Genomic DNA, 139,239 nt, shown 5'->3' on the forward strand with positions numbered 1-139,239 from the left:
TGGGAAGACTGGCAGGAACACAGTTACAGTCAGCGCAGACATTCAGGCCTGAAAATGACTCGGGCAGGCTCGAGGATGACTCAGGGAGGCTCATAGAAGCTTGAAGATGGCTCAGGCAGTCTTGGGGATAACTTGGGATGACTCGGGATGACTCTGGGATGGATCGGGAAGGCTCAGGGATGGCTCGGGAAGGCTCAGGCAGGATCAGGGATGGCTCAGAGATGGCTCGGGAAGGCTTCTTGTACTATTTCCTGGTATTGGTTGACATTCAACTGGTTTTGCAGTTGTGAAGCATTAAGATCTCAGGACCATCCATCATCCATCTCACGTGGCTCGCAGAGGGAATGTCTCAGTCAGCTCTGAAACAGAGCTGAATCAGAGCTGGGATTTGATTAAGGCACTGAGTTCCTCTATCTCTGTGCACATGTTTGATGGTGTGTGATCGGAATTTTTGAGGTAGAGTGAAGATATTTTTTATGTAAAAAAAGGGAAAGGTTTCCCAGGAAATGTTCAGAGTCAGATGCTATCTTACTCACGTGTCCCAGCAGTCATGAGATCGCATGTGTCTTTTCAGGTTTAGTTGATCTCTCTGCCTGTGTTCGTTGAAATGTATTTTTGTATAGCATTTTTAACAACAGGCTTTAGTCTCAATGCAGCTTCACTGGAACCAGGTTGGCACCCCTTCAGGTTCAGGTAACTGTTTAACACAATCACATCAGTGTTCAAATGAGTGACTGGATCCTGTGTACAAGCATGATCCCTTAATCCAGTGGTTCACTCTGTGTCCTATGACTCAGGAGCTAGTGCTAAGCAGAGAAAAAGAGACAACGTCCAAACTGAAGAAGACACAACAAACAGCTACACAAGAATCTGAAGAGTGGGACGTTAAAATACTTTGGGTCTGTAGTGCGTAGTCATTTAAGGGTGCACCTAATCAGTGCTGAGGAGAATAGCTAATGGAGTCGACACAAAAGACAGACTTAGCCTCATAAAAAAGGCCACAATCACGTTAACCGTATTACATTAGTTCATTTTTGTTGACACCTACTGAGTCTGAAGTATCACATAACAATATTTACAAATTGTTAACAGCATTCAGTGAGCTAACGCTAATGATTTTGCTAATGGTTTCATGTATTACCATTTCTACGATCTCATGTTAAGAATGCTTCATTGGAGGTCTGGTGAAGCAAAGCCTAATCTGTTTTCTCTCTGTCGCTTTCCCCATGGGAACCTTTTCATTTGAATCTTAAGTGACTGTTGAACACATCCTAATTGTTGAATAATTGAGCATATTCTTCTGAAACTCTGTTTGCAATAAACATGCATAAATAATATTTTGGCAATCCAATATAACAATATTCAGAAGCTCTGCTGTCCAAAACAGAAGCGAGCTCTCGCCCCAAGTGCTAATGAACTTTTCCGTCGTTCTTCAGATCATCAGGAATGAGTCAGGGGCAGAAGGAACTCTTCATTTCATTATAATCAAACCTACAAATTGTTCTCATGCTTAAGCCTTGAACCCTGATTGTATTAGCATACGAAACAAGCAGAAAAACGACCACGAATTCCGAAGACGAATCATGGTTCTAGGCTTTCCTGATGTGGAAAAGCGTGGCGGGGCTCTGAGTGGATTAAACTCATTCACACGAAGATGCCACGGTGCTCTTTTGCTTAATCTGATTACAGGGCTGTGTTTTATGCACGAGACCGTACACGACTCACGTTGCCAGCTGCTTCGATGAAATATAAGATAAGACTCGATTCTGGCACCTTAGATCAGTCATGTAGTGATGCACATCTTTAGACTCCAGTTCATTATGACAGGATTGGCGTGCCCCTCCGTGAGGGATAGATTATTGCGTTTTAAAGTCACTTTAAGTCGATGGCTTTTGGTTTGATGGATTGGAAGAACAGCTGTACACCGACACTGTTAGTACAGGTGCCTGCAGTAGGGCACATTTCCATAATTCGGTTTATACTCAGCGTACGCGCTGGCAGGCCGACAGGTTTCACAATGAGGCCAACACACTCATCATTTCTTGCCCTGTAACGGCACCCTCAGCCCGGGTGCCGTCTGATTCCCTCCATTAGCCTCACGAATCTCTCGCCTGCTCCTCCAATCTCATGTCCCGTCGCTGTTCTGGGTTTTTTTTTTCGACTCTTGCTTTTAAAGGAGGGACACGCATCGCACGGCGTTCCTACCACCCCGATCCGTGAGTCGCTGTCAGGAGCTATTCAACGGCTCATCAGTTACCGCACCGCCGCTGTCATGTGGCGCGCGATGAAGTCGTCACTTCGTTTCGTTGTCAGGGGCTCCGGCGGCCTGGCCACGTGTGATAAGGCCTCGGTGGATCTATGTCCACGAGCGGTGACACCGAGCGAGGCTGACACAGAGCGAGACGCCGTCGCCCCAAACCACATTAAACAAGTTTCGTGTTCCGCGCTTTGCCGTTCACTACAAGCATGAGCCACATCAGCACCAATAGCAGGTTCCGCTTTTTGACTCCCCTTTCAGGAAGGAACACACACACACACACACACACACACACATACATATACTTCATGCACACACACCGTCGTGAACTCGCACACACCCGAACAAGTAAAGAAATAAAGTTGATGACTATTGCAGATTTGGCTCCTGTGATATGGTAGAGATTGTCTTTATCTGGATATGTCTAGATTATCTCCATGTCCTGAACCCTCGTGACTGTTCTCTGTTCAGTGGAGATGCAGACATAGACCTTCCCCACACACAATGAGAGCAGAGGCTTCGGTGGGGGTCCACAGGTCTTGGGGTTTTTCCTGCAGCTCTGTTCTGGCTGTGTGCAATGGTGACATGGGTCACTTATGACGCTTCTGAAAGAAATAGGCTTTCCATAAACAGCCCCTGTGGTGTATCAGAGATTTCCATTGATCATACAGTGAGAGTGAGGGGCTGGAATCACGATGCATCAACATAGACACGTCAGAATCACACTGCCTGTTTTCATATTCCTATACAGCTCTGAAAATCAGGATGCTTCACAGAGGAGAATTTGGTATTCCGTTTATCTCTCATTTTCACACCTCTGAATACATTTCACACCTCAATTTGTAAAGTGGCTCAGAGAAAATTGAAGTCAACTTCAGGCTGACAACACAGCAGGATGTGTTAGAGGCTCCAGACACATGTGGGAACGATTACATAGGCACCTTTTCCAATTAATCACTTCAGCCTTTCTGTAACATTAATGACTGTCTCAAGGCTACAGGTGTTGGGTGAACACAGTCCTACAACATCACGATACAAATACTAGCCGACTGGCTAAACTTCGATACGCTGTGTGAACATGACCCTTCCATCAGAATAACCCACAATCTTCTTAACATGACAATACCAGTCATCTGTACTGCTTGGGAAGTTTGAAAGAGAAAAGGACTCATTCCAAGTTTGCGTGTGGAAGATGATGAAGACGAGGGTGCTTGGTTATGCGGAGGTTTTTTTTTCGCTCGTGGCTTTAACCTTGCTGCATCCCTCCTGTGCCGGCAGATCAGACGTGTGTGTGTGTGTGTGTGTGTGTGTGTGTGTGTGTGTGTCGCAGATCAGACGCATGTGTGTGTGTGTGTGTGTGTGTGTGTGTGTGTGTGTGTGTGTGTCGCAGATCAGACGCATGTGTGTGTGTGTGTGTGTGTGTGTGTGTCGCAGATCAGACGTGTGTGTGTGTGTGTGTCTCGCAGATCAGACGTGTGTGTGTGTGTGTGTGTGTGTGTGTGTGTGTGTGTGTGTGTGTGTGTGTGTGTGTTCGTGTGTGTGTGTGTGTGTGTGTGTGTGCCGCCTGTGGGAGTGTTGACAGAAGAGCAGATGAGAATGATCCGTCATATTCTCTGTGGTGGAAGAGAGTTTGGAGGAAGAGTGCACAAGCAGGCTAATCAGATTACGTCTCGCCCCCAGATGAGGCAAACAGGGAGGGGCCCTCAGCTGCACACCAGCTCCATACCGAAACCTGGGAAGAGGGTGTGTGCACACGGAGGGGGCAGAAGGGCAATGAAATTTAACGTGTGTGCAGAATCCTTCACACACACACACACACACACAGACAGACAGACAGACAGAGAGGAAGAGAGATGAAAAAGAGTGAAGAAGAGAAAGAAAGAAAAACAGAGAAAAACAGGTGACAAAAGAAAAGAAGACAAGAAGAGAGGAAGGGGACTAAGAGAGAGGGTGTGTGTGTGTGTGTGTGTGTGTGTGTGTGTGTGTGTGTGTGTGTGTGTGTGTGTGTGTGCATACACAATTGCTTTCGTGTGCACTTGTGCGTGTGCATGTGTGTCTGTCTGTTAGGAGCTTATTAAGGCAGTCGCTGGACCTGATATATTGCATATGAAATCACAAGCAAGTGGGTCTGGAGGAACCGCTGCAAATCAAGCTGCCAAAAAGGGTCAGACGGCCAAACAGGCAGACGAGGCAGAGGTGAGGCAGACTGAGGCAGAGGCTCAACAAATCAGGCAGAGCTTAAACAGATGAGGCAGAGATTCACCTGGGCCTTGGGGAGTCACAAACCAGCAAACATTGCCAGCTGTGTTGGGGATTCAGAGAAACACCAGAGCAGTCACAGGTGTAGACAGACACGCAGCAGGTGTGTGTAGACGGGTATACCACAGCTGGCTGTAGACAGCTGCCACAGGTGGTTTAGAGAGGTACACAACAGGTGGGTGGAGATAGGTGCACAACATGATGAAAAAAAACATCTCATGAAAACATGGAGTTAATAGAGCCTTGTGACCGAACTCAAAGTCCATGATTTGACAGAGTGTGATATGTATACTGTTTTCACTGGCTGATGTTAAACATTATGTGTCTGATGTACCGTATCATTTTGTCTCAGATCTGGTCTGCGTATTCCCTCGAGTTGGGGAAGTAATGATGTTCATCTGAAATCAGTTGACTTTGATTTTTCTCTCTCAAAATTATTGATGTTGCTGGCAGAAGGTGTGAAAGCCTTCAGACCTTTTTATCTGGGAGCAATTATTAATTAATTTTCCATGAAAAGTTTAATATCCAGTAAAAACAGCAATCATCAAAATCTAATCAGCAAAGTTCATCAGGCAGAGAAGACCATGCTCACATCTTATTCTGCTGGTGCTACTGAAATCACTGTTACAGCTGACCTCGGCTAAACCGTTACGGAATGATCATTGTTACAGCTAGCCAACACTAAACCGTTATGGAATTAGCACTGTTATAGCTGGCCTAGACTAAACCATTACAGAATGATCACTGTTACAGCTAGCCTTAAATGAAACTTTATGAAATGATCACTGTTACAGCTAGCCTAGACTAAACCATAAAGGAATTAACACTGTTACAGCTAGCCTCAACTAAATGGTTACAGAATTATCATTGTTACAGCTAGCCTAGACTAAACCATAATGAAATTATCAGTGTTACAGCTAGTCTCAACTAAACTGTTACAGAATTACCAGTGTAACAGCTAGCCCATTATGGAATTTATTCAGAAAGCTACCACTGCAGAACTGTGGAAAGCCGATATAATCATCTAACCTTTGCCCTTAATCCTAATTCATACTTACCCATATTCATGACTCCAGCTATGCCTAGCCACCACCCATGCCTCCACAGACATAATAACCTGCACTGACATAATATTATGTCAAAAAAAATATTGCACTGCAATGCAAACTGAACATCCCTCACAGGTCTATCAGAAAGTCCACTGTTTCTGCAGCCAGGACAACTGGCTCATGCGTTATCATGCAGCAGAGCTAATCCTCACAGCAAACCTCCAAATGCCTCCAGAAACCATAGTAACATGGAGCAGACTTCCATTGCCAGGAACCTTTTTGGTGTGGAACACCTGTTTCAACCTTGCGGCTGTTTTATGTTTACAGTTACACAGCCTGGATTGCTCACACATGAATATACCACAAACACAGATGCCCAGACTAACACTCACACACACTTGAATATACCACAAACACCTATACACATTATACACACTAACACACACATACCAACAAGGGGCTGTCATTCTTTGTACAGCCCTGGATACAAAGTGTATCATCTATATTTTAATTGGCTCTTTAATAGGAGCACGTAAGCAAGCAGGTCTGTAAGCAAGCAGAGATTTTTAAAATGTTCCCAGCTCTCTACTGCCCCCATCAGCTCAACTACAGCACAGGCACCCTGGCCAGGAAACACCTAACTGGTTGCTGAAAACTCAAACACATCTGCCTTTTGAAAAGAGATGTTCATTGTCACTCTTTCCAAAACGCTGAGCTACATTTGTTTTATCTGATGACATAACCACCTTCACCTGAATTTTTATGATTTAGGTGTGCAGACATTAGAATGAATTTTAAACTTTTAAAGTCCACATGGGAGAGTTGTAAGTATACCACATCTACTAAAGTAAGCAAAGCCTACTAGCCTAGCTTTTATTCCCATGTGAGTGTCACATCTGTCAGTGAATCCTTAAACTAAAGTTGGTTGTTGAATATCAGCATAGGTTCCTAAATGGCTATCCCAGTGCAGGCTCTCTGTGTCTCTCTGTGCTAAATCCTGCTTGACGGATCATTCCATTATTCAGTTACGCAGTCCTCATGAAAATTACACTTATCTTGTACCCTATTATAAGATGGGAGAAGTAGAGTGCCCCCTAGAGGTTGTGGAAGTGAGTGCACAAGAACAGCTGGAGTGAGATGATGATGGATCCCTTTGAGCAGCAAGTGCAGTTACTCCCCTGGGGGGGGGGGGGGGGTGGGGGGGGAGTAATGCTCCCCATGACTCTGCCAGTTAAGTTAGCACACAGCACTGATCCCCACAAGGCATCATTGAAAATGGTTGAAAGAGGGAAACAACGCTGAAAGTGTCCTGGGGGAATGTGAATCACTCTGTGCTAGTCTCACTATGCTGGGTTGGTATAACTGGGCTGTGCTGGTCTCACTGTGCTGTCCTGGTATCACTATTCTTGCTGCGCTGGTATAACTAGGCTGTGCTGGTATCACAGGGTTGAGCTGGTCTCACTGTGCTGTGCTGGTATAATTAGGCTGTGCTGGTATCACAGGGTTGTGCTGGTATCACAGGGTTGTGCTGGTCTCACTGTGCTGTGCTGGTTTAACTAGGCTGTGCTGGTATCTCAGGGTTGTGCTGGTCTTGCTGTGCTGGTATAACTAGGCTGTGCTGGTATCTCAGGGTTGTGCTGGTATAACTAGGCTGTGCTGGTATCACAGGGTTGTGCTGGTCTCACTGTGCTGTGCTGGTATATCTAGGCTGTGCTGGTATCACAGGGTTGTACTGGTCTCATTGTGCTGTGCTGTTATAACTAGGCTGCACTGGTATCACAGGGTTGTGCTGGTCTCACTGTGCTGTGCTGGTATAACTAGTTTGTGCTGGTATCACTGTGCTGTGCTGGTATAACTAGGCTGTGCTGGTATCACAGGGTTGTGCTGGTCTTACTGTGCTGTGCTGGTATCACAGGGTTGTACCTCACCATCTTCTCCTTCAGGTTGAGTCCATTTCTACACATTTCCCATGACGTTTAACAGAATTAAGAATTAAGCAGCTACTGCTTGTAAATATGTTCTGTTTAGTTCTCAAAAAATATTTGTGTGTGTGTTTGTGTGTGCGTGTGTGCAGGTACGGTATGTGTAATGTAAAGTTATATACACCTAGACATTCTTTGTGTATCTGTGTGTACATGTGTCTGTGTGTATCATGAATCTGCGTGCATGTACAGTATGTGTGTAATGAATGCATTTCTGGGTTCCTGAGGATGAAGGCTGTGGTACTGTTGTCACGGCATGGTGACCACTTCCTAATGTCCTGCCTGCGTAAGGGTTAAGGGTTAAGGTTTAGGCTGAATCCAGAGCCTGGCACCATCAGTCCTGCACCATCAGTCCTGCACCATCACTCTGTAATTAGTCCTTCAGTGCAGTTGATTTAAATTGACAATTTGTTTTTAAAAATTCTAATCCATTCATCAAGTTCTATTGAAGGAACTCGCTGGAAAGAATATGATGGAATTGAATGCAATACAATAGAATAATACACATCACAAATCAAACACAGATTTAATTTTTTTGCGCAAGTATACACACACATCGCTACATATACCTGTACATTGGACTGTCTGAATGTATAGGAAACAAACCTATTTGCAGAGCATTATACATGTCTTATCTGTGTCATTATTGCAAGTGTAATGCACTGGGGTTAAGCTGGAAGTCCCAATTAATGTTCATCTAGAGCCCTAAAGGGCCAGTGTATCCGTGTCTTTGTCACTCTTCAGTCTGTGTGTTAAAGCTTTTTCCTACTGATGTTATCGTAGGTGAGGAAGCAGTCCTTCGGGCTGTCGAGGACGGGGTCAGACGTATATGGCATCATCTCCTGCTCCTCCACACTGTCCCTGGCTTCGTCACTATTCCAGAACTCCTCCGGGACGGGATAATCGGCCATGTCCTGCCAGGCGGTCCTGGCGTCGTAGTCTTCTGGTTCGGCGTAAATGGCTTCGCCGCTGTAGTCCTCCGGCACCGGGAGGGCGTTGAGTTCATCTGTGGGCTCCTGCCACGGGTCATCTGCCTCAGTACTTCCACTCATTTCTTCAGGGAGGGGGTCATCCAGGAGACCCACAGGGTCCGTCCACAGGCCATAGTCCCTCTTTGCTGGACTGCTGGTCTTGTGTTCAGGCTGAGTGGGCTGGGGTTTGCTAATCATGGCGTATACTGACTCCGGCTCCCCAGGCACGGGAGGAGGCTCAGGCCTGGTCCCTTGGCTTTTAGGAGAGGGGTCAAAGGAATTGAGGGACATGCTCCTGAACATGCTACCCAAGGGGGCCTTCTGGGCCTTGCCAGTTCCTGGGAGGGGCTGTACTTCGCTGTACTCACATGGCCCCCCCCTCATCTGGGAATTCTGAGTAACAGGCTGGTCTTTGTCCTTGCTTTTCCTGATACTCTGCTGTTTTCTCCCTGGCTGGTCTGTGTGCGGAAGCTTCTTGATGGCATCGTCGATGCTGGAGAAGAGGCGGTTGCCATAGCTGGTGGCAAACTCGAAGCAGCCCTCGCCAGACTCACATCTGCGGCCGGCCTCGAAGGAGAACGTTAGCTGAGGAGCACAATCAGGAACCGAAATGTCAGCATTTCACAGGTTTTGCCTACAACTGTCAGTGCGCCTATAAAAGCGACATTTTACATTGTACGCATTATAAATATGTCTTCACCATCAGGCCAAACACACAGTCCCCGATTGGTAGACGCATTTGAAAAAAATCCAAAGTGAAGCCCTATGTCAGCTTACCATATCTTGGCCAAACTTCCTGACGAAGCAGTATGGCCAGGAGAGGATGACCTTCTTGGTCTTCGGGTCCTTCAGGACTAGGCAGTCACTCTGGGGACTCAGAATGTATTCCCCTTGTAGGTGACACCGCACAGCAGCCTCTGTGCTTACTGCAATCACCTGGAAGTCTTGTGCTACAAGAGAAAACGAATGTTAATGTCCACATTGCTTAAAAGTATAGAAGTTGGTGAAATACATTTGAATGGTTCAGGTCTCAGACTTGGCCCAAGTCATCTTGTTAATATTAACAGTTGATGTCATCAGTATATTAACCAATTGAGGGCCAGTATGCAAAAGTCTATGTCGCTGATTACTGTGAGAGACATTTCCACTCTGCTCAGTATCTCATTTTTTTCTATATTATTGAAAAGAGCTGTGTGGCCACAGGATTTGCGGGAGTCCATCGCACCACCTTCTTCCAGGAGATGACTTTGTAATTCAAAATTGGATGTCGACGGGAGAAACCTGCAGCTGAAAGTGACAAACTTGTGCTCCTCTGAGTCTGACTTTTGGTACACCTGCAGATGACATTCTCTGTAGAGCATAAAAGATCCTCCTCCCTTTTGTATACGCTTTCTGGATGAAACCAGCCCTGTCGGTGGGCTGGTGGTCTGTTGGCGGGTTGCCCGGCGGGGTCATGCCCGTGGCGGGGTAAAGCCCATGGCCGTTTGCTTTAGTTCGCGTTTCCTTTCTGCCCAGCTGTTTTCCACTCTGCCCCTGGAGCTTGGAGGAACATCTGGAGAAGGAGTTGCATGATTAAAGAACTGAGGTACTGCTGCAAAATTTGCGTGTGTCAATTACCTTGACGACCATGCAACGTTCTTCCTGTTTTAGATGCACCATTACCCGCAAGGCTTTGGGCTCAGAGGCAGAAACTCGATTTATTACTTTGCAAAGGATTTAATGTCAGTCAGGTTCCTGCTCTCTCAGTGAAATAAGGGCAAAATTTTTTGTGCTTTTGCACAGTTGCAGTAGGCTTCCATTTCATCCTCTGCTGCTCACCAGCAGAAATTTATTTATTTATTTGTTTATTTATTTATGTTCTGATTTAAGACGGCCACACTTGGATGTTGTTTTGGGCTGAAGTTCAGTTTCATTCAATTTGATCTCTTTGCAGATTTACAGAAATCTGGGTCGACAGCCCTAATGGGTCAAACAAAGGGCAAAGATAAACTCTCCTTAAAGTCTCTCCTACACTGGGTGATGTCAGGAGGGGAGTCTTTCTTTCACTGGGTGACGTCAGGAGAGGAGTCCCTGCTTCACTGGGTGATATCAGGAGAGGACACTCTCCTTCATTGGGTGATATCAGGAGGGGAGTCTCTCCTTCACTGGGTAATATCAGGAGAGGAGTCTCTCCTTCACTGGATGACATCAGAAGGGGAGTCTCTCCTTCACTGGATGACATCAGAAGGGGAGTCTCCTTCACTGGATGATGTCAGGAGGGGAGTCTCTCCTTCACTGGATGACATCAGAAGGGGAGTCTCATTCACTGGGTCATATCAGGAGAGGAGTCTGTCCTTCACTGGATGATGTCAGGAGAGGAGTTTCTCCTTCACTGGATGATATCAGGAGGGGAGTCTCTCCTTCACTGGGTGGTGGAGGATTGATATGAACACCAGAAACTCTGAACAGAGTATGAGGGTTCAGTGTGTTGTCAGAAACACATTTGCCTCAGGACCACAATATTTCAAATCATCAGTGTTTGGTCAAGAATACACTACAAGTATACACTGTTATGGCATCTTTCCTATGCATATGAACACAAAGTTCAGTCTGTATTGATGAAGAATATTCAAAGAATATTTACTGTGTGAGACCCTTTATTCGGTTTATTGCAGGGAGTGGAGTGTCCAGGTATGGGGTTGTTCTGTGAGAGGGCTTCAGTAACACTTATGAGCCTTAATCACAACTGATTGTAATGTCTGATTAAAAACTCTCTTCACAAGCTCAGTGTGTCACTTCATCCCTGAGAACAGAACAGCACCCTAATCCCTGAAGGCCATCAACCCCCCACGGCTTTCACTGTTGAAGAAAGCACTTTGGAGCTCCAGAAAGCATCAAACATGCTGCAGCCAGAGGAAGACACAAGGGTTAACATGACTGTCCATCCATGAAACTCCAACACGGTGAGCGCTGGCATAAAGGTGAAGTGCAGGTATCCTGAAGCCGTGACCTTCACCCAGAAGGAGATGAGCATGAATGGCGGGTGCCCAGGCTGTGGAGGTGCAGCACCTGCAGCAGGCAGAGGAGGAACACTGCAGGGTCCCACCGCTCTGCTCTTTCGCGTAAAAGAATAAACCACTTCCTTGGGTGTTAGCCTGCAGGTCAAGGGTGTGGACCACATGAGTGAACAATAGAACACAACATGCCTTCACTGCCTTTTTGTTTGGAAGTGATTTAGCATCTACAAAAGCCAGAGACCTTCTGCTACAGAATGGAGGGCAAATGTCAGTAATCTGTGATAAGGTATCATGTGTACCCAGCTCCGATCCTGCAGCTCCACCACACAGTTTAGTAACAACCCCTATCTGACTGATCTGACCCAGTTAGGCAAAACCTTCAGCTGTGTTTGAATGTTAGGGCCCGCTGTTTGAGCACTCTGCAGGGTAGTGGGTGACAGGTAGCACATCATGTGAATTACATTTTAAATATATACAGATCAACAATTATTGTTTACTGTTGCTATTATTATTATTAATGATGATGATAATAATATTAAATAGCCATACAAATCTTAAGTTGAAGTATTGGGTGCATTTCCTGTACTGGGGTCCTGGGCACAGTCTGTACTGCCTTGTTGGGTTCTCTCTCAGTGCCTTTACTCTCCTTTTACTGGGCTGGTTTTCCCAAAAGCATCATAAAACAAAGATCATCTTTAATTGGTAGAGCGAGTATTATACCAACTGCTCTCTCTCTCTCATTTAAGATGATATACGATGAGTTCAGGCTTGGAGCTTCACCTTCTTTGGCAAACCTCATCTGTAAAACTCGACACACACTCTTGCCTGTCCAATCAAATCTGCAGGGAGGTGCTTTCTTTCCCATCATCACCTGCGCTTTGATGATAATTAGACTGAATGGAAGTGTGGAGATAATTGTGTATCGGGTGTCTTTTCACGTACTGAGCTGAAAAACAGTGAGCTGTTAAACTCCATCTGTAAACAGGCAGCAGTAGCCTTAAAGTTAGCCAGATCTTAAACCAAGTCTTAAACTGATGGTTCTATGACATCTTCACCACTACTGACATTTTTAAAGACTTGGTGTATGAGTATTATTTTTAAAGTTTTGAGCTGAGTTTACAGGAGATGAACATGATGAATGTGATCATGTACTAGTAGAATTTGAGAGCAGTGTCATGAGCCCTTTCCTAGCAGTGGAGAAATGCTTCCTCCCAACCCAAGAGGCTCCGTATATGCGCTAGGAGTCTTGCCTCTTCAGCCTACTGTCACAAACATGAGCTGGAACTTGCAGTGTCAGGGCATAGCTGTGTGGTGTGAAGGCATCATGGCTCATTTCAGAAGTTCCTCTTCAGAGACCTGGACAGGGTCGTGCTAACATGACTGCCTGATTAACACGAGAAGCTAAGCTTAAAAGAAAGGCAATGCTCCTACATTTCAGAATGCAAGAGGGTGTTTCATTTCTCTGCCCAGTTCTCTTCTCTCCTGTTTCTTCTTTCTTATCATCTGAGCTGTTGTTTTGCCAGTGTTCACAACTCTCTGAGGTCTCTCACCCACAATGCTAAAACAGAGATCAGTGCCTCACCTCGGCCGGATAATTTTCCATGCTGCTTTGCACTATGACATGTTTTAAAAAGTGCTTAGCTCAAGTTCCCCCGGCACGCTCTATTGCCAGACTCACAGACATATCAGACTTTGAGCGCTAATTCAGAAGACTTTAGCTGTGGAGAACAGGTGTATGAAAAGCCATGGAGTTTCCACACGGAGGCAGCAGGCAGAAGGGTCTTGGAGCTGCAGACAGACATGTCTGCTGTCCCTGCTACAAATGTGCTGTGAATGTGAAGACCGGGACATCGGGAGGATGTTAGGAGGACATGGCCATGGAAGAGTCTGAGCTCTTCTTGCATGCTGCCTGCTGCTTGATTTTGGACAGTGCAGTTACAGGATGCCCCCCCCCCCCCCCCCCCCCCCGTCAGCCTGTAATGGAGTTAAAGGAGGACACCTGTGGTCCAGTGGTCAGTTTGTCTTAGGCGTGAGATTTTGAAGAGGCTGTTTGTCCTTGCAATAGCACAAACTAAAATCCACCTCCCCAAACACACACACCTCGAACTGGTGCCTCTGCTGTCTCGTTACCAGTGCTAATGTTAACTGTGAAGAACTGTAGGAGCCAATCATTTCCTAGAAGAAAATTATTACCTGCATTGACATTTCATTATTAACCTACTAACATTCTATAGGTCTGCTGTTTGGATCTGGTTTATAAATCATGTTTAATCAATGTGAACATATTCTGAAACATATTCATATTCCCCTTTTTCCTAAAAGAATATTTGAATATTTGAAAGACATTGTTGGAGACATTGTTTTGTAGCATGAGCTGTCTGTCTCTTTAAAGGATGTGTGTGTGTGTGTGTGTGTGTGTGTGTGTGTGTGTGTGTGTGTGTGTGTGTGTGTGTGTGTGCATGTGCGTGTGCGTGTGTGTGTGTGTGTGTGTAGTCCATGCAGAACTGAACTGGACAGATGGAAATTAAATATGTGCAAATATAAGCCCAGCAAACCAACACAGAAATGCCCGAAACCCTCAATCAAGACCCAAATTCCCAATTGTGGAAAGTGTGTGTGTGTGTGTGTGTGTGTGTGTGTGTGTGTGTGTGTGTGTGTGTGTGTGTGTGTGTGTGTGTGTGTGTGTGTGTATGTGTATGTGTGCGCAAGCATTGTGTGAGTATGTGCAAGCATGCAGTCATGGGTGTGAGTGTGTGCGTGTGTGAGCATGCAGGCGTATGTTTGTGTGTGTGGTCATCGTACTGGTGCTGCAGGGAGCGGTCTCATAGAGAGAGTTCTCCATCATATCCACGGGCTCATGATCTCTGTGAGAGCGCTGAAGGTCACTGCCCTGCCTCCCTGATCTGCTCTCAGTCTGGTTCAGCTGAAAAGACAAACATGGACACATTACAATAGTGCAAATCACAAATCTAGAACCTTGTATACACATATACCCCCACCCTCTGTCTCTTTCTCTCTGTATCACGCTTTCTCTCTGTTTCTCTCTCTGGCTGTCTCTGTCTGTCTGTCTGTCTCTCTCTCTGTCTCTCTTTCCATTCTGGCGGTTACAGACCCTAGTGCTTTGATTACCATGGGAACCACTGTTGCTTTCACCTTGCACATCATTTCTTCATCATTTCTCTCAGTCTTTAGTCTTTCTTGAGCTTTCTGTGTTGTTTGGTGCTGATGCTGCCATCACTTCATCACTACATCTACCACTACGACCCTCTTCTGCTGTTTGTCCATCACTACTATTGGTTAGCCATTAACGTTTTGCAGTTTTCCTCAGTCGACTTGGTTCATTTCTCATATCAGAATTTAAATTTTCAAAACTGTTCATTCAATCTCCACATCTCCTTGTCACTTGTGCACCTCATAATTGCATTTCACAAAATGTTTCATTTTTTGCAAATGCTTTTGTACATTTTGCAAATAGACATGGACAATTGTCTGTTGTTTTTTGCATTATCAGTTGCTTATATCATTTTTATCAAAATGTGAATTGTCTGTTGAATTGTCCTACCCTCCAAAACATTTAGTCTTTAGGTCATCGCCTAGGGCATTACATGTTTTTATCTCTAAGGCAGGGGTGGCCAACCCATTAGAGACCAAGAGCCACTTTTTTTTTTTACAGCAAAGAGTCACATCATACATAGAGAGAGAGAGAGAGAGAGAGAGAGAGAGAGAGAGAGAGAGAGAGAGAGAGAGAGAGAGAGAGAGAGACCTCTGCTCAGATTTATTGTAAATGTCACACACAAACAATTCGGGGGCAGCCATGGTCTGGTGGTAGGGAATCGGTCTTGTAACTGGAGGCTCGTAGATTCGATTCCCAGGCCTGAGGCCATGACTGAGGTGCCCTTGAGCAAGGCACCTAACCCCAACTGCTCTGCTAGGGCTGCCTACTCTGTTAACGTCCTCTTCATATTTTTGTTTTGCTGTGCATTTTTTTCCTGACATTTTGAGAGCAAACTTGACACAAATTGTTTAATGAAATGATCTTGTCCTGACTGGGAAGCTTGGCGGAGTTTTCATCTCACGTACATGCGCGTTTGACGAAAATACCGGGGTGAACTCAAGCTAAGCGAACAGCACATTAAAAACAAACACAAACTTCATTATAAACTTCATTATAAAAAGTCGTGATACGTTTCAGGACTTTGGTTTGAGGATGTGGGCCACGGCACGGCGAGGTTGCTCACGCACACTACGAGCTCTGTTATGTACGCAGTGGATAAACTCCGATATCGACACTCGTTGCAACGCCACTGACCTGCGCTCACCTTTAGGAAGAAGAGAATAGAAAGTGTCAGTAGTTTTTAAACCTCCCTCAGTCGTGTGCGGTGCCTTTGCTGCACCTCGTATGTGGTTTATTAACCTATATTAACGTGTGACAGAAGACCAACGAGACTCAAAGCAGAATCACAATAGCACAGATACTACATGCCGCTATTCTCCCGTTTTCCACTACGCCAGTTCTAAAGTATTAGCGGCTCGCAAGGCTTGTAAACAAGCCGCGCACCACGAAGATGTAGCAGTGTGTCGCCCCCAGAATTAATGAGGTAACCAGGCCACGACACAGACCGTTAGTGCAGGTGAGAGTGTGGACCGGCTGGGGAGACCCATGAAACCAGGCAAAGAGCCGCATGTGACTCGCGAGACGCAGGTTGGCCACTCCTGCTCTAAGGCATAATTTTACATTTATTTATTTTGGTTTTTTGTTACATTTTAGTAATTTATCCTAATCTGATTAAATTGTTCGCAGGTGAACATTCAGTTACAATAAGAAAGGAAATTTGTGAAGGTTTAGATCAACCAGTGGTCTCAACTATAGGTCAGAGGTGCGTCTCATAAACCTTTACTGTAATTGGCAAACATATGTAAAAGCTAAACACTGCAGTATCAGAGGTTACATTTTCACACCTCAACAAGAGGATGTATGTGCTCAGGTTGTTTTGAATGTGTAGAATTCTGTAAGTTTCTAATTTTGCAGTTTTTCCAGTGAGTTGTCTTTTCTGAATTTCAATCAGATTTGTTTTTGTCAACAAATTGCAGTGTGAACAATACAGTCAAACAATATTGCTGAACAAATTTGATTCCAGTCCAATTTCTTGCTATCAGTCTCCCACATACAGTCATGCGTAACTGTGTTCTGTGTAAGTTTGTATTTTGTGTGTAACATATTGTTGCATTTAATATACCACAGAATGTGCAGCGTTCTTGAAATCAAAAGCTTAGCTAGTTTCCATCAGAATATACTTACAGTCTGCACTGACTGTGACTTATAGTTGCACTGACAACACGACAGTGTCAAGTATATTGACTGCCTTGTTCATAGGCAATGGCACATAGATTAGATATTCTGATGGCACTGACAAATTGACTGACCTAAATATATGCTTTTGAGGCAAAAATAAAGAATTTGTACTTTTGCAGGTATTTCATTGAGTTTTGCTGTTTGCACTAACTGTTTTGGGAAATGCATTTTTTGTGATGCCAATGTCAACCATGTTATGAGAAATGAACTAAATTTGAATGAGAAAAACTGTATCAGTCTGTATCTGGAAGAATGTAAAGATAGTAAAAATGAAATGAAGGACCTCTTCTAAAACATCCTAGAAACTACCTCTACATTTAAACTACAAAGTGAATTGCAGTTATTACCTAGAATATTATTCATTTATATAGTAAAGAGGGAAAGAGAAAGAGAGAGAGATGTAGAAAGTTTCCCTGAAAACATGCTTCTCAAATGTGTACTTGTGTGTGTGTGTGTGTGTGTGTGTGTGTGAATGTGACTTGAGTGGGGTGGGTCTGTTATGTGATGTGAGCTCTGTGTGCTCCTCCTACTGGGAAGGCGAGTCTACACAGCTCCTGGATCCAGCACTGGACCTCGGTTCTCTGCGCGGCAAAGGTGAAGAGCTTGTCGGCGGTCTCGAGCAGGAAGGAGCTGCAGTCCTTGGGGCAGTCCCTGCGCTCCTGCTCCAGAATCTGGATGCAGTCACGCAGCAGAACCACCTTCTTGCTGTCAGCCCTCTTCCCCACGTGGCCGTCCTGCCCAGACGCCTGGCGGTACTCGAACAGCTCCAGCCGAGCCGCACTGTACATGCTGTTGTCCAAGGCCACCGCCCACACTTTCCTCCACCTCTGACACACACACACAGACACACACACACCAGATATCAACAGGGAGAACAAAAAATGCCTAGCATGTGCTCATTCAGACTTTACGTTAATGGATATCATGCTGGGAACAGATGTGTCATGCATTTGGCTAAGTGCATATATATTTCATATTTTATCGCTAAGTGTGCATGTATTTTCAGAATATTCTTGTTATCCAAACAAGCTTCTAATTGTGCCCACGACTTAGTTTCTTTGCTGTAACATACAGTCCTGATCATGGATGCCAGATCCATTAGAGCAGCCCCTCTCCCACCACAAGAGTCTCATTTGAGTCCTGATTTTGAGAGTCATGATAGTTTACTCGACCAACTCATTTCAAAACCAGTTCTGTCTGCACTGGCATCCGACTGATCATAAATCAGACAGACTTCTGCTTTTGCTTTTCTGTTTTTAGTAGGAGCAGAAATGAATGTAGACTTCATAAATTGTGCAACATTTCTGTAACCTCTAACATGATGACAAGCACAGTCATTACAGACAGCTTCAGACGTCATCTTCCATGACGGACGCTGTCCTGTTGGTTCTGTCTTTTGTCTGGATTTTGCGGCATATCATTCACATTTCCCAGGTCTGTCATCCACTTGCAGGTGTAAGTTCTCTGTCACCCCAGCAGCGGGAGTTTATGAGCATGCAAGCACAAACAGGTGACTTTTCTACCGTTAACCAAAAGCAGGGACTTCCTCTCTTTTGAGCACGCTTCCCTGCACTAGCACACCAAACCCTCAACACTCTGGAGGATCGGGAGACCATGGTGTGTCTTATGGATGCGTGAAAGTGGAAGAGCGTGAAGGAAAGTGAGTAGGCTATGCCACATGCATCAGTGTAGCAGTGGGGTGCAGAGCCCGCCGGCCCTCCATCCCAGCAGGAGCACAGCCAACTGTGTCCCTGTGGACAGCCGGCCATTGACGCTGCAAACACAGCTCGGATTCAAACCTGGCTCGCAGCTGTGGGATGTGCTGTACTGATGAGCTCTTCTTCAAGCCACTGTGTCCTTCAGCGTAAGACCTTCAGACTTCCAACTGGCAACCAGTTGAGAAAATGTGTGAGCAAGTGTTGCTAAGTTACCCTACAGAGATGTCCAGCCTGACCGCAGTGTTGAAATGCTACGGCATGGAGTTAGTGCATTATGTAAGACCTCACTGCTGAGGTATGTTAGTCTGACTAAACTCCTACTATCACCTCTCTGGTTCGCACGAGCCTGAAATGCATACACACACACACACACACACACACACACACACACACACACACACACACAGAGTGCAGGGACCTGAAGCCAAGCAACGTCATCCTTTACTAGTGCTGGAGATAGGAGATATGATTTGGCGGAGAGAGTGTGAGAATTGTCTTCTTTAAGCCTGACCTGTCCTTCACAATGCTCTAAAGCACAATATTGGTTCCAGTTTGACAAGCAAAGAGTTCTTCAATGTGAAGTTGGCCAGCAGATGCTCTGGACGAAAAGCTGATAAAACCAATGTTCTGCCATCACCTGTTTTCTGGACTTCTGAAAATCCAGTGCAACAAGCCCACACACACACACACACACGCACCCCTCCCAAAGAACCTGAAATGAATTTGGCAAAACTAATCCCTCGCTCATGTTTAGCAAACACTATGAAACAACCAGCCAGAAAGCTGGATGCTAGAACACATTCGCTGAACGCAGCTCCAGTAACAGAGAGGGCTTGGCTGCTGCTCTTGCTTGCTTTCTGGGCCAGAAAAGTTGGGAGACACTCACCTTTCCAAACCGCTGCTGGTAGTGATACAGCATTCCTTTCTTTCTGATGGCATCCTCCATCGTTCAACAGGAGTACTCCGTCTCCTGGTAAAGTTACCTTACAGTCTTTTATCAGTTGTGTGTGGGTTTCCCAAACCTTTCTGTCTCCCTCTTTCTCTGTCTGTCGCTCGTTCTTTCTGCGTCTAGCTCTCTTCTCTGTCCTCAGTTTCTCTTTTCTTCTTCCTCTTGTTTTCTGATGTACTGTTGCATGTTGTCTTGCAGAGGCTTGTGGCACTGGTGGTGTGTGTGACACATTGACTTGGAGTGTGTGTGTGTGTGTGTGTGTGTGTGTGTGTGTGTGTGTGTGTGTGTGTGTGTGTGTGTGTGCGCGCACCAGCCTTACTTCCTCTGAGGTCTAAATATGTCACTTCAAGTGAGGTCTAAATATGTCATTTCCTGTGAGGTATGTAAATATGTCGTTTTGATCAAATGAGTGGGCAGGATTGTGGAGGAGGATGAGGGTGTGCTGGGGTGAGGGCATGCCTGCTTACCTTGCACTGTAAGTGTTACTGAGCCTATTGTACAAAGCTGTCACACAACTCATCATGCTAATCATAATAATAACACATGTAGGCCTTTTTACCATCACATTTCTGCTCATTTGCTTTCAGTAACTTTCCAGGACTGTATTATAATCAGAACAGTATATTTAAAACAGTATATATAAATTCCTCAGTATAAAGTAAATGCACTTCTGATAGTTAACAAGCTTAACTAATTGCAATTTTCAAAATAAATAACAAATTTATTTTACACTTTTTTTAATCTGATTTTTTTTCTACTAGTTGCACATGAGGATGTGAAACTTTTTGGTGTGAAACAGTTGAGCTTTGCAAATGCAAATGAGCTTTGCAAATACATTTTACATGGACTTGTGAATTTGTGACCTGTGTTCAGAGCAGTTTAGTTGGAAGTTGCAGTAGGGTTTGATTTGCTCGATGAAAACTGACGATGAGAACTGTGCCTGGTGGCTGGCTGACCACCATACACACTACTGTTTCTGCACTTCCTCTTTCTCGAGAGACTGGGTGTCAAAATACAGTAGTGATGTGCAAATTAGGCATTAAGGACAACAGGATGTCTGCACCCAACATCTCCCCTCAACACACACACACACACACACACACACACACACACACACACACATACACACGGTCGTACACAGATGCAAATCCACGTTTACACATTTTAACTTATATCTCTGAAATGTTAAACTGTACCAATCAGAAGACTTCGTGTGTTCGAACATGCTGAGCTGTGGCGTGTCATTGGCTCCTTTGCTTTGTTTTATTTAGCTCTGATGGGTACAACTCCAGTACAGATCTCTGTATCAGCATTAATGACTTATGTTCTCTTTTTCAGATTACTCACACGTAATATCTTCATGCCTTTCATGAAAGGAATGGCATACTGTAATCTGCTAAGAACTTGTTAAAAGACAAGTCTGGGCAAATAACCTAAAGAAAATAACACAGCGAAAGCCTTCTACTTCGAGTTTGCGTGCATTACAGTAATGGTACTTTTCGTTCGTGCATCCACAGTGCCCTCCAGTGTTTGGTGTGGGGTGTTACAGTTTTGCCACCCATAAACCTCTCAAAACGAACTATTCATGTACATTCGACTGAGAGAACATGGCAGGTTTCTAATGAATGTCCTTTAAACTATGAAATTACATAAAACGTTATAACCCTTTGTTTTAATGTTCTTTGATCTTTTCAACGCGAGTCTGGGACTCTTCTGGTCTCTTATTTTGAAATTCTCATGGATTTGGGGCAGGCGGATCAGAAGATGTGAATAGAGAATACACAGACATGTTTCACAAGAAAGCACACGTTTCAGTGACATTCAGATGGACACGTTGTCACACCGGTTCGTCCTGTTCTCTCAACGGACTAGCATGGTAACGAATGTGCAACACAACCAACACAGGACAATAAGGAATCATGATGTTAATTTATGAACCTAAAGAAAAACACTCGCATTGACAGATCTCATGCCTTTAGTGGTTTTCTTTTACAACTGATAAACAGTTATCAGTTGTGTATTTCATACTAACTTATTTATCATTGTAAACAGTCAAATTCAACATGTACAAGAACGTTCACCCATGTTTCACTTAATAAATAACATTGTGTTTTGCAAATTTCCCTTTAAGAATTATGTAAACAAAGACTTTTTGGCGTTGATGGGCGGCAAGTCTGTATCGTAGCTGTATTCTTTAAGTTTTTAGATATCACTTCGATTGATCGTTGCCTACGCCAATTGCGTACGTCCTGTGTTGTATGTGGTCATATGCACGCATGCTCTTTGTCAGGGGGAGTGAGGAGCATGAATGGAGCAAAATGGCGGATCATGTGCAGGTAAGTAAAGCTTTATAATTTGTTATTATTGAAGCAAGGATTTTTTTACTTAATTGAGCCGTACAAAATATTATGTGGCTTGTTTCGATGTGGTGTTTGTAATTTTTTAAGTGAATGATTGAAGAAGGCACACGATGCGGAGCAGCATGGTTTATTGGATGCGATTATCAGTGTTGACTTGTGGCCTGTCATCATGTTGATTTGCCTATGTGATTTAAAAAGCCAGCGCAAGCTATGTATTATTGTGTTTTTAGATAAATGAGAGAGGGCTGCATTTAAAATAAACAGATGTGTACAGCTAGAGAAACTACGTCCCCCTTTTTGTTTTGTGCAGTGGGGTCGCGACTGATGGTGTTTAAGCTGGCTAGATTGTAAACAAGGCATCCTTAACCTCCACCGCCTGCAATGCAATGCAATGCAATGTAATGTAATGCACTGGCCTTGTAGCTTGCTGGCTACATGACTGGTCAACAGCTCAGCCTGCTTAACAGCAGATTCTGGAAACTCACTAGATTTGCACAAAAATCACACACTTCTAGTAAGATGCATATTCCTTCTTTGTAATATCAGCCGATATAGTTAGATCGCCTTCATACCCGCACTGCTAACGTCCTGCTAGCAAACTTCTTCCATGAAGCTAGTTAGCATTAGCGTGCTGTTAGCAACACTGCTCGTGCTAACTCATGAAATTCTCCCGCGCTACTTCATGAGCCCAAAAGCGCACACACAACAAACCTCAATATGTTTGTAATTGTTTTCTTTTTTAAACACGTCCAGTCATTAGAATTAGCCACCCAACACGTGTATTGGTTTGGTGCGAGATTCGACTCGTTGTGTACAGTAAAAGCATTTTAAGTTGTCCTGTGTTTGCCAACAGGGTTACAATTAGAATGAGCGAAACACACGATACGGGCTAGCTGGCTAGTTAGCTAGCTAACGGGTCGTGCCATACACTCGTTAGCCTGTTAGCTAGCCGCTATCACTTCATACTACACAAGGAACGGCGTTGTCTTTGATAAAGTATTAAAAAAATGAATTAACCAACGATTATTGAACACGAGTACGTCGGGCACTATCGATCGATTCGCCTCCGTTTAGTTAGTCTGGCTTACCGCCAGCTACTCTATTGTCAAATGGCGTTAGCATCATTAGCATCGCTAACGTTAAGTGGACGGAAACGTCTCACGCGCGCGCACACTCCGTCTTTCACGAGTAAAGTGTAAATTAACCCCACAAAGTGATATTTGTGTGTGTGTGTGTGTGGGCTTTCCGTGATCTAGTTGTACTAATTCATTATTCCGTCGCCGCCTTCGTACTCGCGTTTTTATAACCTCTAACATTATTAAATGTTATCAACAGGCTCAAAGCTTGTTGGCTAGCTGAGGGGAGCCGTGTCTAAAGTTACTCCCAGCTTGCTCGTTCGCCCTTCAAGTCATCCAGACCGGCTTCCTTACATTTGTTTTAATATACGTAATTATTAAGTGATTTACGGTATTAAGACAATTTTTTTAGTTACACCATTCCTCTCTCAAATCCCAGTTTGAACAGTTATTGCCATGTATCGCATGTGAGCTGGTTCTCTGGGTGAACAGCTAGCTGTTGCTGGTGCAGCTAGCCTGGCCGGCTAGAAGATAAAGCGGGACGTGGTTTTGTGGCTGTCGCCTTAAGTTTTCCTTTCATATGTACAGTGAACATGAGCTTCCCAAATGTTGCTGTCCCGCGTCCTATTACCGCCCGGGTTATGAAGACGCCATCCCACTTACAGTCATAGATTATATATTGCCACCCCGGCTTTCAGTCCAGCAAGTTGTTTCTACGTCCTTTACGTTTCATGGGGCCTCTGCTTAAGCACAGTTGCCCCGCTGTAATATCTGTGTGAAGTGTAAAAGAATCTCTTCAAACTCCCTTGAATTACACGACTCCTTTGCAGTGTTCTAACATCTCACTTAATTTCAGGGCTTCATTACCAAAGACATGACAGGCTGTGCTGTCATTAGCTCATTTTTGTTTACTTTTTGCTGCGTACGGTCATAAGCATGTCATTAAGTGATTCTCTCCTGCTTTGGAAAGTGGTCAGAGTCGCACTGAGGCATGCCCTGGGTTGCTGCATCTGTTACAGTCTTAAGGCTGAATGTAGTTACACACATTTACTGCTGTGTTAGCAAGGCTCTAAGTCACAAACTACAGTGGTCATTTTTCACATGTTGATGGCTTCTTTTTATTTACATATTTGTTTTACAGTAACTGCGGCCTGTGTTGCGTGTTGGTGGTGGGAGTGAACGTGAGCTCCCTTCATGTGGGACGTACTCTTATCTTGTAGGTGCAGCTCCCCTCGATTGGAACTCATAAGTTATCTCTGGGGAAACAAGCGGCCGCCGCGTCTGTGAGGAGCCTCCCCACTCCTCACACACGCGTCTTTGATCTGTCCTTATCTGACACTTACATCAGCCGGACAAGGCTGGCGAGTTAGTCGTGCCGACTTCGTGTGTGTGTGTGCACCCAGGTGTCTAGCTTTGGCTATATGCTTCTACCTAAAACTCGTGTCACCTCTGATTGTGAGGGTCTTCAACGCTATATATAGCAGCATCACCATGGTCAATGAGAAACTGATTTCTACTGATTGAACTGTAAATGTATTTTTGAGCGAGTGTGTGTTTCTCACCGGTATGCTGTTCTGCTGATTCCTGGTTTTCTTTCGTTTTCACTCCACAAGGACACTAGTCGAGTTTGGAGGCTGGCTGTCCAGCATGAGTCAGCTGTTTGGGAGAATGGCCTCTGTGCAGAGGTGTGTGTGTGTGTGTGTGCGCGCGCATGTGCCTAGAACCAAGGCTTGGTGGTATCCAGTGTCGTCAAAGTTAACTGCTCATGGATTGTAGTATGGTCGTGAAGTCTTACATACATATGTACAGGGTCCATTGCAGGTTATGCGCCTGTTTCATAACGCAGAGCACTGTGGACCTGCAGAATTATTGCTGCTGTTCTTTGATCTCTGTGTCCTAACAAAATCTTCCACAGATTTTCACAGGAGTGTTGGAGCCTCGTGTTGAAATTACGTTCATCATTACGGTCATCTGCCCTAACTGCTAATATTTATATCTTAAAGTTAGCTTTTCTGCTTGTATGTATTTGCTGATCCTGCAATGGTAGGCTAATGGGACAGGGAGAACTGCCATGGGGCAGTGACTGCTCAGGGCATGGGTAGGTCAAGGGTTAGATACTCAACTAGTACACAGAAGGTTACCAGTTCAAGTGCCAGTTCAGTTCACTGCCAGGTATACAATATTGGCCCCCTAAGTGAGGTTCTTAACTCTTGATTGGTCAAATTGTATTCAGTCTTTGGATGAGAGCATCAGCTAATCGTGGTAAATGCGCAAGTATTTTGCTGATCCCACCACAAGATGGGGCAGATTCAGATCCCATAGCTCGGTGCTGATGTCAATACGAGGACAAATCAGGGTGGAGTGGCTGGATGGGTCATACCCAAAGCCCTCTGACGTGGTGGTGTAGCTACACCTGTCCGTCTCTGCTGCTGTGTGACTGTAAAAGGGAAATGTCGTCTGTTTCTCTGTGTTCAAGGTGATGCCAAAGTGACCTGTTAAGTGAACAATAAAGTGATTAAAAAGTATGTAACACATTGGCATGCGCTGGCGTGCTGTTGGCTGTGTTGTGGGATGATGTGTTGATGTGTTGGTGTGTGTGTGTGTGTGTGATGTCCTGCAGAGTCTAGCCCAGCTAGAGATCCTGTGTAAACAGCTGTATGAGACGACGGACACAAGCACGCGGCTGCAGGCGGAGAAGGCCCTGGTGGAGTTTACCAACAGTCCCGACTGTCTGAGCCGATGCCAGCTGCTGTTGGAGAGAGGAAGTGTGAGTACAGGACCTGCCCTCCCCTTGGCCCCGCCCCTTGGTACCTCCCCATGGCCCCTCCCCTTGACCCATAGCAGTCTGCTTCCACCTTACACCTGGGTCTGCATAACAATGGCCTAAACATAACGTGATCCTATCTGTACGGTACATGATACTGTGCAATACTGTGTGTGTGTGTGTGTGTATTTGTGTGTGTGTGTGTGTGTGTGTGTGTGTGTGTGTGTGTGTGTAATATACAGACTCGGGATGCGTTTAAAATCTTCATCACTATTCCATCATTTTCCCTAGTCAGTTCATCTTGCAGTCAACTCCTCACTAAATCCCAGTTGTAGGTTTTGTGGCCATATTTACATTAGACTGAAGCAGCTCACTTCTCCTGCTTATTCTTGGCTGATTTGTGGGCAAGTGACTTATCAGTTAATTCTGATTATCTAGGGCATATGACATATCTACAAGGGTATATATCTAGTGTAGATAACTGTCCAAACAAACAGTTTGGTGAGGAGCTTCACTTGAGGCTGGGTTTACCATAACACAGTGCTCCCATAAGTCATATCAGCAGGAACAGTGTATAACCCGTGTGTGTCTGATATTTCTTCAAATATTTATTTTTACTTTATCTTATTTGGAGAGCATTTAAAAGAGACCTTATTCTAGTAATTGGTAATTACTAACTAGTAGTAACTTTATGATTCAGAATATCTCCCCAGTCATTTCAAGCCTTTGGCTAACTATTTACCTTAGCTACTTTTTAAGCTGTTTTAAATAAAGGTGCTTAGATTGAAATGCATTATCGTGTGTAGAATGGATGATTTGTGTACAAATTGACAAAGCAAACCGTTTAAAAGTTGCAGTGATTGTATTTATTAGCAGAAATGAAATGCACTCAACAAAAAACATGGTTTCATTTAAGTATAATCACCGGTATGTATTAACCGTTGTGTTTTCCTTAGCTTGCAGTGAGCTTTTCATATCTACATAGGGAGTTGGCCCCCACCCATGCTGTGCCGCCATGTTTGTACAGTAGTCCAGAATGAACAAACCAGATACTGGCTCTAGAACTCTAGAGCAGGGGTACTCAACTGGCGGTCCGGATCCGGACCAGAACGCAGAATTAATTTTAAACCGGAGCATTTATTTCAGGGCTATTGAAAAAACACTCCGTCACGAGTGTTACGTTTGCCACCCCGCTCAACAACTTATGTTCGCCACCACCCCACCCCACCGCCCGCTGCTCAACAACTTACGTTCGCCAGCCCCGCCACCCTGGACCTCAGGTCACAGCTATCTGCCAAAATTGGACTGCGGAAAAATTTAGTTACCAAAAAACAAGGTTAAATACATGTGGAAAACTCGCTGTCTGATATGAGACCAATGAGTGATGTGGAATGTGCTTACTGATGTTACACCCATGTCAACAAAATCCATGAAGAATAACTAATTGCTACCAAGAATTGTAATTGTAATGTGCAAAAACAACAATTTGCCTTCGGAAGTGACATTACATACAGCACGTAGTGGATGAAAGTTAATAAGGGTGTAATGTTTGAAGCATAACCATAGGATGTCTGGTCTTTGGCTCTTCAGACAGGGGGAGAAACAGTTATGGAGGTTATTGCTTTAACTACATCTGATGCTATAACGATAACAAAAGCTGTAATCCGACTGTCTGAGCCCTCCTGCCACATTACTAACATTAGCCAAAGAGACACACTGATGATCAGATAACCTCAGATGAACACCACCCCATAGCAGATTACACCTTGTGTTATATGTATTTCACAAAACAAGGCCAGAATGCAGAAGCCTTGTGTGAGAGATGACCCATCCTCTTACTGCAGGTACGTAGTGGCCAGGTGTTGCTAATCAAAAGCCCCTGATTGCCTGATCATCAGGCAGCGTGACCACCTCTAACAGCTGGTCTGGAGCATTCAGGTGTGTCTGGGCACAATACCAAGGAGGAACGGTATCAGCAAGGATCGGCGAGAAGCAATTGTCGCTGCTCATCAACCTGGGAAGGGTTATGAGGCCATTTCCAAACAATTTGAAGTCCATCATTCTATAGCGGGAATGATTTCCACTTGTGAATAACCTTTTAAAACAGTTGCCAATCTTCGCCGGAGTGAACATCACAGCAAATTCACCTCAAGGTCAGACTGCAGTGCGCCGAGAAACTGCAAAACCCCACGAGTTGCTGACGTTACAGTCTGCGCTTAGCATGTTAAACGATCAAGTTCCTGACAGTACAGAAAAAGGTATGTCTTGATTGGAAGGGCTGCTAGGAAAACGCCTCTTCTTTCCATATAAGAGCATCAAGTTTGCCGAGTCGAATCTGAACAAACCGCAAGACGTTTGGAGTGGTGTCCTTTGCACAGATGAGACCACAGTGGAGATTTTTGTCCATAATTCAAACCACAACCTTTTAGAAGGAAACTGAACGCAGCATATCTGCACCAACACCTCACAGCATCTGTGGAGCACTGCGCTGCAGGGGTGGTGCATTGGTCTTGTTTTGCAGTCACAGGACCTGGCCATCTTGCAGTCATTTAGTTAACTATGAACTCCCCTGTGTACCGAAGTCCAGAGTCAGATGTGAGGCCGTCTACCTGAGAATTAAAGCTGGCTTGTGCAAAAGGGCAGTGATGCCAAACACACCAGCACATCTCCAGTGGCTGAATGTGATGGTGCCAGAGTCTCCCGGTCAGAGTCCAGACCTCAGCTCAAATGATGTGGGGAGAACTTAACAAATGGCCAAAAAACCTCAGTGAACTGAAGGGATGTAAGTAAGAGTGGCTCAGAACTCCTCCAGAATGACGCGTGACTGAGTCGTACAAATAAAGATATTGTTGGTGAAGGCTGTTCTGCAACCTATTGATTCATGGTGCCGAACTTGGTTTTAGAATCTTGGTGAAAACTTTTTTTCACACAGGGCTTCTCAATTCTGGCCTAGTTCTTGTTAAAAACAATGGCATGGTGTATTTCGTCATGCTGATGTTCATCTGAAGTTGTATTTACCTCATTTTAAGACCAGCTGTCCTGATGCATAAAAAATGCCCCCCCCCCCCCAACGTATCCTCACCACTCCCCGTGTGAGTTCATGAAGAGGTCAAAGACATTTTAGAACTAACTATTCACTGTTGGTTCTACTACACATCTGGAAAGGAAGAGATGGATGATGGTCATTCAGTTGCTTGTAATCTGCATCCTCACCACTAGATGCCACTAAATTGCTACTCTAAGGGCTTACAAACCTTTTTTTCTTCGATCGGTGTAGTGTGATTACTAGGGATTGTTAGGCTACATATAAATGTATGTAGGAATATATGAATACTTATGAAGTTTATATCCACCATTTTTTATGTCATGAAAAACCTCCCACTTAATGTTGGCAGCAATAAATAGACATTATTACCATCAAGTATTTTAATTTCTATTGATGACTGGAATTTTTAAGACGGTCATTATTCTGACCATTGTTGTTTATTGGTAATAAATAAATGCTGTGGTCATTGAGCCAATCAGAGTACCCCTTTGGAATAGCAGCCTTCTGTAAAATAAAAACTTTGATTAGTAATTAGTGAAACATTTAGACTGCTGATACCTTACAAAACCACATGATGTTTTCTCAGGCGTACGGATGTATGATTAATGTTCTAACACGTGGAACAGATCTGGTCTATAGGGTAGTAATGCCTGAGGTGGTGGTGGAGGATGTGCTTGGATTATTTGGCATCTTGTCCAACAACAAGTCCCTGTACCTGGAGTGATTTCAGAGGGGTTTTCTAGTCCTGGTTTGTCAGCTCCTGAAGCCGTGGTGATGCACATGCTGTGGTGACCATGTGACTCTGTTGTGCTAAACATTCTTGTGTGTTCAGTTGTGCTACTGTGGACCAGCTCTAACACCCCTCTCTCTCTCTCTCGTGTGTGTGTTTGTGTGTGTGTGTGTGTGTGTGTGTGTGTGTGTGTGCCTCTGTAGTCCTCTTATTCTCAGCTGCTGGCTGCCACATGTCTCTCTAAGCTGGTGTCTCGCACGAGCAACCCTCTGCCCCTGGAGCAGCGCATAGATATCCGTACGTCTCACACAGAGTGCACCGATTACTCTTATCTTGGTGTCACTGCTTCCTAGTGCTTATTTGTAATTTATTGGTTGAATCAGGCCCTGACAGCTTCAATCAGAAATTGCTGTTAGTTGCAGAAAGCCAGTTAGCAGCTCTGTCTGGAGTTACAGCAGCAAGATAGTGTAAGACAGTGAGCTTCCGCTCCTCTGCGTCCACTGACTCTCGCTCTGGTTCCCTAGGGAATTACGTCCTGAACTACTTGGCCACGCGCCCGAAGCTCGCTGCCTTCGTGACGCAAGCGCTCATCCAGCTCTACGCCAGGATCACCAAGCTAGGCTGGTTCGACTGTCAGAAGGAGGATTACGTCTTCAGGAACGTCATAGTCGATGTCACGAGGTTCCTCCAGGTTTGCTCGACTTTATGAATTGATTTAGTTTGTGGTTTTGTGGTCTCTCCTAATATTCATATATTTTATATATATATATATATATATATAATGTATGTATGCATGTATGTATATATGTGTGTGTGTGTGTGTGTGTGTATATTCTTAATCTGGGTTGGTCAACTACAGTCCAGGAGTGTGGAGTTTAGCACCCTTTACAGTTTTTCTCCAGCTAGTAACTGCCACGTATTCCCTGTTGTTCCAGGACAGTGTGGAGCACTGCATTATAGGTGTGACCATTCTTTCCCAGTTAACCAATGAGATTAACCAAGTAAGTCCCTCCATGCTCATGTACACTTCTTCCTCTGTTTTGCTGGGTGTGTGCACTGTGGGAAGGAGGTGAGGGGAGCTGTGTGATGCTTGGCGGGTGAGACTACAATTCACAGGGCTGAACAATGAAAAGATTTCTTATTGAAATTGTAAAACACAAAGCTTTGCAATTTTTAGGTTTAGTTTAGTTTAATGATCTTCCAAATTGTTCGACCCTAATCACGTTTCCTTGTCCACTGCCAAGGACCATACAATGGGGCCCATGTGATTGGGCCCATGAGGTCACTTTAGTGTTTTCTGTTTCAAGGCTTCTGCTTTTAGTCAAAACAAACAGAACTTTTAATTCATCATTAAGACTTTATAATCTTTCAGGAATTTTGAATGTAACAACTAGGCCTGTCGCGATAATTACATTATCGAGTTATCGTACGATAATTTATTTAACTGCGATCATTTTTGCTGATATCGATAATTGGCCATTGGGTTTCCGCACAAATTTGTTTACATGAGAATAAACCGCAACTACGTCAGATTTCAGAAAGGCACGCAGAGCTGCTCTCTTGCACCCCCTTTCCCCTTAAGGGAAGACGAATCTGTGATCAGAGAGTGACATCTACCGGTTAGGAAATGAGTGCAGTACACGAAGAGCGTATGCGTCAATAACAGTCCCTCCACACACACAGGAGGAGATGTGTTAGCTCTCGAATGTATTCGAGGCTAATAGGAAATAATTCGCTTTTTATCACATTATTTAATGGTTGTTTATTATAGTGACCGTAGCGCATGACCCCGCCCACCTCGCACGAACCTCCGCGAACGATGGAAGCGTTTATACTTGCCGTGTCACATTCTTTGCAGTGTTATTCGAAACGATATGTGGTAGTATAAAGAAACACCTCTCAAAAACAGGGGAAGGATCATTTACCTGACGATTTTTAATGTTGCTTTGTGCTTCAGGTTTGAAAAGTGCTGGAATTTGTTCGTTTCACAACAAATAGCTGTCTGACTGAACAGTTCTCTTGTATTACGTTAACATATACGAGCCTCTTGTAATTCCAGGACGAAACATGAGAGAACGTGAAGATGTTAAGATTGGGCGTTTTGAAAATAAACAACCATTAAATAATGTGATATACTCGAAATGATTCGAAATAATTCGCTTTTTATGTATAAATATTTAACTTAATTAAGTTTAACATGCTGGGAAATATTGAAATTGACCTTGAAAGTGACGTACAAGTGCTTGAATTCCACCTTGTATAGGTGTATGAACCCTGCAAACATGACGCATGGGCGGAGCCACCGTGATTACATCACTTTTGCCGCGCAGACTCTCGCGCCGCTCGCCACGCGTCAAGTATAAACCAGGATTAACTTGCTATATAGTAAACAGATGCTGCCGTTAAATGGGGTCAAAAAGAAAACATTTATAAACATGGTGCAAAGATTTGACAAGCAGTATAAACTGCCAAAGAAAACCCTATATCTTCCAAACTGCCATTCCAACCATATATAATGAAGTGAAAAATGGCATTCTGAAGGAGATTAAAGACATCTCATTTTACTCGGCCACTACAGATATGTGGTCAAGCTCAAATATAACGCTATACATTTACATTTACGGCATTTGGCAGACGCCCTTATCCAGAGCGGCTTGCATTTTAATCTCATTTTTATACAAGTGAGCAATTGAGAGTTAAGGGCCTTGCTCAGGGTCACCTCAGTCATGGCCTCAGGTCTGGGAATCGAACCCACGACCCTCCAGTCACAAGACCAGTTCCCTAACCACCAGGCCATGACACACCCCGTGTCATACATACATGATCTTTACATTACATTACTGCAAGCTGGTGTAATTGTATTATTATGCTACTATATTTTTATTGTAGCACATTGTCTTAAAGCTCCTTTGGGGAACCCAGAAGCAAGAAAAAATTATATAATGGCACTTTAAAATGACAATATTATTGTTTATCGCAATAATTTCTGGGACAATATACCGTTCTGAAAATTTTGTTATCGTGACAGGCCTAGTAACAACTGGCTTTTTTCGTATTAGTTTTTTTGCTTGCTTGGTTTGCCGTTACTAGGGCAGCTTTGCAAACTTACACCTGCAGTGACTCTCTGTGGAACTGCTTGGTCTTTAAGCAACATTTACATATTCAATGTCCTTCTGCAGTGTTAAGAGGTGAGATCACTGGTATTTCCTTCATCTCTGGTGTCTCGTAGGCAGACACGACGCATCCGCTTACAAAACACCGGAAGATCGCGTCCTCGTTCAGAGATTCATCCCTGTTTGACATCTTCACCCTCTCCTGCAATCTCCTCAAACAGGTGAGAAACATGTAACGTCCTCAGCCACCTGCAGCTAGTCCCCTGGGGCCCTCATCACCAGGGTCCTTGTGAACATCTCCCCCGATGTACCCAGAATTTTATGTATCCAGTATATTATTATAAGTAGGTTTTGCAGTGCCAGATGTCTTTATCCAGTCTGTGCATGACAAGTGGACCAGTATTTGGACACTGAAAGTTCTTAACACCTTTAAATAAGCAGCTTTGATTAGTAATCACAGTATTAATATGCTGAAGATGACTAGATAAGCCAGTGCATATGGTGACTTCATGTGGAAGTCATGTGTTCCCCCTGCTGGTCAATGGCTGTCATTACGCTTTTCACTGTAGGATGGGAGGGGTTATGACAAGAAAAGTACAATACAGGCATTGTGTTTGTGTGTGTGTGTGTAGGCATCTGGAAAGAACCTGAACTTGAATGACGAGGGTCAGCATGGACTGCTAATGCAGCTCTTGAAACTCGCCCACAACTGCCTCAACTTCGACTTCATTGGCACATCGACGGACGAATCGTCCGATGACCTGTGCACCGTCCAGATCCCCACCAGCTGGAGATCAGGTGACCTCCAGCTCCACTGTGATTGGCTCATGTAGTGTGGTGTGCATCCTGGTTGAATAAGTGCATGATATCTGCTCATTGATGCCTGAGGTGAGGTGTTGGACAGTAAAATGGGAGCTATTGAAATATGTTCAATTCAACCGGCTAATTTTTAGTTTAATTTGCTCTTAATTTTATTTTGGAAGTGCTGTCTGGTCCACACCTCTGCCCAAAGACCGTCCTAGTGCCGCGTTACCATTGGTTAGCCTTAGACTGTGTGTGTGTGTGTGTGTGTGTGTGTGTGTGTGTGTGTGTGTGTGTGTGTGTGTGTGTGTGTGTGTGTGTGTGTGTGTGTGTGTGTGTGGGTGCTCTGACATCCACCTGCTGGATGTTGTGCTGGTGTTGCAAAGGCACAGATTCCTTTTGTGGCATCCGTGCATGCTCAGTGCGCTGTATGCATGAGAGACACACTTTACCCACTGTACACAAGAGAATGAGCCTTCTGAGTGTTTGATGTATATTGAGATCACTGGTGCACTGTGCAGGACTTTGCCCCTACTCCAGTGTCCTCAGGACAATGCACAAAACATGCTCTCTATTTACCAGGTTTGTTTTTGTAAACAGTACAGTGCAACATCATGGATAGATGCTATTAAAATATAGAAAATATAGACATTAATTATCCTCTCTTTCTCTCTGTCTCTGTCTCTCTCTCTGTCTCTGTCTCTCTCTCTGTCTCTCTGTCTCTCTCTCTCTCTGTCTCTCTCTCTCTCTCTCTCTCTCTCTCTCTCTCTCTCTCTCTCTCTCTCTCTCTGTATCTGTGTTGTGCAGCCTTTTTGGATTCCTCGACCCTACAACTGTTTTTTGATTTATATCATTCCATCCCTCCATCCCTCTCTCCATTGGTGAGTGTGAGATACATACAGCACATACATAAATGCACCCACTCCCCACCATATGCATTACCACACTGTACATTTAAAAAGATAACTTGCCTCTCTCTCTTTCTCTCTCTCCCCCCCCTCCAATCAGGTTTTGTCATGTTTAGTTCAGATAGCCTCGGTCCGACGGTCTCTCTTCAACAATGCCGAGAGAGCGAAGTTTCTGTCCCATTTAGTAGATGGTGTTAAGAGAATACTGGAGAATCCTCAAGTACGTGTTTAAGCCACTCATCCTCCCACAACAGCACGAACACGTTGGCCATTACACATACATATTTCACCACGGGGCGTTGAAGGCAAACGCCTCCTTACTCTGTGTTTGTGCTTATTTTTGTAGAGTTTATCGGACCCCAACAACTACCATGAGTTTTGCCGGCTGCTGGCCAGACTTAAGAGCAACTATCAGCTAGGTGAGTTGGTCAAAGTGGAGAATTACCCGGAAGTGATTCGCCTCATTGCCAACTTCACCGTCACCAGCCTACAGGTGAGAGGTCACGTGCCCCCAGACACGTCTGTGCTTCTTCAGCTCGTCTCACGCATGCATAAGGTCTGTGTCTTCCAGCTGTTCCTGTGACAGCAGTCACACGCGTTGTTTATGATTGCTGAGGATGCACACATTGTAATTGTGTGTGTGTTGGCACTGGGAGTTGTAGGCCGAGAGGGGGCTGCTGGGAGTTGTAGTCCAGGAGGAACTGATGGTGTGTTGTTTTGGCAGCATTGGGAGTTCGCTCCCAACAGCGTGCACTACCTGCTCAGTCTGTGGCAGCGGTTGGCAGCATCGGTGCCCTACGTGAAGGCCACAGAACCCCACATGCTGGAGACCTTCACCCCCGAGGTGACCAAAGCCTACATCACCTCCCGCCTGGAGTCTGTGCACATCATCCTCAGGTGTGTATACACACACACACACACACACACACACACATACGGTTGTCCCTGCAGTTGTTTGCTTTAACCCTGTGGACGCAGGGACGGCCTGGAGGACCCGCTGGACGATGCCGGTCTGGTGCAGCAGCAGCTGGACCAGCTGTCCACCATCGGCCGCTGCGAGTACGAGAAGACGTGCGCTCTGCTGGTGCAGCTGTTCGACCAATCGGCACAGTCCTACCAGGAGCTGCTGCAATCCACCAACTCCAGCAGCATGGACGCAGCCGTCCAGGAGGGTCAGTCTCACACACACACACACACATGGGTTAACGGGACTGAGGGAGTGTGATCTAGATGACATTAAGCCTGGAAATGCCAAGCAGTGTGTATTATAGTGCTAAACGTTTGCTGAGACACGCAGTACTGTTGTAAAGAGTCTTTCTGGTTTTGTTGGGTGGTTTTTCCCCACACAGGCCGCTTGACGTGGTTGGTGTACATCATCGGTGCGGTTATCGGGGGGAGGGTGTCCTTCGCCAGCACAGACGAGCAGGACGCTATGGACGGAGAGCTGGTTTGTCGGTGAGAACTTTGCCTTTTCTTCCCACTATGTGTGTGTGTGTGTGTGTGTGTGTGTGTGTGTGTGTGTGTGTGTGTGTGTGTGTGTGTGTGTGTGTGTGTGGTGTCTGGAAGAGTGTTGGAGATCTGCTGTGTGTGCTGAGCCTGCGGACTCTCTGGTCCCGTGTGCAGAGTTCTGCAGCTCATGAACCTGACGGACTCTCGGCTGGCACAGGCCGGTAACGAGAAGCTGGAGCTGTCCATGCTGAGCTTCTTCGAGCAGTTCCGCAAGATCTACATCGGAGACCAGGTGCAGAAATCCTCCAAGGTAACTCCACCTCCACACACCTCCACGTGTCCATGCACAGAGAGAGAGCGTGTCTGAGCTCAGTTACACATTAGATGCAGGATAAACTTGCTCCGCATTTGTGGGTAATGTGTGTGTGTGTGCGCGCGCTCTCTCTCTCCAGCTCTATCGCCGGTTGTCTGAGGTTCTGGGGCTAAATGACGAGACCATGGTTCTCAGTGTGTTGATCGGGAAAATGTGAGTCTCTAGCTCTGCTCACCACAATCATGCAGTACGGTGTTGTCTGCATTCACATGCATGAGTTCTTGTCAAGTGTGTATTGATGGGGGTTTGCTATGGCGTTTCAGAATCACTAATCTGAAGTACTGGGGCCAGTGTGAACCAATCACGTCAAAGACCCTGCAGCTCCTCAATGACCTGTCCATTGGATATCCTTCCTGCCTGCTTTAGCCCCACCACACAAGCACAACCGTGTGTGTGTGTGTGTGTGTGTGTGTGTGTGTGTGGCAGCACGTGTGTGTGGTGATGCTAATGTTGCGTTTGAGGCTGTGTTTGTCCTTGACCTCAGCCGTGCACCTACAGCAGTGTGAGGAAGTTGGTGAAGCTCAGTGCAGTCCAGTTCATGCTCAACAACCACACAGTACGTAACGTCCCGTCATGTCCCGTCATGTCCCGGGACCCTCGGACAACTGCGGGCTTGTTTTGTCATATCTTGTCAGTCGGCTTGCAGACGCGTCTGTATGCTGCTGTTATTATTAATCGTTTGTTCTGGTTGATGTTTGTCTTGGACAGAGCGAGCACTTTTCTTTCCTGGGTGTGAACAATCAGTCCAACCTCAGTGATATGAGGTGTCGAACCACTTTCTACACAGCCCTGGGCCGGCTGCTTATGGTGGATCTAGGTACGTCTCTCTGTCTTTCTTATTCTCTCTCTCTCTCACTTTCACATGGAGGTACCGAGGTGCATTGGATTTGGCGTTTTGGCGTGTAAGGACTGATATTTTCTATGATTGTGTTCTGTTCACCATGACCTTTGACAAAAAAATTAAGTACTTGAACTAGGGATGTCCCGATCCAGCTTTTTGAAATTCCGATCCGATACCGATATTTATTTGCACTTCCGATTCTATACCGATATCGACCGATACCGGCCTATCCGAGCATGTATTAAAGTTTAAAGTTATTTAGCCAACTTACTTTGTTGTCAAACTCATGTTGAAAAGTGTTTTACTCTTGATAACAAGTAGCCAGCGGAATTAGGTGTGTTTTGAATAATACACAATGGTTGGTAAGGAGAAACTGACCTGTTTGTTTAGCATTTAATAAACTCAAAATATTAATTGCAGAAATGGAATCAGTAAACCAAGGCTTAAAAAGCCATAAGTGCAAATAATATTGTAAATTATATTAATAAAGGAAAACACACAACCTATGCAAATATCGTAAACTATTTAAAAGCAAAATGCCATCTACTCCCCAATCTCCTCCACACTTTGCTGCCCCATCTACACACTCCCTTCAATTCCAACTGTTTGTCCTGCCTGCAGTCCGAGCATGATGGGGAGATTCTTTTTTACAAAGAGCATTTCAATATGGAATTTAAGTCTTCAGTTTTCTTTAGAAACTCTTCATGATGTTTATGGTGGTGTTTCGCTAAATACTTGATTGGTTGTATTAAAAGTTATTACAGCTTTACCACAACGCTTGACTTTACTGTGGTATATGTTGCACTCTACCTCTTCGTCTTTCTCGTCCTTTAAGGTAAAATAATCCCACACAACTGACATTTTTACCGATAACTTCAAATTTACATGGCCGTCTTAATGGTTAGGAGACGCCGCTGAGCTAAATTGGGGAGATGCTATACTCTCACTAGTGAAAATACAGCAAAAACTGGAATGGATTATCTAAATGGGTGCGCTGGAAAACCCGGATCGGACTTAATAAATAAATGTGCATTTTTTTGCAAATATCGGCGGCCGATCTGATCCAAATATTGGATAGGGACAAGCCTAACTTGAACAACATTTATCAATGTACAAGTATGTCAAAATTATCCTACATTTTTGTTTACTGTATACTGACTGTGTGTATCTCATACTCCCAATACTTGTGTGTGTGTGTGTGTGTGTGTGTGTGTAAATGCGCAGGTGAGGATGAGGACCAGTTTGAGCAGTTCATGCTTCCCCTCACGGCCGCGTTTGAAGCCGTTGCTCAGATGTTCAGCACCAATACGTTTAATGAGCAGGAGGCCAAGGTGGGCGGGGCTGGAAGGGGCAGTGGGCGGGGCTGGAAGGTGCCACCTTCAAGCAGTGGGGAAGCACATCTCATGAATCTACCGCTGGAGTTGGTGTTGTGTTCCTGACCTGAGGTGACCTGTGTGCTCCTGTGCAGAGAACACTGGTGGGCTTGGTGAGGGACCTGAGGGGCATTGCCTTTGCCTTTAATGCCAAAACCAGTTTCATGATGCTTTTTGACTGGATGTATCCTTCTATGCACCTCGAGCTCCAAGCATGATTACGTGAAGCGGAGAACACGCTGACCTCCTCAGTGCTGGGGACACTGGTCGGGTGGGGACACTGGTCAGCTGGAGACAAACGCCCTGCTCTGCGTTGTGTTTGTGTCCATTGTTGTGTGCGTTTGTGTTGTGCGTGGCATGTTGTTGAGGGTTGCCTGCATCCACTTTGCCCTTAACACAGCTGATCTGTCTCAGTTACCCACCCTACATCCCTGTCCTACAGAGGGCGATAGAGCTGTGGTACCACGTTCCTGCCTGCACTACACCTGTGCTCAAACTGATGGCTGAGCTCGTGCACAACAGGTGAGCATCCCAGAGGGCTTGTTCCTGTGGCCGTCGCACGGCGCAGGTGGAAACTGGGCGTGGCTTGCGTTGGATTCGTTCTGAACTCCTAACATGCTGTTCAGACTGTTGTCAATAACAGAACTCGTTTTGTGGTCTTGTTTCGATGTTGTTTGTGGTCAGTAATGGTCGTTTTGTCTTTTCCCCCAAGGTCGCAGAGACTGCAGTTTGACGTGTCCTCTCCAAATGGAATTCTGTTGTTCAGAGAGACCAGCAAGATGATCACGACGTACGGTACGTGCATGCGAGTCTCGGGACGTACGTGAGGAGCTGATGGTGACGCGGCAGGAACAGTATGTCCCTGCTGGCCGCTAAGGCAACAGTCCGTCGTGATGTTTACAGAAAACTTTACTTTTGTCGTAAAGCGCTATCTAATCGGGCTCCGTTTGCCACTCCAACTGCAGTGAGACTGGAATCGTGTGATTTGTATTGTAGTGAATCTCTTTAATCTCGTATTAATGTAAAACTACATCACCACCCCTCACTTTTTATATCTATTATTTCTCCGTGCTTCAGTGTTGGAGAACTTCTGTTATGGTACCATCTTTAGCTCAAGCTACATATATCTAGGGGGGTGACTTTACTCATCTGGTGCCTAAGTCAACACGTGCACACTTACAAATTGTGAAAGTTTCCTTCGGTCTGTGTGTGATGCGAGTTGTCTTTCTTTGTCTGCTTGTAGGGAACCGTATCCTGACCCTAGGGGAGGTGCCAAAGGATCAGGTCTACGCCCTCAAGCTAAAGGGCGTGTCCATCTGCTTCTCCATGCTTAAAGCTGTGCTCAGCGGCAACTACGTCAACTTTGGCGTCTTCCGTCTCTACGGTGACGATGCGCTCGACAATGCCCTTCAGACCTTCATTAAGCTGCTTTTGTCTATTCCACACAGCGACCTGCTGGTGAGCACTGCTGACCTGGGGTCAGTTCTTAAGACACAGCAGTATACTGGTAAATGCTGCTGCTGATCTGGGCACAGCCGTTACCTGTGGTGACTGTTCTTTATATTGCCATATGTAAAAATGTGTGGGAGGTTTAATATTTATGGATTATGAAACTTGGCGGAGCGGCACCTGTACTTAACTGGGGAATACTGATGACACCTGCTCATGGTCCCAGGGCAAGCAGTAAGGTTTTTATTGGCTAATGTTGTGAGTAAGTTGCTGTCCATCATAGTGAAATATGCTGGCTATAATGCAACAGTTAGTCCAACCCACACAATTTGATTGGTTAAAAAAAAAAAGATTGAAAGAAAGAGCTTTGTCTCTGGTATCTATTAGTGCCTCATCTCTGCTAGTACTTCTGTTGTCTCTGCCAAGTCAACCTCTGTGCTGGTATCTCCGACGGGTCTGTTGGTGCTACCTGCATGCTGGTATCTCTGATGTTGATCCTTCTGCTTATTGCCTGACCCTCAGGACTATCCGAAGCTCAGTCAGTCGTACTACTCCCTGCTGGAGGTGCTGACCCAGGACCACATGAACTTCATCGCTAGCCTGGAGCCCCACGTCGTCCTCTACATCCTTTCCTCCATTTCTGAGGGGCTCACAGCCCTAGGTAAGGACCTTCTCAACCTCCTTCCTGCTCCGTGTGCTGAGGAGGTGCGTCCTGGCTCTGATGGCTCGTGGGCCTTGTGCTGTTTCGCCCCTGGCAGATACGATGGTGTGCACGGGGTGCTGCTCCAGTCTGGACCACATCGTCACCTACCTGTTCAAGCAGCTCTCGCGTAGCACGAAGAAGAGAGCCAGGCCCATGGCCCAGGAGAGCGACCGCTTCTTTCACATCATGCAGCAGCATCCGGAGATGATCCAGCAGGTCAGCGCCACACCGGACGCTCCCACTTAAACCTTCAGCTGTTCACGCGGCCCAGAACCTTTGAGTCCTACCACACTTCTGTAGTCTCAAAGCTTCTTACGCTTCTGTCTGTGCCCCTCGCCACGCTTCTGTCTGTGCCCCTCGCCGCGCTTCTGTCTGTGCCCCTCGCCGCGCTTCTGTCTGTGCCCCTCGCCGCGCTTCTGTCTGTGCCCCTCGCCGCGCTTCTGTCTGTGCCCCTCGCCGCGCTTCTGTCTGTGCCCCTCGCCACACTTCTGTCTGTGCCCCTCGCAGCGCTTCTGTCTGTGCCCCTCGCCACACTTCTGTCTGTGCCCCTCGCCGCGCTTCTGTCTGTGCCCCTCGCCGCGCTTCTGTCTGTGCCCCTCGCCGCGCTTCTGTCTGTGCCCCTCGCCGCGCTTCTGTCTGTGCCCCTCGCCGCGCTTCTGTCTGTGCCCCTTAACACGCCTCTCTGCGTACTGCCCACAGATGCTGTCCACGGTGCTGAATATCATCATATTTGAAGACTGCAGGAATCAGTGGTCTATGTCGCGGCCACTTCTCGGCCTCATCCTGCTCAATGAGAAGGTAGATAACCCAACCCCCAATACCTTTTGCCCCTCCCACAGCCTACAGTAATATAGAAAATGGCCCCTCCCTCCCTACAGCAAAAAAGATGACCCCTCCCCCCAATACGTCCCTTATAATGTAAAAATGTAGGAATGCACCCGCTAACATTTCTGTCACCCAGCGTGAAAAACGAATAGATGTTTTCATAGAAACAACCCACTTTTTAAGCCATGGTGTATGTACCTTTTGTGCACACGCAGTTGTTTAGAACATCCTTTGTAATTGTTGGTTTTCTTGTGCATTTTACTGGGTTCATTTCTCTGTGTGTCTTCCAATCGTTTGTCTGGGGTTTTTTTGTTTTCACAGTATTTTGCAGATCTGAGGAACAGCATCGTGAACAGCCAACCTCCCGAGAAGCAGCAGGCCATGCATTTATGCTTCGAGAACCTGATGGAGGGCATAGAGAGGAACTTACTCACCAAAAACCGTGACAGGTACGGCCCAGCCGCTAACTTGCATCCGCGTGTGGCTTTAATATTGCAGCTCGGATTCTCCTCTTATTTTGTTGAACTGTTTCTAATAATTCCCCTCAATCCACGTTTTGGCCACAGGTTTACACAGAACCTTTCAGTATTTAGGAGAGAAGTAAATGACTCCATGAAGAATTCCACATACGGCGTCAACAGCAATGACATGATGAGCTGACATTCCACCGAACACCATGCCCCGCCCACATGGCTATACCGGCCTGTGTCCTCCTCCACGCCCCCGGCCCGGATGCCAGGGGACCACCGCTATGCTGGCCTGCACTTCCTACTCCCCGCCCCTTAAACTCCGCCCCTCCCCAACAAAGTCCCACCCCTTCTCTTCCTTCCTCTCTTTTTATATATACACACACACATATAAATATATACATATTTTAATGCCAGTTTCCTGAGGTCTCCTGGCCACAGTTGTGTCAGTTTGGACTCGAGAGAGAGAGAGAGAGAGAGAGAAAGAGAGAGAAAGTGGGATTATGGGAAAGGTATGGGTGGAGGTGAGTGGGAGTCGAGGTGGGGTGTGTGGATCAGAAAGGGGCTGGTGGTGTGGGAGGGTAGAAGGTTGTGTGTGTGTTTGTGTGTGTGAGTGTGTAGACAGTAAGGTGTGTATATGAATTGATGTGCAGGGTGATGTCAAAACACAAGTGCGGATGGTGTATTTCCAGCTATGTAGAGGATGGTGGATGATATATTTCCAGCTATAAAGGAGGTGTGTGTGTGTGTGTGTGTGTGTGTGTGTGTGTGTGTGTGTGTGTGTGTGTGTGTGTGTGTGTGTGTGTGTGTGTGTGTGTGTGTGTGTGTGTGTGTGTGTGTGTGTGTGTTGGGGGTGGGGAGAGAGGAGAGGGTGAGCTGAATTATGTAGTTCTCTGCTTCTGCCTGCCTTGTATAGAAACACACAAGAGAAAGTGTACATTTTTTTTCATAACATTTTCAACAATGTTTATAATAATTACAGTTTAAGAAAAAAATACAAAAATAAAATGAGAAAAAAGTGTGATTGGAAAACCTCTTTTTACAGTGTAGTTAGTGCAGCTGTGCAGAAGTGTGGGTGATCTGCGTGAGGAGCGTAGCTGCCTGGCGGGTCCCTGTCAGTGGTGGAGGGGGGGGAGGGGGGGGGCAGGGCACCTGCAGGATAACGTGTTGTATATTTTCCTCAAACTGAACCAGCAGAGGGGGGATGTGGAGCGGGGGTGGATGGGACACTGAGGACTCTGTAAATACATTATTCCATGCGGTCCTTCTTGTGTGCAGTAATGGGGGTGGGGCTGGAGGTGTGGCCATGGGTGTGGCCGCCGTCTCCAGGTTTCCCTGTGGCATGGAGTTCACGTTGATCTTCCCTGAGGTCTCTGTGACCTCTTTCCTGCTCTCATTGCTGTGGTCAGCCTCCTGCTCCGTGTGGTCCAGTCGCCCTGAGCCCGATAGCAGGTGATGGGCTCAGCCCATCACAGAGGGCTGGTTTGGGGTAACACGTAGGTGTGTCTGAGAGTTCGGCCAATGGGCAAAAACACCTCACCTCACCCTTTTATCCTCTGGAGGTTTGGTCGTGTCTTTTGTGGAATGTGATTAGGTAAACTGACTCATGGTTGTAGTGAAGTTGCTCGTTCTGGGCTCTCGTCAGCTGTTTGTCCTGTGTTTTAATCTCACAGGCTTCCAGTAAATTGTGGCTTCATCATCGAGCTGGCGTTGTTTGGTAGTGCGGCCTGTAGGATGTAGCCATGTACTTTAAAAAGAACCTGGTACTCAATGTCATTACAGCAGGAGCCAATCACCTGCCAGTCATCACAGCAGGAGCCAATCACCTGCCAGTTGCCTCTAGCTTTACCCCCTCCCCCCTTCAAGTTTTTTTTTTCCCCTCAAGTGAATTATTTTTTTTTTCGTTTTTTTAAATAACAAGAAAATAATGCATCACAATATGGTAGATTTAAAACCAGAAGCAATGGATTATTTTAGCAACTTGTGCTACTCTCAACAGATGTTGCTGCTAACTGTTTGTGAAGAACTAGCTCATCTCTTAACCATGTCCGAGACTCCTGGATGTTCATTGAAGTTCCCGTTTCTTTTGCGGTTCCCCGATGTGAATGTGTCCGTCTGGCGGCTGTGTGTCGAGTCTTTGGAGTGGTAGCTGGTTGAACTGTTTGGATGTCTGCTACATATAGTGTAAGCATTGTGACTGCAAAATAAACATCATTGGTTTGTACTAACGTGCATATTCCTGTAATTATGGTAGTACTGCATGTCTAACAGTCAAATCAGATTGGTCTGCTTTGGGTATGCAACCATTATAAAACTGATGAAGCAGTCATAAATTAGAAATTGCTTTCTGATTAAAAAAGAAACAGGGAGACAAAGTGCTTGGAGCTTTAACACTTGATTATTTGTTACAAAATCAAAAGCATTAGTCACCAACAAAGGGGGAAATTTTTACAAGTTAAATACATATGTTTCATTACATTGTCCAAGTCTCAGGTTACTCTCCTCTTTGGAACATGCCTTCAGCTTGAATGAACTCGTAGGGACAAACACGTCCAGCTTGCGCAGGGCCACTGAAGTGGTGCGCTGGGGTGGCTAACACTGATCCTGCTGCTGTTTCGCCTTTGCTCGAGCGCTGTGGACGACGTCATTGTAACCTTCTCTGTTCCTTGCGATCTCTATGGCGAAAAACTGGATTCGGGTGGCTGAAAAGGAAATGACATTTTAATTCACTCCAATCGCTTGGCAGACATCAGACTACTGAAGACAGCACTGTCCGGTGCAATCAAGTAGAAAGTAATTGTGCAGATTCCTATTTCTCCTGGATAGACATGTCCTGTCCTTGATCTGGTGCAAATACAAGCATGGTATACTGATCTACCTTCAGCCATGCACGTATACAATAGCAGGTAAAGCTGTACCGTAGCCATATTGCTCCGTCCTCATCCGGATTATTTTGCTTATATATATTTATTAACTACATTTCTCAAATTTCCGACTTGTATGTAAGATTTGTTGTGGAAATTCTACATTATACACTGCCCTTGATAATCATATCAAATTACAATGCAGATTTTAGGGGATACACATCCATATATTTTGTATTTCACTAAAATGTAATTATCAGGATGAACTCTGGGTGTTTGATAATGGAATAGGTGTTTTGCTTGGGATTATAGACGAATTATCCTAAAAGATCTTTTGGAACATACCAAATATAGTGTTCTCCTCTGTATAGTCCTTTTGGCAGTCTAAACGGAGTAATGTTCCATAATTAAAGTCTTCAACAATTCCTTCAAATTGGTTGCAAAAGGGTCTCCATTTCTGCAAGAGTTGAATAAGGAAAATTACCTCCCACAACACATTTATCATTAAATTTTTTTTAGATTCTGGAAAAGAACAATTATAAAGGGATAGCCCTAACAAACCTCTTTTGCATCTGCTGATTTAAGTAGCTCTGGATCCAGAGTCTTAATATCCATGTCAGGGAAATCCTCCCTGAATTTACTGTAGATCATGTCGTCCGACTTTGTTAATTTCAGAAAGGTCGGCTCCACGGAGCTGATGAGCTGAAACGGGAGAAGCGGCTCGGTAAAGTGTCCACATCACGCCGTCTTACCGGCGGAGCTGAACTAACGCACTTACGTTGAAGTAAACCTCGGCGTGATTATAGGCCTTCATAGCCCACAACACTTCTAACTGCGCCTGAGCGGGAACAAACGTAATACATACAGGTCAAACATTCACGAGTCACTCTACGGTCCATCTTCACACGGACTTGAACAAATAATACAAATGAAACTAAACAAATCGAACACTTACGTCATTTCCGTATGCCTCTGCAGGTAACGAGAGCGCGTGCGCAGCCGCCGCAGCTCCATTCACACCCTGATAATTTATCAATGATTATTATTCGGACTGAAATATGTCACTGTTTTATTAATGCAGCCATACCCGTTACGTTTCTTTAAACTACATACCCAGAGTTACATGTTAGTCACTGAGCAAACACAAAACTCTTTAAATCTGTGTGTGTTTGTATGGTTATCATGTACAAATAGATTGCTTATTTTCAAAGATGTCTGATTTAAGTATCCTGGGATAGATAACCCAGATAAGTTTACCACTACCACCACTACTACCACTACTACTACTATTACTACCACCACTATTACCACTACTACTACTATTACTACCACTACTACCACCACCACCAGCTCGTCTACTGTTGTCCACATGCACCGTGCTCGCTCTAGCATGTCAACCTCGGCATAAACGAATAAAATTCACCATTTTATATAAATCATTCTATGAATCAATATTTTTTATATAATTAAACATTTGCCGGACGACAGGATGTTGCTAGATTCCGTACGCACAGTAAATTAAAATAAAATTTAAAAAGCACTTCAATACCAGAGAAGCAAGAATATCCCCCGAGTCCATGTTGACGCCGTTTAACCCGGAACTAGTTCATGAGCGTTCTTAAAGAGACAGATAATGTCTGAATTTAGGTATAACCATTAAAATGAAGTTTGATCAAAGTAAACGAATCGTTATGGCGTCACGCATAAGGACACGTCCATATGAGAGAACTGGATAGGTATAATTAATGGAATTATTTGACGCTGATCAGCGAAATGTGGGCTGTCCTGCCGCTATGCGGTATTGTACGTCGTGCAGCCTTGAGGCGAATGGGACCAGTCCGGTCAAACGTGTGCTTATGCTGCCCTCTTGTGGCTGCAGTTGGGAAAGCGTTTCCTCCCTCCAGGATTGTTGAACTGTTGTTTTGACCAAGTAGTTTAATTCCTGTGTCGCAGACCTAAAAAAGTTGGGGAAAAGTGTAGCGTATGTGCCTTTGGTTAGGCTGATAAAAAATCAGGTAGCCTATCCACGTACACGTTTTTCCTCTATAACGAGAAAATAACCGTAATTGAGAATCAGGAGCATAATTTGTAGCTTTTATATTACAGGGTTATTGCATGTCCTATGGAGCTCCAGAAATGTGAAATGTATTGCGAATCTTTTTGTTAAGAAGCCAGTAGAAGCAATACATGTGCAAAAGATGAACGCCCGCCTAGCCTATAATAAACCATTTATTGTGGGACGGCGTGACGGTGCCCTTCGCATCAACGCCCATTCCCTGCGAAAGGAGCGAATCGATCTGTATCATTTTTAAAGCCACGAATTTCATTCTTTTTAATCGCAATTGCTCCAGTCTTCGATTGACCGTTTAACGCGTGGTACCGTAGACTGTCCTACTCGAAGATAACGGCGATGTGACGTCCACGTAATGTTGTCGCGCGTAATGGACCTTTGAAACGCTGCATCTTCGTGCGGAAAGGACGGTCTAAAGAAACGAAGAGTTTTTTTCAGGTCTGAGGAGGTAAGGTTGCGCATAGGTCTAATGACCTTGTACCTCTTATCGAGTTAGGCAGGTGCACATTAACGCATTTGAAATACTAACCAGAATACAATTAAAAGCAGACACGCTTCTGCAATCGGTTAGATGTCGTAAGCAAGCATCATCGCCCATTAGCGATCGCAGTGTTTGCGCAACATGCCTTCTAAAGCCAACTCACACGGATGTTAACATTGCTGGAAAATGTTTATACATTAGGTAATCTAAAACAACCCAAATGTAATAGTCATATGCCTCCCCCTCTCAAAAAGGGGAAAAAAGAGCGCAGTGTGGAGGCGTGTCTGTAGGCCTGTCAGTAACCTTCAACAGATGCATGTTTTTCACTTCTAAACGCCAAACCTACTCATCTTAAATCTGGATGTTTTTATGCCTGTATGTTTGTTTACTCCTACCACTGCTCGTTCACCTTTATTTCCTTTGTGGACATTTGACTTGAATGGCTTTTTTTGGATATAGTAACATAGTTACGTTTGAACAGAACAGTGAAGAAGAAACTGGTCCTCTCTGAAGAAGGCGGAGGCGCGCGCCCCTTCCAGCGGTGCTGGTGGAGTCAGTAGTCAGTAGTCAGTAGTCAGGACTTTGATGTCTCGTGTTCCTGTCAAAAGCAACAGGACGTCCTCGCCACTTCGGAGAATTCCGTAGGCGCCAACGTAGGCGTTTGGCATTTTTGGGACATTGTTGTTTTGTTATGTACGTACAAATGCTCGTATGATGTAGCTTACATTTACGATGTGGTACAATGAATTAACGTGATAAACCTGTTTATATATTTTTTTCCTTATTTTTTTATGTTTACGTTGATTTTAATTTAATAAAACTGCGGCCTATGACAGTACATTAAACTAGGGCACGAAAGCAAAACGATTTCCCCGTCTTCGTACTGTTACACTGAAGGCAAATTTTCCCGTTCTTAATTTTTATAGCTTCTATTACTCAGTTTTTGTGGATGTTTAGTTCTGGTTCAGCTGAAACGGCAAGAGACCGTATTAAAGAGAGTAGTCCAGTCTCCAAAGTGAGGAAACACCCATAAAATGAGGCAAGTATTCAGGCATATTTTCTCCCATTCCTCATGAACGCTCACCAAGACATCTGAACGCTGGCACATAAAACAAAATTTCTGTGTTTAAGATGAATAACTTTCTGTATCTGCACAGATTATATTTATTTTCAAAGGGTCTTTCTGTACATTTGTGATGCCTTTTGTACACCCTGTACACGCGGCCAGCTAATGGGCTCATGGTTTTCATCTTGTTATCTGACAAATGAGAAATGTAATCTTCTGAATGAATTATGAAGATCTTTTTATCACATACACGCTTTATTATTTAAGCATGTATAGTGAGATTAAGCAGCTTCTATCTACTCGCCCATATGAGCAGAACCCCTTGGTGCACTAATTCCTCCCACCTCACTTCTTCTGTGGTGCAGCTTAACTGCTGGAGTGAGCTGGACTGCTTTTGCCATGTAGTCAGTAGGATGCTAATCTGATTGTGTGAATCCATTAGTCACTCTTCCTGCTGGTGGGAGAATCTGCTAGCGGTCAGCGGAGCTGCCAGGGTGAAACCAGCGGCTGGGTGTGCCAGCTTCAGGCTGGAGGATGGTGTGGATGCCCTGTGGGAGCCCTTCACACACCCTGTGTGAGACCTGAATGCTCTGGCTCACTGGCTACGTACAGAGAATAAGGGAGTGTGACGTGAGTTGAGGATGGCTGCTTAGAACACTTGGAGAACTGGAAGGCAGAGTTGAGTGTGTGTGTGTGTGTGTGTGTGTGTGTGTGTGTGTGTGTGTGTGTGTGTGTGTGTGTGGTGTGTGAAGATACAGGCAAGGATGTTTTTGTAAGAACAAACTGCTGCACAGCCATTGTTCAACTGCTGAAGCCATGAAAGGATCTCAGCAGCAGGAGGCAGGGTTTCAAAGCCCCGGTGTGGCGTCTGGGGTCTGTGTGAGAACTATGTGCGAGGACTGTGTGGGGGCTGTGTGTGGGGGCTGTGTGTGGACTGTGTGTGGGGACTGTGTGTGGGGGCTGTGTGCAGGCACTGTGTGGAGACTGTGTGGGGGCTGTGTGTGGACTGTGGGGGCTGTATGTGGACTGTGTGTGAGAACTATGTGCGAGGACTGTGTGGGGGGGCTGTGTGCAGGCACTGTGTGGAGACTGTGTGGGGGGGCTGTGTGCAGGCACTGTGTGGAGACTGTGTGGCTAGTGATGCAGGCTATGATAAGGATGTCTACAGCACTGCATCCCCTGGGTCTCACACACCTGCCATGGTTCACATACGTAGCTGCTGCATGAGCTGAATAACTGCTATAGTGGCCTCTGCTACAGCCGCCTCCACGTGGAGTTCACTTCTCTCCTGAAGGAGCAAACAAAACATTGCCAAGGTGATGTTTCCATCAGCGGAGCCTGGAGGATTTTATCCAGACCGAGCAGGGTGAAGCGTTGCCCCGGTGACGGCACCAACACGCCTGATTGGGCGTTGGCTGCTCGTGCTGTGCCGAGATAAGTGTGTTTCGGTTTGGGTGGAGAGGGAAGGGGGTGGGGCCACAGCGCAGACAGCACGCAGAGAGGAGAGGGAGAGAGCGAAGGAGCGCAAATATGAGAGGGGAGAGAGAGAAGCAGAAGAAGAGTGTGACGGGCCGCAGGAGACGAGAGAAAGCAGAGTGACGGAGTGAAGGAGAGGAAGTGTGAAGAAGAGAGAGGAAGAGAAGGAGAGAGGTGCTGTGGAGAAGAGAAGAAAGAGGACAGGAACCATGGACCTGTAAGCGTTTCCTCTCCAGCACGCAGCCACGCGGACACCCGGCCTCTCTGGGTCTGTTCGAGTTTCGTTTCTTTTCTTATTGCTTTCTGTTGTTTGCCATCTGCTGGTGTTTGTTTACTTGTTTCAAAGTGGGGCTGTTTGAAGTTATTAGACCCATGACAAAGCACTGTGTCGTTTTCAATTTTAAAATAGCTGAAATGAATGAAATGTGAGATGCTGTTTTACATTATGAGGTCACTCACCGATGAACCCTGAGATCAGCTGATAATTGAGCGGTGTCTGCACACAAGCGCCCCTGTCCAGACCTGCCTCTTCATCTTTGGGTGGGCTGCTGTCCTGAGACCATGTGTCCCATGTGCACGCAGGCGTCTCATGCGGCTACTGTCCGTGCTGATGCCTCGTGGAGGACATGGTGAGGATACTGTATGCCCCCTGCTCCTGGGTGCATGCTGACCGAGGCAGGGGTCAGGGGTCGTGGCATGGTTCCCTAGATGACCACTCAGTTTACCCAGTACCCCACATCCTGATTGGAGATGCATTAGCACAGGTCTGAAACATGAGCCCCGCCATCCTGGTCTGGCTCGGCTGTGGACATGCGTGCTGCACGCTCCTCTGTGCACTGTGTTGGTCCACGTTGGGATCATTTGTTTTCTCTAATGTGCTTCGACGTCCTGCTGTGCCCTGCTGGGTCCTGCAGGAGACTCTTGGGCCTTTAGTGTGGCATCTGGCATGTGTTTGCATGGAGCTCTGGGCTCCATGATGAGATGAGAAGCAGGACAGATTCAGGCAGGACAGATTCAGGCAGGACAGATTCAGGAAGGACAGATTCACTTGCCATTGCTGCCATCTGCACAGCCCACAGGCAGTACACATAAATATAAACATATTTAAACATAAATGCTCCAGGCCCTCAGGGACAAACACGTCAAGTATATAATCAAGATTTAAAATGTCCTTTCTGTGCTGGCGTCTCTAGTAAATCAACCCCCCCCCCCCCCCCCCCCCCCCCCCCAACACACACAGGCCATTTGAGGGGGTTTCCCCAAATTGATCTAGGATTGCGGGGCGTCCGATGCAGATGGGGTCCGTTCTCCAGGGTCTAACGGGGCTCCTGTCATGTGGTGGTGCTGGCGATAAAACCCATCAGCAGAGACAGCTCAGCACACGTCTGTGTGACCACCCTTCACGCTCTGGGAAACGTGACCTGTGGTGAACATCCAACCGTTTAACCAGCTGGGACAATCCCCCACAAACTCCACCCAGGAGGCAGACGAGGAACACGTGAAGGCAACACAGTTAGACCACTGTCAAAAAGTAAATAAAAGAACTAGAAAGAATTTTCTCCTTCTCGTTGTGAGGGCATTAGCTCGTTCGAGTATTCACATGTATTCATTATAAACATGTTTTGTTTTTCTGGGAGAGCTGTTGCCGTGGTGTTGTGGCTGAGCATGGTTTCATTCTCCCCAGCTTTTCAGAACAAAGCTCACGTGGGGGTCACGTGGGGGTCACGTGGGGGGAGAAGCAGTGGCACACAAGCCCAGTCTACATATCACTTCAGTGTGGGCTGAGGATGAATCCCAGTGGCTGAAACCATTATTCCCAGATAGCACACCTTCATCTTCTTCCTCCTTTGGAAGCAGATTAATTGAAAAATGTTTCACGTTTTCTACATCCCAGCATGAAACTGAAAGGAAGTAAAAGTTAATTTTGCACATGGCAGTAGACAGTTGAGTTTTTTTGAGGAGTCTCCCAAACCTAATTTGGTATACAGCCTAATAAGTGTTAATCACATTTTTATTGAATGAACGACGGGGTCTTTTTACGGTTGACTGGTGAACGATCACCCAAACGCAGGCCTCAGAGAGGTCAGAGAGACCTCTGTTCAAATGTGACACCTCTCAAGGGGAACGAGTGAGTGGGAGACAGGCTGTCTTCACTGTCCCCCCCCCCAGGCTGGACCTGACAAGACAGGATGTCCCCCTCTCCGATGAGTTAGCATCTCATTCCGGCCAGACGGCACAGCCCTGCGTGGAATCAAGACGCTCCGATTGCACTCGGACTCAGATGGCTTGAACGTCGTTTACGGCCACTAATCAGACAGTGAAGGATGTCATTTCGTGGCTGCTGTCCAGTGAATGCTAATGCGATCCCTGACTGATAAAGAGCACTTTGGGCAAACAATAACGTCACCCATGTAGCATATATTTGTGCTGTGGTGGAGGAAGTGTTTACAATGCCAGGGCCACCAGCAGGGGCCCGAGTGTAATTAAAGGGATTTGCTGAGAGGACCTCTCCCTGTACTGTCCATACATGCTGGTACCCTAACATGGCTTTTCTCTTTTGAGATGGCTTTTCGCTTTTCTCTGATCAAAATGAGTTCTCCCTTTAACATTAAAATTTACTAAAACTAACTTGTAGCTTTGGATTTGTGTTTTAGGACCGAGTTGCTTGGCCTGGAGATCAGTAGAGAGTTCTGAAGTGTTCAGCTGTCATGCAAAAGGTACGAACAGGAGCTGGAATGAATGTTTCGGGGTTGTTTTGTCCGTATACTTTGGTCTTGCCCTTTAGCACTTAACATTGCTCACTGAAATAAAATAGAATAGAATAGAATCATTTATTATCCACAGTGTGGAAATTAGTTTTCTGTCACTTGTGGCACTGAAAACAGAATAAAAAATTCACATTCATGGCGTGAACCATTCATCACATTTACATAAAATGAGTCACATAAATGCCACACATCATAAACATACCACATAATTACAAACCTGAGAATACATGATTTCTACTGCAAAAAAGATCCTCTTCTAAATGTTCCTGATTGCTCTTGGCGTCCTGCACCACCTGCCTGATGGTATAATTGACTATGAATGAAAGGGTATAGTTTGCAGGGTATAGTATTTAGGGTATAGTATGCAGTGTTTTCCTCTTTTTTTCCTCAATGGTGCCGGTACATAAAGTCTTTGATTTCTAACTAATTTACCACCAATTCTCACTATTCTTGCAATTTAAATTCTCAAACCATGTTGTCATATCATAACACTGACCACTGTGGAGTGATGTGCTGACCCTTCAGTATTTTGACTAAAGGGAGGGATAGTCCTTGCTTAATGGGGCAATCTAGGTATTTGACTGTGACTTGTGTGTAGGTTCACTTTTAATTAAGTTTAATTGCAATTTCTATTTAGTTAAAAAGTATTTCTAATAGCATTTATGCTGTGTGAAGATATCCAATCTTGCTTTGTTGAATACACATCCTATTAGTTCTGATTTCACTTTGAGGCCAGATGAGGGGGAGGTGATTTGCCCAGAGTGTGATTGATATTATTATAGATCTTACAGCTCCTTTCAGATATTTAATTTAGGCCATGCTTGATTGTTGTGGTTTAATGATGACTTCTGTGACCTCTAATCTTTCACTTTGCCCTCTGGCAGGCTGGGACAGCCCCGTCCTCCCGGGGTCCTAGTGCTCCTGGCTCTCCTGCCTCATCCATTGTGGTAAGCCCCACCCATTTATTTATTTGTTCGTGTGCATTCCACTTGTGAATTTTTAGCTACGCCCTGTCACATGTAGCCAGTGTTAAGCAGTTGTGGACTGATCCAGACTGATATGTACCATTTTATGTCGTCTGACATGATGCTGGCTGTCCCATTAACCAGGAACTTAGAGTAATGTAAAAAAAAAATAAAGAGTGATATTTTCTCAGACTCCTGAAGCTTCAGGTTTCAGCTGTATGCACCTCTTCTGTACTGCAGGCACGGATGGACAATCAGGTGATCGGTTATAAAGATCTGGCAGCTATCCCTAAAGACAAAGCCATCCTGGAGGTGGAGCGCCCTGACCTCATGGTGTATGAGCCCCATTTCAGCATGTCGGCTTTGGACCGCACCGGCCTGACCAGGAGCAGAGAGGTCAGTAGTGCTGTGTTCAGGAGATTGAGGGTCAGTAGTGCTGTGTTCAGGGGGTTGAGGGTCAGTAGTGCTGTGTTCAGGGGGTTGAGGGTCAGTAGTGCTGTGTTCAGGGGGTTGAGGGTCAGTAGTGCTGTGTTCAGGAGGTTGAGGGTCAGTAGTGCTGTGTTCAGGAGGTTGAGGGTCAGTAGTGCTGTGTTCAGGAAGTTGAGGGTCAGTAGTGCTGTGTTCAGGAGGAGGATGATAAGTAGTGCTGTGTTCATTAGTTGACAGGTCAGTAGTGCTGTGTTCAGTAGTTGACAGGTCAGTAGTGCTGTGTTCAGTAGTTGACAGGTCAGTAGTGTTATGTTCAGTAGTAGACATGTTAGTAGTGCTGTATTCAGTAGTTGACAGATCAGTAGTGCAAATGGAAGAGGCAAAATTGCTGCTGGGTCAGGCCGCTGTACGTGAATGAGTCACTTCTAGAAGCGCGAGGAGAATGGAAATTATTATTGGATCTAATCAAAATGGGTTTTCAGAGATAATTATATATATGCCTTGTGAATAGTCATTCTGTGATATTGCAATCATAGATTGTGTGTGGTGTGGGTGTGTGTTGGAGACTGAACTGTGAGTCAGTAGCCGGCCTTTGAAGCATCCACATCTGTGTTCTGCTCTCTCTCTGTTTCCTCTAGAGATCAATGTCACCACGTTCCATCTCTCCCCCACCCTCCCCCGAGGTGAGACAATGGCTCCTGCCTGCTTTTATCCTGTCTGCACTCAGAACAGTTTTGCTTATATGCATGTACACGTCCCAGAACTACATATACTGGCCCACATCTATTAAACTTCTCAGAGCGTGGTGATGGATTTGGGATCAGCTTCTGGGGTTTTACGTGTCAGGGTGTATATTGATGTTGACAGCCATGTTCCCTTCCTGGCTTAGCTCACTAAATAATAAGTAAGGTTATTCCATGCCAGGACGTCTGAGAATGTTTTAGGCTTTTTAGAGTTTCCTGAAAACATTTTTACAACTGTGTAATATCACTGCAGTTCAATTCTTGCTCCTGGCTTCCAAAAAATCCTTTGCTCTCGACTGCCAGATGGAGCGGTTTATACTCGGACATAAATCTACCATGTCAAACTGGCACAGGCTGTCCTGATGGTAGAAGTGCAGCTTCAGTAGCCCCGCCCCTTCAACCCCCTGCACAGGCTGCTGGGAAATGAGCCTACAGAACTTACCTACTCATCGAAATTCAGCCAGATAACTGAGTGCAGATTCAAGTGCTGTAATGTGGGATGCTATTAGGCAGCATTTAGATTGGTCCAGCGCTTAGATTGGTCCTTTCTTCTGCTCTGGCACTCAGATGTTCGCTTCCAGAGAGCAGAAGGAGTGGTCAGAGCAGGGTTCTCCCAGCTCCTCTGTCATGGGCTCCACCACACAGCTCCGCAAAATCAGCACCTCCTCCCGAGGCCCCTTACAGCATTTCCACAGACCAGGTGAGACCCCTACCTGTACAGACCAGGTGAGACCCCTACCTGTACAGACCAGGTGAGACCCCTATCTGTACAGACCAGGTGAGACCACTAACCTTAGAGACCAGGTGAGACCAGTACCCATACAGACCAGGTGAGACCCCTACCCATACAGACCAGGTGAGACCCCTACCCGTACAGACCAGCTGAGACACCAACCCGTACAGACCATGTGAGAGCCATACATGCTTACTGTATTAATAATGCTTCATGTAATGTAATGATCTAATGATAACAATGTAATTTTTTTTTCTTTTCTTTCAGAGAATGGAAGCAACATCTACAAGAAGCCTCCAATTTACAAGCATGGTATTTGTCCTAATTTTCTTTTCTGAATTGGTAATATTGTATATAATCTTAGATATTTGAGTCATGCCGTGGATCACCGTTTCTGTCACAACTCTCTCGGCCTCGTAGATGGAGCGGCCGCAGTCCCACTCAAGAATAAAGACGAGGTCATTATCTTGTCCTCCAAGTTTCCAGCTGCTCAGCCTCCGGATCCAAGCCAGCCATCTAAGATTGAGACGGAGTACTGGCCCTGTCCACCCTCTCTGGCTAGCATGGGTATGCAGGAGTTGCATTACTACTCCTCTCTTACTCTGATATGAAGCCCTGCTAATGTACACTGCATGTTTGTGTTGTCCTGTAGAGATTGAGTGGAGGAAGAAGGCAGTTGAGCAGGGGACAGCGGCAGAGGAAGATGACTTTGAGGACCTCACAGAGGACGCTCGGAGACTGCAGGAGCAGGAGCTTCACCGGGTGAGAGAAGATTCTGGACACACACACACACACACACACACATACACACACACACACACACATACACACACACACACACACACACACACACACACACACACTCTAAGGACGCTTTTGTGTTGCACTTCCAGTCATTTCACTGTGCCTACGATGGGTGTGCGCCTGCTTGGCCAATAAGGCACTGTATAGACGATGGGCGTGCACGTGTTTGGGGCGGGCACTAAGGCACTGTATGGATGATGGGCGTGCACGTGTTTGGGGTGGGCATTAAGGCACTGTATGGATGATGGGCGTCCACGTGTTTGGGGCGGGCACTAAGGCACTGTATGGATGATGGGCGTGCACGTGTTTGGGATGGGCACTAAGGGACTATATCGATGATGGGCGTGCACGTGTTTGGGGCGGGCACTAAGGCACTGTATGGATGATGGGCGTGCACGTGTTTGGGGTGGGCACTAAGGGACTATATCGATGATGGGCGTGCACGTGTTTGGGGTGGGCACTAAGGCACTGTATGGATGATGGGCATGCACGTGTTTGGGGTGGGCACTAAGGGACTATATCGATGATGGGCGTGCATGTGTTTGGGGCGGGCACTAAGGCACTGTATGGATGATGGGCGTGCACGTGTTTGGGGTGGGCACTAAGGGACTATATCGATGATGGGCGTGCACGTGTTTGGGGTGGGCACTAAGGCACTGTATGGATGATGGGCATGCACGTGTTTGGGGGCGGGCACTAAGGCACTGTATAGACGATGGGCGTGCACGTGTTTGGGGGCGGGCACTAAGGCACTGTATAGACGATGGGCGTGCACGTGTTTGGGGGCGGGCACTAAGGCACTGTATAGACGATGGGCGTGCACGTGTTTGGGGACGGGCACTAAGGCACTGTATAGACGATGGGCGTGCACGTGTTTGGGGGCGGGCACTAAGGCACTGTATGGATGATGGGCGTGCACGTGTTTGGGGGCGGGCACTAAGGCACTGTATAGACGATGGGCGTGCACGTGTTTGGGGGCGGGCACTAAGGCACTGTATAGACGATGGGCGTGCACGTGTTTGGGGCGGGCACTAAGGCACTGTATAGACGATGGGCGTGCACGTGTTTGGGGGCGGGCACTAAGGCACTGTATAGACGATGGGCGTGCACGTGTTTGGGGGCGGGCACTAAGGCACTGTATAGACGATGGGCGTGCACGTGTTTGGGGGCGGGCACTAAGGCACTGTATAGACGATGGGCGTGCACGTGTTTGGGGTGGGCACTAAGGCACTGTATAGACGATGGGCTTGCACGTGTTTGGGGGCGGGCACTAAGGCACTGTATAGACGATGGGCGTGCACGTGTTTGGGGGCGGGCACTAAGGCACTGTATAGACGATGGGCGTGCACGTGTTTGGGGGCGGGCACTAAGGCACTGTATAGACGATGGGCGTGCACGTGTTTGGGGGCGGGCACTAAGGCACTGTATAGACGATGGGCGTGCACGTGTTTGGGGGCGGGCACTAAGGCACTGTATAGACGATGGGCGTGCACGTGTTTGGGGGCGGGCACTAAGGCACTGTATAGACGATGGACGTGCACGTGTTTGGGGGCGGGCATTAAGGCACTGTATAGACGATGGGCGTGCACGTGTTTGGGGGCGGGCACTAAGGCACTGTATAGACGATGGGCGTGCACGTGTTTGGGGGCGGGCACTAAGGCACTGTATAGACGATGGGCGTGCACGTGTTTGGGGGCGGGCACTAAGGCACTGCTCTCACCCTGCCTGCCCCTCTTTCAGATCCAGTCCAACTTGGGTAAGCTGATCCTGAAGGAGGAAATGGAGAAATCAGTGCACTTCCGGAGGAAAACCCGCTCACTCCCAGACAGGACACACATGCATATGGGTGAGTGATGTTCTGAGCTGTTATTGTTTTGTGTGAGTGTGTGTGGGGTTGTGTTTGTTTTTTTTTTGCAGAGCTCTGTGTTCTTCCCTTTGCTGATACTGCATTCTCTAATCGCTCACTGAGGACCCCTGGTGGTCACATTTTTAAGTGGGACACGCTGCAAAAACTTGGGAGAAGTTCCATTACTGTGTTTAACATGCTCTCATCAACTTGCCCTTGTCTGGAAGAATCCCTGATGCCTTTACAAGAATCAGATCAGCAGAATGTTTCCTAGCAGACATTGTAATATTATGTAAAACTGTGCAAGGAAAAATCAACAGGGCTGTGTATAGGATCAAATTCCTGACATTATTATAACTATTAGTACTCAGTCTATTACAGTTCCGTCTATTACAACTCCATCTATGATCGGTTCACTCCATTGGTCCTTTGGCAGATATTTCTGTCTATTGTAATGAAAAGAAAATGAGCAAATTGTCAGGATAATCATCTGAGAGGGTGTTGCTCCTGCTGCCCCCATTAAACTCTCCTCCCCAAGCCCTGCAGGAGCACAGTCATGTGACGCTGATGGTGCAGTCATGTGACGCTGATGGTGCAGTCATGTGACACAGATGGTGTGTATCCATGTCCCGGGGAAAAGCTGATGAAAGTATGTTGAGAACGGTCATGAAACACAGCATTGGAGACAGGCTGCCCAATCTGGTTACAAAGCACATATTCTTAACATCATCCTATCTATGCTAGTATGAGAATATGTTTTTGATATGGTCTTGGACAAGGGTGTCTGGAAAATAGTATCTGCCAAATGCCACATGGGGGAATATGGTCTGGGTGGATTAGTTCATACAGCCCAATACACTCAATAAAGAGTGTGTACACCATAACATGCAGTAGGGCATTCTGACCTAGACAAGTTTGTAAGTTTGTACATTTGTAAGAGGAAATGTGTTTCCGCTGGAGACATTTACCAGTCCCCTGTTATGCTTCGCAGCATTCTTAATACTCTCAATTCATTTAAAAGCATTACAGTGTATTACATATTGAAGATAATAACTAGGAAGATTTGGTCTTGGCTGGCATAAGCATTCTGTGTAGCTTATTTTTACCCTTAAAAAGATATGGTAACTGTAGTCGAAAGGGTTAGTCTTCAGTCGCCCCCGTAAAGTAGAAGGGAAGTGACGCTTGGTAATATGAGAGGGTTGATGGGTAATAAGAAAAGACTTATGGGTAACGTAGGATCTCTTTTGCCTGCAGGTTCGTCTGCGTCTAAATCTGCCTCGCTGCCTCCCTGCAGTCGGTCAGGCTTGTCGCGGGTACACGCTGCCTTTCCTCCCTCGTCCTTCCAGACCTGTGCAGCTCCAACACCGACTCATTGTCTCAGACATTTCCCCAGGATATCCCTCTGAAAGTCCTAAAATATATATTTTTTCTCCTTTTAAATGTTCATGTATGTAGCTGCAGTCCGCTGACTTCTCCACAGACAACGACAAACCCAGAACAGGTAAGACAAAGATGAATTTAAGAATGGCAAGCAGCCGATAACTGATCACATACACACCGATGTATGTCTGTTTTAGTCATCCATCCAGTCAAACAGGGTTCTAATGTACTTTTCTTCCTTTATGGTGATTGTGTGCCCTCTAGGTCTGCAGGTAAGACCCTTCTTTGTATTTTGCATGGACGTTTGTTGCTAGATATTAAAGACTTGCGCTCCTAGATGATTTATACTGACCATACGTCCAGCCCTTAAGTTCCCTGTGCATTGCCACTAATGTGACTTTGACCTACAGAGCTTAGCTTGCACGTTCCTTCTTCATCCAGCTTCACTCATCTGATTTGAACTCCTTGCAATTAGAGGGTGACGCTCATACAAGATCCACTCGACTCTTAGGATAAGGGGGCAGAAGCCCTGTATACAATATGCACTCTCCAGTGTTGCTGCAAACATTTATTTACCGATGCCCTGTAGGAGTGCAGTTAGTACATATATCCCTTCTGTCACCTACCTTACATTAGTGACTGATTTCTGACCACAGCGCCCTTGTTGGCTGGGTACGTTTTGTGGACCTCTCAACACTGCAGTGACACTGACGTATATAAACTCCAGTAACATTGTGCCTGGCACACTCAGGTCAACAGCCACTGCTGTGTTACTCACTGTCACTGCGGCCTTGACAATGCCGTCCAAATCTGCTTTCCTGGCAGTTGTGATTCTGTGGTCAGACATTGTAGGTGTAGTTGCAAAGTAGGAGCTACTGTAGCTGGTGTGGTTGTGCACCTGGTGGTACAATAGCCCCAAGGTCAAGGGTTCAAGTTGATCTGGACATCTGCATCTGCACAATGTTGAGGACGTAGAGTCAGGAGAACGTCAGATGACAGTGCAGGGTTCTTCACCTCCTCGTCACGCTCCACTTGCAACGTCTGCTACTCAATAATGAGCTGAAGAGCATTCATTATTGTGACTTGCTCGTGCAGAAGGGGTCGTCACAGTGGAGGCCTGGTGCATTTAGAATGACTGTGTGTTCATGCCAGTCTTCTCTGTGTTGGGCTCCGTTGTCGGCTGTTGGGGGGGGTTTGACTGTAGAACAGAGAAGCTCCAGGGGCAAGAATGGATCGAGGAAGTTCTCTGCCTAGCATTCTGGAGCTGAAGGTGAGGTGCTCTTGGATCCACGGGATTCAGAATAACAGGAGCCCCTCCAAAGTTTGCTGCTCTGTGTTCTCATTCTGACCTCAGTACCAGAGTATGTGAATGGAGTGGAGCCATAGCTCATCGCGCAAAACAATTATGTCATGACTTCACTCCGGCTTGTCGTCTATTTCCGGCCTACAGCTCGACCACTCCTTTAGGAGAATACCACTTACTGGTTACTGTGCCTTTACATTCCAGTGAATCGAAATGCTTGTATCGCCACCTGCTGGTCGTTTTGGAGCATGTCATTAACAACGCAAGCAAGTTTGTCAATTATCTATTGTAAGCAAATCCAGGGCACCAATGGAAGGCCTTGTTTTTTTGTTAGAATATTCAGCCAACGCAGTTCTCGTTTTAACAGGGTCATGTAATTTATACAGGGTCATGTAAAAACGTACAAGAAAACCAGTCAGCCATGATAATCTTAGTCACAACACTGATTTCAGAATGTAGTTAACTTTGATTGGCTGCTGCCTTCCATTAACTCTTCCATTAAAGTTAAGAAAGGCTCAGCTTGTCGTGGTACTGTTAGCAGCGTTATTGGATACAAGAAACGACGTTAGACTATATTGTTTAAAATATATTCTGACACAGTTGTACATCACGGGTTCTGAATCCAGATATATAAATTAGATCGTATGTTGCTCACACTGACACTGTGGTCCCGCGTGCTACAAGAAACTGCTGTAAAGGTTTACAATGATTAACACAGGAGCGTATTTCTCGCGTCGTGCAGTAATGGGGCTTTTCGTGTGTGTGATGATGGAGTGGTATTGGAACGATAGAAAACGTCGATGCTCCCACTTTATAAAAAAGGCGCTCCTCCTGTGAGCCAAACTACACTCCTCCGCTCGCGCTCCGCACCACGCGCATACTCTGCTCCACGCCCTTCCTCGCATTCCACAACGCTTTAATGTCTTGTGTTGAGCAAATGCCATATTCAAACGTTACGGCCTGAAAATGAACTTGCATCAGAAACTTTGGAGGTGGCATATTGAGCAGATTCACTTTTTAGTTTAAACAACCGGGGCGTTCTATAGTAGCATTTAACGCAAGCTGAATGTCGCACAAAAATCACTGTTGAAATGTATTAGTTTGAGATTGACGACTGGTTTTATAAGAATACATTTTATCAAACTGAGTAATAATTTGATAAAACAACTGCTTGCTTGTTTCATTGATTTTTGTCTATATAAATGTTATTTTTTTAGACTTATCCGTATGAAATGCTCATTGTGAGCCATAGGGGGCGCTGTAAGCTTCCACCAGGAGTAGACCGGACCAGACTAGAGGTACACAAGCCTTTCACCGCTTTCTAGTCTGTGCTCAGAATTGCTTAGACCCTCTCCATATTTATTCCATAAATGCATATCTTACATTTGTCAAGTGACTGTATTTTGATTGCATCTCTTCACCACAGAGACATCTTTCTCCAGAAGAATTCTATAACTTATTCGGAATGGTCATCACAGAATTTGATCGGCTATCGCTGTGGAAACGAAATGAACTGAAGAAAAAAGTTTCACTTTTCTAACAGAGACATGCCCTTTTCCAATGACTCTCATTACCTGCCTCGAAAACACGACAGACCCTAATCCAGTACTAACACAATGTTTCAGGATAATTACACATAATGACAACACATTATAACCTTTTAATTCTAACACAAATCGAACAGCTAGTATATGTGCGTGTGTGTGTATGTGTATGTGTGTGCGCGCGTATGCATGCGTGTGTGTGTGTGTGTGTGTGTGTGTGTGTGTGTGTGTGTGTGTGTGTGTGTGTGTGTGTGTGTGTGTGTGTGTGTGTGTTGTGAACTCTGTGTGCTTTAAATGGAAATACTAAAGGAACTCTTAGTCCTCTGTGAGTTCACATGTGATCACCTACAACAATAAAGCATATGGGTAGGCCAGTAACCCTCCGCCTGCAGATTGGCCATCCTGCAGAGATTAGATCATACCTTAACCCTCCTGTTCAGCCAATCAGCAGGTACCACCACCTGGGTCCAGCAGGCTAGGCAGAGCCTGAAGCTGAACTGCGTAGGAAGGGAAAATCTGGAGGATTGTTGACCTCTCGTATATGAGATGGTCAGTGTATAATAATAATGCTTGTAGTTATTCTGAAAGAGTTTAACATTTAGTCTCACGATCAAGTAAATATGATTCAAAATAACAAATATAATGTTATGGTCGAGGACTTATCGCCTTATTCTTTTCTATTAGAACGTCTCTCAAAGTGCCCAGTTAAATTTGTAATATAGGCATATATATTTACAAAAAAAACTGAATTGTGACACCCTTCAAATTGGTTTTTGTGTTATGACCACTGATATTACCATAAAACATACCTGTTTCCCAAAAAACCAATAGTGTCACTGTAAGTATACATATTTATTCATTTCATCGCATCTAAATCATGAGTAAAGATGTTGATTAGATGTAAATCATACAAAGGAATTGATCCATTAAATTAGCTTACTTCACATGTAGCTGCAGGTTTGTCTTTTTTCATCATTCATTGAAAATTGAATGGATGTACCACAGTACAAGCTACTGTATATTGCTGAGACACTGTGCACACTGCAGGCTGTGCTCAGAAGACCTAGTGCAGTGCCTGTATCTGTGCTCAGGAGAGTGTCTCTAGAGCAGGGGCAGAGCAGAGTCTGTGTGTTTAGAGGAGCCGGGCAGAGCTCTCTGTACGTATTTAGAGCAGGGGGCGGAGCAGAGTCTGTGTGATTAGAGGAGGCGGGCAGATCTCTCCGTGTGTCTCTAGAGCAGGGGGCGGAGCAGAGTCTATGTGTTTAGAGGAGGCGGGCAGAGTTCTCTGTACTTATCTAGAGCAGGGGGCGGAGCAAAGTCTATGTGTTTAGAGGAGGCAGACAGAGCTCTCTACCCTGTATCTTCCCATCATTCCTCAGAATGTAATGACTGGAACACTGGATCATCTGATAATTATCATTATTACTTATTACATATGTGCAGCACTTATTCCACCTCCTGCTGGTCTCTCTTTGCATTGCACGTGTTGGCTGTAGGCCTAGATACGTTCACAGTGAAAGGTTTTTCACATAGGATGAAAGTCGAAAGCGTCTATTGGAAGAAGTCACAGCAGGCGTTCTTCTAGGCCAGGCTTGACCTCTAGCATAGGTCACCTAGCATCATGAGAAACGACTATGGACATTTCCTAGCCAACTTGTTCATTTTCAAACATGTTTAAAGTTGATCAATTCCCCAATTGCTTATTATGAGAACATTCATGGAACCAGGCAGTTGTATGGCTGAGGTGTTGTTCTATCATGCGCTGCCCACAGACTACACACACGTGTTCACAATGAATATTCCCGTTCTCCGCTTCTTGCTTGTCTCGTGGACGTTTTTTCTCTCAGTTTGATTACACTGTGTACATGAACAAATAAAACCATTGTAACAGTCCTTTGTTGTATTGGTGAAATTGAGAAATAACACAATGAACTGAACAACAAGCTCAACACAATTTATATGCATAAAATAAATGTTTTTGAATATGCTTTGCATCATTACTTCAAATGACAATAATTGAGGAAGATATCTGAATTAGTTACAAACCTTTTAAGTAATTCAAAATGGGTTAGCACTTTGTTTAGCACAATTAGTTTCAATGCACTAACCACATCGAGTTGTATACACGCTTGGATCGGTAATTTTGAACTGATTGAAGCATCTCCAACAGGTTGTTCTTATCACATGTAAAAAGAAAATAGGCTGAAACAACCATCGCTTTCTGATAGTCTGTAGTTTGCAATTGAAATGTTTTGCACCTTTCATGAATTTCATTGTAGTGTACATTTTGCCTGTCCAGTTGGCTCAGTAACTAGAAAAAGCTAGAACTAGCTTCCAACACACCTGATGAATGGCGTCATCTTCACACGTACTCACGTTTCGTTCACTTGTGCTGGTAGCTGAAATGGTGCCAAGATATGAACCGATTCTGGTCCTCAAGAAGAACATTGTGAATTCAACCCAATTCAATGAAAAGACTGTTGTTCTATAACGTGAACACATGGTGGCATTAGTGCTCAGTGTAACAGTGCCATTTTTCAAAATGTCCAATTTCTATTTCTTTTTATTTGTTTATGTAGTTGCATATAGAAATCTAACTTAAGTATATTTATTTTGTAGGCCCATTATATTCACAATAAGCCACAATAAAGACCCTGTTCTTATCTTTGCCGTGTTAGGACTATTAGCATTCATTCATCATTTCTGTTTATGGTCTGAAATGTAACCTGCTTAAAATTGCGTCATTATAGACTATGTAAATCAGGGCGCAAGAAGAGACAGCGATTTCACAGGACTTTATGATCTGTTTGAACAAAAACTGCATTAAAAGACTACATTTGGTACAATTTACATATTATGCAAATGCGTCTAAATTAATAAGTTACGGTGGATTCCACACAAAAGCGAAAGACTTCGTTGTGTTGGATGTAGACTAGTTCTGACCTTTAGGCATTCTTTCCCCCGTAAGTTATGTCATGAAGAAATATCTCACATGACGTATGGTGAGTAAAAAGAACATGAATTAAAGTTGTTTGTCATATAGGCTGTTGATAATGTCTAAACCCTGAAGACAGATTAATTTTTTTATATATTTAATTACTCTTTAATTATTTATGTGTTAAGAGCCTCTTCCGTCTGCTTAATTTCGGAATGCCTGAACGATGATAATGAACGCTGTCACTTCGCGGTGACAAACTCCATTGTACACGCATAAAAATATGCAAAGCGGTACAGTGAAAAGATGCGGCAGCAGTGCCCGTCTTAATGCTCGTGACTGATGCGACGGGCCTCTCCAGGAGTGAGTTCGGTGGTCCTAGTACGGTTAAACTCCTTGGCGTACGACTAATAATGGTTGGCCAATTGATAGTCGATCAACGAAACACAGGACTGGGTTTCCCATAATGTAACCTGATCAGGCGGATGGAGGCTGCTATGTATGTGATGCATATTTCCAATGGTCCAGACGGACTCTCGGTTTCGACAGCACACCGACCTGAGACACGTCACACGTTGGTCGGTGAGTCACCTCGAGACAAAAGGTGCCCGGGGGAGGGCGGGCGCCGCAGCGCCACCATTCACGCGCACCTCTCTCCCCTCAAAAGCGAGTCCGCAGGAACAGTCCTGGTTTCTTACATTACCCCGCCTTTCATGGACAGGCCGCAATTAAACCTGCATGCATCTAGCTTATTATTTTGTCTGTTCTTTTTTATGCCACATTAGTAATTGAACTTTTGAACAGTAACGAGCGTGGAGGGAGGTTGAGGATAGGCACGCGAGCGGGCACGTGCATACATGTAACGGTGTGATACAGGGTAAGGTTTGAAAAAAATACTCGAGTAGAGTAATAAAGCCTGGTTTGATGAACTCTTCTTTTAATTTCAACTGGCCTGGAAAAACGTGACCAAATTAATTACATAAACAATGCTACCTACATGACACTGTAAATTCTTTTTTATAACATGCTAAGAAGTAGGCTACATGTTTTTATTCATTATAACATAATAGTATGCAGCCATTCCTGTGATCAGAACGTTGTAAATAATCCCAATGCCATATAAGGGTAAACGTCATCCGCATGGGATTAAAAAGATACAATTTCAGAGATCATCAAAGAAAGCCCATCAGAACATCAGAATCTGAATCAAACACCCTAAAGTGAACAGAAAACAGAAGGCCCTTCTGTAGCCTAAGGTGACACTAAGGTGACAGAAATGCATGCTTTGATATTAAATGAGATTTTAAAACGTCCAGTCAAAGCAAGGCGGCAGATATCTAATCTGCATTAGTCTCTAGGGGAAGTGGGTTGAGAAAAAATGTTGTGTAATAGGTTATGTTAATCAATGAGGGTGGTAATGGATGTTGTTGATATATGAGGGATGTAATAGATGATGTGGATAGATTATGGTTGATAGGTGATGTTGATAGATGAGGGTTGTTGTAGATGATGCTGCATTGTCATTTAGGCGTTGGACAGTGACTGTCAATATCGATTTTATAAACTGTTAAATGATGGAAAATGAATTTCATCTGAAAGGTCATTTGTCACTCTATATAAAGTCAATAGCAGGTCTGATGAATCCCAATTTTGATTGACATGAAAGTTTGACTACAAATACCAAACATGGAAAATTCCAATATCATTATAAAGTTTAATTTGTATACTCAAGCCCAAATTTCTTTAAGGTAATGAAAAAAATACTCTATTAGGCCACTGAATTCTTTTGCAACCATTCTTTGGAGAACTCGATACGACGTGTACGACACTTCAAGACCTCTTGTATGTGTTATTTGTGTTAGCTCCAAGGTCTTCGAAAAACATTCTAAATATGAGAAAACTGGTGAATGCGTCAAGCTCTATTAAATCGCAGTTTAAAGGTTTAAGAATATAATGCCAATCCCTTACCACTCTCCTGCCTGCACAAAGCAGATTGAGAAGCCGAGAAGTCAACTGAGGCGGTTCATTAGAGTGCTTTGTCATGTAAAAGGAAGGCTATTAATCATGTCTGAATATTGTATGAGAGCAATTATGTAAATAAATGAATTATGCTCTGATAAACCCACAAGTGCGTGGTGCACGATCATCACCTTGTGCTTCACATACAATTACTCAATGGGCCTGAATGTTCCTGTGACCGGGAGAGTGGCCCGGTTCAGGTGGCTGGTCTGAAAACATTTCAAGCACATTTGTGGGAAGTGCAGAGTGAAGTCTGTTCATGTCCTGAGCTGGGTAACGTAAAGGACAGGAAAAGCTGTTCACACCCAACACCAACAAAGCATGCTCGGTTCTCTGAAGCCCAGAGGAATTATCCAGATTTATAGCACAAAGTGGAATCTGATCACTTTATTCCTGCCTTATTCTCTGAAACGAGTCTAGTAAATGTTGGTGTGATCACACTGGTGATGTAAACAAATTATTAGTACTAATAAAATTCAAACACAATTCCCTCAGGGTAAAACAAGTAAGCAAGACACTTGATCTTCTAAGATTATGCTAATGTAATACAGCTGCTGGAGAATATGCATATTCATGAGTAACATTTATTTTAAAAAAGCACAGATGCCGAGACATCATACTCATGTTAACATTTTACATCACAAACACTGGCTGATATGTAAATACGGGAGCAATATTATGTTTATACAAACAAATGATGCACTCAGTTAAAGGCTAATTCACGCAAAACAATGTATTACAATAAGAACTGCATGGCCAAACAGTAACTTGAAATACATTTCTTTTTAACAATAAGCTAACATCTAAAGCAGTTTTTATATTTATTATTCTGTTTTAGTTGATTTTCCAGTATGAAATTCAGTTTTAAAAGTGTCTGTCCCCTATAATAAATAACAAAGAAACACTCTACATTTTCCAAATCAAGCACGTAGTGTGACGAAGCATTCGAGCCCCTCTGCTGCTCCTGAGGTTCTCTGGGTCAGCTGTTCACCTGCAGGAGCTCTTCAGTTATAACGAACAGCAAAAACTAACAAACAGCAACGTGATGTACAAATGTGCAGCACTTCAGTGAGCGCAGGCACCAGGACTCCCAGACTATGCCACCTGATTTCCTGCTTTTTGCTCTTCTTCTGCCTGCTGTTTACAGTCTCTCCCGTCATTTAGCCCCAACCAGTCTGGGAGAGTGAAGGTGTTTCTTATATGAGCAGTGGGATACTACCACATCTGCATTACAATCACTGGATCTTCTAGCAATCAGTCTCTCTTACTCTTGATATCTCTCTCTTATTCAATCTCTTTCACTCGCTCATTCACTCACTCTCCCTCTCTCTCTCACTCACTTTCACTCGCTCTCTCTCTCTCTCAACACACTCACTCACCCGCACTCACTCACTCACTCTCATTCTGATGCACTCTCTCTCTCTCTCTCTCTCTCTCTCTCTCTCTCTCTCTCTCTCTCTCTCTCTCTCTCTCTCTCTCTCCCATATCGGCTTCTGCATTTACTTTGCAAAACATCTTTTTTATAGAGCCAGATCTGTGTGGTGTGGCAAGCCCATGACTGACAGGAGGGCTCTCATAGTTTCAGTGCCTCGTGCATGCCCATGGCAGACAGCCTGCGGTTGATGTTGCGGTAACGACAGCGCAGCAGGTCCTTATACGTGGAGCGCAGGTCCCGGTTGAAGAAGCCATAGATGAACGGGTTCATCAGCGAGTTGGTGTAACCCAGCCACAACAGTACCCTCTCCAGCCAGGCGGGGGCGCAGTCACAGTATGCACTGCAGATGAACGGGCGCAGGGTGGTGAAAAGGAAGAAAGGCAACCAGCAAAACGAGAAGACGCCTACAATCACTCCGAGCGTGGTCGCCGCCTTCTGCTCTCGCCTGAAGATGGAGCCATTGCGCTGCTCTCGGCTCTTCTGGCGAGAGTGGGCGGAGTGTTTCTCAGCTGTGGGCGGAGCCTTCATCCCCCTTGTCCTGTGTCCTTCAACAGCTGCCAGTGGCAGGGCTTCTCCGGAGATGCCTGTTGTGCCCAGCCGTATGGGCAGCAAACTCAGTGGGTGTTTGGCTCCACTCCTGCTGGCTGCCCTGAAGATCTTGTAGTACATGAGCAACATGACAGCCATAGGAATGTAGAAAGCGACGGCTGTGGAGTAGAGTGTGTAGCCCACGTCCTGGCTGATCAAACACACTCCGTCCGAGTTGATGTTATGCGCCCAGCCACAGAAAGGGGGAAGAGTGATGGATGCAGACACAAGCCACACACCCACGATCATCTTGGCCATTAGCTGCCCATTCTGTCTGGCTGGGTAGGTCAGGGGCCTAGTGATGCCAAGATACCTTCAACAAAAACAACAAGACCAGTTAGCGACACCAGTGCCTCTTTACAAAGCACTCATAATAACAAAATATCATTTTGAGGTTTAGGCAAAGAGGTTCTTAAAATAACTAATCCCGATGGCAAGGCTCAGGTTGACATGCCTCAAAAGCAGTGGGCCTGACAAATTCCCACTGACCTGAACACTTTCAGCACTGAGTGGAAAAACCTGTCTCTGGAGTTCATGTTTATGGCTGGAGGAGTCTTGGGCATCCAAGCAACCCAAAAACCTGGATTCCAAATATATAAGAATGCACGAGCACAGCGTGTTTTAAGAAGCACATTCTTGAGCTCTTTTAAAGGCTGCGTCTTTTACTACTGAGCTGTAGGGGAACCTGTCTGCTGCTGGTTTTGTTTGTGTGTGGGGTTTTTTTTTCACTTCCTGAGAGCTAATATCGTGCATTTTAAAGGTGAGCTCTAGACAGAACAGACCTGTATCTGTATCTGTACCTGTTCCTGCTTCTATACTCATTTTAGCGTGTTAAATATATATTTTTATATTTAGCACAGCCTCACTTCAGTTTCAGTTGGCTAATCAGTCGATCAATCTGTGATACGTAGTGTGCAAAGGTCTACTGACAAATCCTCAAACAGATCCTCTCAAAATAACCTGCAGCATTGTCACGGTTCTGGTTCATCATCATAAGGGTCCTCTGAGTTTCTGCTGGCTCTGACCAGATTACAGTCAGAGTTTTCCTGCCGGGTCAATTGTGCATCTTACAATCAAGGGATGTATATCTTAAGGAAACGTGTTTATATTTTGGTCTGATAAGGCCTACACAATGTGGCTAGTACATTGCGTAGCTAAAGTACTCCCGCTCTAAAACAAAAGCATCTCCGGGACTGCGTTTAATGACCTCGTGTTGTATGAAGGTGCTGTTTTTGCAACCGCTCTCTAATTGGCCGTCCTCAGGTTGTCGGTTTCCGTTTTTCGCCGACTAAGTGCCTGGCTGAACTTTACACACCTTGGTCCGTTTTCTCCCACCCAAAACTGGGCGTGTGGGTTGTTTGGCTGTCTCAGTATTCTGGACGTCCCTGGGTGTGACCCTGCCTTGTTTACTTGTTTGCTCTTGCTCGACTCAACGCCTTGAATTTTCAAAGTAACGTTTGCCAGGTCGACCTCACTTCACCTCCCAAGGGAACGAGGTCTTGGATGCTTTCAGAATCAAAGTTTTCATTTCAGGCATGAGAAGCCCCCTGTTTAGGGTACAGCTTAGCCAGACTTATTAAACAGGACATGTAGGACAGTTAAGACATGGCTCCGCCCCTCTCACGTTCATGCTTGTCTTTACTAGACTGCATAAGCCTTCCAGGCTGTTTTTCCTGCAAAGATAGTGAGATTAGAGTTAATTGAAGTTCCACATTGTGGGTTTTTAAAGCTGTTCGTCTGGGCATGGCTGAGGCCCGGCGGGTTAGCGCACCCTTGTCTACCTTTTCACGTTACCAGACAGGACCACGTGGGGATTTTCTCACCACAGCATGTTTTGCTGTCTTATGTGGTTTCTGTACATAACTGCCCTCATGGCAGTTCAGTCTTCACGTAAGCTTGTAATGAAATGAAGCCAACTCTGAAAAACAGCAGAACTGCTTCACACTTTACAGAACAGAAGCGCTCACCAGCGTTCGCTTCAGCTCCACAGGAGAAGGTCCTCTGCATACATACATATCCTCATTAAAAACCAGAGGTGGTATTTACACAGGTCTCCCGACCGCACAGGTACCACATTTGCTAACTCTGCATCTCATTGTCTATAGCTTGCGAGTGGATGAGTGGACCCAGAACGAGAGGGTGATTAGTCTGGCTGTGCTGACAGACAGGTTAGTTGCTCCAATAAGGTATAACAACCATCCGCATGTGGGCAGACGTGTCAAACGTTCAGACCAGTGACAGCATGAAGGGAAAAGCTCTTCCTCTGCGTTCCCTTCACATTCAATTTCAAACAATTCCAGAAATAATAACATCTGCCGCAGTTACTCTGGCAGCAGTTACCGTGGTGACACTGACACTGCAACTAACATTTTCTGCCACATAGTTTGAGCTTGCTGTTTTAAGAAGGAGTCTAATCCCGCAGACTTCAGACCCCTGCACATGCATAAGACTTCAGGATTGTGGGGATATTACTGCTGTCAGTACTGCTCTTTGGTGGTTGTGTTTATGCGTAATCTGGTTATGTCCATATATGTATTTCCTTTGGGAGTGGTTAAATGTGCATGTGTTCATCCGTCTCACCTGTGTCTCCTTTCGGTAGCGTCAGTTGGGTCTTGTTACTTTTAAGATGTGTGTGTGTGTGTGTATGTGTGTGTGTGTGTGTGTGTGTGCTGTGAACGTCACTCATCTTTGTTGATTTTGCTTCATGTTTGATGTCAAGCTCTGTTACATGTGTAATATCTGCTTGTGCGCTAACTGTGCAGCATTCCTGTGAATAAAACCTTTTATGCTCACCTCGGCATCCTGCCTAACCCCAGCACTGACCAAAGATGAAAGAAAATAGGACTAGAGTGAATTAGGTATTCATATGTAGAAAATTAATTTAAAACATCCAACAACTTTTGCCGTCCCAATTCTAAACAAAGAGGCATTAATTGCTTCCTGCTCAGATGTTCACAGGTCCACACTTGTAATTCCACCTCATTGACCTTTTATTCAAAATTTCAGTCCCACCTTAAATATCTATTTTTTCCATGTATGCTTTGTGTACGTTTCCAACAGGGGATAACAGGTTTTATTCTTCAAAACTCAAATTAGAACATGCTTTTTTTCTTAAAAGAAGCCAGCAGCAATTGTCTTGAGCACATAAGCATTATTAATCATAGGATTGTGTGTTTATGCAGCTCTCAGTTTGGCTGAGAGTAAGAGCACAGTGAAGCTGTGAAGGATTTCCATTAGTCCATTAGTCCTTAAATAAAATCATTAAATTCATTTCACACAGGATTTGGTGTGTTTAATAAAGTATCTCACCTCAACACAGAGCAATTTGTACAAATACTTAGTCTGGCTGCACTGCGTTAGTAGCCAGTGGAGGAAAACAGTCTGTGTGATGGAACAGAGAGCTTTGTGCTGCTGAAGACCACCACTGGGTTGTAATGATCTGGGTTTAATTTGACTGTTTTATTGCCAAACCAATTCCAAACTGAGACTAGTGAATTCACTCATGCTTTTAGACCGAAACGAAGCTTTCTCGAGACTAAGAACATATTTTAAAAGTCAATATTATACAAGGTAAAATCCATCCATGACTCCTACATTATTCAGTCCCAGCATTTAAAAAAATGTATATACAATGTATCACTTGAATGTTCAATGCATTCGAATATATACTGAGCATGGCAGGTTCTAAAGCGCTCGAAAGCTCCTCCGTCTAACACTTTCAGCAAACCTTGTGTACTGCACAGGCTGTTTTCATGTAGGTGCCCTGTAGTCACCATGTTGCCTAAGAGACGTGCTATATCTCTGTGCCATGATGAAGAACTAAAAACACAATGAATCTTAATTCTTTATTCATGTTTCGCTCCCACGTAGTACTGGTTTAAAGCGTTTTAACAACAAAGACGTCTTCCGACGCAAACATAATGCTATAATTATCATCAGTGGGCCAATGAGCGTGGTTTTTTGCACTACAGGAGTTTTCATTACACAAGACTGTGCTGCTGGCCAGCGATCTCCACTTAGCAGACTGTGTGTGTGTGTGTGTGTGTGTGTGTGTGTGTGTGTGTGTGTGTGTGTGTGTGTATGTTTGTGCTTGTGTGCGAGTGTGTCTGTGTGCGTAGAATTCAGGCTGTGTGCATATATGTGTGATCAGAATTCAGGTTGTTCTAAAGGTCAATAGAGACACAACATACTTCTAAATGCACGTAATGAAGGGTTGTGTCTTTATAGTGGATTGTGCTACGTACACATATGTATAAGTATGCAAGCACAAACTTGCCAAACACCTTGGACCTTTCCCAGGGCACTTTATTGAATTCGCACTGACTTACAAAACTACAGTCCTTCCATTTGCATGCAAAGCAGCTCTCCACTATGTTCGTGAGTGTGTGGGCTGCCACCATACACTTCCAATTTCCACTAGGGCAGGGTGATGTTCACCTAACTGGCATATCACGATATCTAGAGGGAAACATCTCGATGATTGATGTCATGGGGAGTGTAGTGGTAGTTTTACAATACACTGTTGTTAATGGCTATCAAATTAATTAACACATTAATTTATATTAATTTCATGAGTCATTTGTTGTAAAAATTACTTGAGCCTTTGGCGTCCTCTATCTAAAACAAATTGGTCACTAAAGCATTTATTTGATTTATTGGGAAATATTTTTAAATTGAAATGTGATTTTGGTACTGGAGACATACAATATGTACATATTAACAATAATGTCACGGAGCACTGGTCCCAGCATAAGAGGGACACGCCCACTCCTACACACACACCCTCTTCCACCCATTCTCACTCACAGGCTCCGCCCCCTTCCTCCTCTCCCAATTATCACTTCATGTCGTTCACCTGCAGCTCATTGTTTTACCCTCTACCCAGTCACTATTTAGAGCCACAGGTTCCAGCCGTCTGCGCTGCACGTTGCAAAGCCGGACCGAGGTGCCTGAGTGAGCCTGGTCCGTTTGACCACACTATTATTTCAGAAATGGCCTAGAGTTTGTTCCGCTGTACTGACGCTTTTTGCTTTTCTGTGTTTGAAAGTGTACATGGATAATAAAGACTTTTCAACAAATATCTCACCTTTCGCTTAACCACCACTGTTATAATTATGTACTGATTTTTGTTGGAAGGTGTGCCCTGCTATTGTGTGTGTGTGTGTGTTGGGTGGTTGATATGATGCTGTCTCAACATCATCATGAACACAGAGCATTGTGATGGACACTGAACATCGTGATGGACACTGAGCATGATGATGGACACTGAACATTGTGACGGATACTAAGAATCGTGATGCACACTTCAGTCCCTGGGTCCATCCGAACTTGCATAGTTCCATGCTACTCCGTAGGCAAGAATAGATAGTGTGTCCGAATATGTAGTATTCATTAAACAGTCCATGAAAAGTGAAACAACACCAGATAGGCTGTGTTCAAAATAGCCTACTACATACTACTCGCCTACTGATTGAGCTCCAAAGTATGGTGTATGCTATATGCAACCAAATATTTTTTCCCAGTGCATGAAATACACCCGGATGATGTACTACTTCTGCCAAATATACTAAAACGTGACCACAGCTATTGTCATGGTGTACTACATTCATACAACAGCGCCAGCAAATCCCAAGTGAGTGAAACATTCATTCGTTCATGTGACCTCGTAGTGTGGTTTGCGTTTGTCGCGTACTGAATACTGTGGGGCAATGAGGCAGCCATAGTCTAGTGGTCAGGGAGCCGTTCTTGTGATCGGAGACTCTAGGCCATGACTGAAGTGCTGTTGAGCAAGCCACTTAACCCCAACTGCTCCCTGGGTGCAGCTCTGGGCACATGTGTTCTCACAGCCCCCTAGTGTTCACTAGTGTGTAGATGTGTGTCCTCACTGCACAGATGGGTTCAATGCAGAGGAGAATTGAAAAAATTTGTCACAATTGGCAAAAATTTGTAGCTTAATGTTCACGGTACGGCGGCCCCCTACTGGTCGCCCCCGTCTACAGCAGCAGCTCGTCCTGTGGGTGTGGTGTTGTGTTCGTCCCTCAGGTGGGCGGAGCCCGCGATCCGTCTCACCTGAGGGTCGTTTGTTCGTCTATATATGTCTTGTCTTTGTACCAGTTGACCGCTGGTTATTATATCCTTAATTCGGATCAGTTCACGGGTTTTGGTTTGCGCACTTTACATATTAAACCATCCTATTTCCCTGAGACTTGGCGTGATCGCTTCCATTTATTTTCGCTCACCCTGCCCGTCACACTTAACTATACTGCATACTACTACAGGGACCAGTGCTCAATTTATACTGAGTGCAGTACTACAGTATGTAGTAGACTACTGCAAATATATATTCTCAAACTGTGCCAATGCTGCCAGCTTCTGTGTTAATAATATTAAGTGTTCTAAAAACACTGCAAGATATTTTGCTACGTTTTGTTTATAAAACCAGTAATGGAGATCAAAAGTCACATGGAGCTGGTAAAACGGAGTTTGGTGCATATTGCACACTCGTGTACTGAAAGAGCCTACTGCTTTACCAGTGGAGCAGTACATACCAAATCAAATCTAGTGCATTCTGTTTATGTATGCCATTTTGGACACAGCCTGCTTCTGTACAACTGTCTCAGTAGCCTGTGTCTCTATTCAAAGCCTGCTATAATCTAAATTCAAGCTATATTACTGTTACCGTCACAAAGTGCTAAAGTCAGATTTCAAAGTTCTGAAAAGATTACAAATCCTGCAAATCACATAACCGAGTGGACAATGCACTCAATTAAGTTGTTTTATATGCACTGTATTGCCAAAAATATTCAATCATCCATCCAAATCATTAGATTCAGGTGTTCATGGGTGCTCCCATGGCCACAGGTGTATAAAACCAAGCACATAGGCATGCAGACTGCTTCAACAAACATTAAATGATGGGATGCTCTCTGGAGCTCAGTGAATTCCAGCATGGTACTGTGATAGAATGCCACCTGTGCAAGACGTCCTGTTGTGAAACTTCCTCACCACTAAATATTCCACTGTCAACTGTCAGTGATATAACAAAGTGGAAGCATCTGTGTACACAAAGCGACAGTAGCTCAGTTGAAGTGGGAGGCCATGACAGAGCATAGTCAGCGGATACTGAGGTGCAAATTGCGGAGAGGTGACTAACTTTCTGCAGAGTCAATCACCACAGACCTCCAAACTTCATGTGTCCTTCAGATTAGCTTAAGAACTGTGCGCAGAGAGCTTCATGAAATGGGTTTCCATTACTGAGCAACTGCATCCAAGCCTCACATCATCAAGTACGATGCAAAGTGTCTGATGCAGTATAGTGTAAAACACACCACCACTGGACTCAGAGGAGAGGAGACATGTTCTCTGGAATGACCAATCAATGTGGGGCTGTTTAGTTTGGTGGAGGAGAATTGTGATGTGGGGTTGTTTAGATTGGTGGAGGAAGATTATGATGTGGGGTTGTTTAGATTGGTGGAGGAGGATTATGATGTGGGGTTGTTTAGTTTGGTGGAGGAGAATTATGATGTGGGGTTGTTTAGATTGGTGGAGGAGAATTTTGATGTGGGGTTGTTTAGATTGGTGGAGGAGGATTATGATGTGGGGTTGTTTAGTTTGGTGGAGGAGGATTATGATGTGGGGTTGTTTAGTTTGGTGGAGGAGGATTATGGTGTGGGGTTGTTTAGTTTGGTGGAGGAGGATTATGGTGTGGGGTTGTTTAGATTGGTGGAGGAGGATTATGATGTGGGGTTGTTTAGTTTGGTGGAGGAGGATTATGATGTGGGGTTGTTTAGTTTGGTGGAGGAGAATTATGATGTGGGGTTGTTTAGTTTGGTGGAGGAGAATTATGATGTGGGGTTGTTTAGTTTGGTGGAGGAGGATTATGATGTGGGGTTGTTTAGTTTGGTGGAGGAGGATTATTATGGTGTGGGGTTGTTTAGTTTTGTGAATGGGGATTAAGAGGTGGGTTTATTTAGTTTGGTGAAGGGGGGATGATGGTGTGTGGTTGTTTTTCAGAAGTTGGGTTCTGCCCCTTAGTTCCAGTGAAAGGAACTCTTAATGCTTTAGCATACCAAGAAATTTTGGACAATTTCATGCTCCCAATTTTGGGATGAATTAGAGCGGAAACTGTGAGCCAGGCCAAAATCTGTGACTGACCTTACAAACACACTTCTGGAAGAATGGTCAAAAATTCCTGCCCAGAAGAGTGGAAACGGGCACCATCATATTAAATCCTATACATTAAGAATGGGGTGTCTCTCAAGTTCATATGTGTGGGAAAGCAGTTGAGTGAATACTTTTGGCAATATAGTGTGCCTGCTATCAAAGGCAGGTGCCTAACACAGTCAAGTGGCACCTGCCAATGCATGTCATTTCCTGCATGTCAAACAGGGACCGAACCCTTGGTGTTGTGACGTCTGCCAGTCATTGACAATGGATATCTATAAGCCCAACCCCATTGTGCACCATTCGGTATTCATGGGTGCATCAGCGTACTAAGCCAGTACTCAGTAAATGAACTGCCACCCAAACCCTAACTATAGTGGCTCAGTAGTCAGAAATAACCACCACTGTGCAAAATCTGAAAGTTATGTGCTTCATGAGATTAAAAATCTGTGATAATGCTCTAGAAATCTATTACTGTAAAGATTAAGAAAAATTGTATAAAGATTTAGGATAACCATTAAGACTAACGTATTACACGTAGCATGCTGTGCCAGGAAAACAAAACATAACAGCTAACCTCAACAGCTCAGCTGACTTCAGAATCAACTGCACATGCAGTCTAACGCCTCGCCACCCTGGCGGGGGGTCCACATTGGACACTAAGGTGAAGTTGCAGTGCAGTGGAATTTGGAAAGAGGAGCGCTTCGGACGACTGGGGTACATCATGGGGGGCATACAGTGTTAAAACCGTACACACGCGTACGCACTTCCCCAGTTTTCCTGCGTTAACAGCCTATGTTAACACCGAAGTGAAAAGAGTTTGTACACATCGGTTTTCTTCATTAGAAAGATGCTCTGGCAAGATGCTCTGGCAAATCATCTATTAATAGTGTTAGTATTAACTGAAATTAGTATTAACTAACCTGTCCACGCTGATCACGCATAAGGTGATTATCGATGCTGTGCAACACATGACGTCCATTCCGATAAAAATGTTGCAAAACATTTCTCCAAACAGCCACACGCCGCCGGTCAGGTCAGTCACTATGACAAAAGGCATTACAACTAAAGCGACTGAGAGGTCCGCTACTGCCAGCGATACCAGCAAATAGTTCGACGGTTGTCGGAGTTTCTTCACCACGCACACCGCGATCACGACTAAAGAATTCCCCACCACGGTGACTGCAGTTATCGTGACGAGGATGACCCCAATAAGGACCGTCTTGGTGATGTCCAGTTCCTGAGTCTGCTCTCCACACGAACCGTTGTTTTGAGGGTTCGCTGTTGTTCTTGTGGACATGGAGTATTCCGTAGTTTCATTAACAAATTCAATATCTCTGGAGTCCAAAACAAGTTCAGAACCTGGTGTCGTGAACATCGCGACCGTCCTGCACCTGTAGTGTTGACCGATCATCATCCTCGGCGGTCCCGGCACAGGACACTCGCTTTGCAGTGTCCCATGTTTAAAATGTTCAAACTACAGCACAAACGCTTGGAAACATTATGTCCAACGATTTAAGGTACTCGAGTCTGCGATGTGAAAATAAGCGCCCACAGATTGTAATTCTGAGGCCTATTATTTAACCTACTGTTTCGAATTGCACTCCCAATAACTGAGTGGAGACTGTTGATAAGTAGCCTACCGCGACCACTGCATTCTCATTTGTTCTGGGCTTTAAAGCGACCTACGGGCAATAATGTAGCTATCTAACGGGTAAACTGCATTCATGTTTACCAACATTTGGCACGACAAACAAACTGATCCTGAACTATGTGAATATACAGATTTGCACGATATCACATTCGATTTGTTAATGATAAACATATTTTTCCTATATAGAGAGCTCTGTCATAGTATTTCAAAAATTTAACTTCTGGAACAAGTAATTGCTGGATGTGAAAGTAATATTTAATTAGTTATTTAACTGTTATTATAATTTAACAGTTCTATTCAGTATGGTATCGAATTTTATCAAATCTGTAGGCACACAAAAATGAACCCCCCAAATACCTAGCTCATTAAGAATTTAAAAAGTCTGTTGGCACAGACACGCGCGCCTCACAAAACGGGGAAATACAACACAAGAGTCCCATCTAGTGGTGAATTGTACGAGCGTAATGTTTCTTTGAAAAGGTGGGGAACATGAATGGGGACCGGGTGTTGTGTTTATTTCAGCTGCCCCTTAAATTCGTGTCTCCTTTAAGAACTTAGGCCTGGGACTGAAGTATATAGAGCTTCTCGTATTTATCAAGCCTGTCGGTGGTGAACAATAAGTACCAACACTATACTCTAAAACATATTTGGCATATTTTTTTATACATGTCAGTTGTACCGCGGTTATTATCTGAGCACCCTGTGTCAAAATATAAGCAGGAACATAACGCGACTAAATTAATTCTTGCTGGAATTGTTGAAAAAATGAAAGAAATGCAGGGAAACACTAATATTTTGAGGGCACCCTTCCAAAATCATACCATACCAAAATTTGCCATTAGTGGTGAGAACATGTCCCAGCGTTCCCATTAAATTACGCCTACAAACTACAAACAGTACTAGCCACAAATCACCAATGACTTAACACAAGTTCACACAAGTTCAATGACTCATCACAAGTTCAATGACTCATCACAACTTCAATGACTCATCACAAAATTGTAAATTATATCCCAGAAGTTTGTGTTTCAACCAAATGCGAATACTTCCTAATATTTATCTTTCAAATTGTTTTTATTTTTACTTTTAAGGTATTCTACCCAACTGTATAAAGAAAAGCCAGTGTATTTCTCACTTTGACCACTGAGTGACACTGCCCACTTAGACTTTCAACAATTTTGTCTGTAATATGACAATACTCTGCACTCTCACTTTTCATTCCTATGTCTATATAGCTAGGAATTTAGTTTGGTCGCTACTAATTAGTTTGGTAGCTCGTACGTTGTCAAAAGGACGATCACTTACAATACACCCCCACTTAAAGCATCCAAAAGATCAGACGTACTTTGCGGGTCAGACATGTTTACTACATTACCCATAAACCTCCGCGTAAAAAAGTAGTCGCCATGTTGTAGGAAATCCGTTTGTACAGTGGATTAGAGTTTAATCCGAGAGAAGGGGAAGAGTCAGGACGACTCAACAGATCACCTAAAGGAAAGAAGAAAAGACCAGCAGCGCAAATAGGTTCAGAAACAAACCATCCCGATGCAATAAAACAACAGAAACCCTCTGACAATTTACAAAACGGTACTAGCGCGGAAGATAAACTGGAACTACCACCTTAGCTAACATCTCGCAAGAACATTTTTTTCTCTCTCTCTCTCGCGCATTTCCTGGCTTCGTTGATTCATCCTCCCTGACAGCCCCCGGGTCGCCGTGCTAACGAAGGACAGACTCGGCACAAACGCACAACTCTACCGCGGCTTTCCCCCCCTTTCCCCTGCCCCTTTAGCGTCTGACCGTACACGATAAACAACACTTTACGCCACAGTCCGACAGGGCACCCCTGCTTTGTAGACAAGTAGCCATTTACTCCCCCGTAACTGAGCCGTAGCTAGTTAGCCTGCTAGCTAACTCCACTAGCTAGCGAGGTGGTTAGCTACGCGTAGGAAACACGGTCGGTTATCGCCAGCAGAAGCAGCTTGAAGGATGTCGACGAAGGACCAGAACAAACAGTCCACCACCGAACGGCCGATTAAAGGTAATGTATAGAAAAAAAACTCTTGTTACCAGATAAATGTTTTAGTTCGCATTGCTGTTTATTCTCTGCGATTTTCTGATACCTAGCTGGGTAGCTAACCTAACGTACTGCTGCTGGCTAATGTCACTGTGCCTGGAGTGCAGCTAGCTGGTTACCGAAATTACCAATGCTGACCGGTATCTAACGACTAACCAGCAGATAGAACATATTATATATATATTCCACCTTTTTATGTTTATGCTGCTATTTACTAGATTATTCAGCGAGTAGTTAGACAACGTTAATGCCTTACAGGTTGTCAAGGTGGTTGTGGACATGTGAGTACTGTCCTTTCATCACGTAGGATAGCCTGTCAGGTAAACTATACACACAAATCTTTGCCAACGTGGTTGTCATCGCTGGGAAATAAAATGCCATTTGTCTAGATTTGACATCGCTTCTTGACGGCTTTTTCCGCTTGACAGTTTTTTGCCGCCACGATTGAATGACTTCTCGTTTCTGTCTGGCAGAACGTGCTAGACTCGCTTTGGGGACTTAAATCAAACCTTTCAGCGCTCATGCAAAGTAGTCCAGCGACATGCACCTGTCAGATAAAAATTATTTCAATGATAAATAACCTGAACATGCCACTACTTAGCCCGCTTTCAGAATATGCGTGCTTGCTGGTGGTAGAGCACGTTAACACTAACTGTATTCGTTTCTTGGACTATGGAGATCCCTCTGTCAGAGGCGACTAGTCCCTTTTGAGTAGTGAACTGGTTGATTGGTTGGTTGGTTCCTTAGACCTAAGCTCTTCATGGGTATTAATCTGTTTCGGGCAATGTGTCTCCTTTTGATTAAAATGCCCTCTCCTATGGTTCTGGCCCAGTATTTCTTTTGGTTGTTCATGAGCAGTTGTAAGTTCAGGGTGTCTTGGCCATCCGTGCTGTCGTATAACGGTCAGGCGTCCATGGCGAGTTTCGTGACCAAGGTGTTGAGTTGCTATCTTGAAACTATCTCTGAGCTATCTGTCTTGGCAGGCATACGATCTGCACTGTCAAGTCTTGGGTTAGTTCAGCAGATAGGCTATCGAGGTTAAAATGTTGTCATAGATACTGTATTTGTTTTATGCATTTTATTACATTCATCTCTTGCCATTGGTTGGGGAAAATGTTGTGGTTGAAGTATTGGAGACCATTTTGCAAACTGATCAGTTCCAAGATTTAAACTGTTTTCCAGTGTTTCCTTTAACATGGTGCACCATTGAACATGTGTACATCTATACAGTCATGCACCACTAAAATGGTTGTGGTGATGGATTTCCTTGGTGTGGTGTGTCCATCGTCTCTGAAAATACTTCTCTGTGCAGCTATCTTGAGATTTTTCGTATTTGCTATCATGGATCTTGGTTTGACAGCCCCTGTAAGTTTCTGTAGAATGAGAAGCTGTCCTTGGAGGTGAAGATGAGCTGTCTTTATCACTCCCTTCATGCTGGTCACTGCTTCCCGGCTGTCTGCAGTAGGAATGTGACACAGGGTATACTGAGGGCTAGGTCTTCTCTGCCTGTACTCGTAGAATAAAGTGATTCTTTATCAGACTGTCAGCGGCTCAGCAGGATTGTTTATTATATGAAGGAATTAGTTGGTGTGTTTGTAGCAGCGGAGAGTCCAGAGCAACATGAGGGCATATTAAAGGGAGAGTTGGGGCTGTGTGCAGGGACGGCAAGCCGGCGCTGGAGTGAACCGTGATTGATGTGGTAGGTGGGAGTCGACAGTGCTGCCAAACCAGCACGCTGACAAGTCCACCCACAAGCCCAGCCTGGATGTCCACACGGCAGCCCCCTCCCCTGCTGCCACCCCACTCCGCTCATCCGCACGGCAGCCCCCCTCTCCCTGCTGCCACCCCACTCCGCTCATCCGCACGGCAGCCCCCCTCTCCCTGCTGCCACCCCTCTCCACTTCCCGAGCCTCCACCGTGGTCAGAGAAGGGGCAGCGCTAAGTGCCATCGAATGTTTTGATTAGGCCAGCTGCCAGACGACTCGTATGGATGGCTTTTCCCTCGCTGGGGCAGCAGTCAGCACCATGGTAACGAGCCTTGACTTGGAGCTTGTGTTTGGCTGTGAGCTCTGGCTGTGTGTCATGCACTACAGATTCAGAGTCTTCACTAAAGTAGGTTAGTTTGTCTATGGAGAATAAGAACCAGATTTCTGCACACAGTTCTGCACTCGTACCATGGTAGTAATCAAAACTGTTCAAATTAGCAATCGCTTCAGTTGTTTTCCACTTTTAGACATCAGTGATTCAACCACTTTTGATGAGCATTTTAGAGCATCTACATTACATAAAAGAATTTAAAGTAATCTAAAAAGATTTAGAAGTAGAAGTTGCGTATCCATATTGATGTTTTTCTAAATGCCATCTAGTCAGAGATGAGAGTGAACAGGCTTCTGTTTGCTGGGGCAAAGAAGAAGAGAGGAGCAAAACAAACAATGACTGTCATTGAAGCTGAAGTTCTGGGATCACTTCTTTGAAAAACCAAAAGCACACAGTACCAAATGTTTCTCATTGTCAGCCAATTGTCGGCACCTACCTGCTTGAGTAATTATTCAGTCCACATGCATTTGCATGGTTCCTCTACCACTGTGGATCCCACTTGTCTGACTGCAGGTTAGACTCTCACCACCCTCCAGACCAAACACTGCCCTCCAGACCAAACACTGCCCTCCAGACCAAACACTGCCCTCCAGACTAAACACTGCCCTCCAGACCAAACACTGCCCTCCAGACTAAACACTGCCCTCCAGACCAAACACTGCCCTCCAGACTAAACAGACTCCCTCTCCTCTCCAGTCCCCAGGCTTAGCTACTTAAATCTGCCCTCTATCCTGAAAGTTGAATTCACTCTGCCCTCCAAATTAAATATTGCCCTGAGCAAACTAAACAGGTTAAATGAACTGTTAATGCCACTCCAGTTCTCTGCCCCATTCCCTGTAAAAGTTTTGGCAATTCAAACATCGGATAACAATTTCTCTTCTCTAATTTGCACCTTTCTGCAGCCAGAGAAAAGCTTTAGGCTTTTTCCTAGAGTTTACTGTGTCAAAATGAGAAGCTCACTTTTTGTTCACGCATGATAAAAAATGTTACCTCAAAGTAATTTTAAAAGAATGCGGGTTAGATAATCCAAGCTAGTTTGTGCAACTCTGTGAGCAAAGGCTGCCTGAGGGGCTGTGTGTGTTCTCAGTCCTGTGGGTGCGGCAGCCTGGGAGGCTGTGTGTTCTCAGTCCTGTGGGTTGGGCAGCCTGAAGGGCTAGGACTGTGTGTGTTCTCAGTCCTGTGGATTGGGCAGCCTGGGAGGCTGTGTGTTCTCAGTCCTGTGGGCTGGGCGTTTTCCTGATACAGTAACAAGAATGTTCCTTAGATGTCCATTTCTCCTGATTCCTCAGCTATGCATAGCTAATTACCTTGGCCAGATAAAGAAAAGCTCTGCACCCTTTGATTACCATTCAGGGGAATGAGGTACTGGAGCTAAACCAAACCTGGGCTTGACTGAGGGCTCCCTGGGGGCTGGATCCAGAGTCCCTGATCTGAACGTTTGGTTTACTATGCAGTGGTCCTTCTGGCTGTGTGCATGTACACTGTTCACTCAGGCTGATGGCGTGCTGGACACTGGCCCGTTTGTAAAATCCTGACCGCCGTCCTGCAGATGGCTCCGCCCCTCTGCGTGCCAGCCTTCAGAATGGAGCGCTCTGGTTATTTTTTGGCACGCTTCCCTCCAAGGAGCTGTGAGGAACAGCACGGCCGTGGCTGAAGGAGGAGACCGAGCAGGTGCCCAGCGCAAACCCCGTCAGCTGGAAAAAGGAAGTGGCGTTCTCTTCCTCTCGTCAAGCAGAGAACACGCATGAGAACACACAAGCTATTACCTTAGAACAACAGCGCAAAGTCTGTTGGGAAATATTTCTTTACATGTACGTTAAGGAAATATTTCAAACCCTGCATGTTCAACTTGCTAACCTAGTAAGGAAAATGTTTGATGCAGCACCCTTGTCAAAATGCATGATCATGTCACGAGTACAAAACAGGAAAATGGTTTTAGTGTTTATCTCATTTCAAAAACAGGAAGTTAATGTAATTGATATTGTAACATTTTTAATGGCATTATACCAGTATCCATTTGGTCAACTAGAGATTTATGTGAATTTCCCATTAAAGTTGTAAAGACATTATATGTTCTATTCAATCCTTGGTTCTTTGACGCAGAAAATAGTTGTTTCTAATACATGTGGGCTCTTGATGTTGCCACGGTATCTTGACGCCTGTGGTCAGCGTGCCGACAGTCGTGGTGCTGGGCATGTTGCCCACATTCTCAAACAGAGGGTGGTGTGGCAGACCAGCCTCTGACGCGGGTGGTACCGCACACCCCAGCGGGGCGTCCCCGGCCCTCCCCAGACCGGCCCAGAAGGGCAGCAATCACGATCTGTCAGACAGACGCGGAGACCCTGGACATGTGCCGCATTCAGAGACCAGACCAGGGCTCTTTTATAGCTGAAGACATGCAGGTCTACTCGTAACGTTTATTGCCTTTCTCAAGGAATGTCTTTGTACGTGTCCACCTTTAATCTCTCTCTCTCTCTCTCTCACTCGCGCTCTCTGTCAGTGGCGGTGGCTGATGTTATATAAAGGCCGTCCTTCAGTCTGAGTAATCTCCCTGCACGCTCAACGATGTGCATCACCAAGACATTTAGGGTGTGAAGATATGAAAGGACTTGGAACGCAATCTGTGGCTTCTCCACCAGACCTCCTAACCCTGACTTGGTTTGGGGTTTTGTATCAGAAGGAGAGCAACTGTCTAATTAGGGAAGATGGAGATCCCAGTCACTGCTGTGAAGATAAAACCGCAAAGTTAACTTGAGCAGATTAAAAAGATGAAGGGTTTATAGACATCAGCCAACATGCCCCTTCTGATGAAACCATGGAAATTGAGATGACGGTGTTACCCTGTAGTTCAGTGCAGTAAGTCATATGAAGCACACACTGAGGAAGAACTTATAGAGTAGAATGTCTTCACTGCAATTAACTGCAGAATGATTAGTGATTCTGAAAGCACATTTCTCTTTCCCAGTATGGTCGGGCTGATTGGTCCTTTCCTAGTATGGCCATGCTAATTGGTTCTTTCCTAGTATGGCTGTGCTGATTGGTCGTTTCCCTGTATTGCTGTGTTGATTCTGTAGTCATGGTACTGTATGTCCAGCACACTACACTGCTGCCACATGCAGATCCAGGTTAAACTGATAGAACGGTGCTGTTGGCACACTGGCCTGGTGTTTGTTGATTCCACACACGCCCATTGTGAGGTGATGTCATCACACACAAACACACCCCCTGCTTCCTGACATGTGACTGATCCTTTTACAGTAGACTCTTGTAAAGACGTTGGCGCACTCTGCAGTAGCATGTGACCTATAGCCTAGCCATGAAAATGTTTCTCTTCATGTACTTTGTGCATCTACAATGATAACACTTTGTCAAGTGCTGAGAGTTATTCAGTCAAACTTAGCAGTGCACGATAAAATCTGAAACAAACTAGACAAGTGTGAACTTGGCCCGAAGGGTTTTGTGTGCTCTTCTAGTAGCCGAGTGTCTCCCTGGCACTTTGTGGAAGGAAATTTGTTCTTTAATTAAAGATGAGACACTTCGGTGCGTTTGCAGCGATACTGTGTTGGTCCCACTTGTATTTGTAATTTTGCTAAAATAATGTTAATGTGTTTTTGTGTGCCTGCTGGCTGCAGACACAGTCATTTTAGACACATGTTTGTAGCTCACCTTGTGGTGCCCACAATTATGAAACACTGTGTAACAACATTTACTCTTACCAAATCCCTGTGTGGCGCTATCAGATCATGTGCTTCTTAAGTTGCTGTGAAGATCCAAGTTGGACGATAATGAACAGAGGGGGCTGGGTTAATGCTCTGCACATTATTGGATCCGGCCTGCCTTTGCACATACCGGCGGGCCCTAGGTGGAGAGAATGACACCGGCTTATATATTTGGCTTATTGCCTGTGCCGAGTACCGTGTGTGTAACCAAGCGTTAGTTTGAGTGCTGCCTTCCTCTGTGACCCGCTCTAACCCAAGGGAACTGCTTCTGGGCTGGAGTGCTTCTTTAACACAGCCGTCCCGGATTACACTAATCCCACATTCCTAACACTTTACAGGCTCGCCTCTCGCCCCTCAACGCCAGGGGTTTATTAAAGCTCCCCATCCATGGTAGACCAGCCCCACAGGCCCCACAGCCCCTCAGGCCCCACAGCCCCTCAGGCCCCACAGCCCCTCAGGCCCTCAAACCCACAAGTATCCATTGCTGCACCCGGAGGCTGAAGGAGAACAGTGCCCAGAGCAGGCAGCGGGTCCTTCCCTGCACCACTAAACCAGGTCCCTCTCTGTTGTGCTTAAACCCATGTTAGTTCTTCCAGGAGTTTGCTGCTCATCAACAGACTGGAGTCTATTGACTCCCCCCCCCACACACACACACACACACACACACACAGGCATGCCACTTCAGTATTTAGACTCATACACTTGCTGAGACAGATGCGTTCTTTCTCCAAATCCAGGGCCACTGTGGTTGAAACCCTATAGCTTTGTCATGCTGGCATCCAATGGCGGAGTTTAAACACATGGGATTGCTAGTGCTAGTGCTGTTCAGACAGCTCTGGCCTCCTCTTGCGTTTGAGCATGGCACTTAGCACCAAGTGTCTGCTGTGGTGATGCAGTATGGCAGCTCCACCCTGCTCCACCTGCCTCCACCCCCCTTTCTGGGTGAGGGCCACATGCCTGGACATATAGCTAGGCCGTCACATGTCATACCAAGCACCTAAAATGAGCAGTCACACATCGAAAAAAGTGTCTACGTCTATTTCTAGAAAAGCATTAGTTGCTCTAAATGTGAGAGTGGTTTGACGTTGTGCTTGCTAGTCAAAATTTGTGCTTCTTCTTCCTTTATTTTATTTCTTTATTTGAAACACCCCAGTGTTTATCACATACATCATCGTTCTGGGTAGCCACCAACCACAATTTGCATTTGCAGTAGTTTTACAAACACAATTTGGAATTTAACTTGATAATGTTAACCTTGTCTAGCAATTCTCTTGTCTAGAGTCTACACTTGTCTTGTCTAGAGTCTACACTTGTCTTGTCTAGACTCTGGGGATCCTGAACTAAAGCTATACTCGTTACTCTTGCGATCCTGCACTAAAACCGTACTTGTTCATCTGGAATTTCTCTGTGCATTCTGCAGTAAAGCCATACTTGTTACTCTGGTGATACTGTACTAAAGCCATATTCATTATGGCTGTGTAGCGTTTGTTTCTGTACATGTCTCATACTGTCTCATACATATAGATGTGTCATTGCTACACATGTAAAATCTTAATCTTCTTTCTTTTTATGTCAGAAGTGACTGTAGCTGTACAATTAATCAGACAGATTTATATCCTGTGGTGGTATGTGATGTGTCTTGTTTGTTTGTTTTCTGTTTTTTGCTGTGTTAAGGTTGTCCAGTAATTGTGCTACCATTGTCCTATTGGAGTTGAACCACTGGGCTTGGTTTTCTCTCTCCCCTTCTAGCTGTGCCGTACCCCCCCACCACACGCCTCACCATGAAGGAGTTGTACGAGGACGGCCGGCCCAGAGTGGACCACCTGAAGTCCCACCTGCTGAAGGAGGGCCGTCTGGAGGAGGACGTGGCCCTGCGCATCATCAACGACGGCGCAAACGTCCTCCGCCGTGAGAAGTGCATGTTGGAGGTGGAGGCACCTATTACAGGTGTGCGTCTAACACACACACACACACACACCCTCAGAGAGGACGGTGAGATCTTCAGGGCCCCTTACACACGTGGTGTCTTTCAGCCCACCTTTCAGCCCCCATCTCCTCTCTGAGCGATCACTCTTGGATTGCATCTGCTCGCACATCGCAGCTGGGTTTTCTGTGAGCAGCCGTATCGGCACAACTTGAGGAACTGATACTGACCAAAAATAAACCTGACATATTTGTGATCGTGACCATTTCAGGCAAAAAACACCACCACCACCCAACGCCCGTTTCTCATGAATCTGATTCAGCTTTAGAGTCTGCACTGTACTGTGGAGAATGGGCAGATGATAATTAGGGCACGCAGGCTGACACACTTAGCGCACATGTGGTTTACGTGGGTACAATTTTAAAAGCTTTTTTGAACCAGAGTTCTCCTGACTGAGCTGTCTGTGATTTTGATGGGGTGCTCTACGAGACTGCATCATATGGACAGCATATCAGATTGCAAGTGAATTACTGCAAATTGAAATTGTAAAGGGATATTGCTTTCTTGGGGAATGATTTCTGTGCTGTAAACCCTTGGCCTGTATTGTAATTTTATGTCTTTATTTAGCAGATATTTGCCAGTTGTCTCCTTGTTGTTAATCATTGGCAGTTTCCACTGTGCCAGGCTTCAGCCTGGTGACCACGTCCCTTCTGTTGTGCAGCCTGAACTGATCAGAGATGCTGGGAGGGTGAAGATGAGTTCTCCGCTCACGTGCACTAAATCACTGCTCTTTTACAAACCACTGCTCATCCTGCAGTGCAGCGTGGCCAGCTGGCTGCGTGTGATTGGATGGCTTCCTGCTTCTGGTGAGGTGTGTGAGATGACGCAAGCTCAGGATTGGCCCCTGACGGCTTTGGGCTGACAGGAGGGAGGAGACGGACCGCCTTTCCGGCCCACAGAACCAGCCATGCTCTTATGGAGTGGCTTGATGTAATTTGAACTTGGGTCACTGTGCACCGGGCCCCATCTGGATCATCTTGGCCTAAATTATTGATGTTTCTTGGGTCTTGAACACCTTGATTTAACAGAACATCAACCACAGAGGTCTGAGATTGCTCACAGCACACTGTAAACAAAAAAGGGGAAAAAATGTGATAGAGACTCTTTACATTACAAGAGCTTTGTTTTCCTCTTTTCATTTCAGTATCACAGAGCCCAGTATTTCAATAATGACGAATGGAACGATATATCGCGCAGCCTTCCTGTATGACATTAGCGATATCCTGACTGCCTTTCATGTTCTCTGTGCCCCGACCCGCTGGGCAGCTGCCGGGGGGACACCATCCTGTTTCGATAAGGAGGGAGTCCTCCACAGTTGATCTGCGGGAGCTTTGACTGGCTTCTCTTCAAAGGTCAGACAGCCAGTGGAGTCACTGGGTGCATTCCTGTGACCCTGCCCACGCCTGCCTTTGACTCCCCTGCCAGAGCCACAGGAATCCAGCCACCCTCTCTGCCCCCCTGCGTGTGGCCTCCCCACCCCAACATGTATACGGATAAAAATGGTGCCGTCTCCCCCTGGGTCTTTTGTGCCACACCATTGGGCAGCAATGTTTGTGTTTTGGTTGGTTTTGTTTGGCTGAGTTGTCATTTTATACTGTAACCCCCCCCCCCCCCCCCCCCCCCCCCACAAACCCCTCTTTACTTTTCAGGGGTTTGAGGTACTGCTGTTTGTGCCGTGTGCCAGTTCATCCTCATGGCACAAATGAATTTATCCCTCTAGAACATGTAGACAGTTCGGTTTTCCTGTGTTTCAGGAGTTTAGTTCATAGAGATTATGCGCATGTATGCTGTCTTCAGAACCGCCTTCCAGGTTTGTCCTTCATACCTCTCCCGAAGTTCTAGAAGCGTACCTGAAGCCCAATGTTTCAAGGCTCAGTCCTCAGGTTCGGTACAGCTTGGATCCAACCCGTGTTTCAGGATCAGGTGATGGACGTAGGGGCTCTTGGCTAAGCTATTGATGATGTGTTCCAGAGTCAGAGGAGTGTGTGGATGCGTTTCCTACTCTTACACACATTTAGTGGCGGTGAGTTTATGCAATGTGCTCGGTTGTCAGTGTGTGGTTTTGTCTTTTCCACAGTGTGCGGAGATGTTCACGGGCAGTTCTTTGACCTGATGAAGCTGTTTGAGGTTGGAGGATCTCCCAACAGCACCCGCTATCTCTTCTTGGGAGACTATGTGGATCGAGGTTACTTCAGCATTGAGGTGAGTGGCGTTGTTAGATGGCCACGTTTTCATGCATTCTTCCCCAGAAGAACTGAGAGAGGTTTTCACGTGAGCGTCCTGAGCTGGTGCAGTCTGGCCATGAGCCAAAGCTTCTGACCCAGACAAACCCTCCCAGCAGCTGAACCCCGTGTGTAGGGAGGAGTTCCACGATGGACGTGGAACATGGAGGTTTGAGGTGGCAGAGCAACGCGGCGTTCTGAGAAGCTGCGTTATGAGAAATACTGTGTGCTTCAGCCTTCTGCCCTTGGTGCTGCTGCTGGAGAGAAAGCAGATCAGAATATAGTGGCACTTTTACTGCCCACGTCCAGGTGTGTTTTAGTGTCAGGCTGGTGCAAGGTGGGTGGGGCCTGGGGGTGTGGGTGGGGTCTGGGGGGTTGGGGGGGGGGGGGGGGGGGGGGGGGTGGCTGTTTGGGATCTCAGAGAGCGGCTTTAGTGCACTGCATGCTGAGTGCAGAGTTCAGGGGGTAGGATGAAATGTCAACGTTAAAAGAGAAAGCGAGTGCGGGTGAACACACTGCTGGTCGACACCATCAAACACTGCCAAAGCGTGTGTGTGTGCGTGTGCGTGCGTGTGTGTGTGTTGTTGGGGGGTGGAGAGACTTCTCTGCAGACATCACAGGAGTTCTGTGAAACACAAAGGAAGGCCTGGACCTCCGTTGCGTCTCTGCTCCCACACCATCACGCTGTCACTGCCCTCAGACAGCAGCGTGTGTTCCAGTAACCCCGCCCCCACCTACTGGGGCCCCAGCTTTGACAAGGCACAAGTGGAATTGGGGTTCAGATCAGACCCAGCGCGCTGTAGCGATCCGCGCCGTCATTCCGCCCACTGCTGTACTGTTCTCGGCTAGAGCTGGATCAGAACACGTAATCTTTCAAATCCAGGCAGATTAATGAGATCAGATTAACTGGTAATCCTGTGAGTTAAATACGGTAACAGTTAAATACGGTAATTTGGATTTGGATCAATATGTCATTCGTGAAGTGTTATCACTGAATTAACACTTCTGGTTTATCCCTTGAGATAATTACTGAGCTGCAGTGGATGTTTTAGAGCAGAAAACCACTGAACACTGCAGGTGGTTCATCCCAGTTGCTTTTCCAGTTGTGTTGTGGCGCAGTGTACCGAGGCATCAACACTGTCATGTAAAACAACACTGTTTTCCAACATTTAAACCCCAATGTTAGGTTTCTATATGCCTACTGGGTTGTGCCCCTTGTGTGAGGATTTATCAGAACATCATTATGTTCTGTTTCATTGTTGTGTGTGTTTGTGTTTGCAGTGTGTGCTGTACCTGTGGGCCCTGAAGATCAACCACCCCACCACACTTTTTCTTCTCAGAGGCAACCATGAGTGCCGACACCTCACAGAATACTTCACCTTCAAGCAAGAGTGTAAGCACACACCTGGACTGAAGCTCGTACTCGGAGCAGGACCGGGCCCAGCCGGAACACGCCTTCATCCCTCTCTTTACCCAGCATTCACTTCAGTGTGTGTGTGTGTGTGCGCGTGCATGCACATGTGTGTGTGTGTGTGTGTGTGTGTGTGTGTGTGTAAGACGAATGTGTACAGTTTTTTCAGTGTATTCTGTGTGTGTTGGGGTTACGGTTGTCCAATGCTTCTTGTGGTTCATCTGTAGACTAGCCCTTTACAGTTCAGTGTCTATAAACAAGCCATAGAGTGTGTGTGTTTGGGGGGGGGTTCACATACTCATGACGAGGATGTGGGCTGTGGTGGTGTTTGACAGAAACTATGTTCCTCATCTTCTACAGTTACCACACATCACAACCATCTAGTTCACAACTACTGGACACTGAGCAGTGTGTGTGTGTGTGTGTGTGTGTGTGCGTGTGTGTGTGTGTGTGTGTGTGAGAAAGAGTTAGCATGCTGTTATCAAGCCTCTGGTGGCCTCCTGTGTTCCTCTTAATTAGCCCGTGTGTCCAGTACAACATCCCCTAACAAGGATTTGCGCTGCCTCCTGCTGTTGGAAAGTTGGCAGCTCCCACAGCCCCATCACCACTGCGATATGTCAAACAGACAGAGACTAGTGCTGTGAGGCCTTCTTCAGCTTTACATACGTGTGTGTGTGTGTGTGTGTGTGTGTGTGTGTGTGTGTGTGTGTGTGTGTGTGTGTTTGCCTGCATGTGAAAACCACCCTAGGCAGGATCAAGTATTCGGAGCGTGTGTACGACGCCTGCATGGACGCCTTCGACTGCCTGCCCTTGGCTGCGTTGTTGAACCAGCAGTTCCTCTGTGTGCACGGCGGACTCTCACCCGAGATCAGCTGCCTCGACGACATACGAAAAGTAAGAGTAGTAAGATTAGATTAAGAGTACGATACCTCCCACCCCTGTGTAAGGGGAGCTCAGATGACTGTGATTCACACAACACCGTGGTCCTCTGGGCTCAGCTCAGCTGCTTCGGGAGGGGGATGATGACTGGTTAACCGTTGCTGCATCTGGGTGGGTGTGTGTGTGTGTGTGTGTGTGTGTTTTATGGGGTGGTTTGTTGGGGCATGTGTGTTATGGGATGGGGGGAGTGTGTTATGGCATGACAAGGTAATTTTATATTATGCCTTTCATACACAACATTAATTCAAAATGCATAACAGAAGCATAGAAAAAGTTTTACTACTCAAAATCTATTACCTCAGGAAGGTATTTGGCAAGAAATACAGGTAAAACAGTCCATGATTTATTTGAAAAAACTAAAAAAATTTAAGAAATATAACTTGAAAAATGTACCGGTGATTAAACAGTTGAAAGATTGTGTAAAATTAAAATGAGATAAAAATGCATTGTTATAATAAAACAGGAAATAAAATTTGTGTTACTTAAAAGTAAAACATGTAGTGGCACAGGAACTGAAATAACGATATCTAACCTGAGCCTAAAGCTGGGCCACACGGGGCTGTTTTTAACTTCTTAACATCCAGTGTTGGAGCTTCTAATATCCTCCGACAGCTCGTTCCATTTAGAAACGGCAGAGCAGCTAAATGCTGCCTCCCCACGCTTATGGGGTGGTGTGTGCGTCTCTTGTGAGATGGGGTGTTGTGTGTGTTATGGGCTGGAGCGTGTTGCTCTGTGTGTGAGATTGGTGGAGGTCAATGACCTCAGCACTGAGGCATTTCAGCCTTCACCTTTAACCTCTGTGGAACGCACACAGCTGGGTTTCTCTGTTCCACTGGCTGCTCCTTCACCCAAAGTGTTAAGTGTGGAGTCCGAGATGTGCTGTTCCCAGGGCTTGGAAGGCTGCGTATTAGAAAGCACAGTGCAAAAAGACAGAGCGTAATGAGACACTGCAGCACGTGAGGTGGTTTGTTTTTAAACGGTGTGTGTGTGTGTGTGTGTGTGTGTGTGTGTGTGTGTGTGTGTGTGTGTGTGTGTGTGTGTGTGTGTGTGCGCGTGCGTGTGTGTGTGTGTGCGCGCGCGCTGCAGTTAGACAGGTTTAAAGAACCCCCTGCCTTTGGGCCCATGTGTGACCTGCTGTGGTCTGACCCTGGGGAGGACTATGGCAGCGAGAAGACCCAGGACCACTTCTGTCACAACAGTGTGCGGGGCTGCTCCTATTTCTACAGGTACCACACCTGCCCTTACCCTGAACATGGCACCTGTACCAACACCTGTCACATACATACTCATACCCTAGGAACAGGATATGTCCCTACCCTTAACACAGCAGTTACCCCTCTGAACATACCTGCCCCTAACAGAACTACCCCACACTCTCCTCTACACTTATACACACTGAGCCATATTCATAAAACCTGATGGTAACCATGCCTAGCCACACAGTATGTGTAACAAAGTGTTGAATTCCTATTCATTAAGTTACCATGGCAATATTTAGCACATCGCTATCTTCTTACCATTGTGGTAAATGCATCTGTTCCTGAGATGGAAGCCCATGAAAACCGACATGTAAATATGGTCATACATATTAAACACCAAGAACCAGATGACTGATTAACCCCAGCTGTAAGGCCTGCGATATGCTAAGAACTGCCAGTTGCATGAAAATGTAGCGCATTAGTTTCATCAAGAGGGGAGTTGATGACCAGCTCTTCTAAATCATTCCTCTCCAACACCTACATTTGCATTTCTTACTGCTTTTGGCATTCTCTCCATCAAGTCACCACCCTCTTCATGCACTCCTGTGGTTGCAGTTGGAAAGTTTGCCTTCAAATTTACCCCAAACTGATCAAAATGTGCTTTTTAAATAAATCTGTCAATCAGGTAAAAGGGTGTGTGAATGGCATTTTGTTGAAGATTTGTGGACCGTGCGTTAGCTTCTGACTGGGAAATACACCGGCAATCCAAATTTATTGTTAGCATTGCATTAGATATGACTGTACGTTTTCTGAATTTGGTCCACCTCCACTGAAGCATCTGCTTAAGGGCTTTGAGACGTGTCTGAGCTTGAGATGCTCTTCTCCTTGTTCGCAGTTATCCAGCTGTGTGTGACTTTCTGATGAACAATAACTTGTTGTCCATAATCCGAGCACATGAAGCCCAGGATGCTGGGTGAGTGTAACCCAGCCTGCCTTCACTCACCACTTAATCAATTAACTTCATTAATTAAACGTATTCACTTTTGTTTTTGCCCCAATTAGGTACCGAATGTACAGAAAAAGCCAGACAACAGGATTTCCCTCATTAATCACAATCTTCTCAGCACCAAACTATTTAGATGTTTATAACAATAAAGGTGAGTCTCTTGGAAAGAGATGCTGATGTCATGAACTTGAGTCTTGGATTAGCAATTCCAGATCTCTGAAAATCACCATGATTTCTCATTAAGATCTGTCTTCTTCCTGACACCCCCATGTCTCTCTGTATCTCCCTCTCTTTCTCCCTCACTCCCTCTCTTTCTCCCTCACTCTCTCCCTCTCTCTCTTTCTCTCTCTCCAGCTGCTGTGTTGAAGTATGAGAACAATGTCATGAACATCAGGCAGTTCAACTGCTCTCCACACCCGTACTGGCTGCCCAACTTCATGGATGTGTTCACGTGGTCTCTGCCCTTTGTTGGGGAGAAAGGTGAGTGAGCAGGGCCCTCCAGACCCTCAGCACCAGCACTAGTGAGAGCTGTGTCTGTGAGCAGGGCCCTCCAGACCCTCAGCACCAGCACTAGTGAGAGCTGTGTCTGTGAGCAGGGCCCTCCAGACCCTCAGCACCAGCACTAGTGAGAGCTGTGTCTGTGAGCAGGGCCCTCCAGACCCTCAGCACCAGCACTAGTGAGAGCTGTGTCTGTGAGCAGGGCCCTCCAGACCCTCAGCACCAGCACTAGTGAGAGCTGTGTCTGTGAGCAGGGCCCTCCAGACCCTCAGCACCAGCACTAGTGAGAGCTGTGTCTGTGAGCAGGTCCCCTCCAGACTCAGCACCAGCACTAGTGAGAGCTGTGTCTGTGAAAGACTACAACTTTTTCTTTGTGTTCAGTGACGGAGATGCTGGTTAACGTCCTGAACATCTGCTCTGACGATGAGCTCATGTCCGAAGGCGACGACACTTGTGAAGGTAAGAGTTAGTCCGTGAAGGGGGGTGGGGGGGCGAGACAGCACGTCCGTGAAGGGGGGGCGAGACAACTTGCCCATGAGGGTCCTCACGCTAACCAGGCACTCAAAGAGAAAGTAGCAGGCTTGGAACTTGATGAAATTCATGATGTCACTGTTGTGAACCCCACACACAAGTGACTGACACCTGAAAGCCTTCACAGATGTGCATGCCTGGTCTCCTTCAGACACCTACGCACCGTTGAGACGTCTGAAGAGTCCTCCACTCTCACTGCTGCCTCTGTTCCTACAGGGAGTTTTGAGTTTAAGAATGTAATGGGGGGCAAAGGTTTTTTCTTCAAGCTGCTTTTTCTTCAAGTTATGACCATGCCAAGACATTCATATTTGTTGATGTCATCTGTATATAAACTGTATGTGTATTTTTCAAGGTCCCCCTTTTTTCTGGGCATTTTATATAGCAGTTTTCCAAAATTGTGAGTGATCGTAGAAATGCTTCTGGTTTGGAAGCAATCGATCGTTGATGAGCACAAGGGGGCCCATACACAGTATTGTGTTAATCTTGCGCCTTGTGCTGACCCAAGACATTTTCAGAATTCATTTGGCTAAAATCAGATACCTGGTACATTCTGTCCTTAATTCAGCAGTCTAGTACAGTCCTACTGAAATCAGAGGAGGCAGCTGGGAGCAGAATCCGCCAGTGCGGCCCCTGCAGGAGAAGCTGTCAGAGAGCAGGACTGTGACCCACTTAGACTGTTGAGGACCTGTTCCACTCGTCCTTCTTTTTCAGGGGTGCATAATTATATCTTGGCCTGACACATTTCCTCTGTGTGTCTGTGGGCCCTGTGAGTTTTAGAAATGGGGGTTATTGATCCCTTGAGGGGAGGGAGGCTCCAGTGTTCCATTTGATCCAGTGTCTCGCTGCCTGACGACGTGTACGCTGAGCCATGAACAGCGCTCGTCTGCGCTGGAGGACGCGTGGCGTGGGTCACGTGATTTTATATATATACAGGGGTTTGATGTCCTGTAGTTTTCCCCCTGGGCTGAAGTCATTAGCCCAGACCGCACCTCTGCCCCTATCGGACAGGGAGGGTATGACAGACTGGGAAAATAACTGACACTCATTCAGGCCCTCTCTCACACTCACTCTCTCTTTCTCTGTCTCTCTCTCTCTCATCTGTGTGCTTGGGCGTGCCTGACAGGTGGTACACCAGCCGCCCGCAAGGAAGTGATCAGGAATAAGATTCGTGCTATTGGCAAGATGGCTCGGGTTTTCTCTGTTCTAAGGTACACACACTTTCTCTCCCACACATATACGTACACATTTAAACCACACACATTCTCACCTGCAGCAAACAGGTTTACAATAAAAAGTATTCATTTTCTTAATTTTGTTGTCTTGTTGAAATTTTTCCCCCAGATTTTTTTTATTTCCTGACTATATTAAAACAATAAAGGATCTTTAATGCCTGAGTTAATAGCCAAATGTTTCCTAGTCAACTCTGACTGTTCATTGTATATAGTGTGTTTTCAGTACTGGGTTTCACGTGTGTTTGTGTGTCTGTATGCGTGTGTGTTCACATGAATGTGTGTAATTTGTCCTGGTCAGGGAGGAAAATGAGAGTGTCTTACAGCTGAAGGGGTTGACCCCCACTGGGACACTGCCTATGGGTGTGCTATCAGGAGGCCGACAGACCCTGCAGAGTGGTAAGAGCTTGTCTTCTCTCTCTCACTCACACACACACACACACATCTACACATCTGTGCGACTGCTCCTGCATGCGTGAGCTCCGTCTCCCAGTACATGGAGAGGGAGGAGGTGCTCTCATCCCAACTCCTCTCTTCATGTCTCTCTGTCCCCTCTTCCCTTTGGCTTTCTCTCCTTTTACGACTGCCTCTACTTCCTTGTATGTCTCCCTCTTTCGTTCTCTCTCTCTCTCTCTCTCTCTCTCTCTCCCCCCACCCAAGTCTCTTATCTATTATTTTTCCGTCTCTCCCTCTTCCATCTTCCTCTCAGTGTTTTTTCTCTCTTTCTCTCTTTCTCTCTCTCTCTCTCTCTTGCTCTCTCTCTCGCTCTCTTTCTGCTTGTCAGTTTTTCTGCTCAGCCTCTTTGATCCTCTGTGACTGTATCACCCTATAACAGCCCAAACCGTCACACTCCTCTGGGGAATTCCACCCCGTAGACAAACGCTCATATCCAAGTGGTTTTGCAGATCATTATAACCTGCCATCAGCCCCTCTGTCCCTGTGCCTCAGGGGGCTGTGATGTTGGAGATGGTTATAGCTCCACTAAGCCCTGGCCCCTGACAGGCCGGGGAGAGTGTTCCCAGCCCTGGGAAGCTGCACTGGCCTGCTGCCACGTCACCGTGGTGCAGCGTCGCCCTGTTTAACCAGAGCCTGTTAGAACACACATAATGCCTCTGCTTCCTCCCCCGGGGTCACGCTAATAAACCCCACTAACACCAGCAGCTAACGCTTTGCCCGGTAACACACACACACACACACACACACACACACACACACACACACACACACACACACACACACACACACTTAACATCCTGCAGTTTGCCTTCTTTCAGCTCATTCTAGCATACTGCTGCTCAGAACTAGCCGCTCACATGCTAACAGAGCGAGGCTGCTAACTCCAGCCTCTTTCTGCCCGACTAACGACTCAAATGCGTTCAGCTTGTTTTTGTGGAAATGAACACATTCATTCAAACATTTGTCTCCTACAGCCTGAGGTCATATTTTAAGTAATTATTGAAGAGATTATATTGAATGTCTTTTTTATTCTGATGTCTGCATTGCTGTTGAGAAAATCAGCGCTGTACAAAATGTTTTTTTTTTTTATTGCAAGCAGCATGATTTATTAAAGTAGTTCAAAGACCTGATTCTCCAGGTCAGCTCTGTCCTTGGTTCGTAGCTGTACGTATTGCATATGTTAAATTAGACTCCATGCCTTTTTGATGTCAAACCGCAGACGTTTCTGTAGTTTTGTTTTATCACTCTACTGTATGGTGGTGACCCGTGTACTGACGGAGCTCTGTACACACACATTACTGTGAGGGGGAGGGCACTTGTGCATGCTTACATGGAGTTTTCAGTTACTATAGTGATGGGAGTTTTTTTAGCAGGCATTCTATAAGGGCCACAAAGAGTTTTTTTTCCTGAAGTCTTTTCAGCCGTAGAAGGAGAGCCTGCGAACCTTGAGCGCACATGAAAATACAAACAAGACAAAGACACGATCCTTTCAGGGTTCAGGATTGTGATTTGTGCAAAGGTGTAATTTCTCAAAAACAAACTGAACCAAGCTGACGGAGCTGAACTAACTAAGCTGAAGTACTCGGGGTGGGGAAGGGTGGTGCAACAAGGTGGGACTTGTTGGTGGGTGGAGGGATGGGGATGGGTGGTTTGGATGTAATCTGGATAGAGGGGTGGGGAAGGTGGGTTTGGGTCTGTGTGGGGCGGGGCGGGGTAGTTTTGAGTGGTTTTGGGTGGAGGGGCAGGGAGGGGGTGGTTTGGGTGGAGGCTGGGTGGATGTGTGATTTGCATTGATAACTTGACTCACTCTCTCTCCGTTCGTGTTGGGCATGCCACTTCTACTCACACTTACACAGCCACCGTAGAGGCAGAAGAGGCCAGAGGTACGGAACGTGTGTGTGTGTGTGCGTGTGCGTGTGTGTGTACGCGCGTTCACGCGTGTCTGTGTGTGTCTGTGTGTGTCCTCTTGCTGTTATGCAGTGTGTCTCCTCTGTGTTTGTGATTTATTTTAAATGTGTTCTTTTGTCCTCCTCAGTTGTAGTGTTTTATAGCTACTGCCCCCATACTGCCCCCGTCTTTACTTCTTAGGGTAAAGAGGCTGGTTAAGTGAGATCACACTGAGTGAAAGGGAAGTCTGTTTTTATCACTGTCATTTCCTGTCAAAAAAAGGGGAGACAGACAACAGCAAGAAAAACATGTCAAGAGTTCTGGTAGAAGAGTGAGAAGCTGACAGTGACGCTGGCTTCAGCTTGCTAGTGTGCTTGTTTAGCTGAGTTACCAAGAGTCCAGCACAAGGAACTGCCATAGCCAGCAAGTGTAGAAAGAGGCTGCTAGCTGTATGTTGTCCGTGTGTCTTCAAGTCTGTTGTTATCTTTGTCTAGTTCTGGTCTAGTTTAACTTTCCTTATGTCTTCGGTTTTCCCTGTGTTGTTGGTGTGTGTTGTCTTTTTCATTTTCATTAGTTTTGAACATGTTAACTTGCCCAACCTTGTCAACTGTGACCTGTCTCAATACCCTGTCTGTTGTTATGAAATGCTGTCATTTGCAGCATGGGTATTGAGGTCATGATGCGTTGTGAAGGACTGGTGCTGGAGCTAGCTGTAGAGTTAGCTTCAACTAATCTCCATGCTGGTGACGGTCGTAGAGGTAGTCTGGACTAATTTCCATGCTGGGGCTAGCCATAGAGTTAGGCTAACCTCAGCACTGGCACTATGTGTAGAGTTAGCCTGAGATAATTTAAATGCTGGCACTAGCTGTAGAATTAGCCTGGGCTAATCTCCACATTGGCACTAGCCATAGATTTAGCCTGAGCTAATCTCAATGCTGACGCTAGCCGTAGGGTTAGCCTTGGCTAATCTCTGTGCTCTGTCACCTGCGTCTCTTCCAGCCATTCAAGGGTTCAACCCACAGCACAAGATCCAGAGTTTTGAGGAGGCGCGTGGCCTGGACCGTATAAACGAGCGCATGCCCCCGCGCAGAGACGGCAAGCAGCCTGACGGCCTCGTCAACTCTATCACCACAGCCAACTCACCCGACAAGAACGGCTCCAAGACACAGGCGTAGAGTCTTTACTGCTGTAGACTCCCACCCCATCTCTCTCTATCTCTCTCTCTATCTTTCTCTATCTCTCTCTCTATCTCTATATATACACCCCTTTTGTTTTTCCTCCTTGTTTGAGGCAGTGCCCACTCTATGAAAGCTCTCCTGGTTCATTAAGGAGAGAGAGACCCTCCGATACCCAGAGGACGGTGTAGTCAAGTAAAAAAAAATAAAAATAAAGCATGGTTTTTATTTATTTATTGACATATGATAAGAATTAACTCTCTATAATGTTGGGAAAAAATCAAAAGGAATAAATAAATGAATATTTAAAAACTACATGAAATACTATATATATATATATATATATATATATATATATATATATATATATATATATATATATATATATATATATATATATAAAATCACACACAGACTTAGCTTTGAAGTGGTGTCATCAGTTTTGGTAGGAAAAACCCATTTTGTAAATTTTAGTTGATAAATGAGATTTCTGACACTTTTTAAAAAATCAACTGAGTCCAGTAGTTCTGCAAAAATTGTCTGACATTGTGTGTGCTTGGTGAGGGGCCGTTTGCACATGCGGTGCATATGTTTGTGATCCCAGGAAACCTTGGGTAGGGGAGGAGGAGCCACAGACGAACTCTTCAAGGCCGTCATTGGTCCCTCCCCATCACTCCTCGTGAAATCCCATGATGGCCCTGTGTTCACACATTTACATGTAGTTTTAAGTGTTCCTGCACTTCAATGCTTTAGTTATTTTGCTTTCTTTCATTTTTTGTGTGGAATTTTTTTGTTGTTTTTTTATTTATTTTTTTTATTGAATTGCATCTCTTTTTCTGAAGTAATCCAACCAGTCCAGGTTGTCTAATGATAGACAAAGGAGAGCAACACAGTCCCAGAGATATAGTGGTTAGAGGAGTGACAACTTCTGTCTGCCTGCCTATAAATTTCCTCTTTATTTTCACAGTATTTAATGCAGTCAGTGTTTGTTTTTGGGCTGCTGTGTGTTGCTCACAGTTGGCTCATGCCTTCTCAGCTCTTACACCCACCCATTAGTTCTTAACTCCACCCATTACGCTAGTTGTGGGCGAAGCTCCCACCCAGAGATATCACACACACACACACACACACACACACGAGCAGCTGGAAACCTGACCTCTGCTCACGCCTGTAGGGGACAAAGGGACTGCTTGGGAGACCACGTCAGCGCAGCCACATTACTCAGGGCTGCTTGGCAAAACTAGTGCGCATGCCTTACCATCACCCGTGACTCAGCTCACATGTGATGCTGTGTTTGCCCGCTCATCTTAGAAACATGATGATGACTATCCTCATTTTCTGTGTTGTTTTTTTTTTTCCTTCTTCTTTGCTTTAAATAAATAAACAAACATTTAGATGGTTCTACACCGCAAACACTTGTGGCTTTTTGGCTACTTTCGCCGTCTGACTTTATCCAGTGTTTGTTGGCAACACTGCTCGCAACATCTTACTTTTTCAGTGTTTGTTTGCAACACTGGCCTGTTGAGGGTTTCAGCAGGTCAGTGAGGGTCCGCTCTCTAGAGAGGACCAGTTTGCTTGCATAGACTATCTGAAACCTCTCAGAAGCAAAGTATTGAAGTTGTTCACTTTTTTTTCTACCCACTTACAAGGGACTAGGTGTTTTGATCATTGTTTACCAGTTATTATTTTCCCCCTCTACGTTCTGTTCTGTGTCTTGACTGTACTGCTACTGTCAGATTTCGATGGCAGTGCTGGCAAGCGTCCAGCATGCTGCGCTGTTGAGCTGTGCACGTGGCTCTGGGCGTGTGCACGCCTTCCTTTCCTGTTTCAGGCAATGTGCCATGCCTGTCCCCAGAGCTGGGACAGAGGCGTCCCGCTCTGCTCAGTCCTCCACCCCGGAACGCTGCGTGCGATGTGTCAGACAGCACACCTGCTCGGGCTTCACAGCCCCCATTCCGTACCGGCTGGTTTCCCAGGTGGAGTTCGTCTGCAGCCTGTCCTGGCCCTCCGTCGACGCCGTGTGCGGACGGGGCCGCCTCGTTCACGCAGTACTCCGGCGTTTTGAGTGGCTGTGGTTGCTGGACTGGAGGAGCAGGAGCTGTGGGCTGGACTAGGTTCCTCGACCTGAGTATTTACGTTTACAGGAAGAGGCAGGGAGGGGGCGCTGTAGAGAAACCCAAACTAAAAACACAAAAGGCCTTTAGCCGAAATTCGGCCATGTGCATTATGGTTTTAATGATACCAGTTAAAAGCCTGCAGTCTGAGTGGGCATCGAGAGCTAATCCGTAAACCATGGTTCCTTATTTTTTTGTTTTCTTTGGTTTTTTTAGTATTTTTTTTATGTTTGTCTTTTTTGATTGTTTTCTTCAGCTGCAGAATCCAAAGGTTTTTTTTTTTTGTTTTTTTGTGCGTGCGCGTGTGTTCTGTTTTGACCCCCACCCTAGCTTTTCTTATTTAAAGTGGATGTATGCTGTGGTGTGAACATAGTTAGCGGGTGTGGTGGTGGAGGGGTGGGGTGTGGGTGGGGTTGAATGGAGAAAGACTCCAGCTAAGGAGGATTTCATTTCTGACTTCTGTTATGGATTTCAAACATATCTTGCAGAATGTACAGAAAATGTTTATTAAGATTTTTATTTCTTAATAGGTGATTAAAGGAAAAAAAAACTTTGTCAAGTACTTGTATTGCGAGGCCTCAATGAATTTTGATTTATGTAGATGTATCACTCCATCAGAGAAAAAAGGGGTAAAAGAAACTAAAAACAATACAAAAAAAAGTTGCAAAAGAATTTGGGTCTTGCTTCGTTATTTGTGTTCCGTGTGTGATGGTTCTTGGCATGTGGCTCTTTTCAGAAACTGCTTTCACTCTTTCTCCGCTCACTCCTGTGCGCACCCTTTGAGCTTGTGCTAGGCAGAGCCTTGTGGGAGTTCTCTCCAGTATATCAGGTTTCCTCTAGGACACGCTCATTCTCTGAACCAGTGATGCTTTCTGAACATTCCTTCTGGAACATTCTGAAGGACACCCAGTTTCCAATGATGTGCCAGATCAGAGAATCGCTGCTTCTCAGAGTGCAAAGAACTGCATGGAACTGACTCCCACAGAGGGAGCTTTGATGTCATAAAGCTTTCATATTTATTTGTTTCTGTTTGTTTGGGGGAGGGTAATAGATTACATCAGCAAAAACCTTTGATTTGTAGACTTTAGTTGAGATCAAGTATTATCTGTTGTCACTATCCAAACTTTGAGAGAGAGAGAAAGGGAGACTGGTGGAGACTAGTAAAATAACAAATTGGTCATTTGTTTATGAAGTACTATCCTGTAAATCTTAATCTAATATAGTTCTTTGATTCCAGTTCTTTCACATTGTGGGTAAGAATTTAATAGGTATGAAGATGGAAAGAAAAGGAACCAGTGTGGAATCTCATACAAACTGGTGATGATCCTGGGTGTGGGACAATGTTTGGTCGTGGACAGCAGACGTAGCAGGTAGCTGCTGTCCTGATAGAGCGATCAGTCTCCTAGAGACGAACCACTGCTGTATGTCTGTGCATCTCAGTGATTTCCACTTCTTGGCTTTAACTAACGACCATTGTTTTTTATTTTCACCATTGACTCTTCAGATAGCGTTCAGATTCTTCTGTTTCAGTGAAGGAAGCCAGTGAGGAATAAGGTAAGAGGCTGCAGCTGGTACCGTCATAGATCAAGGCAGTTGTGGACTCTTCTGGTGAGTCTTAAGGCTAGACTTTAGCGCCTCCAGCTGATGTTTGTGCAGTGTACTCTTCCACTCTGTTCTGGTGGACCTGTTGCAGGACTCATTTTGCACATCTACCCAGTTTGCTCATTTGGGTTTTTATTTTTCCTTTGCGTGGTTTGAGGTCAGTGGGAGGGGCTCTGGAGGTGTAGTATCAGTGGGAGGGGTTCTGTGTGGTTTGAGGTCAGTGGGAGGGGCTCTGGAGGGTCTGAGGTTAGTTATAGAGGGTGAGTTGAGGTTTTGTTGCAATTTTAGTCAAGATTTTATGAAGCATTCCTAACAATACTGTAAACATAAAAAATAGGTGCAACAAAACCCATAAACATTTAGAACAAAAATATCTGTAGTTGAAAACACTTAAATTATACACACACACTTTTTATATTTGTCAGGGACACACTTCCTAAGAGAATTATACAAAAATATAATATTTCAAAATATTTGTTGCTAAAATAAGGATGTTAAATCTGCCACACAGGACAAATTCAAAAGTCAACCAAGACACGTTCGTATCAAAAAAGTGCCAAACTCATTAAAAACAAGCATATATAGTCACAGAATTCACCACTAAGTTCTACCCTCTTGTACCTCTCATGAGTGATCAGTGAAGCTGACACATTATCATGCCCAGAGTCCCACAGGGCCTGGAAATTACCCAGCCAGACAGAATCACATGGGATCACATAGGACCAGACAGGACACAAATCGGTGCGGTACCAAAGGAAAGGGAACTAGTTCCTTCGGTCTGCTCAGTAAAGAACAGCAACTACAAAGTCAAGAGACGTATGCTTGCTTTCAACCACCAAAGGCTCGTCTTGAAACAGCAGAGAAGAAGATATTTGTTCTTGAATCAAGTGGATGTATTTTCATTTAAACAGTGAAGTCTCTCAGAGCTGCAGCTGCCCGGGCTAAACCTGGAAGGAGGAGTCTCTCTGTGGTCCCTCGGCCGGCACGCAGGCACTTATGGTGGGCACCGGACTGGGAAAAAAGCAGAGATTAGAGTTCGCTGATCTCCAGATTAACTCATTTAACCATAGTTCCTAAATATGAACGAGGGCATTTTCAATATTGAAACTGCACTTGTAGTCAAATTAAAACCTAGATAATCCAAATGGCTTCAGCCTGGGGATCTCAGAAATGTCTGCATAACCACAGCACATGAACTCTTTGGCGCATTTCTTATTCACACAAACTATAGGATGAGTTCACACAGGTAAGCCATTCTCCACAAAGGGCAGGTGTGGCCGTTTGTTAACACATGCCGTGAGCGTAAGACTCCCAGCCCCTCAGGTAGACATGATCAAATTAATAACGAGATTCAGAGTGTGGGGCCGTGTGCTATACTGTAAGAATAGTAGAATTATGGCTAAATGCTTTGAGAACATACTGCTTTTGCACCACAGCAGGAAGTCTGGCTCCATCAGATGTGTACCTGGGAAGAGAGATGATAAAGTTGTTCTGGAGCAAATCGCACAGGTCACACGTCTGTTTTTGTCTTGTATATTTGGTCAGCAGGTTGTGCACTGACTTACCGTTGCTTCATGGTTTTGATTCTCCAGACCAGAGCAGTGGTGACTATCACGATACTAAGTATTGCAGTCAGACAGACTCCTATGGCAGTATAGGCTTCTGCAAAGCCAGGAGATGGGTGTCAGGAGAGGGTTATGTGCACTTTCATCACTGATATATTTGTTCTTGCACATACAGTACAACCGGTGTGTGTGTCTCCCACCCCCAATACTGATCTGCCATGCAAAGGATTAGAGGCATTTCACTGAAGGCTGACCGTGAAGGAAAACGATCCCAGAGGCTTTGACTAGAAAGCTGATATTGAACTTACTATTGCTTAATCCTGGCCCTGGATCTGAAATTTCAAACATCAATCCTAGTTTAAGCTTCTTTGAAACTGTATTACATGTGGTATGATATGAGTGTTATCTTAAGTTGGTACAAACAGGAGAAAGACCTTCGTCGGCGGTGATGTGGTCTGCGTAGGGATTGACGCAGTCTGGTGGCGCCCAACCTGACATGCACTGGCATTCGGCCTTGTTATTACACACCTGTAAGACAAAGACGCGGTTGTGATTCACACGAAGCTTTTGAGAGTCTTTATGTGAGTTTCATGCGGTTCAGATTGTCTTTGATGGGTGCACTTTACAAATGAAACAGATTTCACAGTATCCTAGGAAACCAGTATTCCTGATTACCTCATTGAGGCGCGTGCCTGTTCTTCACATTTTCACCTTTATTTTAAGGCTCTAATTACAGTTCCTTGTGGGCATAAAATGAGGGTTTTGTAACAGTTGGGACTGATTAGCTTACCGCGTGTTCCGGGCATTTCGTGCGGCACTTCGGTTCCTCATACACCGCCTCCAGGTCCACGCATGTGCTGTTACTGCAAACCTGTGCGGGTCAGTTATAAGCAGGACTACACCTTCGACAGGACTACACCTTAGACATACTGTCAGCATGAACCACGTGGGTTTTAAGTATATTAATATGGAGTATCTCACCCGTCCCATCCCACACTTTGTCCCAGTTTGGACCTGCCCGTAATCTGCGCTAGGGTCGCTGCACACAGTGGTCTTGCACGGTCCGATCTTTACTGCCGTCCCGTAACGCGGCACGTCCGATCCGTTCACGCAGAACAGCTTCCCACATGTGACATCTCTATTCGGGCAATGATAAAATATTGATAGGATACAGGAATTTATAAACAAGTTTCAAAAGAGGAAAATGTTGTTGCGTACTTCGCTTGGCATCCTATATATATTTCCGGAGATGGCCGAATGCAGTACGCGTCTTGTGTGCCATTCATGTTCAGCTCGTAACAGGAATCCGACGCCGTTTCTGCAGCTGCAGGAGACAGAAAGACAAGGCCGGTGGCTCACGCGCCATCAGGTGTGGGTTCGCCATGGAGCGCGCGCATCTGACTTCTTTTGAGATGTATGGTTTTGTTGAAATCAGTTCCGCAGTTGAAATGGCCAAGCTCTTTCACATCGGTGCGTGGGTGTAAGGACTAAGCCTCAAGACGCGTCTGTCCTGATTGAGAGCTGCCTGTGAATACCGCCAACACAGTTAAATAAAAAAACCTTTACTACCTCCCACACGCTTTAAGGCGTGCTGGCTGGTATACAATACAATCCATCCCTTTTAGTGAAATAAGGAGGAAAAACTCAAGGCTCTTTTTCATAGCTGGAAATAATGGTTAAATCAAAGAAGCTGCTGGCCTTGCTGAGCCTTAATGCTCAAACTGTAGTTCAGAAATGACACCTGTACTGTATGTTCAGAAATGAGCTGTATGTGTTAAAAATGACACCTGTACTGTATGTTCAGAAATGAGCTGTATGTGTTAAAAATGACACCTGCACTGTATGTTCAGAAATGCTCTAAATAAGAAAGATTATTTTCTGAGCTGTGGAATAGAAAGAGACCGTTCTATTATATCTATATTACTTCTGTATTATAGCTGGGAGGGGCAGCCTTACTCTGTCCCCACATGCTGGTACACTGGTGTTGTCTGAGTGGACACTGGCCTCCGTAGCAGTAGCCGGTGTTGTTCCTGCAGGCAACGCCGTTGGCTCTGAACGTGTCTTCAGGACACTCGGAGGACTCTCCCGAGCAGTATTCGGGCAGGTCACACTCGCTCCTGACGTCCCGACACATGGCCGCCAGAGGCAGGAACTGAGGACCAGACCAAAGAAACATGAGCTAGGCATGTGGGCCGGCCTGCAGCAGACATGCGTGATGAATGAACAGATCATTCTTCTGGAGTGCAGAGAAATGGTGAGTGTGACATTACCAAGTGTGGATGTGTGTGTGTGTGTGTGTGTGTGAGAGAGAGAGAGAGAGAGAGAGAGAGAGAGAGAAAGAGAGAGAAAGGGAGGGAGTGAGATGGAGATACCCGACCTTGCAGTTCTTGCAGCATTTACACTTGGAGACTGCACTAGAGGCATCAGCAGAGCACCATGGGTCTGTGCACTCCTATAACTCCCCACACACACACACACACACACACACACACACACACACAAAGGTTGTGACAGTTTAAAGCGGTGGTTTTCAAATGGGGTGGAGCAAAGTTCTCACCAGGCATGATGTTAGAATAGGGGTGGAACTAAGATCTCACTGGGTGTGGTTTAAGGACATTGTGGAGCTACAATCTCACTTGGCATGGGGTTAGGATAGGGGTGGAGCTAAACTTTATCCTGATTGCAGCAGTTGCGTTAGGATTGGGGTCTAAAAGTCTCGGAGTCGCCTGGACATACCACAGTGTAAAAGCCCCCGTGCTAAGCTGCTCTCCTGGGTGCAGGTGTGCAGGAAACATCCAGGCTCCTCACCTCCAGCAGGCTGCAGTCACACTCCTCTCCCTCCTCCACAAAGCCGTTGCCACAGACGGCCGGGGGGAGAACGGAGGTCTTGTTGGGTTTGTTTAGCAGGCACTGCGGTGCATGGGACGACAGCAGGAAGTCCACAAACTGTGCCTGGCTGCAGCTGCTGAAGTGCTGGGGGGGGGGAGCACTAGAGGGAACCCAGGAAGAAGAGCGTCAGGACCAGATCAGCGCCACACTGGGTCTGCGCACGCCTACGATGGCAAACGACTGCACATGGATTAGACATGGATTACACATGTGCTACATGATTACACATGGATTACATGTGTCCTGCATATGATTACACAGGGGTTATACAGGTGTTTCACATGGATTTCATGGGGATTACATATAATCTTGAACTTCAGAACTTGAAATCACATGTTTTTATCAAACTTTAGGTATTATAGTTTAGTAGTTTTTATATCAGGACAGGGGCCAACTACATTTTTGGTTTAGCTTTAGTCTACGCCTCAATATATGGTCTGAATTTTCAGAGTAAATAAACTGATGTGTAATCAGTGTGTGTTGCTTTTATCATAGCCTGGCTCTGACTATTCTTACACACTGCTGTTCCCAGATCAGCACCTGAGAGTGGCACCCATAATGCAGTGGGCTTTGCTGCAGGAGCAGGACGATGTGTCGTGACTCATGCCCAGGTTGTGGCCTAGTTCGTGTGATAACACGACTGCTGTTTCCATGGCATTTGATGACGTGTCCTGCAAAACAGTTTCCCATCATCTCCATCAGCATCCGAGACTCGTATACATCACATCAAGCGTTCGCTCGACAGACACATAAGCGGCGGTCACTTTCAGTAGGGTTCAATGTAAAACAACATTTAGATATTGCAGTACCTATGCATATAAGTGTTTATGGGCGCTATGGCATCTGTTTTAATTAGGAAGGGCTGAATTGAATGAGACAGATTAGTGTCTAATGGCACATGCAGGACTACAGGACTCGGGGCTGCAGGACTACAGGACTGGCTAATGCTGCTTAATGCTGTTCATCTTTGGCTTTCTCAGCTTACCTGAATTAGCGTGGTGGAGTTCTTGGAGCACAGGCTTCCTACATATGCCAAACCCACTACACCCTTAAAATGTACCGCTCTGAAACACAAAGGGAAGGCTTGTGCACTTAACGAGTATAGATATGTCACGTGTGTGGCGGCGTCTGCATGCAGGACACCGCAAATGTACCGCAGACGTACGGCAGACGTACGAGATGAGATGTGCATTGTCATTCGGTTTGATCTTGTTCAGTTCGTTGTTTCTCCAGTCATTGAAGGCAGAGAGGGTTTGCTCCGCGGGGGGAGCCACGTTGATCTTGTCCCTGTCTGACCACACCTCCAGCCCCACCAGGGCAATAAAAGTGTTCAGGGGCCGATATATCTAAGAGAGAAAGGGAGGAAAAGTGAGTCCCGTTGCGCTGCATGCGGTTAGAAGGCCTTCTTTGCTCTGGTACTACCATTTAACTGATGAGAAGGTTTGGACCCGCTCAGCCGTGTGTGATGAGCTCCATCAGGTGTGATGATTTGGAGGAAATATGAAACTTTGCAGGTCACTGGGTGCTCTGCGCGGGCTCTGCTCTAAGGAGCTGCAGTCATCTTCATGCTGGGCCTTGTGCTTCACTGCCCTGTTTCTACACTAGCACAGCCATCACTGCACCTCTTACTCAGTGCTGTGTGTGTGCATGCAGGCTGTGTGTGCATGCAAGCTGTGTTTGTGCAGGCTGTGTGTGCGTGCTGGACAGTGAACAGAGCAGAGCCGTCGCTCACCACGTTGACAAAGTTGACGATCTCAAACATCCTCGTCCGCAGTTTGTTCATATCCCTCCCCATATTCTGGAACTGGATCACAACAGGTGAGGACGTGAGGAGCAGTTCACCACTCACTCTCAGCTGCTCCACCTACACCACTCCCTCCACCCGTACAGTACTGACAAACAGGGATGCTAATGCACTTTATGAAGTATGAATATTTCTGCCCCGTATGAGGTGCTCCTTACCTCACTGTTGTCCACAACAAGATATGTTTCAATATATTTCTGTTCTTCCAGTGTTATTTGTGAGGCAGCAGCAGACTGTGGTGGGTAGGAAATACATTTTTAATGTCTACATCCACCGGAGTCATGAGCATCCAACACGGAGCTGAAGCCTGTCTCACCCTATGCTGAGAGTGCCCTCTATGGTTGAATTTGGGTACTGCAGAGTCCATGGTCTCATTAGTGACTCCACAGCGGAAGTCTCGGTTCTTCAGGAGGTCGGGTCTGAAAACCACATGGTCCCCTGTTTCACTGTCTGACAGAGGCTCAATCATATAGTCCTGATTCTCGGTCCTGAAGAATCCCCTGTCCAACAACCAAACAAAAAATGAACAATCTGAAAGCATGCTGAGTGTCAGATGTTAACAGCTGTTACCTGATTAAGCAAGACTCAATTTATGGATGTATTTAAATCTAAATCTATTGAAACCTGATTCCTTTGCAGGTGCTTATGCTGGCCATTGACTCCAGGTCATCTCCAACCCACCCGTGATAATAGCACAGTGGGACAGCCTGCCTCGGAGGCAAGGTTACCAGGGTTACAGCAAAGCCAGATAGAATGCAGGTGCAAAAGTAATTACACTGGAAGGTGATGGCCAGAAAACACCCACCTGATCCTCCACGGCAACGGTGACCATGGTTCCATTAGTGGTGTAGTGAGTCTCTGTGTAGTCTGAACCTATCAGGCTTCTGTAAGCCAATAAGCAAATGGCACAGTGAGAATCAGCAGTGTGACTGCAAGGCAGTTACCCAGTGTTCTCCAAAACCTTCCCAGTTCCAAACACTCAACAGCAGCCCCTCCCACTCAACAGAAGCCCCTCCCACACAGCAGCAGCTCCTCCTACCTCTTTTTAATGACCAGCTATCACAATGATTTAGGGACAACCCTCACCTGCTCCTTCTTAAGTGAATATCGATGTTCGTCTCCTTCATCTCCAGCCTGTACGAGACTGTGTCTGTGTGTGAGAACTGTGGGGAGGGCAGAACAGACGTGTGTTATGTGTGTGCATGTGTGGGTGTATGTATGTGTGCATATGTGGGTGAGAAGACAGGCGTGAGTGCATCAGGATAAGATGTGTAAAGCAGTAATTCACCTCTGCGTGTCTCTGGTGGTGTGTGTGTAGCCGCAATGGTCGAACCACCTCCGAGTCCTTCAGGTCAGGATGCAGCTCTGCTGTACACAGGGACAATTAGCCCCTCCTGTCTGTCTGTGTGTATATTTTGTTTGGGTTTTCCCACGTTTTCTCCTGCCACACCCCTGTCATTTGTAACTCTCATTATCATTCCCAGCCGTGTCTTCTTTGGTTCCTCATTTAATCTTGTGTTTTGTCTTTAGTTTTGCTGGTCGACGTACGTCACTCTCATGTCTCTGTTGTTGGTTCTTGAACATACCTGCCTTCCCTTTCCTCGTTGTGCTGTTTGGAGTCTGTTTTATATTTTGTCCCTGTCTTCGGTTCTGTCTATGATTGATTCATTTGTTTAGTATTTTGGTCATGTCATTAAGTTTGGTCATGTCTTTCTATGTTGTTTTATGTTCTCTCTCTGATTGCCTCTGTGTTATGACCAGCTAAATGACTCTGATTTGGATTTGTACTTCATAAATCTTGCTCCTCTCAGTATATATATATATATATATATATATATGTGTGTGTGTATATACACAGTGCTGCTTGAAAGTTTGTGATCCACCCAAACATAAAAGTTTTTAAAATTATTATTATTTATTGAACAAACGTTTTTCTATCTCAAACTGAAAATCTGTAACAGTATGTGAACATTTCAGTTTGTGGCACCTCCTATTGCAGCCAGTACTTCACCAAATGTAACTACAAACGAGTGTCTCACATCTGCTCTCTGGGATTTTTGCCCACTCCTCCTTGCAGAACTCCGCTAGTTGAGAAGGTTGGAGGGACATCTGGCATGTACCGCCCACTTCAGATCTTGCCACAGCATTTCTATGGGACTGAGGTCACAACTTTGACTGGGCCAATCCAGAGGGCAAATCTCTCTTAAACAATTCCTTGGTTGTTTTGCTGTAATGTTTTGGGTCATTGTCTTGTTGCATAATCCATTTCCATCCCAGCTTCAACTCCATGACTGATGGCAGGAAATTCTGGTCAATAATGTGTTGATATGCCTGGGAATTGATGGTTCTCTGGATAATATGGAGTCGTCCAGGTCTGGAGGCAGAAAAGCAGGACCAGACCTTCACATTTCCACCACCATGCTTCACTGTTGGGTGGAGGTTCTTCTCTTTATATGCAGTGTTGACTTCTCTCCAAACATGGCTTGTGATTGTGGCCAAATAATTCGATTTTGGACTCACATGTCCAGAGAATGGACTTCCAGAAAGCTTCTGGTTTGTCCAAGTGCTCTCTGGCAAAGTTTAAACTTTATTCTTTCTTGCAAGGAGAGGCTTCCTTCTAGTAGCTCCACCTTTTGGCTTGTCTGTCATCTCATCACAATCTGCCATCTCATTACCTGTGTATTTATTTTCAGCTACATGGTGTATCTGTTGTGTTTGTTACTATCGTTGTGAAATATTATGTCTGTTTACTACGCCTCGTTGTTCTCGAAACATGAGAGTATAGGCTACTAATAAACCCCCCGTTCTATCACATCTGTGTCTGCCTCCTTCGAGTATTACATTACAGGAAAGGTGTATATAAAGTCATTATCAACACAAACAATTTTAAATACATCCTCAGCACCCTCACACACAGTTTCTGACTGGTAGTGTACATATAGTATATAGTGTGTGGCAAATATGGCAAACCTGAAAAGTTTTATATATATACCACTTTGTCAGGGTTGCCATATTTATTCTAATTCTGAGGTTTGCTTTATTAATAAATTCAGAGGTTTCTCCTGTATTAATAAATTCAAAGGTTTCTCCTGTATTAATTCATTTGTTCTGAGGTTTCTCCTGTAATAATTTATTTACATGTTTCTCCTGTGTTAATTTATTTGTTCAGAGGTTTCTCCTGTATTCATTAATTTGTTCGGAGGTTTCTCCTGTTAATTTATTTGTTCAGAGGTTTCTCCTGTATTCAATTATTCAGAGGTTTCTCCTGTATTCATTAATTTGGTCAGAGGCTTCTCCTGTATTAATTAATTTGTTTGGAGGTTTCTCCTCTATTAATTAATTTGTTCAGAGGTTTCTCCTCTATTAATTTGTTCAGAGGTTTCTCCTCTATTAGTTTGTTCAGAGGTTTCTCCTGTGTCTGTAATCTGCAGGCAGTATTAACTGGAGTTGAATTCCTCCTGTGTTATGTTGCTGCTCTTACCTGAGAGATGCAGTGAGCCCAGTGCTGCTGTAATCCCCAGGACCAACTGTGCTTGTGTCATGGTTAAGGTGAAGCCCGCAGTGACGGAGCACATGCCTTTATATAGCAGCTCCACCTCCCTCCCCTCCACCTGCTGCAGGGACTTTCAGTGGAAGTGTTCTGTGTTGTTCCTGTTTTGTTTCACTCTCTCTCTATCTCTCTCTCTATCTCTCTCTCCCTTCATAGGAACCATATACTGCACAGAATGATGGGCTGAACAAGCCTTATACTTGGTGTTCAGTCAGCCTTAAATATGGCTCATGCACTAGTGTAAAATCTTTTTTGTAACATACCTTGTTGTGGAACCCAATGCACGTGCCTTCGGTACACAGCAGAAATCTACCAAAGCTCTGATGCTACCAGGACCAGCTCATGAGCCCAAAATATGCTAAGAGGTGTGGCGGCCTCCTCCATGGTCTTACTGCTACATTTCTAAAGTGTTTGGCTGGTCAATGATTAAAAATTATAAACACGACTGAATAAATATTGTATCAATGGTGACACACATGAATGGAAATAATATCATAACTTCCTTCAAGTTTACTGGAAGGATCTGCGTAGAGGTGTGAGGTGGGAGAGGTGGAGTCTGTGGTGAAGCTTCAGTGTGGAGCCTGAAGGATGAGAATAGGTGTATGGGGGAAAACTGGGATTAAGGTATGAAGAGGTAATAAAGACACAACCAGTTTTTTTAAGTATTTTGTATGCAGAAGGATTTTAAAAGACTGAACAATGTACATTTATCTACTGTGTATGTACAGTAGACCTGCTCCCTGACTTCCCATCAGTTACCTGCTCCTAACTCACCTGTCAGAGCCAGCTCCACCTGTCAGAGTCAGCTCCACCTGTCAGAGTCAGCTTCACCTGTCAAAGTCAGCTTCACCTGTCAAAGTCAGCTTCACCTGTTAGAGCATTCTCCTGCATTCTGCTTCTCCTGAGTACAGTGTTCACACTTGTGTTTAATGCCGTTTGCTTGTTTAGCCTGGCGATGGTCGTTCACGTTGCTATGCTATGTCTTTCCTGCATACAGAGCATTTCTATTGGCTGTTACTATGGTCACTGACATGTTTCAGCCTCTGGTTTTTGTCTCAGCTTTGCATCTTCTCTGGTTTGCTCTTTGCACTGTTTTCTCATTTTACCCGTAGCTTGTTCTGACGTTACTAATGTTACGTTACTAACGTTACTGTTTTTGCCTGCGCTGACCTGATTTTGTATGTCCACTACATATTTTCCACCTCTGTTAATTAACCTGTTTTGTTTCATCTTATTGGCAAGCATTTGTGATTTGTCTGTTACCTGACATTGCATTAGAATGACCAGAACGTCATCGCAAATATTTCTTTCTGTGGTTTTCCTGGATACATTGTGAATATGACATTGACTTGCTGTACTTCAGTATCACTATCACTACAGCATGTTTCATTGGCTGGAATAGCTTTGTCTCAGTGGGTTGCTTAGCTCTCATAGTTCTGATGACATAGTTTTGAAATTTGATGACATAGTTTTGATGACATAGATTTGCTAAAAGATTAAACCCCCCAACTTAAAGCAAACAGAAGAAAAGTCTGACAAAGAGCATGTAAATGTTGAAACATCACTAACTCTTCATAATTAGTACATGCATTATGTTGCATTTGTGACCCACGTTAACCTAATTTGAAAGTGATCACAAAATTAGAAACCCCAGAAGAAAATGTAGTGACTACATAAAGCTCTGAAAATGCATTCTGGTTTTTGGCCAGGACATCAAGACTGAATGGGTAAGCGGATCTAAAGACCAGTGTCATCAAGTCATGTTCTCACGTTCAGATCAGACCCCAGCGCATAAAGAATCCAGTCCTGCCTTACGGTAGACATCTTCTCACCGGAATATCGGCTGTGTGTGTGTGTGTGTGTGTGTGTGTGTGTGTGTGTGTGTATAGCTGTGACTGATGGGAATGTTCTGTTCGGCTTTGCCATTCCTCCCACAATCTCTTCCCTCTACCACAGTAAACACCAGCACACAGGTGCCTGCAGACACCTGATACCAGCCACCACATTTGCACTGCTGCAGGTCTGATGACACGTAGAGCAGGAAGAGATTTGGTGCTGCTACTGATGTTTTACAGGAGATAAGACTGTGTTACTAGGTCAGGTTTAGGGTGCGGTTATTGATTTAGTGCTTATTAAACGGCACGTGAAGCTCTAATCTCTTCTTGCCTCTGCTTGTATTGCATTAACTTACATTTAACTGTGGATAGATAGTTATCGTAGTTGTGATGATTAATTGTTCTTGCTGATCAAAAAAACCTCCCCACTAGGGAGCAGCATTGTTTTGCCTTTGCTAATGGCCTGGGGTCACATGGTGTAGCCTAGATATAAATGACAATAAAATACCATTTAATGACAGTAGAGCTGCATATGTCCTGTCGAGGTTCTTCATCATCAGAGTATTCATCAAATGTACTGGCAATTTTTTTGTTTCAGCTATGTGTTCTGAATGAACTCAACCTCCTCCACATTTTCAGTAGTTTGCATTACACCTTAAAAAAAGAATGTAAACTGGTGAAGCCATTTTTAAATAAACACATTAATAAATGACTCCAGTCTTTGAATGAATTAATACACCAAGCTACAGGGAGCACGTAGGAGATCATCAGAGCTGTAATCAGGGCCCATTAGGCCTGGGTTTGGCTACCTAATGTAGGTTCAGACAGTAATGCTATCCCTGCTTCTGTGCAGTCCTGTTTCCAGTGTGAGGGCTGAGAGGTTTCCTCTGTGGATTTTAGGAAATGTGATGAACATTTTGAGGCCTACAGTAAATTAGATCATGTCTCCTGGTAGAGCTGCTAATACTCTCCATTTCTACAGAGGCACTGCCTGCTGCTGTACTGCCTGTGACGAGTCTACTGCTGTTGCTAAGACAACCATGGTGCAATTGTAAACCCCAGAGTTATGAAACCAAATGGGAAAGTTGGGGTCATGTGAAATCATACTAACATCACCACAAGCTGGTGTCTTCTAGTGCGGGCTCAAGGTCCCAGTAGATCCACCCTGCTCTGCGTGGCCGATGTCCCTCTTCCACTGGGAAAATTCCAGTCTCACCATGACTTTCCATGCGACCTACGAATATGTGGAGATCTTCCGTCATAAGGACGAGACCATGAAGCACTGTTCTTTATCTTACCCAGGCTTCATGGGTTTAGTGGACAGAAGGAGGTTTACAGTATGTATTCAGTGCATTTACAGAATTTATTTATTCATATTTAGTCATCAACAAAAATATTGTAAATATAGTTGTGTGTCATGGCATATTTGATTTTCAGTAAAAACAAATATGACCTCCAAATGCAAACTTGATCAGACTTGATTTGAGGATCATTTTATATGCAAATTAGATGGTGTAGGATTCCTGTTTTTTAAGTAGATAAAAAAAAATTGGACAAACTAACAACTCTAAATTAAGTGGTTGTTTTTAATGCTAGATTGACCTGTGTGTGTGTGTGTGTGTGTGTGTGTGTGTGTGTGTGTGTGTGTGTGTGTCTGCCCCAATGATACAGGTCTAGCACGTTCTTCAGTATTGTCTTCATTAAGTGAGGTGCGGGGTGTCTGTGAGGTGAGTGGTGTGTGTGGGGGAGTAAACCATCACTGTGCTAAACTCCACTTCACCTCACACTCCACTCCGACTGCATTCTGTTTGGCTAGTCTGCATTCTATTTCAGTTAAAACTGTAAAATTTAAATGGACGGAACGTTCTAAACATTCTAATCCAAGCAAAATCTGTTACAGTGTGGATGGAATTTTCTAAACATTCTAATCCAAGCAAAAAATGTTACAGTAGTTGGACATTGTAATCCTATACAAAAACATTGTAATCCCAAACAAAAACCACTAGAATCCTTTGCCTCACAAATGGATGTCCTAACCAAAAACATGCTCCTTATGGTACACTGTGTTTACAATTATACTCACAACCAATCTGAGATTTCACTTGTTCAAAATTTCAGAACTTATATCGTTTCCCACAGTCATCAGTGTTAGTACCATGACATTTTGTGAAGCAGAACTGCTTAATTATAGGGGCCCACAGTGAGTTCATGACTTACGTAAAGCGGGGACATTCCCCTGTGTCCATTGGAAAATGTAACTAAGTAATAATACGGGGCAATACCGCATCGCAATTGGAAACTTAATTGTAATGTGTAAACGTGACTAAATTCAAATGCGGCAGTACCCTTTAAAGATTGTGAAGCAGCCAATAACTGTGTTCTTTTAAACTCTGACGTCTTTGATACAGAGCTTCACCACCGCTCTCTCATTGTTAATAAGTACTTGCCCAAACGCCCATGTTCTCATCATTTTGCGTCTGTGCCGACGTCTTCTATCCGTATTAGTAAACAAAGGAAGGCTGTTCGGTGACCTGCCTGACCTTCCTGATGTCATTTGAAGAAGGAATTCTGTGTCTCAGCCCCCATATAAAGCAGCCGGACTCCTACAGGGCTTCTCTAGGGAAGTCAGGCACTGCTCTAAGCCCCAGTCCTTGCACTGGAACAGATGTCTACGTACCCGACTGGCTCCTCTGGTGTTTGCATATCTCCCACAATGCAATTCTACACAGCTCACCGCAAGCAAGCCACCGCTAACATCTTCGAGAACGTAAACCAGGACGCCCTGTTGAAACTGTTGGAGAAATCAGGAGATGTAAACGCGGGTTATGGAGCATGGAGCATTCCCCCTCTTTTCCACGATCCGGATCAGATGGCTAAAAGTTCACAGGTGCCCCATGAGAAGAAGGACAAGTCTGTGATTTTTACCGCTCTGAGGAGGTGGACGTCGAGGTGTTGGGGATGTTCCTGGAGCTGAGATGAAGGGCTCCCTGGCACTAGGAGTGTGAAGCACACGTCGACATGATCGTCACTCCGGGACGCAAGCCATCAGCATTAGACCGCCGTAAACATATGCTGAGGATAACGTGGAAGGAGTGTTTGATCTTTGAGCGATAAACTCCTCCACATGCTTAATAACTGTTGGATATTTATATGAATCTTGAATCTTGAATCTTAGTTCAAAATGATGTCTGCAACTGTGCTGCAGGAATATTTGTCTTTTTGAAATGGAGCATGCTGTGATGCGTCATCTCTGTAAACAATTTTCCTACAAAACAGCCATGATGGAGACAGCTGCGCTGACTTGCTCAGCAGAGATAAGAGCATGTCTGAGTGTTGACGCTGTGAGCTGGGCCTCTCACTCTGAAACACTCCAGGCAGCAGGCAGGCCGCACTCCCACACTGTCGGAGACCAGACCAGTTATTCTCCGAGCTGGGTGTCATCACCAGTCACAGAACATCGAGCTGCTTCTCAGTACAGATAATTACTGATGACCGTAAAGTAGCTGTCAGAGACATAGTACATGTTATAGTGACTCTCAGCTTGACACACAGCTAACTGGATGCATTGGCTTTTCCTTTTGGCTCATTTTAACTGAGACACTAAAGAGATCATGATTGAATTTCAAACCGATATTCTCTACTGAACCCACTGCAACCTTCAACCATGGGCTTCAAGGGCATTTTTGCCTGGTCATTACAGTTGATTTGTAAATGTTAATAAATGTTTACCTGAAATTACAATTTCTTGATTTGTGCTATTTTTTTTATTTTCTCTCACCCTTTCCTACCTCTAGCACAAATGGTAATACATACACCAGGGGTGGACTGGGAAGAAAAAGTGGCCCGGGAGTTCCTGATAGACTGGTCCACTATATATTATGTGTGTGTGTGTGTGTGTGTGTGTGTGTGTGTGTGTGTGTGTGTGTATCTAACAAACTTAACAACTTGACCATGACAAAATACAGGGGAAAAACAACTGGAAAGCTACTGAAACCTACATTGTTCACTCAGTGAGTAAAACCTCTGCAGCTTTTCTTTTCTCTCTCTCAGCTTTTCAGCGCCACCTTTACGTTTCGTAGTTTGTTTAGACAGCATTTTGAGTCTGACGGTGTTCTGTGAGTTTGTCACCGAGTCTGTCAGTGTGCTCTGTGAGTCGGTCCATTTTCTGTGAATCTGTTGTGTGTTCTGTAAGGGTGACAGTGTTCTGCATTGGCAATCATCTCACTATCAGTTCTGATTGAATTCATCACCCCAACACCACACACAAGGCCTCTTCTATACTAAAGGTTTATTTCTAAAGTGAGTTTTTAATAGACTAAATCATGTTTATATTTATCTACATCGAGTGTGAGGGAATTGTTTTAATTATCATGTCATGATCAATCACAGGGAAGGCCATTGGCTCTGGGGATTGTGGGTGATTTTGTACTGATGCTCTTTCATCTTAACATGCACAGACTATTTGACTGCACTTGATACAAACGTTTCCTTTCTCTTCTAAGACTACATAAGAGAAAAGCAACACCGTACACTATAAGAAGTAAAGCGTTAATGAAATGAACAAATACTATTAGGCCAATCCATCCTTGTTAGGTTTAGTGTTGTGTATACGTATGAGAATGTCTCCACCTTCTGGTCAAATTTAGTGCAATTTCTCCAACAAATCTCAATTGGTGGTGAATTCATATCATATAATACACATACAGTATTATTAACGTTATCTTAAATAAATAAGGACTGAAATCTGTTGGTGTGAGTGTGACTTCTACTTTGAATCCTGCGATGCTTGTAATGTCGGTAGCACAAACCAAATAACGTGAATCCAGTTCTCACATAGTTTGTTTTCTGTTCTTTTCCAGAGACCTTTTTTTAGTTTTTTGGGTGAAAAGCATTTAACTCTGCCAATAGCCGACTTGTATTCTCAGCAAAGAAGTCCCGGGGAGAGCAGGGACTAATGAAAGGGACTAATGAAAAATCCAGACAAATCTGACGCTGCTGTGCCTCCCTGAGCGGGTGTCTTACAGCAGAGATCCAGAAGAGGGCGCCACTGACCACTGTTACAACACTTCACACTCTTCAGTCTGGACTAGGAGCAAGACACGCATCATGGTATGGACAGCATGGGGGTGGTTCAGTACAAGGTTAACCATTCAGTACTACTATCTCATGGTAAAGACTTCAATGAAACGATTTTCCAGTGGTCTTTTGTTTCTAAAGCAATCGTGCTTAACAAATAAATTAATGCGCATACACTATGCATATGTTAGTACGAGATGTGTTAAATGTTGTGCATGTGTTTGTTTGTATATCAGATAAAACCGAATATATTTTTGTATCCTGGGTGGACAGTTGCATTCTGTTGAATTCTATTCTATTCTATTCTATTCTATTCCACATACTCACAGTACACACCACAATGTGTACTCTAAACATAAGCATATAAACATATAGTGCAAACCACAAAGCACACAGTACATATGCTAAAATACTTTGTCCTTCTGTGTAAAAACACATTACACACACCACAAACTCTTTAAACACACACTGAGCTACTGGGAACTTTTTGGCTTGACGTTTGCATGCGTGTTCTTGCTTTCTGCACAGACACTGACACTGTCAGGAAGACGTGACAAACTGCGACCCTTCTGTACTGAGGAGACATGCTGATCTGGGTTTAGTCTTTCATCACCTGTATAATAACTTTCACTTGGATACAATACAAATGATGATCGTGGATCACAAACATGGACTCTTACATCTGCTTTCTGCCGCTTTCAAGAGAAACGAGGATTAAAACCCTTTATTAACTGTATAAAGGTAAAGTTAATCAAACTTCAGCACCTGTACCCACAACCCCGCCCCCATCCTGTGGAACCAATCAAATCAATGCAGTGCAACAAGGAAGATGATGGCAATCAGACTTTTTTGACATTTATTAATCTCACTACCAAAGACTAAACAATGACAGCTTGTTGTCAGGTTCAAAATCATGGCTGACCACTGAAGACACCTGGTGCTCACTGGCCCCTTGTAAACTCCAATCTGCCTCCTCACTACAGTGAACTTTTTGCCTAATACAAGTCAGTACTTTGTATTTCTTTTGTTTCATAACATTAATGAACACATCCCTGAGAAAAAACACAATTTTTATAAAACCAAAATGTCACATTTAAATCTGAAACATTACAATGAATAAATAATTATTTCATCAGTATGAAAGTTTTTTGATGTAACAAAACTACAGTAGTTATTTGGATTTGCAGATGTAATAACAGACCTTTCTCGTAGAAACAAACCCAGAATATTCAGTGTATTGTATGTTACGTTATCACCGTCCAGTAGTAATATGTGTGGAGCATTCACATGAGAACTCATTCTGTACTCCTCTGTGTCATCTGGTCATTTTTCAAACTGTAAGAGAGAATTTTTTTAACTATTATTTAACAATTTTAACATTTTTAGGTTTAAAACCCATTTACAAAAGGTCCTCAGACAAACTGATATCCCAGATATACCAAACTGCTAAAACAAATGGGTTATTAATCTGTGCAGGTTGTAGGATTGCATTCACTGATGAGCTGTGGTCCTCTCAAAGCAGATGAGTGTGAATGCTTCATGGGTCTAACACGGGCCTTTGGTATTGACACTGTGATAATGAGTCCAGGGTGGAGGCTTAAGCAGATCATAACGGATCAAACCTCATCAGGTCTTCAAATACACCCCTGAGGAACACCTTTACACCAGATGGTGATGCCGCATCTCTCTAAGGTCATTACATGAGATATGTGTGATAATCAACACCAATCAAATTAGCAAATGTACATGAGCTTAGGAAAACGCTTCAGTAAATTCCACCATTTAAACTGCTCTTCTTAAACAGGGGTACGCTAGAATGTTAGGTAAAAATCCTCCATTTCTAAACACTAATGTAAAACCTGTGAAAGAGTAAACAGTTCCTCCCCGTTGTTGCATTACCTACCAATGCTGCTGCTGTTACATTCTGACATCTGGACTCACCTTGTTCCATATACATTATGTTACATGTGGACATGCAAGTCCTGATAACACATTTGATATTAAATCTGATAATAGATAATAGAGTTTGAAGTGATTCCCCATATTTTCACCTCATGAGAAGCATTTAGCAAATTGCTAGCATGTTTAATAACATCAAAAACTAAGAAAATAATGACCTGCTTGTTAATATGTGTTAACATGTCCAATCAGGACCCCTGCAGTCTGTTCAATAATCCATCCCTGATTATTACTGCACACTGCGGAGACGTTTGGAAACACCACCCTGCTGGGCTTGGCAGAATTATGGGGAATTTTGAGCGGGTGCCAGAATGTCTGTGGCACTGCTGGACTGTGGGAAGTGGTGTCTTCAGACTAGGGGAGTGGCCCTAAATGCCCTGGACATGGCCAATCCTGGGCTCTGTCCCCTCTCATCCCCTCTTCCTGTTGAACTGTGTGTGTGTGTGTGTGTGTGTGTGTGTGAGAGAGAGAGAGAGAAAGAGAGAGAGAGAGATAAAGTGTGAACGTGTGTATGGTTTACACTTACTTGTTCTTGTGTTTGGATCCATGCAGATGTGCGTGGTACTGAGCAACAGAATTAAGAGTTATACTGCAAACCTCACACGTACGGTTCTGCTTCGGCCCTGACACACACACACACACACGTATCCACACACGCACACACACACATATCCACACAAAGCAAAGATAAAACATGAACCTTTCCTGACAAGGTTCTGACTTTCCAGACATATCTGGTTTAGAACATCACCCACCCCTTAGAATCTTTCACAAAGTTAATACATGCATTTAGCATTGTGCCTAGCCAAATATTATAGTGCAGATTAAATTATACCAAAATAAATAAACCAAATCAACCATCAACCTTTAAGTTCACAAACCAACCACCTCTTATAAATGCTGTGCAATAGTGTGGTATGTTTATTAGTTAATAAGAGCAGGTATGTGATATCATCTGCTATATGCTAATATGATGTAGTTAAATCTGTATAATGTGATTGGTTACAGACGTAAGTTTGGAAAGATTCTTCCTTTTCCTTAGTGTCTCCTGACACCCACAGACAGCCACACCCACAGACAGCCACACCCACAGACAGCCACACTAGCCATCGGTGCAGAACAGGAAACATTGCTCTCCTCTGCAGCTCTGTGAATCAAAGACTCAGTATTATCACTCCATCGCCCATCACTAGACCAGAATGATTACAATCATTAGACCACCTCAGAGAACTGCAAAACATCCTCCCACAACTCAACCTTCTCCCACTACACTTTTTAAACATTCAGCGTCTATGATGACGCCAAAGTTCACCCAGCAGGTGCTGTCAGCTCTAGTGTGTAAGGCATCACCACAAGTGGCTAATGAGGAAGGAGACACAGGATTCACCAGAGTGATCTGAGTAGTGAAGGTATGGCAGCATACATGGAAGAGAAACTTCCACGCGCTACAGAGGAGCAGCTCTCGGACCCCTGACAAAAACTGCAGATATGAGTCACATTTCTGAGCCAGAGTCATGATGGGGCGCAGTGCATTTTCAAGGCATTTTCAGGGTATTTATTAAAACGCCCCTCTGTCCAGCAGTGTGTTGCCAAACACTCCAGTCTGCTACAAAGGCTGTAAAATCTTTCGGTTGATTTTATTTTTTCGGCTGAAGTACTTTGGTCTTCATAACGTCTGCAGTGCAGAGCAAGCGTGCGCCTGGCCTCCCTTAATGATGAAGGATTAATTACCTGTTGCTAATTGCACACTGGGAAGGTTCGTTAACTGGTAGCTGAATAACTGAGCTCGTTAATGAAGTGCAAATCTGCACTGAAGACAGTGAGTAACAAGCAGGTGGCTTCTGCATAATATGGATACACTGCTGACACTCCATCTGGGGCGGAGCCAGTTAGGGTCGGTCAAACACACCAGTGGGTCCAGAATCAGGCACTTCTGCTGGTGCGGATCATTCACCTAAAATTCTGCTGTGTGAGACCATTACACAGGCCTCTTCCCTTAATGTTTACTGTAGACTCTTGGCTAATCCAGACTTGATGGCAAGTCTGCAGAAAAGCTGGAAGGGTTTATGATCTGAAAGAGGAGAGTGTTGGTGCAGCTTGATGGAGTGCAGGTGTAATTTAAGACAAAGTCCGTTAGTACAATATAAACAAGCGTTGTTTACATTTGGCAATGAGGAACTTGGCCATTGACAGATTAAAGTTATATGAGTTATTGTTGTGTAAAAATCATGATTAGTAATCACTCTGTCCCTCTCCCTCCCTCCCTCTCACACACACACACACACACACACACACACACACACACACACACACACACACACACACACACACACACACTCACACACACACACACACACACACACACACACACACACACACACACACACACTCTTCCAGCTCCTACAGCATACCTTGAGTGTGCCTTGGGCCCAGACTCTCCCCCAGCTGGGCCAGCAGGTGTGCGTGTGCTGTGTTCCTCCTGTGCTTCTTGCCGCTGTAGTGCTGCAGTGCCATGCCTGGGTGATTGAAGCAGGCCCTGCACACGGGGCAGTAGCGATGGCACAGCTGCCCCGGGCTTCCTGGCTGCCCCGGGTTTCCTGGCTGCCCTGGGGCTGCTGCGGACACCACCTGCTCCAGACCACCTGAAGTCTCTACTGTGCAGAGAGAAGATGACACACAGAGATACATGCAGATGACAGGAGTGGTGGCCTGTAAAGACTCAGTCCCAGACCTGAAGACACGCAGTTCCTGTCCTGCAGAGAGCCACACCCCTCCCATCCCTTGACTCCTCCTTCTTACCCTTGGCAGCGTTGGCAGGCGACTCTCCCAGCAGCAGTTTCAGTCTCTTGGCGTGGATCTTGCCCTGGTAATGAGACTGTGCCACCACAGCAGAGGTGAAGAACATGTTACACAGCACACAGCACTTGTTCTGGTCCACGTCTCCATCCTGCACACACACATAAACAACAATTCACACAAACGTATACACAAACAATTCAATTTAGTTTATGGCACTTAAACTAGAGACAGTACAGTGCTTAGTCAACTACTCAGACAAGTAGTCCAAGATATTCCCAGATACAAGAGTCAGTGCACCCTAAATTTACAGATATAATCCAGTCTAATGCAGTTTACAATTTGCTATTACTATTCAAGACAGTTCAAGCTAAAATGTCAAAGTGCATGATTAGGTTACATTCAGACAGATGAGTCTTCAGCCAACGTTTGAACAGAAATAGGGACCCTGCTGTTTGGACAGCCTGTGAGACTTCATTCCAACAACTGGGTACAAAGACTGGAGTGTTGAATGAATCTGGGAGGATGATGGCTCAAGCTGGCCCATATAGGAAGCTCAAATGTCTCAAAAGACTCAACAACAGATTTGACCACTCAAATATAGATGGGGGGTTGATCACTCAACAACAGATGGGGTTTTGATCACTCAAATATAGATGGGGGGTTGATCACTCAACAACAGATGGGGTTTTGACCACTCAAATACAGATGAGGGGTTGATTACTGACATCCAGCAGGACAGAGCAGGAACATTTTGGCTTTGTAGACAATTATCAGATTTAACGCTGATACATGGAGCTGCAGGAGACCAGTGAAGTGAACACAGTAGTGGAGACACACATGCATACACAAACACACACACATTTATTCAACATACACACATGCATGCAGGGTCTGTTTTCAGTGCTGTGACCAAACCAACCAACTACGCTGGGCAGAGTCTCTGGGTCTCAGGATGAGAGAACCATCTCAGAATTGTACAAGTGCCCATCTATAAACTGAGGAATAACTCGGACAATGACAGATATTTCAGGAACAAGAAAATTAAAGAAAATGCTGTTTAACACCAAATGGGATTTTAGTGTGAGGTTTTTGTTTGTTGTGTTTAACTGAAGATCAAGCCAGCAACATTCACAGCTCTCCGTGGCAAGATTCCCTAGTGCACAGCCAACACTTTCCACCTGGCCTGCAGTGAGTGTGTCAGCGCCTGTGAGTGTGCCAGTGTGTGTGAATGTGTCAGCATGCGTGTGTGTTAGCGTGTGTGTGAGTGTGTTAGTACAAGTGAGTGTGTCAGCGTGTGCATGTCAACATTTGTGAATGCATTGGTAGATGTTTCATTGTGTGTGTTAGCATATGTGAATGCATCATAGCATGTGAGTGTGTCAGCGTGTGTGAGCGTGTCAGTGCAAGTGTTTCATCGTGTGTGTCAGTGCATATGAGTGTCAGCATGTGTGGATGCATTAGCATGTGTGTGTGTCACTGCATGTTAATGTGTCAGTGTGTGTGAATGCATTACTGTGTGTGTGTGTGTGTGTGTGTGTGTGTGTGTGTGTGTGTGTGTGTGTGTGTGTGTGTGTGTGAATGTATCAGGGTGCGTGAGTGTGTCAGCGTGTGTGTTAGTATGGTAGGGCCGGAGCTGCTTCATGCAAAGCAGGGAGGAGATTACACCTTCACATGTTCTGTTGCCAAGAAACAAGAGATGAAGAGAAAAAGGGGAGGAAGCCGTCAGCACTCCTCTAGTTTCCTCTCATCCGTGTGGAGCTCCAGAGTGGAGCTCCTGTAGTGATGTCTACACACCTCCCAGTGGCTACAGCACTACTGCCATGACAGACGCTCCCCAAAGCAGGCAGCTTAGCTTTGGACTAAAACACGTCCGGTGCTACATCAGCCTACATGCACACTCAGCAGTTTACAACCCAGCGGTGTGTCACATCTAATGATACAGAGTTGTGTAGAGATGACATGGAGTTTTGTGGGGATGATCAGGAAAGAGCGATGACAATGTTGACTCTGGGTCTGAGAGCTGTCCTCATTCCTCCCAGAGACTCCTGAGGAATCCTCCCTCAGTGGAGTTCTGGCTGTTGGAACTGAACAGAAATTCTTCAAGGATGCTGTAGGTCGACGTCAGCCAGCAGTGTGGAGAGTTGACTGAGAGCAGAATGCAATGCTGGCAGTAGTAGACATGACACTAACCCTCCTGGGGGGTCGTTTACACAGCAGCAGTGAAGTAGGAGAGATGGTTGACACTTGTACAGAGTGAAACACCAGGATCAGTTAGGATGTGGTGGACATCACCCTGGGCTAGAAGTCATTACATTCTTACTGAAGTTTCTTATGTTGGTGTAGATTTATTTACTTATCTGCCTGTGTATTTGTTCGTATGGTCTGACTCACGTTATCTGCACGGAGCTTCTTGACCGGACACCCTCCGTCTGCGGGGTGCAGCATGTAGTAGTGTCGGACCCTGTTGGCATGTTTGCGGCTCTGAGGGACGTTGGGAAGAGACAGGATGGAGAGGAAGGACATGACAAGCAGGTTTTGTGAACTTTGGTTTCATTCAACACAAAAGCAATATGTACAGGAGAATTTCCGTCCGAGTTAAAAGAAAGTCAGAGGCCATCGCTGCCTTGCAGGACAGCAGGGTGTTTACGTCGAACAGCGCAGAGCAGACAGATGAGGAGCTCTCGTTCAGACAGATGAGGAGCTCTCGTTCAGACAGATGAGGAGCTCTCATTCAGACAGAAGTCAGATAGGCATGCAAGTCCTTTTTTTTACTGCATCTTCTGAAGTGAAGAACTCTGCACAACCAAAGATTACATCTCAGTAAGTGAGCGCTTGTGTGAGCTAACACCAAGCCCTGCTCCGCAGAAACCCACATGCACTCTACTGTGACCCCAGTGTACCATGACCCCAGTGTACCATGACCCCAGTGTACCCGAACCTGGCGCTGCACAGCAAGGCAGTGCAGCATGATGCTAGTCTTGCCTGATCAGCTAGAGCTCATGGGAAATAGGAAAAGGGTTAGACATCCATAACATCTACCAGACTCCTCATGTGAGTCTCCACAGGGCTCTCCTGAGGTCCGTCTGTGGTTTGTCTCTACTAATTCAGTTTTCCCTTGTTTTTCTTTTCATTGTAATAATTCCCACATCTCTCCTCTGTGCGGCAGACATCAGACGTCAACCACAGCCTGCTTCACAAGCTTCACGCTGTGTTGGGAGCTCCTGATCGCTCGTGATCTATCACTCTGTCTCGACTCTGTGTGTCTGCCTGTCTGTCTCCATTCCGTCTGTTCCTCACTAATGAGCTCTGGAGTAAATCTATTTTCTTCTGTGCTGTCAGCTTCAAGACCACTTTTCCTGTATTCATTTGGTCTAAAAAGAGAATTTAAGTGGATTAGATTCGACAGAACTTTAATTGATCCCTGGGGAAATTGCAGACCAGCTGTAACCATATATTGCAAAGTTTACCAATATGTCTACAATTCTGCAATAAAAAAATATATAATATCTAATGTTAAAATATAAGACTTACATAATGCTATATGTAATATTTAATAATAGATTATATTAAAAGCAATTTGCTATTTTGTTCATTTTATGTGGGCCTCATCCCCAGCTCTTGCTGTACCTCTGACAGGCCCCTCCCACAAGCTCTCGCTATCTCTGCCCCACCCCCATTGGCTGTCTCTGTGTCTGTGACACATGCCCCACCCTCCTCTCTCTGTGGTCCTGAGACAGGCCCCACCCACAGCTCCTCACGTCCCTAACAGGCCCAGCCCACCTGATCTCTTTGTTGTTGAGACTGTGCAGGACTGAAACCTACACAAACTCACTGAGTTATTCTATTCCCTAAAGAGCAAAAATTGCTATTTACATGTCTGGTACTTTTGCTATGAATTGGGTTGATCTTTGAATTCAACTCTCATTTCAGCTGGTCTGAGTGGCAGACAAACAGAGCTCACATATCTCTATGTGAAAGCTGCACTGTTTGAACAATAGGATCTGGTTTTGATTCCTTGTTTACTAGCTGGAATATGGACAAACCATAATGTTATCCAGATTTCCAGTTGAAATCATGTTAAAACACTTTTTTTCCAACCTCTATTCCACATTGCATTTCCATGTGAGTCTATAATCAAAAGGGCTACAGTGAAAATGTGGCCAGTTTAGAAAACAACTGAAGTTAAAGGAGCTGTGTGGTAGAACAGCGTTTTCATCTCTAATGAGCTGAAAAGCGTAATAACTTGGGCTTTCTCACTGCTCTTCATTGCTGATTACAAGCCCTTCTGTGGTTATGATGACCATTTAAACCAGCACCAGGTGTTTGATGAGGTTTCCTTTCAGGTCAGAGACTGCAGACCTATAGCTACAGAGACATGAGAGACCTCATGTTATGTTAAGCATTGCCCAGCAGGGGAAGCAGCACTATATAAACAGAAAGTATATTATTTGGAGGCAGCGGATGGTCTTTACTATGTAAATGTTTGACTTCACATTGGTCTGAGTGCCAGACACGTGAATTATTTAAGAAATAATTAGGGAATGTTTGACCCTGGCATGGGTAATAGGAAATACAAAGGGAATAAAAAAAAAGGTGTTTAAATCAGAACACCCAGTCTATAGGGGGACCAGGGGAATTTGAACTCACATTGAAATGTTTTCCACCATGTTCCACTGTTTCACTGTGTTTCACTGTGTTTCACTGTTCCACCATGTTCCACTGTGTTGGGGAAACTCTTCCCTGTCCATATTGTTGGTTGAGGCCCAGCATTGTTCTTCCACCTGACTCCACCAACCCTATAGCTAACGCAGCATTCACAGTAAGAAGCAGCTCAATTTTGTCAAAAGGCCAACAGGTCTTGAATGGTGGTAACAGTCATCACTGAAGTGCAGTAGCAGATACACTATGAAGGCTTTCAAAGACAGCCCTCAAACTGCCACTATTCACTATTCACTATTCAACATTACTCAGAGCATCACACTGTCTCCATATCCACTGTCTCATAGCATCACACTGTCTCCTTGTATTCTTCCAGTAGAATATCTTGGTACCATCTCTTCACCATCTACATGATGTAAAAGTGAAGATTCATCAGACCAGTCCACCTTCTCCTGCTGTTCCACGGTCCAGTTCCAATACTCACATGTCCATTGTAGGTGTCCATTGCAGGTGTCCATTGTAGGTGTCCATTGCAGGTGTCTACTGTAGGTTTTATTGTACTCTAACCAGTGTCTGACCACACAGTCCTTGTCAAAGTCTCTCAGATTCTTACACTTTTTTTCACATCAACTTCCACCTCTGACTCTTCACTTGCTGCCTAATATATCCCACCCCTTGACAGGGGCCAAAGAATAACTCTGGACCCCAGAGAGTTAAAAAAGAAATAATATAGAACACGACTTCTTGGCCTTAATATTTGCCCTCATTCACAACAGCTCATGCAAGTCTTAGAGCATCTATAAGCTTTCAGTAATGGGCTTGAGGGAGAGCACAGCTGAGCCTGGCCTACCTTATAATGCGCCACCCTCTGTGACTCGGAGATCAGCTGGGCACTGCACACTCGACAGTAGGCGGCAGTGAAGAGAGACGGATCTGTCTCCGTTGACTTCATCTTGCAGGACAATCAGGACAAGCACAGAACTAAAAGCACAAAAAAAAAAAAAAACAACGCTGCTGACAATCCACGAGGACACACTCTGGAAAAAAGTGCAGGTGTACAAAATACATTTAGGTTAGTTTAGCTAACACTTAAAACTCCTGTCACTTCAAATACTGTACATTTAATTTGGCGTAATCCTCTCAAGTTGCTCATACTGGTTCCCTAAAGTGATGAAAACAGCCTAGAAGTGGTTTGGCCATAACAAGAATTCAGCAAGTGGTGATGAAACATTATTGGCTGCGAATGAGGAGAAGGGCTCTCACTTCGTCTGTGAGTGTTTTATTCAGAAATTAGTTCTGTTTGAGTCTCTTTTTCAGCCATTAGACTCCATTAGACAGCAGTGATGCCAGCGTTTATCATTATAAACAGTTCACCCAGATACATACATATAAGAACTAGGTTTTACAATTACAGAATTTGGAAGACACTATTATCCACTGTGACATATTTATCAGTATGACAGTATGTGTGCTCCTTGGGGAGCAAACCCATGGCCTTGGTGTTAGTTACCAGTAGTGGTACCAGGTGAGCTATAGGTAATAAAGAGCAAACCACGAGCCTCAGTGTTGGGAGTACTCTTCAAAGGAGGACCCATCATAAACATGCACATTACACCAGACGTAGGTCTTCAAGACAGCTAGAAAAACAATTAATGGGTCAAACAACATGACAAAGGATAAATTGAATTTGTATTTCAAGTATCGAGGAACAAGTGGGAGACGGACACCTTGGCACAACTGATAGGAGACGCTGGGGACAAGATGCTAGTCACAGGTGAAGTGCATAACAAGGGAGTGGAAACAGGGAGGAGCATGGAAACTAAAACAAAGTAAAAGTACATGGCACAGGTGGAACAAAGAAACGAAACCCAGACAGACGCTGGTGAATGAGGGGTATTACTGTGACATAGGCAGGCAGATAGGATAAGCATCCACCCAGAGAAGAAATCGGTCAGGAGTTATTGAGCAAATATTAAAAAAGACATGGCAGGCGTTAAAAACACCATATGTGTGTCAGAAGGGTACCACATGGTTACAGCAAGAATATGGAAAACATTTTAGAAATAAAGATATATCTGTACACACTGTGTTTTTGCCAAATTAAATATTTTTGCTGCTTTGCTGCACTCTTGTTCCTTCAGAGCTATTTGGTGAGAATTCTTGGGGGAGGCATTAATTCTCTGAGCATGGGAACCATGTTGGATTTAAAGACAAAGTAAACAGAAATTTGAGAAATGACAGAAAGCTGTTGTATTTCATGTTCCAAAGCAGAAGGATTGTTTTCCAAAGCTCTCCGAAAATCAACTCTAAGATGTGTAGAGCGTTTTGTAAGATCACTGTATAAGATGCACCTGGAGAACCTGGACTGTGCTTAGTTTGGATATGATGTCTGTACATGAAAGTCTCAAGCAAGGTAAACTGAGATTCCAAAAGAGATTTACAAAAATGAGAAACGAATGTGCAGAATTGCTCCTGTTAGTCCCAGACTGACAGTACATATAATGGAGAGACGTAAGTGTGATTGAGGAACAGGGTGATGTGGATGTAACTGAGAAACAGGGTGATGTGGGTGTAATTGAGGAACAGGGTGATGTGGGAGAGACTGTGGGTGTGTTATGACTGAGGAACAGGGTGATGTGGGTGAGATTGTGGGTGTGTTATGACTGAGGAACAGGGTGATGTGGGTGAGATTGTGGGTGTGCTTGAGGAACAGGCTGATGTGGTTGTGACTGAGGAAATGGTTGATGTGGGTGTGACTGTGGGTGTGATTGAGCAATGGGGTGATGTTGGCATGATTGAGGAACAGGGTGATGTGGGTGTGATTATTGGTCTGATTGAAGAATGGGGTGATGTGGGTGTAATTGTGGGTGTGTTTGAGGAACGGGGTGATATGGGCGTGATTGTGGGTGTGATTGAGGAATGGGGTGATGTGGATGTGTTTGAGGAATGGGGTGATATGGGTGTGATTGAGGAACGGGGTGATGTGGGCATGATTGTGGGTGTGATTTAGGAATGGGGTGATGTGGGTGTGATTGAGGAACGGGGTGATGTGGATGTGATTCCAGTTGTGTTTGAGGAATGGGAAGATGTGGGAAGCTGCAACCTCTCTTTCACCTCTCTCTGAGCCCTCTCTCTCTCTCTCCCTCCTGTCTCTCTCTTTTCTCTCAGCTCCCTGGTGCTCTCCTCTCTCCCTTTGCCCTCTTTCTCCTTCTCTCCTCTCTCTTCTGTCTGATTTGAGAAGTCAGTCTAGCCGAGGGGTGTTTGTGGCCATGAAGGCTTCCTTTAAAACGTGATTACCTACCTCACACAATGCCCAAGAGGTATGTATTGATTCCCCTCTGCAATGGAGTTAAAAGAGATGCGATTTCCATTATCTAGGTCTGAATGGAGTTTATAAGAGAGACTGGAGAGATGAAAGAAGGCTGTAGTCACTCGCTACTAACAAGCAGCACTTTCATTTTCTGCTAATAACCTCCAATGTAGAGAAAAGATTCATCATTTAATATTTGTTGCTAAATCTGAAAAACAGTTTTGAAAAACACTTAATTAGCATTTTGGTGGTTAAGGGAAATATGGGTAACTTGTCTTAGTTCTCTACCGTTCCACTGCAGCTGCTCATGAGACTCTACCTGGCCAGCTGCACACGTTGTTGTTTAGTTCAGATCTTATTTAAGTTCTATATTGCACTTGGTACTTATGTTGCTAAGTACCCCAAGGGGGTAATTCTGTATGCTAGCATGGCATTACACAGTGTCTCAAACCTCCTCATCATCACTACCAATATATATATATATATATTTTATATATATTTATATATATATATATATATTTTTTTTATTTATATATATATGTGTGTGTGTGTGTGTGTGTGTGTGTGTGTGTGTGTGTGTGTGTGTGTGTGTGTGCCTTGTTCATCTGTTACTCCATCTCTCCCCTAATGAAGCAACTTGCTGGTCATCCCTAAAACACTTTTAGCTTAATTACTGTTCAATTCTGTCCTTGAAAATCACAGTTACTGACAAATTTAGAATTGCTTTTTAAAAAGAATCCCAATATGTATATTTTGTTTTACTGCACGGTTGTTTTTGTTCATATTGTTTTACAATTTTATTTATTTAAAGGCAGCTAAACTTTGTCTTTATTTGACAATTTTATGGTTTGTTCTTTCTTTTTTTTAATTCATTAAGATTTGTTAGGGTTTTATTATTAATATTTCTCTGTTTTCTATCTTTAAATACTTTGTAAACTTTTTAAGCACATTGTGAAAATTGCAAATACATTGTTATAGACCCATAAGTAATTAGTCCACGAAAGGTTCCAGGGGTGAAATTTGTTGATTACATATACAGCACGTATGTATGTTACCTGAGCAAAAAGCTTTAAAAAGATCTGAGTTTTCGTGACTACTGAGCATTACGCTTACAGACTTACGGTAGTGTTAATAGACTACAGTAGTCACTACATCTCAATATACAATTTCACATTATGATGCAAAGCCACAAGGATGTTAAACAGAACTTGTTGAAATAACATAAGAATCGCGTTATGGTTCTTTCTACCCCTCATAATATTTGGTTATTTAAACACTTTACTTTGTACTAAGCACTGTCTAGGAGGTCGATCAGGCAACAAGCATTTCATGATGAGCTTACCCGCACTGTAGAACAGTAGCCCTTCTAGGAGGGTTTCGTGGACGCCGTCAGCTGTTGTTAAAGAATGAACCCGCGCAGTCCGCACAACAGACGCTCTCTACACCGCGCGACGCTGATTGGTTGCGATGGACATAAAAATCAATGAGAACGTAATGAAATTATTAGTGTGATCTTCTTCGGATCAATTTCTACAAGCAAGTCGCATTATTTGTGAATGTAAACACGATAGCGTAACAAAATAAGTCTACAGCCAACAAGTCTGCAAATCTGATGCCTTTAAATAATATAGTTGTATGCATGCTTTATTTAGAATATTCATTTCAGTTTATTCGGAAGTTTATCTTAATTTGTAATAAATTCTAATTATTACTGAGAAGTGGTTTATTTATATGTTAGGACTGTGTGTGTGTGTGTGTGTGTGTTTGTGTGAGTGATAATTTATATTTGATTTTAAAAAAAAATTTACTAGGTCAATTACGTGTCTTTCCACGCTTAAAGTGACCTCTGTACGCGAATGACCTCTGTGACCTCTAATCTTTTCAGACAGACCCCAAAGCCGGTGAGATGACGTCCCCTTCCCCGCTGTAACGTGCACACGTGTCATTGGCGTGTCCGGTAGGTCTGCTTCTGTCTCAATGCAGGAATGTAGAAGCTTCACAGTGCTTCTCGTCTCCTCTTTCAGTGCAGTATTGTAGCAGAGGTCTGGCGAAGTGCTGACACAGACACAGCAACATTACTGCACGGTCAGCTTTCGTTTTCTTCATTTTATGGGCTTGACTGCATACGGTTTAGTTCTCAGGTGCCCGACCCGACTCGTGGAGTGCCCTCTGGTGATCAATAGGTCTTACTGCAAGAATTGCTGACTGCATATGAGTTTTAAGACGTGCGATATATGAGGTTTTATTTCTGACAGCCAGATGTTTTTTTTAATATAATACTCTTGTACATTATTGCTGAAGTAATCTAGATTTACATATAACAACCCTCGAAGTACATTTGGGGAAAATATGTACCTGTTGCAGAAACTACAGTTACCATAAATCATTATAACTTAGCATAAATTCCAAAATGAGGATTTCTCTTCCCTATTTTCCTTCACACTCGATGAACTGACTTGAGAATTAAAGGAAGATGATTTTCTTTTTGCCATCAGAGACTTGAAAATGCCAGAAAGCTAGAAAATGAAAACTAGAGGGGAATTCCAGCAAGCACATTACTGTAAATGCATCAATAATGCCTTACGTGAGTCATTTGTGTCAAAAGAGCAGATGCAATTGCAAAATAATGAGTTTGAAGTTATGAAAGGTAATCAGTCATTTCCCACAATTCTGCAGCTCAGGCTGGTCTGCTGCACACTGAAGTCCTTCAGGAGCTCATCCTTCACCCCACCACAGTCGCACGTCTGTGGCACGTCTGTGGCACGTCTGTGGCATGTCTGTGGCACGTCTCTCTGCCAGATGCTCGATTCATCGGCCATCTGACCCAGACCCCTCCATCGTGATGAGGTACAAACTGACAAAGTCTTGCACTGTGCATTCAGTCAGTATGGTGTCACATTAACTCTGTTGAGTGTTTCTTTCATTCCCGTTTGTTTCAACCACTCTGGTGTTTAATTCAGCACTTTACTATGTGGGCTTAAGGAATTAGCCCCTCATTGTTCATTCATATTAGGTGAATATACATATATGATTTTAAATGCATCTTCAGCAAACTTTAGTTCCTCACTGCGCTCTGCATATGTGAGAATGTCTTCAAGACTGATGGAAAAGCATCTTAGGTGCTGATTCATGAAGCTGGTTAACAGAACACCAAGAGTGTGCAAAGCTGACATCAAAATATAGTCACTTCAAAAAAATCTAATATCAAAGTTGGTTGAAATTTGAATGAATTTATTAGAGCACAATAGAGCATAATAGGTGTATAAAAGGTATATCCATTCGATATATCCTCATATATTTAACGTTTCAACATTAACTCTGAGCCTTGGTGGGTTAACTTTAGTTATGTGGGCAAACAGCCTCAGCTGTACAATGAGATGAAAGAATGAATGACCGTATAAATTCAGTTATTTTATTTTAGGATGACCATATTTTGTACATGCCAGTGTTCAGGGACACTCAGGAATTTGCATAATTCCAGCTGGACACGTCTGGTTTAGGGGCACATATAGGCCCGGCTGCATGATGCCATCTCTGTGGTTTGGATTGTTCTAAACTCTTTATGCTCTCATAGCTGTGTTTGTCATGCAACATTCCTGGACTCCCACCCACTTGAGTTTCAAGCTGTGCATGTGTGCCTGTGTGTGTGTGTGTGTGTGTGTGTGTGTGTGTGTGTGTGTAAGCAGGATTGTGCATATAGTACAAACAGTCATTATAGAGCAGAGCAGCAGAGCTCTTGCAGATGGGAGCGAATCACACCAATGCTGTCGAGGAGTGTTGGAAGTGCTTCACAGTCCGCACTAGCAGGACTAACACGCTGATATCTGGGCAGCCAAATTACCCCGTACCTCCACACCAGATCCACCATGGCTTCTCATCGTCCGCTGCCTCCCTACTCAAGATGAGCAGGCTGCATGAAGAGCCGGTCACTTGATGTGCTGTTTGCATGAGATGCTTTTTTGCGTGACATGCTCGATGCTTGAGATGCTGGTTGCGTGACATGCTGGTTGCGTGAGACGTTGTATGCGTGAGACGTTGTATGCGTGAGACGCTAGCTGTGTGAGCCATCTTTTCCGGCATTTATGGCAGGACTGCTCCTACCTCACAGAGAGGTTAATCAAGGTCATTAAAATTCTCCCTCTCCCCTCCTCCAGCACAGGAGGTGTTTAACGATGCTTGTGTTCTGCGTAGGTCAACCTCAACCACTGCAGCCACACGTCTTCCCATTCATACAGGAGCTTCATGAACTGCTACTGGGTCTCCAATAAAGACCCAGTTGGGCCCCACATTAGGTTCAGGCTTACATAGAGTCATGTATTCATATATTCATAAGTCATGGATTAATTTATTTATTTACTCATTCATACTTTTTTATGGCTCATCTATATGAGGTGTTTGGTTGCAATTACCGTTATATGGCCAGTTACACATCAGCACTGCAAAAAGCTGTTTGTCATTTGAAATAACATAATTGGAGAGATAAATAGACGGTTATATTGACACAGTGAGGCATAACCTATGCATTTAGTTCAGCCCAGTTTCAGGGGTAATCCAGCTCACCAGCCATC

General features: G+C 44.9%; 8 protein-coding genes and 3 long non-coding RNA genes across 24 annotated transcripts in view; 5 read left to right on the forward strand and 6 right to left on the reverse strand.

The window, feature by feature from the left end:
* The window catches only part of LOC143524908 (uncharacterized), a 6,844-nt gene extending 4,413 nt beyond the window's left edge, over positions 1-2,431 (reverse strand). Inside the window, exons 1-2 of one of the 3 annotated variants that reach the window (XR_013133509.1) lie at positions 1,726-2,431; positions 537-697 (exon numbers count right to left, since the gene is read on the reverse strand). This is a non-coding gene — a long non-coding RNA (uncharacterized LOC143524908). The other 2 variants (XR_013133511.1, XR_013133510.1) reach the window with 2 other exon arrangements.
* A 5,625-nt stretch (positions 2,432-8,056) lies between these two features.
* On the reverse strand, positions 8,057-19,859 carry dok2l (docking protein 2-like). Of its 2 annotated transcripts, none has more exons than XM_077019810.1 (5): positions 19,472-19,859; positions 17,398-17,694; positions 14,317-14,437; positions 9,296-9,468; positions 8,057-9,103 (listed from the first exon to the last, which is right to left on the reverse strand). In XM_077019810.1, exons 1-5 carry the CDS (start codon positions 19,529-19,531, stop codon positions 8,300-8,302), a joined length of 1,455 nt encoding a protein of 484 aa, XP_076875925.1. In that variant the 5' UTR covers positions 19,532-19,859; the 3' UTR covers positions 8,057-8,299. The 2 variants fall into 2 exon arrangements, with proteins under 2 accessions (XP_076875925.1, XP_076875926.1); XM_077019811.1 differs by lacking the exon at positions 19,472-19,859 and adding an exon at positions 18,667-18,761.
* Positions 19,860-21,306: 1,447 nt separating this feature from the next.
* Positions 21,307-42,836, forward strand: xpo7 (exportin 7). Of its 2 annotated transcripts, none has more exons than XM_077019812.1 (29): positions 21,307-21,410; positions 21,825-21,870; positions 25,591-25,737; positions 29,714-29,807; positions 30,035-30,201; positions 30,446-30,511; positions 32,740-32,844; positions 33,256-33,421; positions 34,232-34,305; positions 34,433-34,552; positions 34,679-34,825; positions 35,057-35,229; positions 35,311-35,504; positions 35,682-35,787; positions 35,956-36,091; positions 36,234-36,307; positions 36,418-36,498; positions 36,647-36,710; positions 36,863-36,971; positions 38,220-38,326; positions 38,464-38,552; positions 38,783-38,890; positions 39,081-39,163; positions 39,612-39,826; positions 40,340-40,478; positions 40,576-40,736; positions 41,220-41,318; positions 41,667-41,794; positions 41,912-42,836. In XM_077019812.1, exons 1-29 carry the CDS (start codon positions 21,322-21,324, stop codon positions 42,003-42,005), a joined length of 3,381 nt encoding a protein of 1,126 aa, XP_076875927.1. In that variant the 5' UTR covers positions 21,307-21,321; the 3' UTR covers positions 42,006-42,836. The 2 variants fall into 2 exon arrangements, with proteins under 2 accessions (XP_076875927.1, XP_076875928.1); XM_077019813.1 differs by lacking the exons at positions 21,307-21,410; positions 21,825-21,870 and adding exons at positions 24,447-24,464; positions 24,584-24,655.
* Positions 42,837-44,188: 1,352 nt separating this feature from the next.
* pbdc1 (polysaccharide biosynthesis domain containing 1) lies at positions 44,189-46,482 on the reverse strand. The gene is made up of 6 exons (XM_077019815.1): positions 46,226-46,482; positions 45,632-45,697; positions 45,455-45,514; positions 45,238-45,378; positions 45,022-45,133; positions 44,189-44,514 (listed from the first exon to the last, which is right to left on the reverse strand). Exons 1-6 carry the CDS (start codon positions 46,253-46,255, stop codon positions 44,405-44,407), a joined length of 519 nt encoding a protein of 172 aa, XP_076875930.1. The 5' UTR covers positions 46,256-46,482; the 3' UTR covers positions 44,189-44,404.
* A 427-nt stretch (positions 46,483-46,909) lies between these two features.
* On the forward strand, positions 46,910-64,178 carry dmtn (dematin actin binding protein). Of its 4 annotated transcripts, XM_077019814.1 has the most exons (16): positions 49,357-49,987; positions 52,425-52,487; positions 53,423-53,485; positions 53,744-53,899; positions 54,571-54,615; positions 55,243-55,375; positions 55,676-55,720; positions 55,829-55,975; positions 56,061-56,170; positions 57,953-58,058; positions 59,313-59,371; positions 59,514-59,559; positions 59,703-59,710; positions 60,643-60,708; positions 61,959-62,039; positions 62,168-64,178. In XM_077019814.1, the coding sequence occupies exons 2-16, from the start codon at positions 52,479-52,481 to the stop codon at positions 62,279-62,281; spliced, it is 1,188 nt and encodes a 395-aa protein (XP_076875929.1). In that variant the 5' UTR covers positions 49,357-49,987; positions 52,425-52,478; the 3' UTR covers positions 62,282-64,178. The 4 variants fall into 4 exon arrangements, 1 of the variants encoding a protein (XP_076875929.1); XR_013133707.1 differs by lacking the exon at positions 49,357-49,987 and adding an exon at positions 46,910-47,195 and having other exon boundaries at positions 59,703-62,039; positions 62,168-62,235; XR_013133708.1 differs by lacking the exon at positions 49,357-49,987 and adding an exon at positions 47,236-48,267 and having other exon boundaries at positions 59,703-62,039; positions 62,168-62,235.
* Positions 64,179-67,915: 3,737 nt separating this feature from the next.
* On the reverse strand, positions 67,916-79,220 carry htr7b (5-hydroxytryptamine (serotonin) receptor 7b). The gene is made up of 2 exons (XM_077019816.1): positions 78,349-79,220; positions 67,916-69,575 (listed from the first exon to the last, which is right to left on the reverse strand). Exons 1-2 carry the CDS (start codon positions 78,840-78,842, stop codon positions 68,813-68,815), a joined length of 1,257 nt encoding a protein of 418 aa, XP_076875931.1. The 5' UTR covers positions 78,843-79,220; the 3' UTR covers positions 67,916-68,812.
* A 1,281-nt stretch (positions 79,221-80,501) lies between these two features.
* On the forward strand, positions 80,502-101,837 carry ppp3ccb (protein phosphatase 3, catalytic subunit, gamma isozyme, b). Of its 2 annotated transcripts, XM_077019817.1 has the most exons (14): positions 80,502-81,120; positions 88,722-88,919; positions 91,034-91,158; positions 92,460-92,571; positions 93,338-93,483; positions 94,615-94,754; positions 95,623-95,700; positions 95,790-95,884; positions 96,088-96,213; positions 96,613-96,690; positions 97,886-97,970; positions 98,293-98,390; positions 100,304-100,330; positions 101,334-101,837. In XM_077019817.1, exons 1-14 carry the CDS (start codon positions 81,069-81,071, stop codon positions 101,507-101,509), a joined length of 1,536 nt encoding a protein of 511 aa, XP_076875932.1. In that variant the 5' UTR covers positions 80,502-81,068; the 3' UTR covers positions 101,510-101,837. The 2 variants fall into 2 exon arrangements, with proteins under 2 accessions (XP_076875932.1, XP_076875933.1); XM_077019818.1 differs by lacking the exon at positions 100,304-100,330.
* A 2,212-nt stretch (positions 101,838-104,049) lies between these two features.
* Positions 104,050-115,124, reverse strand: LOC143525640 (zinc metalloproteinase-disintegrin-like MTP9). Of its 2 annotated transcripts, none has more exons than XM_077019821.1 (22): positions 114,965-115,124; positions 112,772-112,848; positions 112,570-112,646; positions 112,289-112,367; positions 112,108-112,190; positions 111,800-111,983; positions 111,642-111,716; positions 111,412-111,483; positions 110,856-111,025; positions 110,665-110,743; positions 110,220-110,350; positions 109,599-109,779; positions 109,168-109,242; positions 108,747-108,942; positions 108,009-108,114; positions 107,772-107,928; positions 107,581-107,661; positions 107,225-107,318; positions 107,099-107,122; positions 106,791-106,887; positions 106,646-106,690; positions 104,050-106,236 (listed from the first exon to the last, which is right to left on the reverse strand). In XM_077019821.1, exons 1-22 carry the CDS (start codon positions 115,056-115,058, stop codon positions 106,167-106,169), a joined length of 2,247 nt encoding a protein of 748 aa, XP_076875936.1. In that variant the 5' UTR covers positions 115,059-115,124; the 3' UTR covers positions 104,050-106,166. The 2 variants fall into 2 exon arrangements, with proteins under 2 accessions (XP_076875936.1, XP_076875934.1); XM_077019819.1 differs by having other exon boundaries at positions 112,772-112,851; positions 114,965-115,050.
* Positions 115,125-119,297: 4,173 nt separating this feature from the next.
* LOC143525646 (uncharacterized) lies at positions 119,298-123,041 on the forward strand. The gene is made up of 3 exons (XR_013133710.1): positions 119,298-120,878; positions 121,728-121,977; positions 122,473-123,041. It is a non-coding gene; the product is annotated as an uncharacterized LOC143525646 (long non-coding RNA).
* A 96-nt stretch (positions 123,042-123,137) lies between these two features.
* zmat4b (zinc finger, matrin-type 4b) lies at positions 123,138-136,737 on the reverse strand. 4 transcript variants are annotated; one of them, XM_077019828.1, is made up of 8 exons: positions 136,563-136,737; positions 136,014-136,125; positions 132,212-132,342; positions 129,094-129,183; positions 126,703-126,850; positions 126,315-126,557; positions 124,430-124,526; positions 123,138-123,279 (listed from the first exon to the last, which is right to left on the reverse strand). In XM_077019828.1, the coding sequence occupies exons 3-8, from the start codon at positions 132,311-132,313 to the stop codon at positions 123,240-123,242; spliced, it is 720 nt and encodes a 239-aa protein (XP_076875943.1). In that variant the 5' UTR covers positions 132,314-132,342; positions 136,014-136,125; positions 136,563-136,737; the 3' UTR covers positions 123,138-123,239. The 4 variants fall into 4 exon arrangements, 3 of the variants coding, with proteins under 3 accessions (XP_076875943.1, XP_076875942.1, XP_076875941.1); XR_013133709.1 differs by having other exon boundaries at positions 123,230-123,279; positions 124,430-125,050; XM_077019827.1 differs by having other exon boundaries at positions 123,138-125,050; positions 126,315-126,554.
* The window catches only part of LOC143525647 (uncharacterized), a 3,386-nt gene continuing 704 nt past the window's right edge, over positions 136,558-139,239 (forward strand). The window contains exons 1-4 of one of the 2 annotated variants that reach the window (XR_013133711.1): positions 136,585-136,628; positions 137,167-137,255; positions 137,348-137,518; positions 138,358-139,239. The exon at positions 138,358-139,239 is cut by the window's right edge and continues 704 nt beyond it. This is a non-coding gene — a long non-coding RNA (uncharacterized LOC143525647). Of the gene's footprint in view, positions 136,629-137,166; positions 137,256-137,347; positions 137,519-138,357 lie in introns of both variants that reach the window. The other variant, XR_013133712.1, reaches the window with a different exon arrangement.

The sequence above is a fragment of the Brachyhypopomus gauderio genome, chromosome 10 (assembly GCF_052324685.1).
Source record: "Brachyhypopomus gauderio isolate BG-103 chromosome 10, BGAUD_0.2, whole genome shotgun sequence".
Classification (NCBI taxonomy): Eukaryota; Metazoa; Chordata; class Actinopteri; order Gymnotiformes; family Hypopomidae; genus Brachyhypopomus; species Brachyhypopomus gauderio.

What these genes read in the sequence shown, in the direction of transcription:
- xpo7 (XM_077019812.1), top strand. Translation starts at nt 21,322, where the DNA reads ATGTTTCACAAGAAAGCACACGTTTCAGTGACATTCAGATGGACACGT. An exon ending in TCTCTCAACGGACTAGCATG is followed by an intron (nt 21,411 to 21,824) that starts GTAACGAATGTG and finishes GCTCTTTGTCAG; the next exon opens with GGGGAGTGAGGAGCATGAAT. An exon ending in AAATGGCGGATCATGTGCAG is followed by an intron (nt 21,871 to 25,590) that starts GTAAGTAAAGCT and finishes GATGTCCTGCAG; the next exon opens with AGTCTAGCCCAGCTAGAGAT.
- ppp3ccb (XM_077019817.1), top strand. Translation starts at nt 81,069, where the DNA reads ATGTCGACGAAGGACCAGAACAAACAGTCCACCACCGAACGGCCGATT. An exon ending in CACCGAACGGCCGATTAAAG is followed by an intron (nt 81,121 to 88,721) that starts GTAATGTATAGA and finishes CTCCCCTTCTAG; the next exon opens with CTGTGCCGTACCCCCCCACC. An exon ending in GAGGTTACTTCAGCATTGAG is followed by an intron (nt 91,159 to 92,459) that starts GTGAGTGGCGTT and finishes TTGTGTTTGCAG; the next exon opens with TGTGTGCTGTACCTGTGGGC.
- zmat4b (XM_077019826.1), bottom strand. Translation starts at nt 132,313, where the DNA reads ATGAAGTCAACGGAGACAGATCCGTCTCTCTTCACTGCCGCCTACTGT. An exon ending in AGAGGGTGGCGCATTATAAG is followed by an intron (nt 129,184 to 132,211) that starts GTAGGCCAGGCT and finishes AACGTCCCTCAG; the next exon opens with AGCCGCAAACATGCCAACAG. An exon ending in GCCTGCCAACGCTGCCAAGG is followed by an intron (nt 126,558 to 126,702) that starts GTAAGAAGGAGG and finishes CTCTCTGCACAG; the next exon opens with TAGAGACTTCAGGTGGTCTG.
- htr7b (XM_077019816.1), bottom strand. Translation starts at nt 78,842, where the DNA reads ATGATGATCGGTCAACACTACAGGTGCAGGACGGTCGCGATGTTCACG. An exon ending in TGCGTGATCAGCGTGGACAG is followed by an intron (nt 69,576 to 78,348) that starts GTTAGTTAATAC and finishes TTTTTGTTGAAG; the next exon opens with GTATCTTGGCATCACTAGGC.
- LOC143525640 (XM_077019821.1), bottom strand. Translation starts at nt 115,058, where the DNA reads ATGTGCTCCGTCACTGCGGGCTTCACCTTAACCATGACACAAGCACAG. An exon ending in CCGTTGCCGTGGAGGATCAG is followed by an intron (nt 112,191 to 112,288) that starts GTGGGTGTTTTC and finishes CCTCCGAGGCAG; the next exon opens with GCTGTCCCACTGTGCTATTA. An exon ending in ACTCCACCACGCTAATTCAG is followed by an intron (nt 110,351 to 110,664) that starts GTAAGCTGAGAA and finishes ACTGTTTTGCAG; the next exon opens with GACACGTCATCAAATGCCAT.
- dok2l (XM_077019810.1), bottom strand. Translation starts at nt 19,531, where the DNA reads ATGGAGGATGCCATCAGAAAGAAAGGAATGCTGTATCACTACCAGCAG. An exon ending in GACCGCTCCCTGCAGCACCA is followed by an intron (nt 9,469 to 14,316) that starts GTACGATGACCA and finishes TTTCTCTTGTAG; the next exon opens with CACAAGACTTCCAGGTGATT. An exon ending in GGAAGTTTGGCCAAGATATG is followed by an intron (nt 9,104 to 9,295) that starts GTAAGCTGACAT and finishes TGTGCTCCTCAG; the next exon opens with CTAACGTTCTCCTTCGAGGC.
- pbdc1 (XM_077019815.1), bottom strand. Translation starts at nt 46,255, where the DNA reads ATGGACTCGGGGGATATTCTTGCTTCTCTG. An exon ending in ACGCCGAGGTTTACTTCAAC is followed by an intron (nt 45,379 to 45,454) that starts GTAAGTGCGTTA and finishes CTCCCGTTTCAG; the next exon opens with CTCATCAGCTCCGTGGAGCC. An exon ending in AGAGGAGAACACTATATTTG is followed by an intron (nt 44,515 to 45,021) that starts GTATGTTCCAAA and finishes TTTCCTTTTCAG; the next exon opens with CCACCCGAATCCAGTTTTTC.
- dmtn (XM_077019814.1), top strand. An exon ending in AGGAGCAGGAGCTTCACCGG is followed by an intron (nt 56,171 to 57,952) that starts GTGAGAGAAGAT and finishes CCCCTCTTTCAG; the next exon opens with ATCCAGTCCAACTTGGGTAA. An exon ending in GTCGGTCAGGCTTGTCGCGG is followed by an intron (nt 59,372 to 59,513) that starts GTACACGCTGCC and finishes TCATGTATGTAG; the next exon opens with CTGCAGTCCGCTGACTTCTC.